At 42.1% G+C, this 144,179-nt stretch overlaps 2 protein-coding genes and 2 non-coding genes across 4 annotated transcripts in view; 1 reads left to right on the plus strand and 3 right to left on the minus strand.

Annotated features, from left to right (window-relative positions):
• Positions 1-3,609: 3,609 nt before the first annotated feature.
• LOC143296127 (regulator of G-protein signaling 7-like) lies at positions 3,610-110,149 on the plus strand. The gene is made up of 16 exons (XM_076607910.1): positions 3,610-3,714; positions 32,888-32,984; positions 34,800-34,850; positions 58,005-58,111; positions 75,004-75,055; positions 88,779-88,920; positions 89,604-89,685; positions 91,402-91,476; positions 93,224-93,310; positions 96,462-96,523; positions 97,072-97,185; positions 98,424-98,555; positions 99,595-99,669; positions 102,086-102,200; positions 104,264-104,356; positions 110,117-110,149. Exons 1-16 carry the CDS (start codon positions 3,610-3,612, stop codon positions 110,147-110,149), a joined length of 1,422 nt encoding a protein of 473 aa, XP_076464025.1.
• A 17,201-nt stretch (positions 110,150-127,350) lies between these two features.
• LOC143296718 (actin-related protein 2) overlaps positions 127,351-144,179 on the minus strand; it is an 18,277-nt gene continuing 1,448 nt past the window's right edge. Inside the window, exons 2-8 of the mRNA XM_076608774.1 lie at positions 143,948-144,058; positions 142,888-143,103; positions 141,496-141,568; positions 136,195-136,331; positions 134,309-134,458; positions 133,154-133,432; positions 127,351-131,185 (exon numbers count right to left, since the gene is read on the minus strand). Coding sequence (XP_076464889.1) covers positions 131,012-131,185; positions 133,154-133,432; positions 134,309-134,458; positions 136,195-136,331; positions 141,496-141,568; positions 142,888-143,103; positions 143,948-144,058 — 1,140 coding nt within the window. The 3' untranslated portion in view covers positions 127,351-131,011. The remainder of the gene's footprint in view (positions 131,186-133,153; positions 133,433-134,308; positions 134,459-136,194; positions 136,332-141,495; positions 141,569-142,887; positions 143,104-143,947; positions 144,059-144,179) is intronic.
• On the minus strand, positions 139,425-139,496 carry LOC143296787 (small nucleolar RNA SNORD61). Its single transcript, XR_013057200.1, has one exon. It is a non-coding gene; the product is annotated as a small nucleolar RNA SNORD61 (small nucleolar RNA).
• Positions 140,722-140,793, minus strand: LOC143296786 (small nucleolar RNA SNORD61). The gene has a single exon (XR_013057199.1). It is a non-coding gene; the product is annotated as a small nucleolar RNA SNORD61 (small nucleolar RNA).

The following is a 144,179-nucleotide window of genomic DNA, read 5'->3' on the forward strand; positions in this document are numbered from 1 at the left end:
GGTTCTTTTATGTACGCTTAGCGCATGCTGCACACGGGATTTTGGTTTATCGTCTCATCCGAATGAAAACCATTATTGATAGTAAATAGATATTGCACGAGGTTTCCAGATCTTGCTCGAAAAATAGTCTACCTTTGTCTCAGTCCAGGAACACTTGTCCCTCAACTCTGTTAAGTCTAAAATCTTCACTGTACAAAGCAAACATTTTCAAGAAACAGGCAAAGGCTGCTTACTGAGGCTTTTTATCTCTCCTGGAGTGTAAGCCGCCAACAACAGACCTCCACGATCCCCTATCCTAGCTATGTCCTTGCCTCTGTCTGGCTCCAGGTAAGGCCCGTCTTCTTGGCGTCTGCCTGGCGGTGTCTTCGTCAAGTGTTTCTCAGTCAGCCTATCCTTTTCTTCCTTTGGTGGTCCCATGTCAGAGCATGTCTGTTGTTGCTTGACGACTGATGATTTTCGTCGCGATTGCCTGATCCATTTTCAGATTCTCCTTCCAATTCCTTTCGACTGACAATTGTGTCTTCTTCTATAGGTCGACGTTGCTGATCCTCAAGGCCTGACTATGCGCGTTGGGTTACGCTGCTGGTCAGGCATCTGCTTGGCAGATGTGGTGTAGCGTATATGGTTTGTCCGAACGCAGTGACGCCTCCTTGAGCAACTGAAACTGAAACTGCTGATCTTGTGTGGCCATGCAGTAGATCTGGAGGATTCTTCTAAGTCAGCCGCGACACTCTGGAGCTCAAGATGTTCATGAGTTGGATTAGTAAGGCTGCTCTGGCCTAGACAATCCTTGCTTTGGCATATGCACCTGCGCCGCTCTGGTTTTCAATGGTGCTTCCAAGATACGTGAATGATCTGACTTTCTCCAGTACCTTACCTGCGAGTGTGACTGGCTCAGCACTGGTTGCATTTATTGTCATGATCTTCGTCTTGTCCCTGTGGGTGCTGAGGTGTCCCCTAGCACTGTGGTCTTTTCCTGCTGGTTGTGGGACAGCAGGGAAAGATCATCAGTCCGCAAAGTGCACTGAGGTTATCTATCTTCTTCCATTGTGTCCAGCTGGACTCGGATCGTTTCTTCTCTGTTTCTATAAGTATTTTCAGAATCCAGTCAGTGACAACAGTCAGTTTCACCTGACACCAGTCTTGACCTGAAACTGTCTGGTGAATTCTCCTCCGTGGATGACTCAGCGACTCATTCGGCAAAGAAGACTTCTTTCAGGAAAAAAAACTGAAATGTCACCAAAGCAACAGAGCAACACGGTTGAGACTTGGAAAAAATCTGGACTACTGAAGAACAGCCAAAAGAAAACTGGAAGAGGTGAATGACGAAGAAGAGGATTCATCCTGTTTAATATGTTGTCAGCCATACGTGAGGCACTCAGTGGTGCAGCACCTAATGTGCCTCTACTGGGCGTATGAAGAACGCTCCCCTGCCCCACCCCCACGATCCCCCGCCCCCTTCAAGGCCGGGCAAAACGCTCGAAATGTGGGGGCAACCCCCCACACTAGGTGCTTTGCCCCTCTTGTGGGGACATTTTGCCCCACGTATGGTGCATGATGGCGAAAAAAAACCTTTTTTTTGGTTTTTTTAGTTGAACACTTCTTACGTATAACTGCTTGTTTCAATCTTCGATTGGGGTATGCTGTAGCTTGGTTGTGCCTCTGTCGTTTACATTTAGTTACGAAGTGTTAATTGTGACTTCAACGAGAAGAGAAATCGGATTTCTTGCTTTTGGGGGGCTTCTTGCCCCAAATGACTAAACTCTTTCACCGACACATATATAAGCCTATGTATGTATTTTGCATACTAAAATTATTGTTGTAAAGATTTTCTACATATGCTCGATTATGAATTAATGGCTGACAATTAAGATGCTCAGTTATCAAATAACCTTTGCTGCGGATGTAGTACACTTAGTAGTAGTAGTAGTGGTAGTAGTAGTAGTAGTGCATGGGCAGTATAGTACGACTGAGTAGCAGAAGCAGCAGCAGCAGTAGTAACAATAGTTAATGTTGATGTTATTGTTGTTCTTCTTTTAGTAATAACAGAAGAAGCAGAAGTAGAAGTGGTACCGATATTTGTAATAGGATACATGAGTAGGAGAAGTTACAAACATTTGTTCTGCCCGGTGTTTTATCTTCGTTTGTGTGGGCTCCAACTCCCATCAAGTGTTCACTCGTATGTACCAGTGTGCTTTTATATGCATGGTCTTTTTACCCGCCTTCTGGGTTTTATAAAATGTTTGGTCGTAGTGTATCGTCGACTTCAGAAAAGGTAAAAAAAAAAGAAAAAAAAAAGATAACATGCTGTAATAACAGATCAGTTTGTCAACTTTCCCGCTCTGTGCAAAACCCGACCACAGAGATAATGGGTCACCACTCTGCACAACAAATTTGCGTTGAATGAAAGTTTGTTATTTCCCTTTTTATTTACCATTTTAGTTCTATGTGCTACGGCCAGATGCCGCTTCTCGAACATTGACCAATCAGCTGTTGTATTATCGATTTGGCGCTAATCGTATTCAACATGGAGGTCACTGCGAACGATTTGTCATATATGTCAAATTAGCATTACTAGTGTTTCTTGGACAACAATGCGTTCGTGTTCTTACTTCGATTTATTAGTTGGCACGATACACAACACGAATGCAACACAGAGGATATGAAAATGAGGCTGTAAATATATGCACCCAGAAAAAAAAATTTGGCTTTCACTTTGCTGACCCCATGTGGTCTGCTGCAGGCACCCAAGATGAGGAACGGTTGCACAGCTGAGAATTTTGCGGAAGCATCTTTCACAAATTATGGATTGGTTTAATTGTTTCGAATGGGGGTTTGCATTCTTGCTTGCATACTGTGGAAAGTAGTGAATCGGATGCATTGGTGGTTGGGTCTCGTCTTGATGGGCGATCGGCCCAGATTTCATGCCAATGGCCCCTAGGCGGCCTGGGAAAAGCAGACGGTTCCTCGCCGATCAGTCTGTGTAGGAAAGATAGTGCCGAAGTGTTTCCTCGACAGCATCATTTGGAAGCAGGGTGCTGCAGTGCGTATGCTTGAATGCTGGGCTCCAATATTTATCTCAGATTTCCCCCCTGCAACGCTTTGATGTTTTTGACTGTTTGCATATTGAGAAGTGTTATCATTGGAGACTTTGACTGATGCCGAAGGTGATTTTCAGCCAGTTGCGATTTCAACCGCGGCGAGTGTGGAAGGGACCAAAAATGAGACTTTGATTGACATACAAGGCAGCATCAGTTATTCACACTGGTGCTCATCGGGACATTATTTATGTGCATTGAGTTCCCGTTATCGAATTAGGTTGTAAATATTTAACTGACGCTGGTGCCAGGCCTGGCATCGTCTTCCGACATTTGCGTGCTGATTGGCAATGAATCCTCTCCAGGCGGCAGGCCGGACAGTCATGCCAGCCGGCCATCGGGGCTAGTTCGTAATCGATTGGAAAGGAGCAGTTTTCCGTCGCACATGTGCTGGCATCTAACAACGTGCGTTTTGGTGTTAGCTATTTATGGTGTAGGTGTCGGGGTGGCTGGAGCCGTGTTGTCTTCTTGATGTGAGTGCATCGGACCTGCTGCAGAAGAGGGGATGAGCATGGCTCACCGTCACAGCAAAAAGTCGGAGTCAATGCCATATTCGCTTCCAGCTAATGGCCAACACAGCAACGAAGACAATCCAAACTATACAGTTTACAAGAAGGTAAGTCAAGGCAGCCAGATGGCGGTTGATGCCACGCCCCCCTTAACATTCACGGTGTTGTACTTTCCTGAAGCTTTCGTTGTGGTTAATAGCTTTGCCACATGCATAACTGTTTGTCAACAGTATGTAGGTTTTGAATGCCATAAACCACTGTCATGATGTCTTAGTTCTGATGATTTCTTAGTTCTGATGGAGGCTCCAGGTTCAGATTGTAAAACTTTAGGTCTATGAAGAATCACAAAATGACAGGTTGACTGTGTTGAATGTTAAACAACAGGTTGATTTTTTTTTTTTTTTTTTTTTTTGCAACAAAAACTTTTGTTTATTAATCATTGTAATGTAAAGTAATCCACTGTAACCCTACAGAACTGTAAGATATTCTGAAAAATAATACAGGACATGCAGTACAGTGCATTCCACCAATCTATGGATCATAAAAATTAATATAGTGACATTGAAGACGAGTGAGCTTGCCTCTTTGTGTGTTAAAGAAAGATGTGTGATAATATTTTTTGGGTTGGTGTTGGATGCCAAATGTAATCAAAGTGGTGATTCCAGCAGTTCAGTTTTGTGACTGGGAAATGGAATCACAGACAGTGAATAGTGCTGTTCATGATAACAATATTTTATTACAGAATATCTTGCATGAAATTACATGTTCAAGTTAAAATCTCCACAAAATGAAGAATTTGATCAGTTTCATTTGACAACTCTAGTCAGTCCAGGTGTATGAATTTTTACAATCTTGATAATGCCTGTATCAGAGAAGACTGAATCGAGGATGCTTCAGAAACATGGCATTTTTCTTGTGATGCATTCTTTGTGCTAGGACTAGGAAAAATTTATCCGAAATGAAGTTTCCAGTTTCAAACTGAAACAGAAATCTGTTTATATCTGCTTTTCAATCCCTTTAAAATCAACTGTAGAAATAAATCCATATTATCACTGATACTGATGTCCACATTGATAGGACAGGGGACAGTAGAACTTTATTGTACTGATGGTTATGAAAGAAGAGTTCTGATAAGTGAAGCCAAATTATTAATAGGGTTGAGGCACATCTTTCATGTTTTGGTGAAGAATTCAGCCAGTCATTCTGAAAAGTCAGTCTAAAAGTAAAAAGCACTTCTTGACACAAGAAAGCATCACAGCGACTAAGGGGATGAAACCAGTCAAAACTTACCCACCTCCATTTATCGATGGCAGCGTTTCTATGGGAGAAAGTTGTGCACTACACAATGCCATGAATAAGTGTACCTTTTATTTCAGTCCAACTCCAAGGGGTTCATTTTCTCAGTTTTTGTCATCAGAAATTGTTCCCAAATTTGCAAAATTATACTATTTTTTATGACCTTGATACCTTTTTTGTACTTTGTGTGTGTGTGTGTGTGTGTGTGTGAGTGTGTTTGTGCCTGCATGTGTGCATTCACACACATTGTTTATGTGTGTGTATGTGTGTGTGTGTGGGTGGGTGGGTTGGTGTATTACTGTTAGGAGAGGTGGAGAAGGGATTAGGATGGCTGGTCTGACAGGCTTCTGATCTTAGTAAAAGTTAGCTGAAACCCTCCAATTCTTTACTGTGCAGAGGTCTCAGATGAAAACACTTGAGGCACATTGTTTAGATGCTTATGAAGTTGAGTGCTATCACTGCATCAGAAAATGCTTGGTTTAATTTACAAATTGCAGGAATGAATGGTAGATTAATGAGTTCTGAATCATCAGTCAATATAACCATAAATCCTCCATGAGTTCTGAATCATCAGTCAGTAAATCCTCCATGACATGAGCATGGTATTATAACATATATATATATAAGAACACAAACAATGGCAGTGTTTTACCTGCATTTAAGATTCCACCTGCTGAAGAGATCACAGGTCTAAGAGAGTCAATAAAAGCTGCATTGAAAGCTTGATTATAGAGTTGCATTATACAGCTTTGGCGTACAATTCAGTGGATTCAAAATTGGACAGTCGGCACTCACATTGACAGACCAAAACTTGCTTGGTGCTCAGTGTAAAAAGTTTGTTCAGTGTATAATTAGGCATTGTGAAATTTCAAGACAGGCATTGGAGCTAGCATTTTTATTTTGTTTTTAAAAAAGGGATTCCCATATATTATGTATCTGCTGTCTACAGCCATTAGAAGACAGCTCAATGAAACTGAAATCTAAAAAAAGAACCTTGTTAAACAGCTGTGTGGTGGAATGTCCTTTATATATTAGATATCCATGTACATATTTTTAATATACATGTATACAATGATCAATGTCATACATTTTATTTTGGACAAACTGTAGTAGAGAAATGAAGCATGATAAAGGAAACTAACAGGGTGGAAAGAAATTCAGTTAACAAGAACACCCACACAGTCTGGATACACACATACACGCACACTCTGAAGAGTTGTGCACAAGACAAAGGAAACCAAGGGAGACCAAAGAATAAAAGGCATTAGTGCACACACACACACACACACACACACACACACACACACACACACACACTAAAGAGGTTTGCACAAGACAAAATAAACAGAAGAAAAGTGTTCGATGGGCATTGGTGTGCCTGCGTGTGCGCACACACACACACACACACACACATTCCTTTTCTGGGAGTCTTTAGTTTTCGGTTCAGATAATCGCTGTTATTTCATTTTTGTTCAGTTCAGAGTCAGCTTGCATGAGAAGTGGATGGAAAGGTTTATTGTGGGTTCCTGTAGTGTGTGGGGGAGGAGGGAGAGTGTGTGTGTGGGTGGGTGGATGTGTGTGGGGGCTGGGAGGGGCGGGGGGGTGGGGGGGGGGCATGTGTGCAAATATTTGTCTGACCATGCATGGACAACAATTTCTCACACACTGCTGATTTCAGTGTGGCTTTCACGAAATCTCCTCATGTAATGTATAAATGTCTGTAAACAAATGAAAATGTGAAGTCATTTTGATCTTGACCTTGGTTCAAGGTCACAAAGTTTTAAAAGGAAATGCTTGTACCAGTAGCATAATTTGTGCTTATAATTTCTTATGAATGTAGCCTGTTTAACTGATTTTAAACAATGAAACTTGACAAAGAGATGCTGCAGTAGTTTAGTTTGCTTCCAAAAGCCAAACCTTTAGTTCTTCATTGATCATGACTCAATTATGCTGTTATGGCCTGGCAAACCACATACAGCTGATGGGTAAATTATTGTTTTGTGTGGATAGTTATTTCTGACTAATTTGGTCACAGCTTGCAGAGTTGCGTGCACTGATAATGATGTGTGAAAAATCTGAAGAATATCAGGCACATTTTAGTTAACGATGTGGACAGTGATTCGTGACTAATTTGGACTCAGTTTGCATCCATATGCTGATATCTAAAGAATCTCATTCTCAACAGCTTGTAAATGGATGGTTCAGAGAATTTCAAGGTTTCTGTGACAGAAGAGCTGCAAACTTTGAAGAGCTCACCGAGCTTTATTTTAACTTTAAGCGTCACAATGTGCTTTTCTGAACCCAGAGCATGGTTGGATCATGTCATAGACACATCAATCATGGAATCAGCCAATCCACAAATGACTTGGAAACAGGGGTGAAAAAGTGGATCAGCAGGTGGGCCAATCACCACCCATGTTGCAGACCTGGGTAGAAGCAGAAGCAGAACTTTATTATTATAATTTCGGAAGAAAGTTTTCTGCTGTTGTGTGTGAATGAAGTCAAAAGAAGAAAGAGTGATGAGGAATATGGTTGAATGAAGGAGCAGATTTTTGGGATGATGGTCTTCTGAGCAGTTAGCTGTGTGTTAGCAGACTAGTATGTTGGTGGGGATAGAGAAGCAAGGGTAAAAAGACGCATTACAGAGGAAGAGATGGGCAGGTGAGTTCCACCCAAAAGAAAAAGGAGCGTGCGTTTTCACAAGAGTAGTGGCAGAAGGGGGGGAGTTGGGGGCGTGGGGAGAAGGGGGAGAAGGAGGGTAGGGTGTGGAAGAGAAAACTGGGTGATGTTCATTGCCAAGTAGGTCTGACATCATGACCTAGTGACCCACCTCCATGCCCTCTGTACCCCCCCCCCCCACCCCCTCACACACACACACACCACACACACACACACAACACATGCACACACACACACACACACACACCAAACAACAAACAACAACAAAAACAAGGAGAGGTACACAAGCCAGACAAAATAAACCAGAGGAACTGGTGCAATGGTGTCCTGTGACTCAGATGCACAAAAACACACACACATACACCCATTTCATCTTGAAGCAGGGAAAAGCAAGCATGCACATGTATGCAGTCACACACATGCACATAAACACACACAAACACACACACACATGCACACATGTGCACGTACAGACATCACCGGGATAAAGCAGATAGATACTGAGAGAGAATAACATGAAGGTGGTATGGCAGATAAGTGTGGGATTGTACATTCACATGGACAACAGTGAGACAAATGTCCTGACTTGCCAAAACATAACGGGACATTTGGGTTCCCCACACTGAGATGAATGGGGCATTGAAACCAGTTGGTCGACAGATTTTTCCAGGTCAAGTCTTAAAGTTGTTAATCAGCAATGATAAAAAAAATGAACAGTTTTTTTTTCCGTATTATTGACTCACTTGTGTAAACAAAGTGAGTCTGTTTTAACCCGGTGTTCGGTTGTCTGTGTGTCTGTGTGTCCATGGTAAACTTTAACATTGACATTTTCTCTGCAAATACTTTGTCAGTTGACACCAAATTAGGCATAAAAATAGGAAAAATTCAGTTCTTTCCAGTCATCTTGTTTAAAACAATATTGCACCTCTGGGATGGGCACAAAAAAATAAAAAATGAACCTAATTATATGCAAACTGCACTTACTCTTATATTTATATTTTTTGTATTCTCTAAACTTGGCACTTTGATCTGATATTCTGACCCAACAACAAGAGCAGTCATTATTATCATTTTCTGTTCAAACAGGAACTTCTTTTGCTCAGCATGGAAGTTTTATTTATTTTGCAAACGTTTTTGGTGCAGATAGTAAAAAAGGGAAATTACTCTGTAATTAATGCTAGGGGAGTTAATTTGCTTTAAACTGATCTTTCTCATCTTAAACATTACATTTTTAAATTTTACTCAGTACATAAAAAGCTTGGATTTTTTTTTTTTTAAAGTGTATCACAAGTAAGTCTTGAAGGCCTTGCCTCTCTTGTTTCACTCCATATAAGTATCACATATGTGATAAAAAAAATTTTGAAACCTTCCTTTTATAGCCCTGTTCTGACAGAACTAGTAATTTTAGGAGGATCGACTGTCACCGGAGTTTGTCATGCATGGTGTCCAAGCTGACAAAGAAATGTATCAGACATTGACCCCACGAATAAAAAAAAAAAAAAAGAAAAAAAAAAAGTAATGGGACATATATTTTCTTCAGTAATGAAATGATTGGACATTCTCAACCCTTTATCAGTTTATGTGCAGTGCTAGTGTACACCCCCCTGAAAGAGACAGAGAGAATTCAGAAGATTTATATTTTGCCTCTTTGCTGAAAGGATTCTGGGAAAGACGTTCATTGATGTCTAGTAAGATCAGCAGCAGACTGCAAGAGATGATAACGCTTTTCCCCAAATTTTGCACTTTGCCAGTAATGTGCAGATTACTAGGATAAAAAAAACAAACCCAACAAAACAAACTTTATCAAAACTCTTCTCAGTCTCACTACCCAATCCTTTCATATTCGGTAATTCCTGTGATGGGGAAAAGTATAATTTCCTTGAACTGATCAATAGTACAGTCATATTTTTCATGTTTTTTTTTTTTTTTTTTTTTTTTTAACTGACAAAAGATCGAGTGTAAGCATAGTGAATCTGTATAATGTTCCTGTCGTAGGTGTGTGTATGTGTGCGTGTGCATGTGTGTGTATATGTGTTATTCATACTTTTATTGGAATTTTCTCAGTGAGCATGAGTGGAATACAACCAAACTTGGTCAAATGATTGTTGAATAATATCTTCTCAGTTGACTATACATTATGAAGTTTATGATAGTGTAGTAAGTACTTAAAGCAGTGTGAGATCAAAGGTCAAAATCATCACTCAACAGAATAGAACAAGACCGAAGGTACAGTGAAGTCCTCTTCTTACATCCAGTTCCCATTTAACTTTGTATATGAACTGGACATGTTGTGAGCATACATATTATTTCAATTGAATTTTGAGGTCAAAAGTGAAGGCCACAGTATGGCATGATGATTTGACTGGTTGACCAAAAGAGACAAGGTCTTGCAACTGATGAGCAGTTTATAAGGATGGAAAATGAATGACCTTGTGCCAGTGTGAGAGCAAAACCCCTATTCAGAGTCAAGATCATGGGTCAGAGTTCAAGGTGACATATTATGTCACAACATGACAGAACTGTTTCCAGTTCAATTTCACTCTTAATAAAAATTATGATGGAAAACAAACTGCAGATAATCTATAATGTTTGGAATTCACCAGCAAAAAAACACACACAAAAACAACAACAACAACAACAACAAAACACAAAAAACACACACAAAAAGAAGCAAGTGAATACACAAGCATTTGTTCATAGATCAGTATGATTAACATTTGTTGTCATCTTGCACAACAGTAAGGTTAAAAGCAGTATCAATCTGTTAGCTGAACAAGTTGAGTTTACCCCCTCCACGCTCCCCCCCCTGCGCCCCCCCCCCCCCCCACACACACACACCCTCACCCCCCACCCCTGTCCCTCTTCCTTTTGTCTCAATATTGCACAGAAATTTCAACTTGCATATCAAACCTTATTTATTTATTGCTCCAGTTCATGTATAAGTGACTTTTACTGAAAAAAAATCCTGTTTAATTGGATGAAATTCCTGAGAAAGTGTTTAAGTTTCAACAAGGTATCAAAGTGTTGGGACTGATCCATTTATAAGCTACACCACATGACATCATTGACATTGTTGATTTCAGAACTCTGTCCCTCTGTCTGTCTGTCTGTCTCATCCTTGTTTGATGTGTGTTCAGCACTGTCCATGTCTGTCTGTCTCTTTCTTGTTTGACATTCTCCATCTCTTTTGTGCAGATGTTGTGTCAGTTGAGTTGTTATTTGTCAATGTTTTTCCAAGTATTCTGCATGTGATTTATCAGTTCAACAACAGTGCATGTGATTTATCTGTTATGCAGTTTTAGCACACGCACATGCACACACACACTCACACATGCACACATACACAGATGATGATAATGATTAATATTATGATGATGGCGGTTGTGTCGGTGATGACGATGAACAGGTATTATTTGACCTGCACATCTGTGGACCACCAACATGGGATTAAAAACAAAACAGTCTCAAAACAAAACAATCTGGACCCCAAGAGAGACAGACCCTACGACCAGTAGTGCAGCCTGTGCACAGTGTTTACCAATTCTTTCCAGCTTTGGGGGGTTTGGCATGGCTGGCTCGGGCAGACGGAGGGCCGATAGCCAATCTCAGCACAGTATACGTGCACGCTCGCTTGCTGGCTCTACACTCCACCGACTCCCCACACGCGTTCCCGTTCCCACCTAACTAATCAAGGCTTCCAATTGCGCGCAAGTCGTTTTGGCCTGCAGCCAAGTGTTTCTTTCACCTGCCGTTCGCACACCACCACCACCACCACCAAAAAAAAGATGCAAAGTTTGGAGAGAATCAGCTGTGTTGCTGGCACTGAGGTCAGCAGAGGTCAGCAGCCCACGCATACATCGCGTTCAAGTCGTCTTGAAATTTATCGCTTTCGCCCTCACCTGTATTGTAGCAAATGTAGTGAAGAGCCTACACGTCGAGCAGATGTAAGGGGCGTTTGTGCTGTGGTTCGGTTCCAGCGTTAGATCATGACCGTTGCTATCACAGGACAAACCGTTGAAAGTTTCTCTCTCTCTCTCTCTCTCTCTCTCTATATATATATATATATCATCGTCTTTCATCATCTGTCTTATCTTTGTTTCTCATGTCCATTTCCCCCCCTCTCCTAACAGACCATCTCTGTCTCCTCTTCCAGGTGTTTCCGTTTTGTTTCATAATAAGATGCTTGCTTTTTTTTCTGCTTTGTGTCGCATTTTTCTGTAAATTCGATACAGTATATATCACTATACTGACGTGCACTCGTTTGGGGGCAGAGCCTTAGTAACAAACCGGCTTCAGTGAGAGCACACATATTGTATTCATGTATGTGGGTGGGAGAAAGATTAATGTGACTGATAATAGACCTATTGCGTGTTCTGTGAATTGACGTAATACGGTAATAATTATGTAGAGTAGCTTGGGGTGTTAAGGGGAGACCACGGCATATGGTCGTTTAATGCAATGGGTACGGATTGCACAGTGGGGGCAACCAGGATTATTCAGCTCCTGCTTGCAAGACTGAATTCCAACAACTCGTACACGTTTTAACCGCTGCTGTCTTCCCTATTTGGAAATGTGATTTTATTTCACACTTCTCCAGTCTCACCCCATGTGTTGAACTCGCCCACATGCCTCCCTACTCTCCTTCACCCCTACAGCCCTCATAAATACATTCCCAGCACACAACCACATCACAGTACATTACAACAATAAATACACTGGAATACAATGACGGTGCACAGGCTGATGGATTGATGGCTGTGTTAACTGCATGTGGCACATCTGAAAGTGATTGTTTTTCCCTGCATACTGTCACAGGTTTGTGTATATGGACGGTTCAGACACCCCGTCGGATGAAGAACCTTGATCCGTAACAAAAGCCGTCGTGGGTGGGAGATAGACGACTGAGAACAGACAGCGTTCTGCGGAGTGACGTGCGCGCGTGCACAGCCAGGGCAGATGACGATACGCGTAGCTTGATTTTTGTGTGTGTTTTTTTTGTGTTCAGGCTGCAACGATGAATTGCTTTATCTGCAAGCGTGTGTTGAACAAGGGAGTCTTGGCGGATTGTACAAGTCATTGTGATTTATATGCCACGGGGTTCCAGTCGCTCTCCACGCCCACAATACCTGGTTGATTTCCTGACGGGTGTTATTTTCAGTCTTGTCTCTTTCCAACGGAAAGGTCGAATGACTCGCTTTCAAGATTACCAGTGCTGCGTCTCGTTTTAGCAAACCTTCGTCGCCCTTCTTTGAAACTGTGCATCGCTTCCTCATTCCCACGACTCTCCCGCCCTCCCCCTCATGCAACATCCCCCCACACCCCCTCAGGCTTCCCCTCCCCCCCTCACCTCTCCTTGCTTTTATTTTATTCCACCTCCCACACACTCGAACCTACCCCTTCCCCCTTGAACAGCTTCCCAGGACATGGATGGGATCGGGAACTGGATCGAGTGCAGTCTGGAACTGGTTGAGCAGGGTTGCTGGTGTCCTGACGACGACAGACAGTGCCAGAAACCGGTTGTTTGCAGGCCGCATGATGCAGACACGGGCGTTCATCAAGCTGCCCATTGTTTCCCACAGACAACAAGCAACAGCCTGCCCCTCTCCCACAGTCAAAGAGGCAGCCTGTCTTTGTCTAGGACGGCACTTGTGCCGGGCTTGCTGGCAAAAAGAGTCTCCTCTCCTTGTTGGTATTGATGACAGAGTGGATCGAGCACCGCCACTGACTCCCCGTCTTTTCCAGCAACCTTTCCCCCTCCCCCTGCCTCCCCATTCCTCCTTTGTCGCCCACCTTGGCTCGCGTTGTTTATCTCTCAGCCCTCCTCCACCCACCACCATCTCTGTCTCACCCTCCAAAAATCCATCCCCGTTTTCTTGTCGACTCCGCGCCGTCGTGTCGTGTCGGGTTGCTTCGCTCTCTTCTGTTCCAAGACTGTATCTCGCGGCTGACGTCGTTCCTGATTGAAGCAAAATAAATCGATGAAGAGTTTTCTTTGCACATATCACAAGCTGGGGAGGCCCAAAATAAACTATGTAATGTGACTCCCGCAGTTGAGGGAGGTGAGAGTGAGGGTGGGGAAAAAAAAAACAGTCGGGGAAGATTTATGAGCTTGTAAACTCGGGTGAATGACTTGCATTTGTCTGGCAGTTTTGTACTGTGTACATTTATGCTTTCACAGTGATATATATATATATATATATATATATATATATATATATATATATATATATATATATGTCCATTATCAGTCGCTCAAAATGATTAGTCGTCTTAAGATAGGCATGTATCGCAGACAGTTCTGAAGTTAATGTTTTGAGGTAAAGAGTTGGAAGATGCTGGTAAGGCGCGGAACTAAAAGTGTACGTGCATGGCAGCATCCACTAAGCTAATGCTACAGAATTCTGTCATGTCATACATCATTGATACCTACTGAGTATTGTACTTCAGATGATCTCGGGGAGAAAGAAATCTATTTCGTTTTCCCTGTGTCAGACACTTTGAAACTGGGGGAATAATATCATAATCAGTTATATAATGAATGAGTTGTTGGAACACGCAGATGTTGAAAAGGGAAATTCTTTAAAACGATTTCGTTTCAGTTTCGATACTTTCGTTTTTTTTTATTGGTAGCATTATCGTGCACCAGAGATTTTTTTCCCTACTTCTGCTGTCCCATCATAAGCACCGTTTCAATGGCATTACTCCCACGTCGCTGATTCCGAGTTCTCGTTACATAACAAGACCCGGGCTCGTCTGTCGCAATCCGAGTGTCGGCAGTCCACAGGGAACCATTGATGTTAAGTCGCTAGGATGCCACACGCTAGAGGAGACCCTGCACTGTTGCTGAATCACTTCGGTTGTGTTCAGTAGTGCCTGTTTTTATTTCACGTACTTAGGTCACCACATACTAAGACCCCTACTGACGACAATAATAGCTTAATCGCGGAGCCAGACTGAGTGAGCGTCAGAGATTTGAGCAACCGTGAAGTGGATGATACTCGACTGTGTGGTCCCAGTCTTCCAATTTAAGCCCATTGCACTTTCAGTTTTGGGTAGGAGCCGGCCGCATGCGGAAAAAAACAAACAAAAACATTTACGCTAGGAATCGAACCCGCTTCTTCCTAGTCGTCACTCCGCGACGCTAACAACTTCGCCACAGCGGATGGCTACCTGAAATATTTTTTGGGGTAGTTTTATCTCTGTCTCTCTCTCTCCGTCGCTGTCTGTCTGTCTGTCTCTCCAAGTCTGTTTTGAGATTAGGAGTTTCATCATCTGAGATAAACATTTTCCCAGAATGTCGCAGAGGGCTTGTGCATTTTGTAGGGTAAGAAGTTATATTTTATGTTCTTGTCTGCGGCATTGTGAAATTCAAGACGAGTACTTTTAGGAATCAAACGTTTCTCAGCCGCTCATACATTTGAAAGGCTTTCGCGTCCACGATGCAAACGTACAGACGTTCCTCGCCTCGTGTAATGTACGCAGCAGCTCTTTCAGCATCGCAATAACATGTGAGAAAAGGGCTGTGCTGTCCTGTGTACTTCTCTTACTAAGGGTCTGCAGTCTAATCAATAACGTATCCTCTCTCTCTCTCTCTCTCTCTCTCTCTCTCTCTCTCTCTCTCTGTGATAAATATAACTGGTTATATATTCACACACCCCTTCAGGAGGGGTCATGGCTCTCTCTGTCTCCCTCTTTCTCTCTCTGTCTCTCGCCTGTGCGCGTTAATTTCTCATATCCACTCTGTCCACTCTATTGATGGTTAATGGAAATAGGGCGTCGATGAATCAGTATGTTTATTTATTTATTTATTTTTTTTATAAAGACCAACGTGGAATATGAAACTGGAATAGAATATGGAACGTTATTTTTGGAGAGACTGACGCATTAAAAAAAGTGTTGCTTCCATTTCTTGCTGTGCTCACCGACTTTGATGTGAATGATACAAGGCACCAAAAAAAAAAAAAAAAAAAAAAGAAAAAAAAGTTCATTATAGATTTCTAAAAGGAATTTCTAACAATTTTATAGATTGAAAAAAAATGTGACAAAAGGCACAGGCATTTCATCCACAGAACGACACAACGTTTTATCATGCGGCCAGATTGAAAAAAAAAAAAAAGAAAGAAAAGAAGTGGATGCAAATCAATAGAACTAAATCAGTAAATGGAAATAAATGCATAGTGACAGTATTAAATCACCGCATTGACGGATTTGTAGATCTTTTGTTTTGTTTTTGAATTATCGCAGTTAACTGGACCAGGAAGTCAAAAAAGGGACACGCGTAATAAAATGGTCTGGAAGTGAGGAACGGACAAAAACTGTACGTTTTGCGAAACAGAAATAAATAGGAAAAGGGCAACGAACTCTATGTTGACCATAAAAGTATTTCAATCACTCGGCAGAGGGAGAGAGAGAGAAAGTGAACATCGTTTGAGCACTCCGTCGACAAATCCCGTTGTTATAACTGTTAAAACTCTCATCTGCTGAAAAACTGATTGCCCCACCCTTTCGAATCGTTTCTTTGTCTGCCTCGTTTCTGTTGCTGTCTTTCCTGAACTTTCTTGGTCTGTAAAACGGGTTGATGCTTGTGTGTGTGTGTGTGTGTGTGTGGTTTTTGGCTTTATGATTCTCATGATATACGGCATTTACATCATGTTTGGTTTTGTCAGAGAAAGGTTGTAATGCTGATAGGCCCACCTTCCTCCCCGAACCCCCCCTTTTTTTTCTTTCCCTGTGTGTGTCAGTTTCAGACTGGTCTAAAAAAAAGTTGTCACCTAATTGGTTCGGCTTAACCCTTTCACCGCCAAGCTCGCATTTATGCACAGGCGTGGTACAGGACCCATGTCACTGAAAGGTGACTATTCATTGGCCTGTTATCCATGAACCTACTGCTCTTAATGTTTGGTGGTAGGATAGGCCATATTTTCTATACATCGCAGGGGGAATCCTCAGCTATTCTTAGCCACTGTCTTTTCTGTGTTTATACCACAAGGGAATTTTGTACTCTAAATTGACTGGCGGTGAAAGGGTTAATCTTCATCTTTGCTTCCTTTTTGCTTCCTTTTTAACTGGTGATAAGCAGGTTGAAACTGAGCACAAGAAGAAGCATCCATTGTTACTCGCGTGTATAATAATTTTATTTGTTCAGGGAGTGAACTGGAGAAAAAGGCCATCAGAGGAATGTATATTATATATGTAAGTCCTAGAACAATTGTAAGACGTGCAGTGGCGTCAAGCAGGGGAAATCGAACAACGAACTGTACAGCTCAGTTGCCATGTACTCCATCGACAAGAACCCATCACTGTGTATTAACTGCCCCTTCCCCCTCTCCATCACACACACACACACACACACACACACACACCGCCACGCACAACACTCACTTGCAGTTGGGGGTCAGGGTCGGTGACCCCCCTGCACGTGTTTGACCCGGCCCCGTCCCGGGCGATACGAGATACCCGTTTTGGGTGCACTGCTGACGTAATAACTGCCCGTGTCGAAAATAGCTCGTTGCCGGACGACAACATCTTGCTTTGTCAAATTAGTGAATGGACGCTTTTGCAGGTCTCGAGGGTGACAAACATTGACGTCAGCAGTAGCTTTGTTGTTCTTTTATTTGTTGATTTTGTTGTTGTCGTTGTTGTTGTCTTCTCTCCATCATGATGCTTGGTCATACCTTGCTTGCCCGTTTCAGTCAGAACAACAGAAAGTATAACTATTGGGGGTGGGAGGTGGTTGTCTCCGAGTCGTTATAACTGAAAAAACCCCACACCCTCTTTTTGTGAAATCGTCTTATTGATATTAGCATAAATACCCATTCTTCACTCCTACCGTGTTTACAGTTAACCGTACTAAATCCTTAGTACATTGCTTGAAAAGTACTCCCCCCCCTCCCCCCTCAAAATGTATATCCCAAACCGTACAGTTGGTTTGGCCTCTGTCAAAGATTGTCTGCACAATGCCAGATGTACATTTGTATTGTTACATGAAAATATTGAAATAAATTGCAACATTTTTGTGTACCCCCATGGGGTTTCCTGAAACGGAAACGTCTTGTCGTGGCAAGGCGGTGGTTGGAGGCTTTGGTGGTTTAGTGTGGTGGGTGGTGGGGTGGTAGAGGAAGGGGCTCTGGGAAGGGGATGCATGGGATGGGGGTGGGGGTGGGGGGTCCATCATAGTATGTTTTCAGACTATGGCGGCCTCGCTGATGACGGAGACAAGCAAGCCCACCCATGAGGGGAAAGACGATAAAAAGGTCGATGACGTCCGTCAAACTTTTGTGTTACACACACGCACACACACACACAAACACACACACACACACACACGAGCGCGTGCTCGCACGCACGTACACAGTGGAAGGAAAATCAAGAAGTAAAAATAACAGAAAATCTAAAAATCACCCTTAAATTCAAAACCAACAGCGGTAATCCAAAACGTGAATCTTTTCCCGTGGTCATCATTCCCAACATCGCCATATTCCACCATGTCCTGGCCGACGGTGTATTCGTCGCTTTTGTCTTGAGCCAAGACCATCGATTGTCACCGAGAGAGAGAAAGAGAGAGAGAGAGAGAGGTGGTATTGGGGAGACCCAGCGAACGTGCAGCTAAATAGCTTGCTGTAGAGCTCTGTCCAGAAGACGTGGCGCAGCGCGAAGTATGCTGGCCGACGGCAGCGAACGTGTGACGTGGTGGCGACGGGAGGTGGAGCTGGCCGTCTTGTTCCGGGTTCTCGGTGGTTGCGTAATATGGACGTACCCGTTTAAGAGGGGAAGGAGATGGGGGGACTGCATGGTGGGTGGTTGGTAGTGGTGGTGGGAGAGAGGAACGGGGATTTACTCTTGCGCCGATACAAAATTAGTCCAAATGCGTGCAACAAAACCATTCTTTTTATAACAAAATAGAATGAAATATACTGATCACATGATTTTTAAAAAAAATCAAAAAAAAAATCATCATTTACACTATTGGTCGTGAGCAAGCGCCTTAGAATGAGTGGCAAGGCGAGAACGTGTGAGGGAGGTTACGAAAGCCCGGAATGCAGCTCGTAAGAAAGCGTTTAGCGCGGTTCATTGCACAGAGTGGTTTGAATGAATATTGTCTCTGACGTGTAATTCCATTTTATCTATTTTGTCTATGACGTGAAATTTCCTTCTATCTATCTATCTATCTCTATCTGTCTTTCTGTCTGTCTGTCTGTCTGTCTATAGATCTATCCACACGCACACGCATACGCACTCACTCACTCACCCACGGACACGTAATTATTACATAGAGAGAGAGAGGGAGAGAGATTGTGGTCGAATACATCATGCATCGGTTTGACCTGTGTCGTCAGTCGGACGGGTCGATGGAAAGCGAGACGGGCAAAGAGTGCAGATGGCCTCAAGGCACACGCTGACGTCAGAACTTCCCATCCTCACCCCTAACCCCCCCTTATCCCCCCCCGCCCCCCTCAACCACCTCTCACTCTTAGTTCTACAACTCCGTAGCTCGGGCATCCGTATTCTTCGTGAATGACCAGTCTTGCTTTGTGGCATGCCCATTCATGCCGCCGATAGACCCTTCTGCTCCTCCTTTCTTCTTATGTTAATTTGATCCACGTGACGATCTCTCGCTTCCTGGAGTCGGCGGAAAAAAGCCGAGATCAGAGACTCGGCATGGGATCAGGGATTGAGGGCAGACGGTTTGCAAAGGCTGCTTCATTATTTCGACCGACTTGCGACAGGCTGCATGCTGTTAGTTGAGGCCATTAGAGATGTGCAATTTTATGAAGAATGGTCGTTATATATTATACTGCTGCCATTATCTTAGTCCTCTTCCTTCAGGAATCTTTCGTGTCTTTTTTCTTTTCTTTTCATTTCTTTTTTAAACATCTCGGGGCCAGCACAGTCGTCCTGCTGTGGTCTGTAATGGACTTCGCAGCCACCAAAGCGAGTCAGTTACATATTGGTTTTGGTTTCAAATCTCCCTGCAGAATGTGTTGATACGTCCACACAAATTTAGTTGAAATCTAACAGTAAACGGCTACTTCACTGGATAGTACACTACACAGTGCTGTACTGTATTGCACTGGACTTTAATGTAATGTACTGTACTGGCAGGGTTTCTGATGCAGAACGTGCCCAGCTCCTTGCAGTGTTCTCTCCATGAGCAAATCGAAACAATTTGTCTGGAGCCGAGTTCTAGAGTATACAACCAGGTTGGGGAATATTTTCAGTGATTCTCTTCATCATTAGGCTACCTAACTTTCGGTCTCCAGCAGTGACTTCTTAGTCTTATTCATTTACTGGTCTATCTGCGTCTGTCTGTTTGGGTGCCTTTCTTCATCTCAGCTTTATTGTTGTTAAATGTATATTCACACTCATATTTACCGGTCACACACCTGTGGCGCATACACCCCATATAAAGGGCTCTAAGCGTCACACATTAAACAGTATTTATGATTATATATACAAAAGTGCATGATAACATGGTACCACAGCACATGGAAAAACAAAAGTGTATTCACACACACACACACAATATATATATATATATATATAAATAACATGTCTGTGTCGATATGTGCGTGTGCGCAGGCGCGTGTGTGTATCCCCAATCTCTGTCATTCCTCTCAATCCAGACCTTCCATCATCCTCTCACTCACTCAGGAATACGCGTGAGCACACACACACACACACACATACACCCCCCCACACACACACAAACACACATCCATGCACGCACATGCATGCATGCAAAAACCCACGTATGACCGTATGTGTTGTTAATAAGCGTAGCTTGTAGGCGTGCTGTCCGAAGGCTTGGATTTCCGTTGTTGCTGACGTGAACAGGAAAGCAAGCAGTCTCACCACTTTAATTTGGTCTCTTTCACTCTTGTGTCCTGTTCTCCGAACCCCCATCAATGGGTTTGTTTCGATGGATACTAATAATCGAAATCTCATCAGCGGGACTCTTAAAGGTATCCATGTTGAGTCCCATGGGTTATGAAAACTCAGTCTGTACCGCCCACGGAAGGGGAATGTGGATGCCTGAACAGCAGTGTTGAAGCGTTCATTCGTGTTCGCAAGGAAGGCTAATTGGAATGGAAACGTGTGAACGCGCGAGTTGAACTTTAAGTCCACGAACGTGGACGTACTATGTCCCGCCCACTTTCTCCTTTCTTCACCACCCTTCATCGGAACAAGTGGTTTTCCACGCAGTCTCTATCTTTACGCGTGCGTGTTTGTGCGTGTGTGTGTGTGTGTGTGTGAACTATGCTGTACAATCGATAGATCGTGTCGGGTTTCTTAACCCCCTTGTCGTTGCTGCATGGGCTGGAGACCCACAATAACGCTGGCCTACTGTGTTGATTGGATTTTGTTACTCCCTCCCTCACACAATTATTAGAGACCGTTTAAAAGGAGCTCGAGGTGTTACGGTCCACGGAGGAGAATGCAGCGTTGGAGAAATGTTGCCAGTTCCGATCATGGACACAAAATGAACAAGGCATTTTCATTGCCAACACGCGTTATTCATTAAATTTCTGGTGATGTCACAAATTTACATAAACATACAACTAGTTGGGCCAAACGGCAAAGTGAGAGCTGTATGAATAGTGGTTTCTTCACTGGGTAGTCATTTACAGCTTAGTCTTTGTGAAGGACTATGACTCTCAAATTAGGAGACTGGCTCTGGTAGTGCTGCAGCCTTGGGGGGCTTATTTGGCCTTTGGGAACCATCCCATCGCCGACTGCCCTAACGCCCTCTTGGCTGAGAGTGGGGATGTAACCTGGGCAAGAAACTCAGATAGTTGGGACAGCAGTATGCTGTTCTGATGGTCATAGTCGGACACAACTGACTATCATACAGGGTAGTATCAGATCACCTCAACCCCCTTTCCAGGAATGGTTATGTCTGTTGGCCATAATTATGTCCAGAGGTGGGTGTCGAATGTAACTCAGAGGGTGGTGAAAATTTGAGAGGATTAAGGGGCTGGGGAAAACGTTGCAGGAGAGGGGGTAGAGTGAGTCTGAATGACTGAGATTTTGTGAATGAACGCATATGGAGAGGCAAAATTTCCCCGCTTCCTTTTTAAAATTTTATTTTCCACATACCACCACAGCCACCATCTCCACCACCTTACCATAACCTTTACTTTTCAATACCACCTTCACAGTTTCCTCATGTTTTTTCCCCCTCCTTTCTGTTCTTTCTTTTTTCCCCCCTCTTTATTATTATTATTTTATCTTCCTTGCCATACCACCCACCACATCTCGCTTTTGTGGTGCGTTTCCATGGCGAGGTGACTGGTGATTCCAGTTTTTCTTTTCTTTTTTTTTTCCTTTTTTTTCGTTACATATTTTTTTCATCCTGCCTCTTCTTTTTCCTCCTCCTCCGCGGTGTATCGATCGGGGTCGATGATGCCTTATCTGCAACGCCGCCGCTTTTGTAGAAGAGCCGAGTGGCTGCCTTGCCTCGCCTTGCCTTGCCTTGCCTTGTCTGTGCCTGCTCTGTTTTGTCTTGCCTTGCCTTGCTACTTCGTGGTGCCGTCCATGATGACCAGCTATAATAGACTGGGTGAAGCAGTGTGGTATGTATGGCACACCGTACCACAACGGTTTTGTCACTCAGTGCGCAGTTTGAAGACCGAAAACCTGTTTGGGGGGAAGAGGACTGACAGACAGCCGTCGTTTACCGCGACTGCTTCGCTTGTGCATCTCCTCTTCTCAACCTCTGTGTGTGTGTGATGGCTGTGCAAAAGTGAGAGCCGGCTGAAGGCTAACTTTTAGTTGGGAGTGCGGCCGCTCACCTCTGGTGTTTGTCTGTGGTGCTAGACTTGTGTGTGCCAGTTTCTGGTTTTGCGTTTGTTTGTGTGTCTGTGTGTTTCTTACAGTCTTTCTGTCGCCGAGTTTTGCATGTCAGGAAGATCAATAAACTTTCGAAAGATCACAAGACTTTCTGTGCATCAACTCAGATATTGTCGGGTGATAGATTTATCTTTCTCTGTCTCTCTCTCTATCTCTCTCCCTCTGTGCGCGCGGGCGCACGCCTCTCTCTCTCTCTCTCTCTCTCTCTCTCTCTCACACACACACACACACACACACACACACACACAGAGTCTTTAGCTTTTATCATGTCAAATCTGCACGCACCTCTCGATTCGTTCCAGAATTTCGCCGCCTGGGAAGCTTGTGTTTGCTGCCACCTCCTCTCTCTCTCTCTCTCTCCGTCTGCCTCTTTGTCCCCGTGATAACCTGTTACGTTGACGTTTTCTCGGTAAAGGCTCGTGGAATAAGAACCAAACTAGTTTGGAAGGTATGAATAAGACTAAAATCTTTCCAGCGATCCACTATATTATTATAATGATTAAGTCTTGTGTATTATCTTCATTAGGCTTGATACAGTGACAGTTATTGGTTGTGAGGAGAACAGCAAAAAAACATCAAACATCAACAACAACAAACGGTGTAAAACATGAATTATAATTAAAATAATTGCATTAAATTTTTCTCAGTGAGAGAAATGAAGTATAGTGAAGTCTGTGAAACCTACAGATAGTATAGACATTTTAAAAAAAAGTATCACAAAGCGTTCACTACAACAGCTGCCCATCGTGAAGCGCCATACAGTGTTACACATATTTCTATATAAATCACTCTCTCTCTCTCTCTCTTCGCCTCTGTCTGTTTCTGTTAAAAGAAAGGCAAGTGCAGCACTTTGAACAAAGAAAGACAAGAAAAAGACGAAAAATGTGTGCTCATGGACTTGTGTGCAATAAAGGACACACACACACACACACACACACACACACACACACACACACACACACACCAGCTCAAGGCCAGTGTCGGTTCAAGGTCACAACATGAAATAATGGATGAAAACAGTTGCGATTGAGCTGGGGATCTTCATCCAGTTCTTGTCACACTTAATTCAGTGATTGGTTATTTGGTTGCAGCTAATCATCAAGGTTAAGACTTCAAAGTACATGGCTTAGAAGTGAGTGATTGATCATGCCCTGTTTCAAGAAGATATGCTTTACTGTGTCCTTTTGTAGGAATCCATAATTCCTCTGCTCGACAAGTCGGCATCACGTGAGTCGGCCTTGCTTGTCTGTTTGTCAGCCTGTTCTTTTCCTAGATGATAATGCAGCACTTTGAGAAAAAGTTCGTGTCGTTCACAGATACATGTGCACGTACATGGACTTCCAAGTCGAGATGAAGTAATGAATTAGAATGTGAATCAAATAACACAGTTTCGACCTACGCGTTAAGGTAAGTGGCGCACATGGCTGACTCTACGGAAGAAGAACGTTGATTGCATGGGACCGGATCGCGCTTCTTTTCATCCCCATTCCCTGCGCTCCACACCTGCAGAGAAATACATGTAAGAATTGCTTTGAAGACCCGTCAGGGTCGGGTTATATGCCGTCGGTTTGGGAGATAAAGGAAGGAGGAGTGGTGCGAGGAAAACCTTCCATTGAAAAAAAAAAAAAGAAGAAAAAATAAAAAGGAAAAAAAAGAAAGAAAAAAGAAAAAGGGGGAAAAAAAGTAAGAAAAAAAAAAGCCACATCGACCACAACTGAGGTGTAGCGAACAAATTCTTCATCATCCGAATCGACGCCGAATGCACTTTCAAGAGCGAGTTGAGAGAGCGAGCTAGTGAGCGACTTAAAAGGTCAAGTGTGAAGTTGAGCTGAATGTCAGGGCGGTTGGCTATACATAGATGGAGGTTGTGGGCATATTTTTGTCTCATTGATCTTCAGGGCCGTAATTGGCTGTGTCTGACGTCACTGGTTGGAACTTGGGTCCCCATGCAGGGCACCGCTGTAACAGTGTGTGCGCGGACTACAGATGATTGTGTCAGAGGCAGAGAGGAGGAAGGTACGAGTGTAAGGGGAAAAAATACAAAAAAAAAAAAAAAAAAAAAAAAATAGGTGGGGGAGGCAGGTAGGGTCAGAAAGGTGTGTGTGTGTGCGGGGAGGTTGGGGGGGCGGTCCGATTAGTTGGACTCCGTGGCATTTGTTTGATTTACTTCTCAAGATGTCTTCTTTTTCTTCCCTTTCCTTCTTGTGGGCATTTTTGGGTTCTGAACGAGACAAATCGGTATTGCATTAAATAGCCGGAAAGAGGAAAGCCCCCGGCCTCGCCACCCTATTTTTTTTTTTTTTTTTTTTAAGAGGAAAAATGCATAGAATGCGCGCGCATTAAAAAGTACATGGAGATGGTGGTGTCCTGACCCAGTGCAAAGATTACAGGAAAAACCGACCACCCAGTCCACAAAGCTGGTGTACGCGCAGAGGACAGAAAAGATAAGCAACGAAAACACATACACACACAAAATGTGCTGTTGTGACACGTTAAACGGATTGAGCTGCTATATAGCGAAAAATGTGACAGGGAAATGTCACCGAGATAAAGCAGAGTGGAAGGAGATGGAGGGAAACAAACCACAATGTTTTACCAGTTGATCCAGGTAACACCTCCCCCTGTCTTTTCGCCATATTGAAAGATTTGTTTATAATACACACTGATACAGTGAGTGGGTAAGGGCGGCAGAGTGACGGTGTGTGTAGGGGGCTGGCAGAGAGATGGAAGAAAAAAGTTTATCTCTGTCACAACGATGACAAGTGGTCCATTTATTTATCTTTAAAATAAAAAGGAAAGAAAAGAAAGAAGAACAAACCGAAGAGGAAGAATTGGTGGTGTGGAGGGGGGTGAGGGTCCGGGAGGTGGGGGTTGTCGTACCAATATCTATCCGTATGTCTGTCTGTCCATACTGATCTTGGCGTAATACAGTATAATCACTCTGGACAAGTCCAGTTCTTTCTTCAAAATTATGATCTGCAGATCGCATGCGTTTTCCCACATATATTTGGGTAGGAAGGCCTAACTGCGTTGAAAAGGAGTGGACGAACTGTTTTTGGTGCAACCAATCGGAGAAATCCCTCAAAAACAAGAGCTCTATTTGACGATCCGTGCGACCTGTTATCTGTACAATACACACGTTGAGCTGGTCGCTTGGACTGGATGGTTCGCAGGGCTTGGAACAGGGTATGTACTTCACACTTTCATGAACATAAATGGTCGTATTTATTTTTCAGGTGGTATCTGCCTTTTGACGGATCGGGGGATGATAATAATTATCAATCTTAGGCAATTTTCCCCTTCTCACATTTAGTGACTGGAGGGTTAAAACTTGGTAGCTGTGTAGTGCCAGATGTTGAACTAGGTGGTCACAATTCGTCATAATGGAACGACAGTTCCTCTGATAAATTTTGAAATGATTTTCAGTCATTTTTGAAAAGGAGTAATCTGTTATGTACAAAAGATATCAGTATTACGTAAACGATCAACTCTATAACAGTTTAACAGATTAAATGATATATGTATATAAAGAAAGACTAGGAACTAAGAAACTAATAGATGAAATGTTTAATATAAAACTATATAAGGAAAAATGTTAATTATTGTAACGGCGAAGTGTAGAAAAAGTACTCCACACAGTTGTCTCTGTGGTGCTGGTGATTGAAACAGTCAGCTCTGGTTGTGACGATAACAGTTGACGCAAGTGTCCGAACACAGACCAGTCTGTTAGCATGTGGTATCTGTTGCACCACTCGTGGCGAGGATGGCCGGAGTAGTGCTGATGTGGATGAGATCTGTTGGGGCGTGCTGGACGTCTTGGTGCCTCCCATAGTAGATCTCGGACATGACGACCAACGTTGCCGGCTAGTATACTGGTCCCCCTCGTGTTCAGGTGCACATCGTCCCGGAGATAATAGGTTGTCGGGTTGTTGTTTTCCACGAAGGAAATGTTGGCTACATCATATAGTTCTGAAGTGCTGATGGCGTTAAAAAGTCTGCCTTCTAATTTCTATTCTTTTATATTTCACGGGGGTTATCTTGCTCAGGACCAACTTTGTGTGTGAATTTTTCTGCGCAGAATCTTTCACTAGGATACAAATGATTTGCACAAGTCCCCGGGTTCGCTTGATCTGAGGTCATTGATTCCACAGTTTTTTTTTTGTTTTGTTCTTTGACTGATGCTGTGTTGGGCCTGGGTTCCCCTGGCTGAACTAGGGGGGCTTAACGGTCGTACACAGACATCAGTCACCTAGAACGCACACCCCTATTGTGGATTGTTGCCCTGCATAGGGGTTATCACAGGATTATAGATAGACAAGATTGCTTGACATTGACGCCATTCTTGAATTTTTCGTCAGGGGCTGACTTGATGATACTGTTCTGCAGCTTTCGTTGTTTTGGTGTTTCCTTTTCTTCATCGGAGGTGGTGGTATTCCCTTTCGATGTTGTTTTCTCTGTTTTCTTTGCTTTTTGTTGGCTTGATGGATTATGTTTTCTTGCTTCAGTGTAGGTGAGTTTTGTTGTTGGGCTGGGATCAGTTTGAGTTTCTTTGGTTACCATAGAAACAGTTCTTTTTGTGATTTGTTGTAGCGTTTCATTTTGAGCCTCCACAATGTTTTCCAGTGACGAGATGCGGGTGCACAGGGTGGTTATAGTCTGCTTTAACTTTAATAAAGCATCAGTTGTATTTAGGCCTACCGCATTCGAAGAAATTGTCTGCCTTTTTTTGTCGTGGTTTGGAGTTCCGTTGTTGTTGTACTTGGCAACCTCGTTTCGGACAGCATAGATTTCGTTTCTCCGATTTTTGCAGCGCTGCCACCTGCTTTCATTTGTCGGCCGGTTGCATAGACTGTTGTTGAAGCCACACGAGCACTGCCGCTTCTTGATCTCATCTTTCCATGTAATTGCGTCAACTTTGCCACAGTAAGTTCAGCTGCTGGTAGTCTCCGCCATTTTGTCGTGTGTGTGTGTGTGTGTGTGAAGTTCCAAAAATGCGTCTACACGTATGCCACCGCTTCACTCTGGAGATGAGGTGTGTTGTGATTGCAGCTGCTTTGATGGCATGCAGTTGAGCCAAAATTCAGTTCAGAGCGAGCCGGATCCGACAGACTGGTGTCCCGCCACCCAGTCCTTACCGTGTCCATTACAGCTCAAGCCGGTGCTATTTATATATATATACATCAACATTTATGCCAGAGGTATGAGTTGCATTCCGATATTCAAAGGTCATAGCATGCTAGGCGTAATTCAATGATTCAGACTCCATTTATAGTGTGTCTGGCTTGGGCTGGTGTGAATAATTTTATCGAAGTGTCATAGTGTGCTGGATAAAGGTGGGGTCAACTCAGTGCACATGATATTGCAGGGGAGAAGGGTGGGGTGGGTGGGCGATGTGTGGTTTACTTCTCATTCTGTTCAGTATCTCACAGGCATGACACATTTCAGAAACCAGTCCACTCTCAGTTTGACCACAGTGAAAAAGACATCGGAGCTGGCAATTGTGGCAAATTTAGGTTCCATTGGTTAAATATTTGCAAATAACATAAGGCTTTCAGACAAACCGAGTTGTATTCCCGTCCCAATAATATTAGTTGGGGTATACATGTATGTCATGCATTCAAACAGGCTGGTAGAAGGCGGGGTAGGGTTGAGCGAGGGAGAATTAGTTGCAAAGCGAAGCAAGAGGATGATGATGACACGAGCCATCCCGAGAGAGAGAGAGTGGGGTGGGGGTCGTGGTGCGGGTGGTAAGATGCGGGTGGGGGACGCAAGACTTCTCTTGAACACAAGTGGGGCTGTGGTAGGTGGTCAGGAAGAGATGCTGTGGAGGGCTGTCCAGTTTTCCGGTCCTCATCACAGGGGTCCGCGTAAGCGAATTACCACAACAAGGGGATCGGTGAGGAGGTTGTCGCGGCGGACCTTGAGAGAGAGAGAGAGAGAGAGAATGGTGAGGAGGCGGGCGGGGAAGAGAGAGAGGGAGGTAGGGGGAGGGGAGAGAAAGAGTGAGGGAGCAGCTGTTAGCGGCTGGCACTGGTAGCAGCAAGTCGAGATGCTCTCCCTGGCAGCCGCGGACTGCCTGCCTGCCTGCCTTGCCTGTCGTCTTCTCGCACCAATCAATGCAATCAATGTCCACAACTGACTGACTTCGCTATAGCTGGCTGCTCCATCCCTCTCTCTCTCTCCCCCCCCCCCCCCCTCTCTCTCTCTCTCGCTCTGCGATCGCCCACACTACCAAACCAATCACTCCGTATAATACGCGTCTCCTTTTTTGTTTTGGTTTGTCTTTTTTTCAGTCAGACGACACTCGCTCGCTGAAAGGGGCCATACCATTTTCGCTTGCTTTTTGTGGCGGTTTTGGGGTGTGATAACGATGCTTGCTCATTGCTGCATTAGTTCTGAGCAAGTCATACCGTTGTCTGTAATTTTTTGTGTAAGTTCCTGAAGAGAGTGACAAAATTTCAGAGATGCTGAGAACAGAAAGGGAGAGGGAAATGGTCAACAGCCCCCTCACCCCCCAGCCACTCATGCTTATGAAATGTTTGGGATTGGTAGAAATATAAATCTGCGATGAATTGGATCACGAGAAAAAATGTTATTTATATGTTTATTATTTTATTATTTTAATGTTGCTGGGCTGGCCCTTGTGGAACAAATGACATGCAAATCAGCCATTGTGCTACGTACATTATACGCATGACCTCGAAAAGAGGGAAAATGCACCCAGTGGAAACCGTCCAAAAGTGCACACGTGTGGTGGCATGCGTTGGGTGTCCTTGAGGTCCCTGAGGTCTCCATGAAGAAACCGTGGCAGACGTGACATCAATTCTGGACGCTGCTCGTCCCGAGCCTACTAGTGCTACCCGCCCCACTGTCTTTGCCACCAGCTCCCAAGTTCGTTCTGTCGCTGCTCAGCAGGTACTGCTTCCACAGACGTACTCACGGGGAGGTTAGCTGGGGAAAGGGGGAAAAGAGAGCGAGAGAAGGATGAAGGCAACAGAATGGACGATTCTGTAGCAGAGGTGTAGTCCTGGAGACACCGAGAGGAGAAGAGACATTAGTGGTGAATGGGACTCCAGATTGCTTAAAAAAAAAAAAAAAAAAAAAAAAAATCTCCCCCCCCCCCCCATTCACCTTTTCCCTCAAATACCTCCACTCTCTCTCCCCCATATATATATATCCCATTTAGTTTCTGCCTTGGAGACAAATTACATACAACTGTATGACCTGCTCAGAGATACAGTAAAAAAAAAAAATCTTTCAGATAGTATGAACCCGTTCTCGCGCGTGTGTGTGTGTGTGTGTGTGGTGGTGGTGGTGGTGGTGGTGGTGGGGTGGGGGTTAGATGATATTTGACATCAAAACTGTGGTACGATGAACGGGTCATTGACAAAGATGCTGGGGAAAAGGGGAAAAACATACACAACAAAAGGTCGGAGCTTCTGCTGTTTGATGGGCACGGGCACATTCTGGCAGTAGAGTTAAATGTGGCTCGGAGAAGATGAGCCCAGTGGGCTTGCTTGCGGAAGTTAACGATCGGCCCGCTGGTGGAAGATGAAAGGAAGGGTTTCCGCGCAGACAAAACACTGCGGCCATTACACGGGCACTTGACGACCGGGGCCAGGGGTTCGCGGAGAGGGGGGGGATGTTGAGATAGGGGGTTGGATTTGTGTGCAGGTGGGGTGAGGAGAAGGGGATGAGCTGGATATCGGCTTGACTTGGCATCGACCGGATTTGGGGGAGAGGGGAGGAAGATTTCGCGCGCTTGTGTGTGTGTGTGTGTGTGTGTTGGTTCGCCCATAAGTTATTTCCACTGTGACAATGACAGACAGATCAGTGAGAGTCCAATCATGTCAAACAAACACCCCCTTTATTTAGGGCAGTGTGTGTCGGATGTGTCTGTTGGTCCACCCGTTTGTCTATATCATGGGCTATACGATGCATTTACGCCCACATACAGTTCGTAAACAAATTGACCAAGCTAAGATTTTGCGCGGCTGTATGCGACGCTTTCTGTGTAGGTTTTAGACAAGTGTAGGAAGTGACTCCCTTTCGAAGGAATTTCAATTTAGGGATTGCGTTGTTGCTGTTGCTCCTTCGTTTGTCTCTGTCTCAGTCTGTTTGTCTGTCTGTCTATCTGTCTGTCTGTCTCCCCCCCCCCCTCTCTCTCGTTTTGGTATGATGCGAGTCGATGTCACATGCTCAAATAATTAATATACGGATTATATGTACTTTGTTTCCTGTGTACTGTTCAAACCATGGAGATGAACGACTGGGGGGTAAAAAAGGCACAGTACCCGCCTGCCACATGGACTTTTTAAGCAAATGACAAAGTACCAAAGTGCCGCTGATCCCTTAGTAGTTTAGCTTACTTTGATTATGTTTTTCCTTTCTGCTCCATTTTATTTGTTTTGCACAATTTTTGTTCTGATTTGTACCTACTTTGTCACTAGAGCTTTACAGCCAGTGACACTAAACATTTCAGTGTTCAGTGTTCTTTCTCTCTCTCTTTTTCCAACCCTCCATTCCTTTCTGTCTTGGATAAATATTCCGAGCGAACATTGATGTTATCAAAACTGCCTTTTTTTTGCTTTGAAAACTGTTGTTATCAGCTTTGTAAATAGGCCTACTTTGTAATGAAGCCCATGCGTTTATGATTTTCCGACCGCACACACAATCCGAATGTCATTATGTGCAGTGTCTGCTCCATTTTTTTTAAAAGCGCCTCCTGTTTTGGATAATTTGTTGCCAACTACACCACATTGGTATCCACGTTGGAAGTAACTCTTTCATTAAGCTGTCAAATTCTCTCTCTCTCTGTCTGTCTGTCTGTCTCTCTTCTCTCTGTGTCTGTCTGTGAGGAGAAGGGAGAAAGGAGGCTGTCACAACTGTGACTTGACCAGGCGCTTACTGCTGTTGACTTTACAGCATCGGAAAGATTTGTTGTTGTTGCTTATATTGGGCCAGGAAATTGGTTGTCTGACCATAGCATGTCATAGATTTCCCCCTCCGGATGTTCATCTCTCTTATTGGCATTTAATGTCGAAATCTGACTTCGCCTGTGAACGGTCGAATTTCTACTTCCTGTTTTCTCGGTCCTGTGTTGTGTGTTGTAAATTAAGTAGGATATGGTTGGCAACGAGAGAAGTGTTCTTTCCTTGTTCTCTTAAACAGTGTGTTAATTTGTCTGTCCTGTCTCTGAACAATCTCTAGTATGTTTTGATAATAGCCATCACATGTGCAAGTGTGTGCGCGCAATGTCGAAACACACCAGCGCATATAGTCACTTCTATTATTCATTTTTTAGATGTGTTAAAAAAAAAAACAAGTTGTGCTTTAGTAAAGCTGACACTTTACAAAATTTGCTCCAGTCAAACTGTCACTTAACTCCTTGCATTGCATGCAGGACATTCCTGTTTAAAATAGTGCTCTGCGTAACAGGGAGGGATTCCCGACGGCTCTACGGCGACACAGTGGTGTATTTCGTCATGCGGAAAAATGGAGGTGTGGTGCACAAATAACTCGTGTCTGATTAATATCGACGACTCCAGTTTGAGTGTGACTGCATTGTTAAGTCTTTTGAAATGCGTTGGGCAGTGTCGGTACGTGCTCATGCCTGTGATCTCTCTCTCTCTCTCTCTCTCTCTCTGTTCTTTTTCTCTCCCCCCTTCTGTGAAAAAAGTATTCCTACCCCCTCTACTCATCTTCTCCTACTCATCTTCTCCCTCCTTTTCCAGTTCCTCCTCCTTCCCACGCACGAGCACCAGGTTGATTAAGATAAATATGCTGGTTGATTGGTTAAAGTTTTAACGTCATATTAATCTGTGAATGTTCCCCTCAACCCCCTCCTCCGCTTCCCTTCTACCATCTTCAGAAATGAATTTCATTCGAGAAGAACACGTCATCTGTGGCATGCCACAAAGCCATTGGAAATGAGTGGAGAGAGAGGAATTGGGGTGAAGGATATGGTTGAGGGAGTAAGCTATGTTAAAGTATGTGGTAGTATGCAGGTCTTCATGTTCGCCTTTTACTTCGTTGTGCTGGATCGAGAAATATACGAGTCAGGGTGTGAAAAATCGCACATGCCCGAATCATAAAAAAACAATATCGAATTTATTCATGATCGTTTCTCCTTTCTCTTTCTCACGTTTTCAAGGTAATTGAAACCTTGGCGAATTAAATAAACATTCAACTAACCTTTAAGCAGAATAACAGACATTATCAGTCCTTTTCAAACAAAAATTCCTATTTCTCATCTTCATTTGCGATTATTGCTTGTTTGGGGGTATTTTCTCCTAATGGGCACTCAATGAACTAAACCTTGAACCTTTAGAGAGAGAGAGAGAGAGAGAGAGATGGTTTGGTTTATTTTTGTATATTTGTTAGGCCTCCGGTCTATATCGAAGCAGAGAGAGAAGAGAGAGAGGGAGTCATTTTGTGGCTGGCTGTGTGTTGCAGATGGAAGGGATTATCGAGCGCATGCAGGACGAGTGCACGGGAGTACCGGTACGCACCGTCAAAAGCTTCATGTCCAAAGTACCCAGCGTGTTCACAGGTGAGGATATCACCTTCTCTTCCTCCTAATATTGTTTTCCGTTTTGTTTTATGAGTCATTGCATTCATGACCTCTTTCTTTGGAATATTTTTCAGAATTGTTGACCAACTTTATTCCACACTGTCGAGCATTTTCCGTTTCACGGATGCGTATATTGAGAGAGTTGCTCATATCTCCTGACTTGCATTGCACCTCCTCCTTCCAACCCATACCTGTTTCTTGCCCATCAATTATCTCCCTCTCCGCACCTACTTCTCCCCACCCTCGCTTTCCTCGAAAATTTTCCGCGTCTCTGAAGTGTTTTCATGGTGCTATGAAATAATGTGAATTTGCCGTTCTATTAATTACGAAGAGAACCTCTCTGTCTCTGTCTCTCTCTCAGAGTTTTTATCCTTGCTTGTCTGTCCATATCTAGAGGCACATACATACATACACAGACGTCACGTATTACTGTTTTGCCGGCAAGTTTCGGGAGACCGTGGATGCTTGCCCGTCACTGTATCAATCATAAAGCTGGAAACTTGATCTCTGTATGTTGCTTAGTGCTATTTTGGATCACTATTGATTGGATTTATTTTCTTTGGTTCCGCCTTTCTTTCTTGCATTCCTTTTTTTTCTTCCTTTCTGTCTGCACTGCGCTGTGCTATTTTTGATTTCCTTTGACTTCTTTTTCCTTTTTTCCCTTCTAAATACGTTATTGTTGTTTGTTTCTTTAGCTCTTTCTTTTTGCTTTTCTCTCCCATTTTTTTCCTGTAGAATAAAAGCCTGAAGTTCGGAAACGTGATCAGGATCTAGAAAAACAAACAATAACAACAACAGCAACAAGCAAACAAACAAAAAACATTCATCGGCCTGAACTTTTGTTCTTTATTCGGTCTTTGACAAACGCTTTGATGACAATTAACATGATTGCATCATGTTGTTATTGTTATGGATATTGTAACCTTTTCTCCCGAGTTAGTACAAGTATGTATGTTGTATCATCATTGAGCACCAGCCACCATGTGTGTGTATGTGTGCGCGCGCGCACGTGCACAGTATGCCAAACACTTTTTTTTTTTTTTTTTTTTGTAACTCACTTGTATAGACAGAATATGTGATAAACCTGTTTCGGTTCTCTGTGTTCAATTGCAGTTTGGATCAACTGACGGAGTTTACACATCCCCAGTTTGATTCAGTAATTGTTTTTCTCTGTGTGTGAGTGATTATTATTATTATTATTATTATTATTATTATTATTATTATTATGTTAATGAAAATAATCTCATAATATATTGGAGTTATTGTTAAAACTTGCCTGAGCCGAAAAATTGTGTTGAAGACAGGGAAGGTTTGGTCGTAAAACATTGAAATCCCGATCGATATGGGCTACTTAAAATATAATTGTTACGTTTCCAGCACACAACTTTGGTCGACAAACACTTTTTTGATGGTGAGCAATAATATCAGTTGGATCGTCATGCAAGCTCTGGTAACCCTTCTGTCCCCCGACATTCTCGGTTTTATTGTTGTTGTACAACAGGAAGCGTGCGTCATGAAGGCTTTGCTTCTTCTTTTTATTTCTGCCTACATATGCAAACATTGAGTGTGTATGTAAGAACCTTTCACGGTTGTTTATGTATAGATCTCTCTCTCTCTCTCTCTCTCTCTCTCTCTGTGAAGGGGTGGTGTCATAAATACTGTGGGGTCAGCGTTTGTTAATGCTGTTGTAATTAAATTTTCACTCACTTTTTTTGTTGTTGTTGGATGGTTGTATGGTTGTGTATTATTTTAATTTTACTTCAAAGAAATAAAACCATTGTCATTTTGTTCTAGGAGCTGATCTGATCAGTTGGATGATGCGCAATCTTGATGTGGAAGACCAAGGTGAGTGACATTTTCAGCTGGAAGTAACCATCAGTATGAAAATCTTTCTCCTTTATATTGACTCAACGTGGGTTAAATGTAGTGAAGCTGTGTATCCACCCTATCTCAGTTGTCTGTGTGTGTGTGGAGGTTTGAGGAGAGGGGGAGGAGGCGTGCGCCCGTGTGTGTGTGTGAGTGTGTGTGTGTGTGTGTGTGCGTGCGCGCGCGCGCGTGTTTTACCCATTAATGTTGGTATTTTCTCGGAAATTGCGAATGGTATAGAAACCTATGTCGCTACGATGGTATTATTGGGCCCTTTCCTCTCAACATTTTCATTATATAGTTTGATGAGGAACGTGAGAGGTAAAAGATCGAGGGGTTTATTTCGCAAGACAGAAAAGCTAGATATATCTCATGTATTGTTTTCAATAATTATTTAACTTGGTTTAATGTGGAGCCGTGGTAACGGCATGCATCTATTCTAAACCTTATTGACGTTCAATTACAAAAGATAAGTCACAGCAAAGGATATGGTTATAACAGGAAAGGTAGTTTGTAGGTTCCAAGGAAATAAGGCTTTGTACACAAACTTCATCGAGCTTGGTACCTCTAGTAACTGGCACGTTATCAGTAGTTTGCAATGCTTGAGAGAGAGAGAGAGAGAGAGAGAGAGGTGGGGAGGAGGGGAATCGACTGCGAGAAATGCTTTTTGGGACGGAAAGAAATTTCCCAGAGACAATTAACACAAACGTTCTAAAAAACAACAACAGAGGTCTTGCGTCCGAAACACCAAGCATCGACCCTCCTCCCCCGTCTTCTAGCTGCCAGCCCTGCGGGGGATGCTTGTCATTTGCTTTCACACTTTTGTTGTTTTAACCTCTCTTTGGCTGCAGCAAGGGTCAGCGCTATGTCACTTTCTTTCTTTCCCCTGCTTTTGCGCTGGATTTAGCTGTAAATGCTCGTTACAGGAAGGGGAGGGGAGACGAGAAGAATGTCAGATACTGTTTTTTAAAACATCTGCAACCATTTCCCTTCAGTTTGCAAAAGGGTATCTGGAGTATCCATTCAAGATTCAGAACTAACAATGTCACAATAAACCTTTAAGTATTTGTTGTGTTAGACAAATGTTTTCCTGTTGACGAAAAGTACGTTGCCTCTGAGATTTTGGTCTTGAAGTCTCGGGATAGTCATAAATGTGTCTACTTTTTTCTTCTTTAAAAACTATATATTTCTATTTGTCTCAATTGACCGAAACAGGAGGCAGTAGGACCCCTGTTAACTAAACTCACAGGGTACCACCTCAAGGCCAAACAACAGAAGGCGTGGATGCAAAAGCACCCACGTCACAAAAGGACAGACCCCTTTTACAGCCTGCTGACTAGGCGGGAACAGGTGTCAGTGTTCAGACTCAGAACAGGCCAGAACCGCCTGAACCATCACTTACTTACACATCAAATTCCGCATTGGTCACTCAGCATGGTGCCCATGTGGCACTGTCACTGACAGCCAGACAACAGATCACTTCCTGCAGTCCTGTCCCCTCCATGGGGCGCTCAGGAAGAGGTACCTCTCCGACCCAACTCCAGTAACCCGTAAGCTCAACGGCTGTGTGGAGGACCAGCAGCATGCAACTGCCTTCATTGCGGAGACTAGGGTGTCTATCTTACCAACAAGAGGAAGAAGAAGAAGAAGAGGGTACCACCGATACATCCATCTACCGTCCCCCTCACCACATCCCTTGTTTTTATCTCAAGCTCAGGGCCAGACGCTAGTGTTATCTTTCCAAGAGGGCAACGAGAAAGTTTGGCTTGTGCAAAAAAGGATGGGGTGGGGAGGTCAGGTCGATGCTCTCGATCCAGCCCAGCTTCTCTCCAAAGGAAGCTACAAACCCAAGACACCACCCCACGTTTTTTTGTTTTTTTTTTCTCCCCCCCCCCCCCCCCCTCCACTGTGTAAGTAACGGGACCCCATAATCTAAGGCTTGGCGGCCGACAAGGGGGTCGGCGTGAGCCTGGGGTTGGAAAGATGAAGATCCCATACCTGGGCCGAGAGCAGGAAGGTTATCGGACTCTCCCCCGTTTTCCCCCCCCACACGCAACCCGAACGTGATGCACGCGATATCTGCACAAATTTTCCCTTCTCCTTATCGCGGCTAAGGTATCCGCAGCCTGGCCTAATAAAGCCTGTCGGGATTAGGTCGATTAAAAAAAAAAAAAAAAAAAAAAAAATCTGAGCTGATCATAGGCTGCAGGGAGAATGGGGATTATCTTGACTTATTATCTCTATAATAACCTCTGTTATCTCTGATTATTTTAAAAAGCTAACAAAAAATGCTTTGATGCTTTACATGGCTGTACAAGTTTCGTTACAGGTCTTATTCTCAGTGCCTGACTTTTCCTTTCTCGGAATTCAGTATATTTGCACACTCTGTTTTAGCTTCTTTTTTTTTTTCTTTTTTTTTTTTGGTTCCTCTTCCTTGTTAAAAACATGTCGGCAATCTTCAGAGTATTGTAAGCCAGAGACCCCAAGAAATATAATTAGAAATCAAATGGGTATTGGTTTCTGTAACTGATGATAATGTTTACTATTATTCTTTCTTTTCAATCAGAAGAATCGCTCAGAATTGTGATCATTGGCTTGGCCAAAGTGGCTTTCCAATTTGCTATTAGGTTTCATGTGAACAAAATTAAAACAGGGCAGGTTGGGGTCCTGGGGACCGCAGCCCTTTTGAATTTCTTCACATGGCCTGTGAATATTTGCCCATCAAAGCACCGATTACAGCTCAGAATACTCGATCTCTCTCCGCGTCGAAGACCTGGTCTCGAATTGGCTGCTGTGACGGGATATGTTTGTACGCTTTCGATGGGCGTAAAATTGTAACAAAGTAAACTCTATTTAAAGAGCAACAACAAAACAGTATCAGCAGCAGAAACAACAGCAACAACAGCACACACACACACACACACACACACACACACACACACACACACACACAACGCACGCACGCACGCACGCGCACGCGCGCACAGACACACACATACACAAACACGCGCGCGCGCGCACAGACATACACACGCCAAAACAGCAACAGAAACAACAACAACAACAACAACACACACACACACACACACACACACACACACACACACACACACACACACAGCTGCGCCAACTTGTTTGTTCAAACAAGAGAGCTCCAGGCAAGTGAAAGTAAAGCGTTGCCACGGCTTTCAGTGGGGCCCCCATGCATTCCTCCTCAGCCTTGTAGCCCTGGTTGTAAATTTTCCTTACGTGATCTGGACACTTGAAAAGAGCAGGAGAGAATGGAGAAGAGATTGATTGTGTTTACCCGCTCTTTTTCCTGGAAATACCCCGTAAACGCAAAACAACTGTGGAGTCTTCTATGTCGGGGCTTCTGTTGGAGTTTGCGGTCCAGGATTTGTCAGATATACGAGGATTGTTCATTAAAGATTTCCCCTGACACACTCCACACGGACTGAGAGAAACGAAACTTGGCACAGTCGTTAGTCTTTCTCTGCATAGGTATCACTTTGGGTGACACATTTCTCCCATCGCTTTATGCAGCTGTGAAGACCTTGCCTGTAGAAGTCTCAGGTTGCGCCAGAAGCCACGATCATCGTCTGGGAAGTGCTTTCCCTTCATAAATTACTTCAAAGTTGGAAAGCGGTGGAAGTCAGATGGTGCGAGGTCGGGAGAGAAAGCGGGGCGAGGAAGGGTTTCTTAGCCGCAGGACCGTGCTTTCGTCTGAGCAACATGCTAGTTGTGGACCGGGGCGTTGTCTTGCAGGAGGCGGACAGCATGTCTCGCCTCTCGGTTTAGATGGCCTCCCGCAATTTCAGCAGCAATGAAGCGTAGTATGTCTCGGTAATTGTGGTACCCTTTGTCAGGAAATCCATACGCGTTGGTCCCAAAAGACCATGAGCATGATCTTGCCCGCTGAGGATTGGACACGTGCCTTTTTCGGAGGTGGTAAACTTGTCAAAAAGCTTCCATTGCTTTTACTGGGCTTTAGTCTCTGGATTATAGTGATCGACCCATGTTTCATCCTGCTTGATATGTGTGACGGAGAAGTCCTGGTTTTCTTGGCACATGGTCAAAAGAGCCTGGTAACAGTTGACTCGTTTCTACATCTTGAAAGATGTGAGCAACCGAAGAATCCGTCGTGCAGACAACTTCCGCATGTGGAGAAGGTCATGGATGAATTTTTTCACAGACCCCATACTGATCTTGACATCTTGGACTAGTTGGCGAAACTTTGATATATGTTCTGTGTGGCTTATTCAGGATTAAAGAGGCTATGCCAGTCTTGAATAAAAGCTAATTTGTTTTTGCACATTTCTTCTGTCTTTGCTGCTGTGTGCACATGTCAAATGATTGGTATAAGGACAGGCCCGACGCTTCCTTTTTTGAGGAAGTGTCTGGGTTTGTTCCAATGTACCTTTTATTTACCTGTGTGCTAGCTGAATCGGTAGCGTAAGCATCACTGACTTGAAGTTGTGTACCTTGTATAATGGAGAGAGTTACCACTCTTTACTATTTGTTAAATATATATATATATATATATATATATATATATATATATATATATATATATATATATATATATATATACATGTATAATGATTACAAAACAATGTACTACCAATCGATGTGGGCTACCTGTGATAGAATTGCTCAGTTTCCAGCACACAACTTTCGGTTTTATAAACTGTCGTTTCTGATGGTGAGCAAAACTTGTTTGCGATCATTATATTTATATACTGGTAACCCCCACCCACTCCACCGTATGTTTTTTGGTTTTGTTATTTAGCAGGAAGCACGCGTGAGCCATGAAGGCTTTACTTCTTGTTAAAAGCATGGACCAGTTTGGAATTAAACCACACTTCAAATTTGTCAAGGCGTCAGGTCAAATTTAGTATACGCTTGAAAATGGTAATAAGGTATACATTTTTTTCATTTTGTAGTTCAGATCCCGTATGATTGCTGAAACAAGAGAGCGAGAGAGAGAAGGGTGGGTGGCGGGTGGAGGGGTAGGGGCATGCATGCAAGTAAAACGTTGCCACTGCTGCCATTCCACTGTCTGCTTCTCGAGTCGCGCGGCTGTTAGTGTTTCTTCACGTGATCTTGACACCTGCAATAGCGGAAAGAGGGTAGGAGAAGAGGACAATATTTACTACTCTTTTTTTACCCCTGGAAATGGTTAACTTGAACTGCATGTCAAGTCTTCCACGGCCGTCAATGGGAGTACTTTACAATAATGTGCGTTCACTGTTTAAGTGTACACCTCAATGCCTCTGATCTCTCTCTCTCTCTCTCTCTGATGCAGACATATATATGATAACAGGTAAAATCCAAATTCATGCAAAGCCCCCCCCCCCTCCTCCCAATAGTTATGTGTCATGTTTGATTATCAAGACAGAAGACACTCCAGTAGTTTCATGTCGAGTAAGAACCGTATTCATTGTAAGATTTTGTGATAATAGCGTTACAATAAAACAGCGTTTATTCATGGTTAGGTTTCGTGTGGACAAACAAAAACAAGACTAGCTAGTGCGATGGAGGTGGGCGAGTATATCCAGAACGTTAGAAATGTGAATAAATGTGGCTACAGTAAGTGGCCTGTAAGCATCTATAAATCAAAGCACCGACCCGAAATAACCAGGTGGAAGACAACTTGTAGAGGTCTGGAATTTGCCGAGGCGTTGGTACAAGTTTTGTGCACGCATAAAGGTGGGTGTAAAATGGTAACAACGTAAACTGTTTTTCTATTATTTTTTTTTTAACTGGCAGCTGCATTAGCTCCTACTTGTTTGTTCAAACACGGGTGAGAGCCGCGGGCATGCGTTGCCACGCCACTGCTGCCAAGTACTGAAGTCTTATGACTGAATGGTTCCTCACGTGATCTTGACACCTGAAAAGAGCAGAGGGGTGGTGGGAAGGACCGAGGGGAGTTCAGGTGTTCACGTGAGCACGCTCTTCACCGGGAAACGCTCTGCATTCGTAAAAGCACCAGTCACTCTCTTCGCTTCCCTTCCCTTCCCTCCCTCCAGCCCGGCAGCTGTCAGAGGTGCTTGGCATTAAACAGTGCGCTTCAAATACATCGCCTTCGATCTTTTCTCCCATGTTGTCCACATTTGAGGACGCCATGCAATAAATTGTAAAGTCATAGTTGTTTCTTCGCGCATCTTTACAGCAAGTGGGATATATAACGCTGATGAAAACTGAGCTTACGCAGACAGGTGGTGATATTGGTCGACGAGATAGGGTGTGGGGGGTTAACGATCCTGGGAAGAGAGGAGTGTATGACTGACTTGACACTCCACTAACACTAGCACAACAACAGACGTCTGGTATCAAAAGTTTTACTTTTTTGTTGTTGCTTTTTCTCCCCACCAGTTATTTAGGAACCGGAAGAACACGTAAAGGAGAAGAGCGAGTTACACATACTGTGAGATTACCTTTGGGTGCGCGGTATCAAGATGTTGATGTCGAAGCTATTTTAATGTTGTTTGGTGGTTGACGTCATGCATTTTCAGCATGTGCGTGACTTCAGCCATGGCAATTTTTAAGCTGCTTTTAAGGTGTGTGTGTGAGTGATTTGCAATCAGTGCTTTCTGTCTCCAGAATTCTCCCTCGGGCCCCATCCTTTTCCCGATTGTGTGTGTGTGTGGTGTGTGTGTGTGTGTGAGTGTGTGGTGTGGTGTGGTGTGTGTGGTGTGGTGTGGCGTGTGTGTGTGCATGCACGTACGCGTGTGCACGCATATCCATCAATGTAATGGGAAGAATAGTAAGGTAAGAAGAATTCTTTAAGATGTATTAGGAATATTTTCATGGAAAGAAAACACTTACTATAATTAACCTGTTTGGGCAGTGACTCTGATTCACTGGAACATTTTTTTTTTTATTCCTGCATGATTAATTTGAAGAATAATGAACGGTCCTTGATGCGCGCAAACACTTCAGACAGGAATCTCTCTCTCTCTCTCTCTCTCTCTCTCTCTCTCCTCTCTCTCACTCTCTCACGCACTCCTGCCCGCTCGCGCGCACACACTAGTACAGACGCAGGCAATCAAACGCATGCACACACACACACACACACACACACACACACACACACACACACACACACACACACACACACACACACACACACACACGCACGCACGCACGCACGCACACGCACACACATTTACGCTCGCACGCGCGCCCACACATTTACTCTTGTTGCATGAGGAAAAAAACAAAAACAACACACACTCAGACACACACACACACACACACACACACACACACACACACACACACACGCACGCACGCACACACGCACGCACGCACGCACGCACGCACGTACACGCACACACATTTACGCTCGCACGCGCGCCCACACATATACTCTTGTTGCATGAGGAAAAAAACAAAGACAACACACACACACACACACACACACACACACACACACACAAGACCTCTCACATTTGCTTCAGTAAAGAAGCACACACACACACAGCACGAAAATCGCCAACGCTTGTCAAGAAACGTTTAGAAAAAGACAAAGTTCCCTTTTTTTGGTTCACGTGTGTAAACAGAGCGAGTCAGTGCCCTTCCCTGTTTGAGTTGTGTGTGTGTGTGTTTATGTCTGCGTGCGTGGTTAGCTTTAACATGTTCATTTTCTCTGTAAACATTTTGTCTGTCAATTCCCAATTTTGTTAAACAATTCTTATAGGGGTGTACGTCTTCTAGTTTAACAGGATTTCATGATTGTTTACTTTTTTTTTTATAGGTTTCTGTAAGATTTTCTATGGTCTGGTTCGTTACTGGATTACTGAAAATAGTACTGCAGTGTTGTGCAAAGGATTGGAGTTTGTGCGCATGTCAGGCATCTAGTCGCCCTTCCCCCCCCCCCCCCCCCCCCCCACGCCCACACTTCCCAACCTTTTTTTTTTTTCTCTCTCTCTCCAAGCGGGTGTGCTGTCGCGTATGGATCAGTCAGTCTGCATGGGTTTGACGCCTCTTTGAAACTGAAACAGAAACATGCCAAGTCTTACCTCGGCAGCAGCGCCAAAATGTGGTGCCAGAACTCTGAGAGACTCAGTGCCAGGCCTTTTCTATTGTTCCTTCAAGCAGCAGCCAATTAGGGCTGCCGTGCTGTCTGCCAAGTCATGCACTGTCTCAGCTCATGGCCGTCGTTTCGCGAAGGCCCTGCTCGGACGGCTTCCATGTTAAGTATGTGCTTCCCAGTTGTGTGACGTGTTCTGTAAAATTTTCAACTGGTCTCTGAAGGACTGCTCTGTCCCCAGCATCTGGAAAAAATCTACAATCTGTCCTATCCCCAAGAAAAAGAACCCAGCCGCACTAAATGATTACCGTCCTGTTGCCCTGACTTCAATAGTGATGAAATGCTTTGAAAAAAAATGTTCTCCGCCATCTTCTTTCTTTCACTGAACAGCATCTTGACTCTCTTCAGTTTACTTATAAAGCACACAGAAGTACTGACGATGCTATCCTAACTCTCCTTCATAATGCTTTCCTTCATTTGAATAACACGGGATCTTTTATTCGTATCCTTTTTGTTGACTTCTCTTCTGTTTTTAACACAATACAACCTCATCTCCTTGCCCTCAAACTGCTAGGCTTGGATTTTGATCCGAAGCTTACTCTTTGGATAGTAAGTTTTCTTCTCAATAGTACTCAGTCCATCCGCTTTCATTCTGCCCACTCTTCTCTGAACTCTACTTCTACTGGTGCATCCCAAGGTACAGTGCTGTCCCCTGTTCTATTTACACTGTACACAAATGACTGCAGAGGCACGGAGGAAACTCCTGTCATAAAATATTCTGATGATTCAGCTATTGAAGATCTGTCCAACTCTGATGCTATTTATTTCAGTGAAACTAAAAAGTTTTGTTCTTGGTGTGAGGAAAACTATCTGGATCTCAACGTATTGAAAACAAAAGAAATGTTAATAGATTTTCGGAAAGACCTCTTGCCTGTAGCTAACCTTGTTATTGATGGTCAAACAGTGGAGAGGGTCAATGAATACAGATATTTAGGGACCATCTTAGACAATAAGCTGACTTTTGACAGAAATGTTGATTCCATTCATAAGAAATGTTCAATCTAGAATTTTTTGTTTACAGAAGCTTAGAAATGTTGGTATAAATTCAACTATTCTTCAAAGTTATTATCGATGTTGTATCGAGTCCGTGCTCACAGTTTCATTTATGTGCTGGAATGGAAGTTTGGGAGTGAGGAGTAAGCGTGTTTTGAACGATGTCACGAGTGTATGCAGTAAAATTGTGGGAGTGAAACAAGCTAGAATGCAAGAGCTGTATGAAAGTCGAGTGGTTAAAAAAAGCAGGCAGATAGCAACTGACGACACCCATATTTTAGCAAAGTATTATGAGCTATTGCCATCAGGACGACGCTACAGAACTTTTACGTTGAAATCCAGAGCTCTGAAGACTTTTTATTCCACGTTCAACCCACCTTTTAAATTCTTGAGAACTGTGTGTGTGTGTGTGTGTGTGCGTGCGCGCGCGCGTGCGCGCACTCTCATGTGAGACGTGTGAAAGTCCGTGCATGATAGGTTGTACCTTGTTCTAGGTGTGTGTGTGTGTGTGTGTGTGTGTTTACTGAGCTTAAAAACGTGACAATTGGTTATTATGAATGTGCAGTATGTAGGATGAATAATGTGCAATATGCAGAATGAATGTACAATGGAATATGTCTAATGCTAACGTCCATATTCTAAATATATTTCTGTTAATAATTACGATGTAATAATTAATTGCAATGTTTTAAAAGCGAATATGTGAAATGCTTTTATTTGAGAACATATGTTTATTACTCTTGTTTAATCAAGTAAACCGTGTGTGGGGGGTGGGTGGGTGCGGGTGTGTGCTGATTATCTGGTTGTGGTTTTCCGCAATTTATCTTTATTCTTATCTTATCTGTCTATTATAATCAATGTGCAATATAGTAGGCTATGCTTATAATTATATTCAAAATAATGTTTCTTAATTCTTTCTGTTTTTACATTAAAAATACCAGTTATTACCTGCAGTGTGTGGATGTATGTATGAAACGGTGTATGTGATATTTTTTACATTTGTGTCTTCATAATATTCGTAAAAGCTGTTGTTGACTTTTACAGTTATGGTCCCCATGTTGTTTACTTGTCTATGTTGTGATAATGCACCTGACCAAATTTCTCCAGTTGGAGATAATAAAGTTATTCTTATTCTTATTCTTATTAAGTATGTGTATAAATTATCATGGTATTGTGGTGGGGTGATCGAGTCAGATGTGGGAGACTTATATGGGGGAGGAGAGGGAGCAGGGGCGGACTACGACAGGCGAGAGAAACTGTATACATACGCAAGAGAAACTGGTATACAGTTCCCGAGTCCATCTGTGGTTTAATGGTTTGTGTGTGTTGTTGTGTGTGTGATAGTGCGCCCACGCGAGCGAGCAAGCGTACATGCATACATGCGCTTCATACATACGCGCACGCGCGCGCGTGTGTCAGTATATATTTATATGTGTGTGTGTGTGTGAGAGAGAGAGAGAGAGAGAGAGAGAGAGAGTCTGTTGGATTCCAGCAAATTCACGGCACACGCGCCAGCCCATCCACCACTACCCCCATACTTACCCCAGGCCCCACCCTCACCCCGCACCTTCCCACCCCACGCACTTTGAGAAACACCAGCACCAGGAAGTTGGAAGAGGAAGAAGGTCATGGAAAAATCACACCACGCCCAACAACACGTGCGACCACACCTTTTTTATTTCGTTAAATCGCCAGGACACTTGTAGCTGAAACAGCGAGTAGCGATTAAAGATCACCCTTTTCCCCCCGTGCATGATTTCCCAGCCCTTCTCCCTCCTCTAAAAGAGAAATCAGTAGATACACTGTCGGGCATTAACGATACAATCCACATTAATTAGTGCTTGCATCCTCTCGCCAGTAGCTCAAACAGGTGTTGAGAAGTGCCAGAAGCAACAACCATCATCAACCGCAGTGGTTATTGTGCCTTCTCCCTCCATTCAGCAGGCCAACTGGGACTGCATGCCTCGCCATGTGCCAGTGCCAGACCCAGTTACGTGCCGTAGGGGGGTTGGCTAGTATGCTCTCAGCCTAGTTCGCATTTTTTGTATATGAATTTGGTTTCCGGGGCCGGAGTGAAGAGTGTGTGGCGAGGGAGGGAGGATGTGATTGGAGACTGAGGAAGGGTTCAGTGGAGGGGAAAGCAAATTATGCAGCGCTTTGAGAGATATAGAGGGAGGGTGGGTGGGGTAAATAGCGTTCAACAACAAGTAGATAAGGAAAGCTAAATCAGTGCTTTATTTTGTAATTATTGTTATTTATTTTATTCTGTGACTTGCAGAATTTCACACAGAGAAATGCGTTGTACAATACAATATAATATACGTTCATCAGCATTTGAGGAGAATTAAAAGGAAAAAAAAAAAAAAAAAAAAAGAGGAAAAAAGAAGAAGAAAAAGAAATTGGGGAGGTGGGGGATAGTGCTCATTTGTCAGCCAGTATCATTGCCATCCGGCAGAGGACAGCTTGAACATTTACACAGAGAACGGACAAATAGTCATTCCAGATAAAGGAATGTGGAGAGAGGGGAGTGGTGGGGCGGTAGTACGGGATATAGTGGTGGAGGAGGGGACGTTGAGGAGACAGGGAGAGAGATTTTTCGTATTGGGGGACCAACTCTCTCTCTCTCTCGTATTGGGGACCAACTCTCTCTCTCTCTCTCTCGTATTGGGGACCAACTCTCTCTCTCTCTCTCTCTCTCTCTCTCTCTCTCTCTCTCTCTCCCTCTCTCTAATAAAACAATAAACAGATTGATGTGACTATGACCGTGAAAGAGTGTTTCTTGTGCAGTCGTGAGTTCAGTAATGTATAAAATGCACTCACGACCCACATTTGATGACATTTGTGACATAGAACACTCTTTTTTTAAAATTTTTTATCCTTAATGTTTATTAGTTCCTTGGGATTCAGTGCGGTTGGGCACGTCATGAATAGGCATTATTTTCATAATTATTATTATTATTATTATCATCATCATTATTATCATTATTGTTAATATTAGTATTAGTAGCATTAGTATAAGTATTTTGAAAGTTATATCAAGATCCGGATGTCATTTTGAAAAGGACACTACTTTTTCTTAGAAGTGACAGTTTAAGTATAAGGCGAACATAAAAGAAAGGTATTCGTGTTGAATAGTGTGGGGTTTTCCCCTCCATCGAAGGCAAAGAAGAAAAGATGATGCCACGACAGGGCGATGGATCGAAGACCTCTCTTTCTTCTGGCGATGTGCACGGGCCTTGTTTTTATAATGATCACGCTATTTCTTTCGCGGCACTGGATCGATGGAGCTGATGCTCGCTCACCCAGCGTGGCCAATTTGAATATTATTGACGCTGAACTGGTCCTCAAGACCTTTATTATTAGCAGCTGGTTCTGCGTGCATGTTGTTGGTGATTGTTCCGTCCTTTATGCCCTCTTTGTTTCTGTCTCTGTCTGTCTGTCTGACCCTCCGTTTCTGCCAGTGAAAATACTGCAACAATATTGAAATTGTCGATATATATCTATAAAGTACTTAATTCGAGGAAAAAATACCTGAATGAAACGTAAATCAACACATGTTGCATGCTATATTTTGCTTTAAGTCCTGATATCATGGACCAGAGGCCTGACAATTAAAACATCTTTTGACTGACTGATCTTTGTCATATCCAAGGCATACTTTTTAAAATATTTTTTTCAACGGGTGTAAGGAGACAGGAAAAACCATTTGCAGACTAGCCGAGATCCAGGCTTTGACACACAACCGACATACCTGGTTGAATCTGGTGAACATTTTCTTCCTTGCGGCGTCCCAACGACTCTTCGGAGAGTTCAAGAAGAAGAGAGGTGACTCTAAAAGAAGCTGTTTTCTGTTGGTTCTCTTCTGGTTGACATGATTCATTCCTTGCAAGCTTAGATATTTCAGCAGCACACGTGTTGAATCACAACAGTATGTACCTGTACCTCACATTTTTCAGTAGGTTTGCAAATATGATCCATGATCATTCTTTCCAATACATACACACTAATCTGATTACAATTTTTGTTTTAGTGTGTGTGTGTGTGTGTGTATATATATATATATATATATATATATATATATATATAGGTAGAATTGGAGAAAAGAAGTCAACTAATGAAAATGTTGTTAGTGGTATACCACAAGGTAGCATACTTGGCCCGGTGCTTTTTACAAATATACATAAATGACCTCCCTGAAAGAATAGAAAGCACATGCAAAATATTTGCAGATGATACTAAACTCTACGGTAATACACAAAATACTACTACACTACAAAAAGACTTATATAAGTTACAGGTATAGTCTGATAGATGGAATCTATATTTGAAGTATCAAAGTGTAAAGTAATGCACATGGGGAAAAAAATCCAGAAAACGATACCATATGATAATAGAAGACACCACACAGGACATTGAAAAATGTCAAAGTGAGAAAGACCTTGACATAACCTTCGATAATAAATTATCATTGATTGGCTGAGAGCGGGTGGGCCCGTCTTTTCACTGTTAGCCGCGCGAAATTTGACCAAGCAGAGCAAACCAATAGGCCTAGTTTGCATCAGTTTGACATGGTAAGTATATTTAACACCAAACATGGAGAATAATACAAACTCCTCCTTTTGACACACATGTACAGAATATGATAAATAAAGCCAACCAGATGACAGGAGTAATTAAGAGAACATTTACCTATTTAGATAAAGATATATTTATTAAATTATATAAAGCATTGGTTAGATCACAAGTAGAATATTGTAATATTGTGTGGCACCCATACCTCAAGAGACAGTCTATAGCCATTGAGAGGGTACAAAGAAGAGCAACTAAATTATTAAAAGAATGCAAATATATGAGCTGTCAACAGACTTACATACTTAAATCTGCATTCATTAAAGGGTAGAAGGCTTGGAGGAGACTTAATAGAAACTTACAAAATGTTAAAATGTTAAATTGCTATAATGAAGTCAGTGTGAATAATATGAGAGGACAAGAAATTCAAAGATAAAAATTTGTAAGGAGCACTGTAATACTAACCCAAAGAAAAATTCTTTAGCTAATAGAATTGCACAAATATGGAATACACTACCAGTTGAAACTAAACTTGCACAAAATACTAACGTGTTATAAAATCTCCTTGACAAGAACATCAGTTTAAAAGAAAAACGTATAGACATTGACGAATGAATTACAGTAAATGAAAACGTATGTGTATCCCACAAATAAAAGGAGACAAATATTGAAGGGGACATAAAATCGAACTCGAAGGAGACATAAAAAGGCCGTAAGGCCTAGGCAGTCAAACTGCCAGTCCCTGCACTACTACTACTACTACTTTCCCTCTTTCGCACTCCATTTTTTCATCCCTTTTCATCTCTTTGACTTCGCCTGCTTGACCGAACAACTTGCACTTCATCCTGTCATCGTAAATGTCTCCAAAAGTGGTGCCATGTCGAGGAGGAAGTTGCCTTTTTTTTTTTTGTGCCCCAAGGTGACAGCGCTTCATTGTGTGTGCAGGGCGTTTACCGAAGAGGGTGATATAAAGCCGAAGGCTTGGAATTCCCAAGGCCTGGAATTCCCATGTCAGATATTCTTCTGATATATCCCACACAAGCGCGCGACCACACACACACACACACACATACAAACACACGCGCGCGCACGCACTCACACGCACACAGATGAAGGGAGAGATAAGGGGAGGGATGTCGGGGGTCAGAGAGGGAGGAAGGGGGGTGGAGACAGAAACACACAAAGAGAACGCTGGTGGGTATTCTTCGAAGGATGGGTAATGTTGGAGGGATGGGATGATGGTCCTAACATTTTTCAAAAATTTCGTTTTTGAGTCAGTGGGCACGAAGTTGGTGGTGACCGTTGGCTTATATCAAACATGTAGTCGTGGTGACTTTTTTTAAAATTTTTTTTTAAACATTGCACTGTTTGCGTGCACACAGCCCGCATGCGCCAGCTCACACACAAACGAAACTCGAATAATCAATGAATCCACACCAGAACGACAGGAGCTGCGCTGCTTTTGTTCCGGCGTCCATCATTGTTCCAGTAACAAGGGGAGACGTCGATCAAACATTGATCTGCACAGGAAAGTCCCGGCCGAACTACACAGCCCGGGTCAGGCGTTCCTCAGAAAGGCATGGACGATCATGGTGATAGATCTATCTCAAGATTACGGTCTTGCGCATGAGGAGTGGGTGTCAGCATGGGCTAGCAGGCAAGACTTTGCAGCTGAAGCACACCGTGGTGTGAGTGTGTGTGTATGTGTGACCGTACATTCATGTATGCGTGAATGTTTTTGTATGAGAGAGAGAGAGAGAGAGAGAGAGCGCATCCCGGGTGTGAGTGGAAGACGGATAACCACGTTGAACTTCTTGTTTATATTTACCCATATAAATTCTTTCGAAGCAGCAGATGACAGAGAGTGGGACGGGGCTGGGTGTGAGTGTGTATGTGGGGGGAGGGGGGATGGAGTGTTGCTCACTGGTCTATGGATTCACGTGTCGCGGAGAGGAGATGAAAGATGTGGAGGGGAAGGACTGTGGAAAAAAGTGTCGTTGGTGTGAAGGCGATTGATCAAAATACGTTTGAGGATGCACTCACGTGCTCATGCACTTTTAGACATGTTTCGTTTGTGAGCACACACACACACACAAACACACGCGCGCGCGCGCGTTATCTACATGTTTGCCTCATGCTTGTGTGTGCGTGTGCATGTGTGTTTGTGTGTGCTTGTGTTTGTAAGAAGATTGGGTGATTATCGTGATCATCGTAGGGTCAGTGCTTCTTTATTTTGATTATTTACTAAGAGGGGATGTTGGGAGAGGGGTACAATGTTATTGTTTGAAGGAAGATCTCCATATTTATGTCCTGTTTAGAAGAGATAAAATCCCATGACTGGAGTTTAGGAGGGCCAAGCATTTTGGGAAAAGGAAAGTGGTTGCACTCTGAATCAGAGATAATTTTGTGTGCGTGCGAATGACTGATGTAGAAACGCTTTGATTTGTTTCAGCACAAGATGAAGTGGTATACACATACAATGATAATGATGATGATAATGATTTCATATAATTATAATTATTAAAGAGCAATGGCAAGCTTCTGGTGAAGAACTTCACTCCTGCGGAAGCTTCAATTCGTGAGGAGCTGGAAGGGAAGCTGATTGATTTCGATCCTTATTCTCGACTTTTTCCGCTTGGCAGCTGCAGGCTTGGCTCCTTTTCACTTGGTGCTAAGCCTATACAGTGGTACCTTGACAGCGAAAGCACCCAAACCATGCGTTTCTTGGCTCACTCCACAGCAGCACACCTTTCACTCCCCATTTCCTGGCAGGTGGGCAGTGAACTGAGGAGAGGGACTGTATCCGAAGGGTGGGAAGGTGGGGGGTGAGGGCAGATCCTAGTGAAGGAGGAGAAGGGGGCTAAATAAGAGTGGGGGAAGGGAAATGGCAGCTGTCACTGATGTGATTGGGGCAATTAGGTTACGAAGGGCGATAAAGCTGTAGATCACAGGCGCTGCTGCCATCCGGTGCTACACTGCAGCACGTTGCCAAGCTGCCAGCTAGCTAGTTGTGTCTGCCGCCAAGTGCCAGTTACAAGACACGTCATACACCACTTACATCATCGTGCCACACAGGCAGACTGCCGCTGTGTCTAACAAGGCCGATAGGATAATTAGTTGTGGCTGGAAGGAGGTAGAAGGGGTGTGACATACGCTAAAGGTTGACCAATCCTTGCCGAGCAGGAGGAGTTGGTGTGAGGGAACCAACAACGCTTCAGCCCGTTTTGTATGGTGCAACGGCAGAGCTAACAAGGAATGGTTGTAGAAAACAAAGCAACAGAATTTCGTGGTATCCAGGAAACAACAGGGGTAACAGATGAAATCCAGTTACACGGGTAATATATTGTGATGTGTTTTGACAGTACCGTATCATACGACAGATGTCCCAAAAGGGATTTGGAACTGAAATCAGTCAATCGAAAATCACAAAAGATAAGTCGCATGAGCAGATCAATAAAATGACAAAGATGGACACGAACTGACGACCCAGCAGCTGGCTTGCACATTCAGTCTTAATTCTCAGGGAGCACCCTCTCGTTGGGTGGAATTAGCTTTGGCTGGATTCTGCCCTGCTTTTTTTTCCCAACACACATGTTACAGTTACAGCCAGGCAAAGGTTGACTTTAGAGACTTTACTCTCTTTCAGAAATGAACAGAAAGAAAGCTTCTCACCAAATACCCTTATGCCTTGACCATCGTCCCAAACAGGAATGTCGTGATTACTCCTGTTGACAAGAGTGACCATTTTTCAACTCTCAGGGATACTAACTACACAAGACAGGCAGTGACAGCTTGTACCTGTAGGGTGTTTTATTTGCATTGGACTGGTATGTGATGTATTCTTGAACATACTCCCCTCGCCCGTCCCCCCCCCCCCTCCCAACCATCCCTCGCCCGTCCCCCCCCCCACCCCCCAGCAAAAATAAAATAACAACAAACACCCCCCCCCCCCCCGCCTTACTTAGAAAAGAGAAAAAAAAGCAGGGAATTATATATTTTTCAAACAGCTTCAGGTCAAATGGTATTTATTTCGAAAATTTTATTGGTAAGCATGGAATGGGGGACATGGATAAAGCAGGGGATGGTGAGGGGAGGGGGGGGGGGGGCAGGGGGGGGGGGGAACCTTTGTCTCACGCCATAACAATGAGGACATGTTTTGTGCAAATTAGACTAGGGGTTTTTTCCGCTTAGAGGGTTACCTCTCAGATTACCTGGAAGATAGTGGGATCATACGGAAAACGGCTAACACCACATAACTGATCCTTCTCTGAACAAGATGAGATGGTAGCTGTCTATTTGGTGGCTTTCTTCAGTTTCACAAAGATTGATTTAACGATGAACGATCTGTCCATTGGGTCGTTAGGCCAAGTTGTCCATAAGTTTTTTTTCTTGCAATAAAAGGGGTAGAGAGGCCATTTGCACTGTGCATTGCATGCAGCCATGGAGTCGAATCAACAATGGAAAAGTCTGGTGCTCAACCAGTTGAGTTGTGCGGACCCGTTCTCATCCAGACGGCAGGCTTTAGACCATGAGGTGGTTAGCTGATTTGGAGGCGCGGAAGGAAGGGGAGATTTTATCCCTGGCGAGCCTTTTGCCAAGGGAGAGGAGAAAGAAACAAAACAATTTTCACGGATTCTGTTCAAGGTCACCACGATCACAGACAGCTGTCTCATTACGTCGTTTGATTAAGAAATTACTGTGAACTGCTTGCCCAGGTAAATCACGAATTACGTGTCTGTTCAGAGCAGCATTAGCACACGAACATTGGACGCACGCGCACACAACCGCACGCACATACATACACGTGAGAGTGTGTTTGGAAGATGCTGGGAAGGAAGCTGGCTGATATCGGACTCGTACCAGGCCGTGGCTTTTCTTGGCAAGCTAAATTGTTTAGTGATATGGCTTCGGCGTACTGTGGTAGCACAGCTTCCATTTGTAAGCTGCTACACAAGCATTTCTTGGCTCCTTATGCACAGCAGCGTGTCTTTTTCTCTCCCATCTTCTGACAGGTCAGGTGGGGGTTGAAGAGTAAGAGTGGAGCCGGGAGGGGAGGGGAACAGTGACAGAGCCTGGAGAGTGAGGGAAGAGAAGAGATGAATAGGGTGGGGCGAGGAGGAGTTGGCAGCTGTCAATAGCGTGATTGGGGCAATTAGGTTGTGCACGGGGGACAAAGCCGTAGATCACAGCCACTGCTGCCATCGGGTGCTTCACTACACATAGTTTAGCAAGCTGCCAGTTAGCTAGCTGTGCCTGCCGGCAGTGCCAGTTAGTGCTTCCTGCTAACTGGTCGAGGTCATGTCACACACACACACATGCCAAAAGGTAATTCCTTCCGTCTTCTCATTGATTTATCGTCTATTCACAACAAGGTGATTTAGACACACGTGTACATGTTCAATCATTTCAGCACACACATTTTAAAACTCATGTGATGGGTTTGGAGAGTGGGTGAGGGGTTGAACATGGAGATGGGGGTGTACAGACAAAAATAACAAGAAAATTCAGTTAACATGTGACTGGGTGAGTCATCAGTTATTCTGACAGTAAAAAGAAATTACAAGAAGGTATTCACCACCACTTCATATGGCCACAGCAATTGATGTTGCAAATTGTCGTGGATCATACACAAAACACCTTGAATTTGTGCTCTAATGTACCATTCTTACGCAAGGTATAACAAGTTGGTTAAGATGTAAAGTACTATAGGGATGGTTCCCAACTGGCTGTTTTCTATTGAGTCACATGGCATGCTATATTCTGCCAAAGAGGCTCCTTCTGTTCCAAAGAAAGCTTTCTTCTGTACAGTTTAATCTATACTACTGTCCCCTTTGATTACGTATTGACTACTGCCGCCTTCACCATTGACGATTCTGATCACACCTCCATTGATAAGAACGTTCACTTAAAGAGTGGCCTGGCCCTGGTAGGCATTTGTGGGATATTGTAACTTGACATGGGACTGGTGTTTTGGTCCAGCATATCTGGTTCGTTTTCAGATAAGGATAATTTTCCGGCCACTTCGCTGTGTTCACACTGACATATATGAATAGAGATGTCCCCAAGCATAACTCGAGAAATAGTGTGAAGGGTAAATCAGTGCTTCAAGTCAAACGGTATTTTGAAAATTCAAAAGGGGTCATGGATAAAATGGAGGGGGTTGCAGGAAACTTATGTCACACCACAAGAATGAGGACATGATAACAAGTTAGGCTAGTTCTTGCGTAGTTCCGTGCAGATCTCAGCACATGGCTTATGATTGCACGGAAGATGAACTGCATTGAGGACATCTCATCATGCGAACAACTGCACAACTGACCACCTCTTTAAACGGTTTGAGATGATGGTTGTAATTCTTGGGGAGTTGATATCCTGTACAACTAACATTAAATGGACGATGAACATCAGGCCATTAAGCCTTATGGTCAAGTACACAGGTTGGACTCTTTGAAGTGGGAGTGGCAGCAGAGAGAGAGAGAGAGGGGGGGGGGGGGGAGGACTCACACACACACACACACACACACACACACACACACACACACACTCCTGCATCTCATGTGTAAATATGCATGTATGCATTAATCCATTCATACATGCATTGTGTGTGTGTCTGTATCTGGATGGGGAACTTGTTATGACCACTGGGTTCAGCATTTGTTGGCTTTGTTCATTTAGAAAGAAAGAGGGTTTGCGGAGAGGTGATTGAGGGTGGCGGAGGCGAGGGGGGTGGGGATGTAGTACCGTTTGAAGAATGACAATGGTGGATGATGGAGGTAATCACAAATCTGTCCCGGTCATTTTCTGACTGCATTCCAGCCATTAAAAACCCCCAAAAAACACAAGGTCTAAATTAAATAGCACTGGTGAGCTGCTGCAGAGAACTTCCCATGTGTACCACCACGCATATCGCCGTTCATGCAATGATGAAACAGATGAGCCACGATAGAAACGGACTGGCATGTGAGGACGAAGGAAAGAGGTGTAAGGGTGGGGTGGCAGTTGCAGGACCTATGGAGAGGGAAGGAAAGGGGTGGCAGAGGGAGGGGATAAGGATGGAAGGGAAAAGAGAGGAGGTGGCAGCTATCACTGATGTGATTGGGCAATTAGGTTATGGAGGTGGATGAAGCTGTAGATCACTGCCGCCGTTGCCATCCGATGTTACACTACACAGCGCTTGCCCAAGCTGCCAGCGAGATGGCCGTGCCTGCCGCCAGTGCCAGTTAGTGCTTATTGAATGACGGAGATCACGTCACACACCACTTAAATCACACCACACAGGCAGACAGCCGCAATGTCTAACAAGGCGGATATCATTATTAATGTGGCCGTGACTTGATCACACCCCACTTTGTCATACGCATATTATAATCTGGCAGATGATGAATTGAGAGTGCCATCTTTATTCCAAAATAATGGAATGAAAGCTATTTACTCTGAAAAGTCTAAATTATGTTGACCACTGTTCTGAAGGGGTATGTGCGCCGACAACTTCCTTCAACCGTTAGTAAGTTTGATCAGTCATCTATAAACAAGGACACTTGCTCAGAATGGCAAGCAGTAACACCTTGTTGGTCGGTGTTTTTTGTTTGTTTTGTTTGTTTGTGCTGCAATGGGTTTGTTTTCGTCATACATATTGGGCTTTTTTTTCTTTTTCGTTTTTTTTTTTCAGATTAGGATCATTGTTCGCAGATGTCTTACTGTGTTGACACTGACTTGATAGATGCGTCCCTGAGCATAATTATATTAAATTGAGAGAAATTATGTAATGCTGTGTACTGAACAACTTCGACTAGGTTTTGTTTTTAAAATGCCAAGGCGTGCTCATGGTTTAAATCACTGCACCTGAAAAACGAGACGTGTTATGAGTCAGTTTGCACTGGGAAGGGTAGCTTGAAGATTAACTGGAAGATGAACTATGCTGATAATACTTAATAGCTTGTCGTGCAGACAAGTGGTCTCCTCTGTGAACAAGTTGAGACAGCAGCAGCAGCTGTTTGAGAGTCTGCATCAGCTGGGCGATGATCGACCTAAGGCCACTGCGCACTGAAGTCAAGTTGTCCATTGGTTGAATTTGAAATGAGAGGGTCAGTAGTTTTGAGCTCAACTGGCCATGCAGGATGGGCTGTCGAAACAACTTACCAAGAACATTCCAATCCCTATCTCAAGCATTTGGACTAAGCAACTACTGGTCTGGAGAGTTGAACCAAGAGTCAACAAAGTGCCTGTCTTGGCCATTTCAGCAGTGCAAGCTGCAGATTTGAACAGATTTACGATGTGTTCGACAGCTTCGAGTCGGGTGGTATGAATGTTTGGTTCAAAATTCGATAGATAAAAAGCACGAGCAGGTGTATCATGCTGTTTTAAAAGAAAGATGGCAAATGGTAAGACATAGCATATCAAAACTGAATATCATTTAAGGAGGCGAAAATCTTCTTCAAAAACACAGGCGCACACATGATCGCAGGCACATGTGCACACATGGGCAAATGCACAAACACATACACATGCACGCGCGCGTGCGTACACACGCACACACACATATATATGTGTATATGTATATACATACATACATACAATGGAGAGAGAGAGACAGAGGTATGTCAGTGCTTTATACAAGTTTGCATTTATCACTACGTTTTTGCGGATATAGCGTGTATGTGCGTGCGTGCGTACGCGCGCGCGCGCGCGCGCGTGTGTGTGTGTGTGTGTGTGTTGTGGTATGCTGTATTAAACTGTATGGTATGTAGTGAAAGTATGCATCAGTTTCAGTACTAAGAAAAAAAAACGTGTAGAACGCGTTCAGTGGTGTTTTATTGTTGCAGTGAAGGGGAAAATTATATATACTTATTCCTTATACTCCTGCTTACGAGTATAATAATAATAGATAATAATGTACATTTATATAGCGCGCTTTCTCTCTAAGAGCTCAGGGCGCTTTACATGAAAGAAAAATATTACAAGTTACATAAAACATTCATGACCACTCTTTCTCAAAAAAAACCCTCCCCCCTCCCCCCCCCCCACACACACACACTCACACTCTCCCTTTCTCATTCTACATAAATCCAAAGTGAGCTGACAAGGAAGCTGAGAGTACTTATGGATAGGTTTAAAAAAAAAAGATGAGTTTTAGTGATGAGCGAAAAGCAGAAGTATGCTTTGTAAGTGAGGAGTTGCTTCATTGAGAAAAATCTGAGCTTACAGGCCAGAATATCAGTCACCGTGCTTTATAAAGACTTCTTCCTCTTTGGGTAACACGTTTATATATATATATATATATATATATTTTTTTTTTTTTTTTTTTCTCCCCCCAGCAAAGTGAATAACACTGCATACAGATTCACACAAAAAAGAAGTAACGTTCATGCCACACTGATGTCATTTCACAGCTGTCAAGGGGTTTATCTGATCTTGTATGGTATGATTCGCTGTAAATATTATTAAACTTGTTTTGTTTTCCCTTGCTGTTGTTGCAGTGGAGGCGTTGCATCTGGCACATCTGATGGCTTCCCACGGTTACTTCTTTCCGATCGACGACCACATGCTCACTGTCAAGAATGACAACACTTACTACAGGTTCCAGGTAGACGTCAGTGTGTGTGTGTGTATGTGCGTGCGTGCGTGCGTGTTTGTTTGTTTGTGTTTTTGTTTGTGTGTGTGTGTGTGTGTGTGTGTGTGTGTGTGTGTGTTGTAAAGTTGACCCGTCTGTGGCTCTGTTGCACGCCTCCATTTTCTCTTGTTTTGCCCCCTTTCTTTTGATCTGAAAGTTAGAAGAAAGAAAGGCTTGTTATTCTGAAGTTAACAACAGTTTGTGTGTGTGTGTGTGTGTGTGTGTGTGAGGGAGAGAGAGAGAGACAGACAGACAGATAGACAAGCAGGCAGGTAGTCAGGCAGACAGAGACGGAGAGTACGTGCGTGGGAGTATTGACTTTTGATTAAATTTTAAAATGTCAGCGAGTTTTCCCGTGCATGTTGACTGATCTTTTTCCAATGTTGGGTCAAAGTCCAGAGAGATGTCGCCATTGCATGAGATACGAATAATGATACAGAAAATGTTGAAAGTCGTGTTGGTAAAAGTTAGTGTTCCAGTTTGTTTCTCGTCGATATTTCAAGTTGATTTATATACATGTATATTAGTGTTAGAATCGGAGTTAAAGAAGCAAAGTGTCGTGATGACGGGGGAAAGGGGAGAGAGAGAGAGAGACAGAGAGAGAGAGAGAGAGAGAAATAGGGGAAGGGGCAGGTGGTGCAGGAGGAATTTTTACGGATCTGCATGTTCGTTCGACGTGAGTTATTTCTTTTTTCTTTTTTTTTCCAATATTCATCATATGTGACCTACTCCGTTAGATGGAGTGTCATTTCCCAGTTTATTCTGTTCACTTGGTACCTAGCAAAAGAGAACAACTGGGAGGGAGGATGGGGTGTTGCTTGTATGGTTTGGACACCCCTTCTCCCCTGGTCTTTTTCATCTCACTCTGACTCTGGCCTCCCATCGCCCCCCCCCCTCTCTCTCTCTGCGTGCGTTCGCACACACACACTCGCACGCGTGTATGTGTGTGTGTGTGTGTGTGTGTGTGTGTGTGTACCTCTTCCCTCTCGCGTCATTGCGCCGTTTATCTTTATGTGATGCCGTGTACGAAACAGTGACAATTACCAATGATATTTATTTTGTGTCGGTTAGGGTACTTGCCTGTCGCTTTAACTGTGCATTAGTTAGCACCATATGGATGGAGATCAAGCAGAATAAATGATGTGCCGCCCAAGAGCGTTTGCTAATAATTATTACGAGATTTCAATATGAAGCTGCACACAGCTGGGCGTACCGTTGTTACACTGCACCGTGTATAGAAGAGGACCTTCGCACACAATGGCGCTAATACAACTCCAGATATTTTAAGGCATTTCACTAACGGAGAATGACATTTTGTTGAGAGGGAGAGAGAGACAGACAGACAGACAGACAGACAGAGGCAGTTCATTTGATATTAATAACTGCTAGGCTTCTTGAAGTATTATTGATGGAGAGCTGTCTGCGAGAAAGTGTGCCAGTTTCTACACGAGTTCTGTTGGAGAAGGTGCGGGGGATGGGAGGTATTGTTCATAATTATGGCTTGCACTCTCGCCCCACTGCCCTGTCCTCGGCTCCATCTCGCTCTCTCCTCCCCATCAGTGTGTGTGTGTGTGTGTGTGTGTGTGTGTCTATTTTGCTGGTTTCTGGCAAAAGCGAAAGACTAGGTAGGAGATGGCATTGTTCATTTGGCTTGAGCACCTCTCTCACCAGGCCCCCAGCAACCCCTCAACCCCCCCCCCCCCCCCATCCCCGCCCCCACCCCTCACTCTCTCTTCCCATTCTCTCTGCGTGGGTATGTGTTTACGCGTATGTGTTCTATGCGGTTGAAAAGTGGTGAACGTGTACGAATTGGTGACGCTTAAAGTATTTTTAGGTGCATGATTCACAGAGCATCAATTTTCTAGGGATGACGTTTTTTTCAATGGCAAAACACTCACAATTTTAGAATGCTGCCAGTTTATTGACTTCCACGTGAAGTAGGGGGACGGGGTGGAGGTGAGTGGGGGGCGGGGGGATGGGCGGAAGGGTTTTGGGGAGGGGGAGGTGGGCATAGAATCCGTAACTCTGATCTGCGCTGTGGCTGATGAGGGTGGAAGGACGGGGTGTGGTAGTTGGTTGGTGGCTGGAAGACGATTCAGAGGACGACTTGTGAAATCCTGCGTTAAGTTCCGACATCGACTTTGGTAGTCGCTGTGGCCTCTTTGGCGCGGAGAAACAATTTTCGAAGAGTTCCTGGTTCGCAGAAGTTTCTGTGCTTTGTTTCGATCATTTCCGCCCCGTAATCGTATTGTTATAATCGGAATATAGATAAATAGATAAATAAATAAATGTGTGTGCGTGTGTGATGGGAGAAAACCAATAAACGACGAATAAGCTTCTTCGTAGTGGAAAATCTGCGTGCATTAGAAATGCCAGTATATTATATAAATTTATGATATAAACAGCTTTTTATATTCCGCGCGAGCGCGTGTGCGTGTATGACCGCCAGATATTTTAACGTTCGTCTTTGTCCAGATTTCTTGTTTTTGTTTTAGTTTGTATTCTGTATATATTTTTTTAATCCGTGCTCTCTCTCTCTCTCTCTCTCTCTCATATAGATCTACACCTATGTCCATCACTCACTCCGTCCATCGTGAGCCAGTCCCTTCCCTCCAGCTGTGCTGCTGTTGTCTTTACACGATCAAACATCCCGTGCCTTTACACTGTCCAGCTCCAAGGCATTTTGTCTGTCTCTTTGTATTCGTCTGTTTGTTAATCTGTTTATTTGTCGGCCTCTCATTCATGACCTTGAATATGAAAGATGAGAGCAGCTGTTACTGTCTTTTTTGTGTTGTAGTTGTTGCAAAGATTAAATTGAAACTGAGACCCGCTCCTTTTTCATTTGCCCATAATATATGTATGTATAATTATATGTATGTATATATATGATAATATATATATATATATATGTGTGTGTGTGTGAAACCGTAAGAAATAAATCGTATCCAGAAGAAATTCTGTCAACCGTCCGTTTTAAGGATTTGTCTCTTTTACTGTCAAGATTTGGAAGAGTATTAAAACGAAATAAGCTAGCTGTATGCGGATACAAAACGCTAACCTTGGGGCAAAGCCACATTGACAGTATGAAGTGAAAATGATTGTATTTAGTTTAGGCTTGCTTTTTCACCCATAGTATAATGGCTTCTCTACAATCAGACCATTCAGGGCACGCCCCCCCCCCCCCCCCTTGCCCCCCATCTCTCCCCTTTCCTCTTCCCCTTACCCCATCCTCCTCTCGCTCTCTCTTGAGGCTGCGCAAGTGTGATAATCATCAATAACACTTGTTGCATTCAGGTATTAGATGAGATTAAATGCGACAACAACAGAAACTGTATTAATAATTATTGATTATGTTCACAACATAGTTGAAAGAAACGAATGCAGAAAAACACTTTTTTCTCGCCTTTATTACTTCAGTAATAATGACAGGAACAACATCAACAATAACAACTGCAACTGTATTTCTTTGTTACAAAATCAAAAACAAAAAAATCTTTGTAACAAAAAAGAAAAAAGACGAAGAAGAAAAAATCAACAAGAAGACATATTTATAAAAGGGCTATGCATGCCTGCCTCCCCCCCTCCCTCCACTACCCTCTTTTAATTTTTTTTCTAAGTACGTCATATTTGTTGTTGCTTTATTATTATTATTTTTTACTTTAATATTTATTTAACGATGGACTCTCGCTTCCGCTTATTTGTCTTGTTTATACGCTGAGGGCTTTGCGTCGACGCATGACACGTGGGAATGAATACATGCATGCGCGTTTAATAGGAAAGTAAAGGCCATTTCCCAAAGGGGTGAAGGGGCGGGGGGGGGGGGGGGGGGGGGACCCAACAACGACAGAAAAAAAAAGAGCAGTAAGGGGTAGTAAAGCAGCATGATAGATGAGGGAACGTATCGGAAAGGTTAGGGAGAGAGTTGCCGTAATGGGTGTGGGATGGGGCGGAAGAGGGGTATAGCTTAAACATTTGATGAATAATGTACGAAGACAATGCTTAATGCAGCAACTGCTTGTTGATTTGAATATTGATCGTCGTGGTTACGCACTCGCTGTACCGGGTTTTGGGAAGGGGGGGTGGGGTAATAGGGACAACAAAAAGTACTCTGAACGTATGATTCGTCACAGAGGGCACAAGCTTATGGAAGGAAAGTCATTTGGTTGGTTCCAAGACCCAAGCCCTGAACAACTTGACCTGAAGGGTATACAAAGACAGCATAAAGGCTGTGTCTTAGGATCGACCTGCCGTCTCTTCCACCCTACCCTTCATGCTTCCAGAATAAGGAGACCCGCCGAGCCAGCAAAACGAAAATCCAGATTTGATCCAAACATTTTCCCTCTTTAGACTCTTGTTCTTATTACTACATGACCCCGATTCTAGTGAAAGGCCAAATCCCAGAGAGAAAAAAAGTTACACTGTCTGCAAAGGTCTGATCATCGATCTCTGTCTTGAGAGCTTGAAAGGTAGAGAGGTTCTCTGACAAAAATTTGAAAGTGTAATATATGCGTATGGGTCTTACTGCATGCGTGTGTATCTGTCTGATTGCAAGAGTATGTGTGTGTGGATCACTGTGCATGCGTTTATCATATATATATATATATATATATATATATATATATATATGTGTGTGTGTGTGTGTGTGTGTGTGTGTGTGTGTGTGTGTGTGTGAAAGAGAGATTTACACACAAAGAAAGATACAGAGAGAAGACGAAAATCTTTATTGACTAGGGGTGAAAATAAACCTGTGCGTTTTTGTTTATATATGTAATTTTTTTTATTTTTTACATTCAGCCCTCGCCCACGAAGGGGCAAGGAAGAAAAGAGGGTGGGAAAGTCTAAATCTATCTATCTATCTATCTGTATATATATATTAATTATTATGAAACGAAGTTCAGAGTTCCTACAGAAAGTATGGAAGTAAATAAGAGAGAGAGAGAGAGAGAGAGAGAGAGAGAGTTTATATACTACCATGTGACTGGGATTGTGGGTTAGAAACGTGACGTGAAAATGGGAACAGGAGAGATGCTGAGAGAGATTGTGGGACAGGGGCCTGTGGATGTGAGTGACATTGACAATCAGTCAGGGGGTCGCCTTGACTGACACGTGTCCAATTTGATGAGAGCGCCTGCCACTGGAAACAGCTTGTCATATGTGCGTGTGTCTGTGTCTATGCGCGCGCATAAGTATGTGAATAGTACTATGTTGACAAATCGTCTAGCTGTGTCCCTGCTCCCAGCAGAGACATGTGTCACTCATACGCGCGCGCGTTAAAATTCGCAAACACGCACGCACGCACACACACACACACACGCGCGCGCGCGCGCACACACGCACGCACGCACGCACGCAGAGACAACTATCTACAGCAAACGTTACATGATTTGCTTTTTTCTTCATTCCACGAATGTAACTTGATTTTTTTTTTTTTTTTTTTTTTTTTTTTTCATGGATGGATGAATTACATCCAGTTATTTAAGTGAGGGTTAAAGAGAGACTGAGAGGGAGAGAGAGAATTTGAAAGGGTCATATACATCTCAATTTTGACTTTTTTCTTTACTTCATTTAATTCGGAAGTAAAGCCTGTCTATCTATCTATCTATCTATCTATCTATCTATCTATCTATCTATCTGTCTATCTATCTACAATACAACTTTACAGAAGTTGAGAAGGGAAATGTAAAGAAATGATTTTAAAAATCGTTCAAAGACTGCAATTGTGGGCCATTTGAATTCTCTGAGAGAGAGAGAGAGAGAGCGAGCTAGTTGTATACCTGATATGACTGCAGCTTCGTCCCCTGTGGACTCCTCGGATGTCCGGGCACTAGCAGTGATATGTCATCCCCTTATGGCAGATGACCAAGAGACACCAGTCGTAGTCTAATCGGTCATTGTGGGGAAAGTCTCAATCCAAGGACTTGCCAAAACAGCCCATGAAGGATGAAATAAAGCAAATGACAACAAGATATATATATATATATATATATGTGTGTGTGTGTGTGTGTGTGTGTGAAGAAATGATGGCATCTAACAGATTGCCTTGATATGATATTATGATAATAATAATGATAATAATAATATGTTTACATATAATGAAGAGATACAGGCGTCGTATGAAGAGATCTGGGGGAGGGGGGAGGGGGGGGGGGCGACAAAACAACAACAAAAACCGTATTACCTCAGTTATCATGCCGTTCATCAGCCCATCATCCTACTCCAGTTTCACTTTATATTTCCACACTTCCTTTCGCGGAGTGTAGTGTGTGTAAATATAGGTGTGACCAAAATGATACCACCACCACCACCACCTCCACCCACCAACCCAAACCCATATTTTCAGCGTGAAACTCTTAGTCTTTTGATAAGGTGACAATGTGGTAACAGACAAATTGAGGCAATTCCACTTTTGTCTGTCTGTCATCGACCAGAATGCGCTGTTTCAGAATTGAGCTGAAATCTGGCACGTAGACTGCTTTTCGACGTCAGCCGGGTTCGAGAAGGGGGACACTGATAACATAATTCATTTTTGCTTAATTGAGGATGACAGCTATACCATAAGGGGGTAGACTGCTGAAGAGTTTTGTGTTCGTAGAACTGTTTGTCACTCAGTTCAGTGTCTCCCCCCTCCGCTTCCAACCCCCCGATTTTAGTGTTCTAAAGTCAGGGACTCGTTTTAACAGCCAGTTTTGTGCAAGGTGAAACATTATTACTATCTATACATGTTGTGACCCATTTTACTGTTGTTATCGTCTCTATTATATTTGGGTGATTCTACGCTTATGTCCAGGCATCTTGCCAGATCCACAAATTCGTCAGCAGTTATGTACCCACCCACCCAGTCTTTCAATCAAAGATCTTGCTCTGTCGTTTTTTCTGGGTCCCACAGCGTGGCTTTGGTAAATGAGAAGCTTGGAGGGCAGTCGCCAAGTGTTCATGGGATGGGTTATTTGATACTTCGCGTCGTTTAGAAACCTAACCTTTGATTAAAGGGTGGATTGCACACTACATGTCATTTCTCACATGACTGCATTGCAAAACATGTGAAAATTATCGTTGAGACAGGCCCCAGACATTTGGATGCCAAGATACAAACAGTTGTTGGTGCGTCATACATTCTGAAATTCTTGATATGAACCACAGACGCTTTTTTTTTTCAGTAGGTCTCACTGCTTTTTGACTCACTCGTGTAAACAACGTGAGTCCATGTTTTAACCCAGTGTTCGGTTGTCTGTGTGTGTGTCTGTGGTAAACTTTAACATTGCCATTTTCTCTGGAAATACTTTGTCTGCCAATACCAAATTTGGCTTAAACATACTATGAAAAAAAATCTTCACAGTCATACCATCAACAGGTTGTAAGTCTCCCGAATTAACACGTATTTCCGATTCATTAACGGTTTATTTCGTTGAGATTCGTTCTGAAATCCGAAAATTCTAAAAACCACTTCCCACTGAGTTAGGCTTACTAGAAGGTAGGTTGTGTTCGAAGACGACATGACATCGTTTTTCTTGTTCACAATTAAAAGGAAAGAAATACAAATTCTGGACAGAACACATACAGTTATACTAACTGCATCATCGACGTGTTTACTGCATATATAAATATTCTAAAGTGGACACTGAATTAACTGGAATGAACATAAAAAAAAAAAAAAATTTGAATCGATCGTTTCTTTCAGCCCGATGCAGTGTAGACTGCTTCGTGCAGATCTAGAGATCTACCCTGTGTTGCAGTGTGCTCGAAGCGATGGCAACGTCTCCTTTACCGCCGTAATAAAAGAATTATCGATATCATTCGGCGCAATAGCCGAATGGTTAAAGCGTTGGACTTTCAATCTGAGGGTCCCGGGTTCGAATCTCAGTGGCGCCCGGTGGGTAAAGGGTGGAGATTTTTCCGACCTCCCAGGTAAACATATGTGCAGACCTGCCTGTGCCTGAACTCCCTTTATGTGTATATACATGCAGAAGATCAAATACGCACGTTAAAGATCCTGTAATCCATGTCAGCGTTCGATGGGTTATGGAAACAAGAACACACCCAGCATGCACACCCCCGAAAACGGAGTATGGCTGCCTACAAGGAGGGAGTAACCCCCTCCACCCCAGAAAATAACAAAAACAAAAACAAACAAACAAACAAACAAAACAAAACAACAACAACAACAAAAAGACGGTCATACACGTAAAATGTTTGATGTTACATTTTTACAAGTCTGAGTGTTTATGTGCGTGCCTGAAATCCGATTGAATGACACGGGGAAACGAATGATGAGCGCCCAATGGCAGTTTGTTGTGTAAATGACCCCGTGTTTATAAAGCGCTTAGAACTTGGTCTCCTACCGAGGATAGGCGCTATATAAGTATCCATATCTGTCTGTCAGTCAATAATAAAAGACAAAAAACATGATTTAACAGCATTATTACGTCCACTACAATCGCATCTATTTATCGCACGAAGAAGAAAACGTCAGCATTGCTTTTTGTATTAAATTTAGTCTAGTGACGTCAGATGCGCCGCAGCAGAGGGGATTAGTCTGCATGCTTCGGAACTGAATATACATGGTTCGATCCGGCTTGCGTGCCTTTTTTTTTCCCCTCTCCTAAGCTTATTCTATACATATTATATTTAATACAGTGCACTTTTCAACGATGTTTTTTTTTTCTCTCCCCATGATTCTTTTACTGGATAAAGCGCAAAGCACGAGTGAGTCTTGAAGGCTTTGCCTGTTGTTGTTGTAACATGATTCACAGCCCAAGACGGTCCAGCCTGGATTGAAATAAGTCCATATCTGTAAATAACCGATAATATGCTGGTCTTTTGTGGCCTATCTTTGTCTGCAAACCAGCTTTCTGTAATTGTGTAAATCCATGTTCCTCAACCGAACTTCATAAACAAGCTGACACACCCATTTGTTCCTCTGACAATATGCTGTTGCAACGAAGCGAAACTGCAGAACTCGTCACGGACTGAAGGTCGCACCACCACCATTGATTTCCCTTCTTATTCTTCTTCCTTCGTTGTTTTATTTCACGCCCGCCTGTTCAGGTATGGGTATTATGATGATATCATTTGTGATTTGTTTGGTATGGTTTGTCTGCATTGGTCTGCTCTGCCATTATTGAAGTACTTGACCTTATCTTTCAAATTGCTAAATGAAGTATCATCCCATATCGGAAACTTCCAACATGGTAACAACAAAAGTTCAACCAGAACAAGTACAAGCTTGGTCCATCAGTTGCCTATAGGCGAAAATGACAGATAAAGTTGTAAATGTCACTGATATCTAGAACATTCAGTTCATGTAGTATGTATTTCTTCTTTTTTATGCATACTTATTCAGTATGATAACTCTGATACAACACACAACCAACACTGACACAACAACACAATGCAAATAAGTGTACTTGCTCATCACTTTCAAGTTTCTTTTATCTGCGTAGGGAGAGAGAGGGGGGGGGGGGGGGGGGGGGGGGCAGACAGACAGAGCAAGGGAGCGAGCGAGAGAGAGAAAGGGATGGGGAACATACCCGAGTTCCTTCCGTTCCTCCCGTGGTATAGCTTGTTCTGTGCACGTGCACTGCGTTCCTTCATCCAAAACCACTTGCTTGCAGGTGCAGCTGGTATGCTTTTTTTTTTTTTTTTTTTTTTTTAATGCATAGATCAGATTGTGGTTTTTGTTCGCTGGCCACTCGCCCAGCTCTTGTTGGACTCTCCCCCCTCCCTCCCAACATCCTTTCCTCCTTTCTCTGTCTCTTTCTGTATCATCCCCCGCCCTCGCTTTTCACTTCCACATCCGCTTCTCTGCCCCCTACCCCCTCCTCTCTTCTCTCCATGGGCTGCTTTTGGCTCTCATGCAAACAGAATGGTCTTTGTTACAGAGCCTTGTTTTGTTCTTTCGTTTTTCTTTTTACGTCGGCAGGCTGCATGGCTGTGGGTGCACCGTTTGAGATAAACTCCATCGTTGGCTCTTTCTCTAGAAACGCAAACGCGCCGAAGAACGGAGACACCTGGCAAGATAGGGTAGTGATCGATTGCCGCTTGTCTTTTTTTCTTTTTTTTTCTCCGAGCGATCATGCCATTTGGGATTTGGCAGGCTTTTCTTGAGAATCATTGTGTCAAGAGACGGTTCTGGGGAAAGGGGGAGGGTGGCTAAGGTCACAGAATCAAACACACAAATGATTTTGTTGGTTTGTTTGCGGCGGGTGGGGGGGGGGGGGGGAGTTGGTGGTGGTCAGGAACAGTAACTTTTTTTTTCCTATGCCAATTTCCTGCAGCAGACTGTTGTTGTGGTTTTAAACAGAGGTTTTCTGGTTTTCGTAGCGTATCAAGTCTTGTACCAGAACTAGCACAGTATGGTCATGTTGACAGGCCTTTTCAAGGACGTTTGCCGTGTTGATATCCAGAGTTGATGGCCTGTACATCTTGTTGACAGACTGACTATAACTAGTAAGTACCAACATTGAGAAAGATAGACAGACAGACAGGCACAGGCGAAGAGAGGGAAGAAGAAGAAGAAGAAAATGGAGAGAGAGAGAGAGAGAGAGGGAGGGAGGGGAGAGAGGGAGAGAGAAGAATGTGAGAATGCTTCAAAGCCTCCAAGGTTCAAAAGTAATCTCGTCATGCCCAACATAGCGCGTCTTCCAGCCGACCATGAAGGCAGGCCACATCACAGAGAGCTCTGTCAACACCTTCAGTAGTGACAGCAGCACGGTCAGCCTCTTCTTGTAAAATAAGTGCCGTCCTCCTCTTTCCCCTATCATCCCCTCCCCCAACTGACATTGAGCCCCCCGACCCACCCCCACTCCCCCATCCCCTCAAACACAGAATTATTCATAAAAATCGATGTAACACAGCGAAAAGCCTGAAGCCATGAAATGCCCCTGGCGCTGTGCCATCCTGTGTCATATATCGGAGGGGAAAAAAGCGCAACACGTAACAACGACAGAAAGAACACGAATGCCATTACGCGTAAAAGCGTATCTACTTCAAATGTCACGGACTAAAGAGGCGCGTGCGTGCGTGCGTACACACACACACACACACACACACACACACACACACACAAAGTGTGTAAATGGTTAGACATGTGTCCTGCGCTGCAGGTACAGTGAAGCCTAAGCATGGTTAGGATCCGGATAAAAATGGATCAAGGAAATTGTTAATAGTTCTCCTGTCCGGTACACGTGTGTAGACCTTCGTTTGTTTATTATATGTGTACACAAGATCGAGCATGTACGCTAAAGATTCCCCGCGTAATCTGCATCAGCGTTCGGGCCAGTGGGTTATGGAAACATGAGCAACCCACTTCCAACACCCCCCCCCCCCCCTACCCCCACTTTGCATGCACCCACCACCCCAGAGAGGGGGTGATTAAACTGCAGGGGTCATCTGCAGCGCACAAAAGCAGACGGAATCCAAGGCTAACACAGGCCTTTTTTTTTCTTTTCTTTTTTCTTTTTTTTTTTCGGGGGAGGTCGTATGTTTGTTTGTTGTCTTTCTTTCTTGGTAATTCATTTATTTAGTCTTTGACATAGATACGTCATTCACTTGATTTTCTTTATATCAAAAAAGGATGGTGGGGTGGGGTGGCTCACTGACACTGACAAATCAACCCATATTCAAGTATTACATATTCACACACAAAAGATCATTCGTCAAAAGCAAGTAAACATACATAACGTCAAGCTGCAGTTTGTACGTGCACCACTGGGCTTTCACTTGTATTGTGTGGTTGTTGTTTTTTTAAGCTGTTGACGAGCAGCCCCACTCTGTTTTCAGGGGCATCGATGCTGCATGCACGGGTATGGAGTGTAAAGGTCCTGTATCAGGTCTGAACTTAATCATATCGGTCAAATCTGCACCCTAACTCAGGCCAGGCGCAGTCGCGGATTCGAACTTATGGACCTTTGTGTGGTGAAGTGCAAGACGGACGCACGCCACGACCTCTTTGCTAATGGCGCCATAGACGGAAGTGCGCGCCAAGCAGCAGAAACTTTCCGTCAGTGCCAGCTCCATTCCATTGCAGGCCATGACTCCGGTGTCCCTTTGATCATCCTGCAGACTTAATGCACGTTCAGTCCTTTGAGGGCCACCTACATGGCCGCATACATCGGACGCTTCAGGCATAGCCTTCTCTGTGCGGACACACATAGTGCGGTGTGTGACCAGTTCTTTGCCTTTAGTGTGAGTGGTCAGTCAGGTAGTGTTTTGGCGAGCATCCCGAGAGGAGCGTTTTAAGGGGCGGCTGAGATACTTACCTGGAGTCAGTGAAGATTGACGAGTTCCATTTTGACTGGTTTGTTCCGTGGAGTAAGCTTTTTGTCTGTCATTGAACTCTTTCTCTCTCTCTCTCTCTCTCTCTCTCTCTCAAACACACACACTTACACACGCGCGCGCGCACACACACACAGTTCATCTTCATTAAGGTCAAAGCCCCCCTCGCGCCCCACCCACCACCAAGATGAGTGGGGAGTCATGAAAACTCACTGTTCCACAGTTCACGAAAATCATAAACTCTGTGACGTAAAACCAAAACGAACCGTTCCTCTCAGTCCCATCATGAATGACAAAGAAAACGTTTTACAACCTCAAGATAGTGTTGTTTTGATAATTATATGATGAGAGCATGACTGTTCACATCGATGGAGACTATTCTTGTTTTATCAGTCTTGTCAACTGGAATAACTTGAAGTTCCAGGAGGAAACGATCTTGTCTGACACTGATGATGCGTTCAGGGAGATAATGAAAGAACATTCACGGTCTTCGCCATTTCCCGGTAGCTCATTTCTGAGATAGAATTTAAAGGAAGAAGAAGGGAAAGGATGGAGGACAGGGGGGGGCAGGATGGGGAAGAGACCTGTAGGATTCAGTGGGGGGGGGGGGGGGTGAACGGGGGTGGTAACAGACCTAAAAGGATTGACTGAGGAAAGTGGGGAAATGAACGAACTCTTCTTTTTGACCAGATGATGGTCTCTACCTTCACAGATGGATTTATAAGACGTTTTTATACTTGAAATCCCACCTGAAATGGATGACGGTGAAAGACATTCTGTCTATCTATCTCTCTTCAGTATCTGTTTATCAATCTGTCTGTCTGTCCGCTGTTGTTCATATTGATATTGGCAATGACTTCCAGATTGAACATATATGTGAAAGTCATGTCTGTTTTGTCCTCTTCGAGCAAAAGCACACAGGTGGCAGACGAGTCCGACTGGAGATCAGCAGCAGTTCTTACAGGGGGGAAAGTCTGGTCAGTGCCAGGCTCTGTTTAGGACCAAGTCAAAAAGACCGGAGACCCCTTTAGAAAGATTTAATATTTGATTTGTTTTGACGAGCTAATTCAGCATCGTTTCACGAGCACGTACGTGTACGCGCACGCACGCACACACACGCACACACACACACACACACACACACACACACACACACACACACACACACACACACACACACACAGAAACTCATGTGAATTATTCAAGAGTTGACCGACAGCGATCGAGCCGAAGAGAAAAATCATCACTCATTAACGAGTTATCGTTTCATTGTTGTTGTTGTTATCATTATTAGTATTATTAACGTTGTCGTTTAAACCGGCACGGCACGTCTGCCATTTCATCGCAACTCGTTTAGGGGGCGGAGGGGGAGGGTGGGTGCGTGTGTGTGGCGGATAAGGTGTCATCAATTTAATAAAGTTCACACCCGATCCCCCGTCAAATGGCACCGGAGCGTGAGCCAATCATGGTCAGTGATTGGAAAGATCACACCGTGTCCCGTGGGAGGGAGGGGTGGAAGGAAGGAATAGGATGGAATCTCGCTACTTTATTATATTTTTTCTCTCCCCCCGCCCGCCCCCCTTCACCTCCAACCCCCTCCTCTCCCATCGTCATCCAGCAACACCCTTCCCCAACCTCCAAAGACAGCCGGCCTGTTGCCGTTGCTGCTGTTGGCGACTGCTCCGAAGGTATCGTTTTTCAGCCAGTGCCCTTGACCCTTTTTGTTTATTTTATTATTTTTTTTTTTCTAATTAGAGCTATAGTCTTCAGCATAGCTCGATTCGCTGTTGTCCACAATTTATTCTCTCTCTCTCTCTCTCTCTCTCTCTCTATATATATATATATATATATATATATATATATATATATATATTTGTGTGTGTGTGTGTGTGTGTGTGTGTGTGTGTGCATATCAGTCCCTTGCACTTCCCATTCCGCTTTGAAGCCTTCTATGCATCCTTGTACAGGAGAGAGAGAGAGAGAGAGAGAGAGATGAGATGAGATGAGGAAAGTGAAGTTATCATGCTTCTTGACATCATTGAAAAAGAGGAAGGGTACACCCACAGACACATAATTTTGTGCATGTCCTCACATACTTTCATAGTTAACAATAACAGATTGAGAAGTGAAATCAAAATACATACATTCATTCGTACACACTTATACATACATACATAGCATGCATGTATATCATACAATCACGCGCGCGCCTGCACGTATGAACGCTTATATAGCATCAGTAAACCTGTATGCACACACGTATACAGTTGTATTATTTATGTATAAATTGGAAAGAAACACGGGGAAGGGGGGGGGGGGGGGGGGGTGCCTAGGGAGAGAAAGAGAAAGAGTTAGAGGCGAAGGAGAGGAAAATCCTTTGAACCTGTGACGTAAGTGCTGCTGACATGAAAATACGTGAGCATTGGCTCTGTATGCCAGTGTGTTTGCGCACGCGCGCGCTTGTGTGTGTGAGTGTGAGAGAGAGAGGGGGGGGGCGGAGTGGGGGGGGGGCGGGAGGCGTGGGGGGCAGAGGGTGGTGTGGGGGGAGGCTCAAGCGCCGTAACCGCAGCCCCAGGATTCGCTATACCCGCGCCGAGGGTTGTCAATTATGAATATTAGCTTGGACGTCAGGGAACCGAGAGACCTTTTCATCCTCTTGTCAAAACAACACATTGTGTGCGTGCGTGTGTTGTGTGTGCGTGTGTGTGAATCAGAGAGAGAGAGGCGAAAGTCATCGTAGTGGGTGCCTGAGAACTCACTACCCACGTTATCCTAATTGTAACTGTAGGTATCCAGGTAAAGCTATATCTAATAACTTTTTTTTTTTTTTTCTGCCCCATCATCTGCACCGTTTCAGTGGCATTACTCCCACGCCGCTCATTTAGATTCCCCCGTACACGGCCACACCCGGGTTCGTCCAGCGTCGGCAGTCCACAGGGAACCATCGATGTTAGGTCGCCTGGAGGCCACACACCAGAGGAGACCCTGCACTGCTGCTGAGTCACTTCGGTGGTGTTCAGTGGTGCCTGTTCTGTTTTAACGTACTTAGGACACCACCTACTAAGCCCCCTACTAACGACAAAAATGGCTTAGTCGCGGAGCCAGACTGAGTGAGCGTCTCTCCCAGAGTGGAGACCGCCACCACGTCCCTCAAACAACAGCCCCCCATGAATCTGCCGACACTGACGACATTGACAGGACTCACCCCAAGCACGGAAGTGGAGGGGCATCGAAACTGAGGTCACCATGAGAGCAGGGCATGAAAGGCCACAGACTTTGAGACTATTTTGTTTTTATATTGATGACGATGAAGGAGGAGGAGGATGACGATGATGATGACGATATTGCTATGGAGGTCCATTTTGGTTTGGGACTGCGTGACAAGGCTGTACTCTACGCTTCCTGTCATAATGATATCCCGTCGTTAACCAGGCCCGAGAGATACAGACACTTGCAGTGTTGGTCAGGTAATTAGAGCAACACACCCAAAGACGCATCCTTGAAGTGGATGACACTCGACTGTGTGGTCCCAGTCTCCCCATTTAAGCCCACAGCACACTCAACTCTGGGTAGGAGCCGGCCACGGGCTGAAAAACCCACCTCCGCTGGGATTCGAACCCGCGTCCTCCCAGTCGTCAGTCCGCGATGCTAACCACTTCGCCACGGTGGCTGGTAAAAAGCTAATAACTTTATCAACTATCAAACACGCGCGCGCGCACACACACACACACACACACACACAGAATGACCGTCATCAAAATACACTGTATGCTGGGGAGGCGAAGGCGTAATGGGTTTAGCAAGAGAGCGATTTGTGAGGGAGCTTATGCTTATGGCTTCATGTTTACCGATCAAGAGAAGTAGGATAAGTCGTGATTCCACACTTTTTATTTATTTATTTATTTTTTAACATATTGGGTGGGTGTGGTTATTTTGGGCTGTACAAAACCTTGAGTGGGAGGCTGCATTCCATGTTATGTATCAATCTTCATTTCCTCCTCCTTGCTTCCGCAATGAAAATTCTTAAAGATTTATCACAGTTTATTCTTTCCGCCCCTCATAGTTGATCCTTTCCTCCATATTACATCTGATCTGACTCGCAGCTCTATTTTGAGTATTGTGTTGCCATGCCCTGCTGAAGCCACATGTCCCTTTCCTGCATTGTAATGGGGTGATAATGATCAACAGGTTTTTATTGATTGCTGCGTGTACAAATGTTGAGCTATTGCTGGTTTGTATTATGGGTGCATGGTAATGACATACCCCCAGTTTGTTCGCTTGTTTGAAACTGCTTCCCCATGTTGCTGGTACAACAAAAGTATTTGCATTTGTGAATAATGTAGAAATTTCTCCAGTTTGCATTAGTTAGCAATGGGTTTTATTATTGAAACAAGAGAGGCAAGGTTTTCAAGACTTGCTTGTGACTTGCACTTTATCCAGCTAAGGAATCATGAGGGGGGGAGGGGGGGGGGGGAGCCCTTAGTACTTCAACCTTCACTTGCTCCAGATGAGTTTCTTCTGTGTTCTTTCAAGTCCAAATCTCGCTCACTTTGTGACCCAAACCTTACACATTCTTTCATTGTGTGTTTCAGACGCCTTGCTTTTGGCCGTCACGGTGTGGGGAGCCAGAGAACACAGACTATGGTAAGTCTCTCGGCTTCTTTTTCTGTTTCTTTTCTTTTGTGGTCTTTTTTAAGTGGGAAAATTGTGTGCATGGGATGATGCATCCTGCAGCATTATCATATAATTAATTATAGTGTAGAAATCTTTTTTGTGTAGTTGACTGGTTTTCGTCTGTGGTGTGTGTAGTTGGACCAGTGTGCCTTCTGTCTCTAATTTAACAAATTTGTGTTGCAGCCCGAAGATGACATGCAGCCGCTCTTGCAGATTGAGAATGGAGGTAGTACGATAATTGAAAGAAACAGCATCAGGGCTTCTTACTGGAATGGCTTTCAAAGAAGATACCTTCTCTGAGATTAAGAATGCCAAGGCTGCTGTCTCAAGTCATGTATGACACACATCTTACACATGTAGGCGTCTTTTGTTTCTCAGAGAGACTGCAGCTGTGCACTGTTTGTATGTCTGAACATTCACCAGAGTTGACAATGCTGTCTGTTGCCAGTGCATGAACAAAAGACTATTGTATTTGTATTTCTTTTTTTTTTTTTTATCACAACAGATTTCTCTGTGTGAAATTCAGGCTGCTCTCCCCAGCAGCGCCACCCATTTTAAAAAAAATTTTTTCCTGCGTGCAGTTTTATTTATTTTTCCTATCGAAGTGGTTTTTTCTACAGAATTTTGCCAGGAACAACCCTTTTGTTGCCGTTGATTCTTTTACGTGTGCTAAGTGCATGCTGGACACGGGACCTCGGTTTATTGTCTCATACGAATGACTAGTGTCCAGATCACCACTCAGGGTCTAGTGGACGGGGAGAAAATATCGGCGGCTGAGCCATGATTCGAACCAGCGCGCTCAGATTCTCTCGCTTCCTAGGCGGACGCGTTACTTCTAGGCCATCACTCCACATATTGGCTGTGGGAAAGGATTGGGAGAAGTGTAGGGTGGTTATTGGTTGTTGTATTTAGCATGTTGCCTTGTCTATGCTTCCCCTAAGTTCACCTTTCTTGCACTCAGCTTTTCTCTAACAAAAGGCATATATTGTATGTATGAATATGTTGCATCATCTCCCTGTTGTATTATGGTGATAGAGTATAGGGCTGTGAAAAGCTTCATGTGAATGCAAAGTGAACCACATGTATTTACTTGCCAACAGAATATTGTCATATTTACAGCATTCACGGTGCGGAAGACAGCTTGGTTACTGAAATTTCTGGTTTTTAAAAATGTGTGGGTTTTTTGGGGTTTTTTTTTTAATTCTTTTTTTTAGTATTATGATTTATTTATGATTTTGTTGTCAGATTTCATTTTTACTGACCACTTTAACCACACTAATGCCAATCACATTTTACTTCTATTGTCCCATTGATGCTGCCATCCTAGGTTTTTCTATGGTGGTGGGAGCTTTCAGTGCATGGTTGCCCTGATACCACTAATTAGAGATTTGCTGTGCTCTTGCTGTGCTTCAGGTTCTGAGTGAACATAAGACAACACTATCCTTCTGTGCCCTTGACTGGCCACAATCAGAGGATGCAAAATGCTGTGATGTTACATTTACATGACTTATTTTTTACCTGGTCTCCAAGTAAGATGAGTTCATGCAGTGATGGAAAGCCAGAGTGTTGGAAAAGGAATTTCTGACATCTGCTGCATACTGAATGCATGCCTTTTGTCAGAAAACATCAGGACAGGTTATTTCTTTCTTTCTTTCTTTTTTTTTTTTTTTTTTTAAATTAAATTCTTTATAAATATACCAAACCAGAGCTTTCTTTAAAATGTGATGTTGACCTTTGCACCCTTCCCACCCCTCAATAATCTGAATCCCCAGGGAGTTGCACAGCATTGTGGAGGTGAACAAAGAGAATGTGGTTGTTTTTTTTCTGAGGAATTGCGCTGCATATTTCCTCACCCCCCGACCCCCACCTTGCCACCCCAACAAGATTCTGAGATTTAAACAGATAGCCTTGAAAAATTCCTGATTGTTTCTGGGAGTATTCACTGGATAATCAAACTTCATGTGAATTAATCTTGATGAATATGATGACATTGCAAGATGTCTACATCTTTCTCTTTTTTTTCTTCTTTTTCTTTCATTCTAAGAAAATTGTCAATGTACTAAGTTCATCACTAAACGTATGGAAACAGATGAATAGGACGGGATCAGTTCAATAACTGAGCCCAAGGTAATTTTGGAGTCATGTATGTATTGATTGTATATACATTTCCCCAATACCCCCTCCCTCTCTCAAAATATATACGCAAGCTTTTGGGCAGCTATGCACGCATGGCTTGTTTGCAGTGCAAGCTGACTGTTTTTTGTTGTTGTTTTTCTGTCTGTGACAGTAGTGTAGGTAGAGAACTAGGTGCTAAGCATGGAATATGTGGATTCTGTCTTCCTGTTTGTCTGCCTCTGTCTCTCTTATGACATAAAAACACATGAAAAATGAGAAACCTTCGACTAACACTGGCCAAGGAGTAGCTGTGGCAGAATGATTTAGGCGGACTTGTAATTCAGTGTTCACCAGTGATCAGGGTTCAAGGCCCCGTTTCAGCATGGGGTTCTGTCCTTGGGGACGGCACTTTACTCTGATTCTCCTCGCTCTGCCCAGGTGTGGATGGGTACCTAACTGGTTGTGGAAGGTCAGAACTGGTGTAAGGGGAGTACTGGGCTCTGCCTTCGTTTGTTGAGCCCTAGACACAGTGCCTCTGATTGTTGTAAAAAAAAAAAACCCAACAAACTATGGGACCTCTAACCTTTACTTTTATAACACTAGCGAAGTGAACCATGTTGCAGACACAAACTGAAAATATTAAGAACATAGATTATTTTGACATAGCTAAAAATTGCAAAATCAGATATGTTTTATTTTTTGCTATTTTCAAGGTCCATTGTGAATGGCCACTGTAGAAGGGTCAGTGAGAGATATCCATTAACTCCCAGCTTTTCTGGACACATCTCATAATAACTTAAAAAAAACAAAAACTACTTGAACACCATTTGCTCACCATACATACCGTACTTGCAGCTCGAGTGACTTTTGTGATACTGACATGGCCACATCTTCAGATCAATGCTGATTTACTGGTCAGGTTTGCCACGTCCACCAAGGATATGTCATGCAGAAGAGGTGGAAGTCATGACTGTGATAAATGCTGATTTCCTGATGAAGTGCTAATAGAGGCATGCATGGTGCTTGTCACTAATGTCAGGTTCTGCCAGTATTATTGTGTGCTTTTGCATGCTGCTGCTTGTGCCTGTGCATGCTGACAAAGCATCAGGTGGCAGGAGGGTGTAAGAAGTGTGTGTGTGTGTGTGTGTGTGTGTAGGGAGGAGGGAAGGAAGAAGTGTATGAAAATACGCGTAACGATAAGACCTGGTGAGGTCAGGAGCAGGTGAAAGCAGTCGATTCTTTGCCCATCCTTGCCGTGCCTGTCTTGAGAGGATGTTGATCAGAGCATCAGGAGTGAAGATTATTGATATTCTTCTGTTGCTGTCTGTGACTCAGTGTCTGTTTTTGTCTGTTTCTCTTGTACTCCCCTTGTCACTATTCTAGGGCTGTGCAGTCAATGACAGTAAAACATGGAGAATGTTAAGTATCTCTCCCACTCCCTCATCTCCCTACTCCTTTCTCTTAATAGCTTCATTCTGATAAACAGGGCTGACCTGCGTGTTTTTAGAACCTGCAGTTTTTTTTTTATTGGATTTTTTTTTCATGTTAAAAAAAGCCTTCAAGATACCAGTCTCTCACAGTCTCACAGTCATTTTTCATTTTGTTGACTGTGTTTGTTCCTTCATTGCTCTGTTTTATTAGTGGAGACAGAGGGAGAGAGAACAAGAACAAAAACTTTAATCTCCAGGCCTCTGGCCCGTAGAAAGAGGTCAAAAATGAGTGAGAGAGAGAGAGAGAGAAAGAGAGAGAGAGAGAATAAAGCCTGTCACTCAGTGTCTGTATTGGCACTGGCACTTTCTTTCATAATGTGTGACAAATAAGCAAGCCATTGCACTTGTCCAACTCTTTTGACTCCCTCATCGGCTTTAGAATCTGTACTGTTGCAGGGTTGTGGTGTCAAAGAGTGTTGTAGGTTTCAGATACAGACCGACTCTTTCATGCAACTTATTGCTTCATCAGATATGACAAACTAATAGTCATCTGTTATCTTCATTGTATTAACCTGTCACTGAATGTCATTAATAAGCATTTAATCTGTATCAGTTGAAAAAGAAACAAACTTTTTTTTTGCCCTGATGTTGATGGTGAAATTTTTATGATTACAAGTCATTTTTTGATTCAGTATTTCACCTTTGTCCCAAACCCTTGCCAGTGTTGATGTTTTTTGATTGATTGATGATACTTATATAGCGCCTATCCTCGGTCAGAGACCAAGCTCTAAGCGCTTTACAAACACGGGGTCATTTCACAACACACTGCCTACTTGGATAGAGCCGACTGATGGCTTGCCACTGGGCACTCATCATTTGTTTCCCATGTTATTCAATCAGATTTCAGGCATGCATACATACCACACACTCAGACAGACATGTAACATTTTACATGTATGACCATTTTGTTTATTTACCCAGTCATGTAGGCAGCCATTTTTGGGGGTGTACGTGCTGGGTATGTCCTTGTTTCCATAACCCACCAAACGTTGACATGGATTACGGGATCTTTAACGTGCGTATTTGATCTTCGCTGGGTATGTCCTTGTTTCCATAACCCACCAAACGCTGACATGGATTACAGGATCTTTAATGTGCGTATTTGATCTTCTGCGTGTGTATACACACGAAGGGGGTTCAGGCACTAGCAGATGGTGAATTTTTATTAGTTAACAAGTCATTTTCTGATTCAGTATTCGACCTTTGTCCCAAATCCTTATGTTTATGGCCAAGGCTAAGTACGCAAACTCGATGTTGATCATCCTCGGACTGGCAGAGGAGATAAGTGTGATACAAGTCTCCTGCGCTTCGGATTCGAATGGCTGAAACTTCCGATGAAATCCCATGGAGAGAGAGGGTCAGCAAGAGGCTGCTATCATTATCATCATCATCATCATCATCATCAATGTAATGATTGTAATTGTAAATAGAATTAATTGGGTTTTTTTCATTTCCAGATAGGGTTTTATTATCATCATTATTTATATACATATTTGTTGTTGTTCCAGCAATTGAGGCTGTCAGCATCATCATCACTATAATTAATGATATTGTTATTATCATTATCCTCTCTATCATCATCAGTGTTATTCTTCTTCTTATTATTATCATCATCATCCTTTTTACCGGTGCATCAGAATGATGTTCACAGTTCTTACTGTGATAATGAGGATGATGGTGATAGTGATGATGATACCATAATCATCATCATCACCCTTCCCACCAGTACAGTCAGGTCAAAGCAGGGCCACACACCTGCGCAGCACCGGCACTTGTATTGGGCACAGCCAATCGCAGCCACCTTAATTAGCCAGGCTGAAGATGGATGGTCCTTGCCAGGTAGGAGGAGGCGGGCACCACGGGACCAGGCAGACAGGGGACGAGGTGATGGGGTGGGGGGGGGGGGTGGTAGGGACTGGGGGATACCTGTACTGCACACGCACACACACGTCTTGCACAGTTGCAAAGTCCGGTGTATTCAGGTGCTGCCGATGATTGGGAAGGGGGGGGGGGGGGGGGGGGGGGGGGGGGGGTAGGATGTGTGGATGCGGATGGGTTGGGGTGGAGGGGATGAGTGAAAGAGGGGAGGGGACTGTTATTGTGATGACATGCCAATTTGTTAGGGTTCCTAGGTGGTGGGTTGTAAAGAGAGGGAGGGGTGGGGAAGGGGCCTGGGGCTAGGAAGGGATTGTTTTAGGCAGGTGGGTGGTTTTTCTGTGTGTGATGGATTGGGGGTTGGGGGGGTGTTGTTCTTACACAGGCTCCACCCCACCTTCTCCCTTACCCCCCTCCACCCACTCTATGTACTGTCTTTCTCTCTTTCTCTGTCTGTCTGTCTGTCTCCCTGTTTTCCATGCATGCATTGGCAAACACACACGAATAGTGATATACACTCCTGCACACACACACACACACACACACACACACACACACACACACACACACTGTACTGATATGGTTCCGATGAAGGAAAGGCTGCCATGTAGATATTTGCACCAGACACATATGCCTGCACACATGTATGCACGCTCGTGCACCCCCCCCCCCCCCCCAACCCTCCTGCATATCCCCCTCCACCCACACACACACACAGATTATGCACATGTACAGATATGCATGAATGTGTGCACTTGTGTAAGCCCCCTTCTCAGTGTCACAGTGAATGAAATTCTCAACTGTTCATGGAAAGAATTTTAATCATTGAAGATGATGTGCTTCCGTTCTCTTCTTCTGGTGGGGGAAAGGGTGTGTGAGAGGAGCGGGGAAGCAACACTGAAAAAACAAAGATCGACTGATTTATTTCTGTGTGAAGTGACTTGTTAAAAAGTTTGAAAACATATCTAGAAATAAAGAAATGGATATTGAAACAAAGGAACAAAGGCAAAAAACATGCACATCCATACACACACATGCACACACGCACGCACACATACACACGCACACACACACACACACACACACAAACACACACATGCATGCGCGCACAAGAATATTCAATCCTTTGACCCATTTTAAGTATTAGAGAATAGTAAGTGACAAGTGACAACATTTAAATTTTACACACACATGCATGCACGCATGCAGGCACACACACTTACACGCACACACACACACACACGCTCTCTCTCTCTCTCTCTCTCTCTCTCTCTCTCACTCACTCAAATTCACACAGACACACACTCGCGCTCACACATACGCATTCACACACAGAAACACATGCAGACACACACACACAAGCACGCACTCACACATGCACACAAAAAACAACATACAAGCAAGCAAACAAAACAACAAGTGAAGTGTTTTCAGCTGAATAAGTTCACTGCTCTCAGTCAGTTCAATACATCATAATAAATACCACTTTATGCCAGAAATCTTCACCTGCTGGGACTGTTTTGAGAGTCTCTCTCAATCTCAGTGCTCCTTCCACACACCACACCCCCCCCCCCCCCCCCCTCCCCCCATCCCCTCTCACCTTTCTGCTGACTGCCAGTTCCCTCTGACCTCTAATCAGGTAATCGAATCCCCCCTGTCCTACCACTTTTTTTTTTTTTTTTTTTTTTAATCTCTTTTTTGTGTGCGTGTGGAGCTGGCTGGAAGAAAGTAAACACATTTTTTCTTTCTTTTTCTTTCTCTCTGCCTCTTCTTGCAGAACTACTGGCAAACAGGTCTTTTTGAAGGCCTGATCCAGCTGTTGTGTGTAGTAGAGATCTACCTTTAGGTTCTACCTCCTCTGGCCCTTACGTCCCAAACCCCCTCCCAGCCCCTCCCACCCCGCCACCCCCTGCCCCACTCCCGTCCTCCTGTTCCTTCCTCCTTCCTCACTCTTGCTGACTATACTATACTGACTTTTACCTTTTTGATGGAGTTGGCAAGCCATTCCAGGCATCCTGATAGGGACTGATAAGGTGGGTCTGGCTCCATCCAGCACACACACACACACACACACACACACACACACACTCACCACACACACACACACACACACACACTCACCACACACACACACACACACACACACACAGAGGCTCTTTTGGCATTTTGCAGACAACTGAGTGGGAACAAGAAAGAGAGTCATAAACAAAAGAGGGAGGCTTTTAGGTAGAGTAGGTGGGGGCTAGGTGGGTTTGTTTCAGGTTTAAAGGAAAAAAAAAGTGTGTGTGTGTGGTTGTTTTTTTGTGTTATGTTTTTGTGTGTGTGTGTGTGTGCGCGCGCACATGTATGGGTGCGTGCATGTGTGTGATTTGTATACATGTGTGTGCGTCTGTGTCTGTATGCTCTGTTTTGATGCAGATCAATAAGAGAGCAGAAGAAACAGGACTGGGAGTTGTGAGAGACAGCTGGGAAAGGGTGGGAAAGAGCTGTATGGGTTTAGGGTTGGGACAGGGTAGGTATTTTGCTTTGTTTTCATTACGTTTGCATTTGATCATGGTAATGATAAAGGGTTGTTTTGGTATTTGTGTTTGTATTTTGCTTTTTTTGTTTTTGTTTTTTTTTTGTTTTGTTAAAAAGAATATATTTAAGAAGGGAGAATGGTGTACAGAGGTTTGTTTCATTGTAATAATTATATTTAACAGGGTTTTTTTGTGGTTGTTTTTGTTGATGTTTTTTTATTCTTGTTTTTATTTAATTTTTTTTAAATTCTTTTTTTCTTTTTTTTTTCTTTTTTTGGTGGGAAGAAGATGCACAACAATTGTGATGTGATGTTGAAATTGTTAACGTCTTGTTGTTGTCTTTTTGATGGGAAGAGGGTGCCCATTCTTTGGTCCAAAATGTCCATAACCAGCTCTCTATCCATCTGTCAAAATTTTGTTAGTGTGCGTGACTGAAGCCTGATTGAACGACACAGGAAACAAATGATGAGCAAGGCAGATGTCAGTCAGCTCTACCCTGTTGTGAAAATGACTCCATGCTTGTGAAGCTCTTAGGGTTAGGTCTCTGACCAAAGATAGGTACAATATAAGAAAAAAATAGGTTTGAAAATAATATTGAATAATAATAATAATATCTAATTGTTCTGTGTTTGTATATTATATATATATGTGTGTGTGTGTGCATGAGCCACACCAGAGGTGGTATGTACGTACAGGCATAGGGAGTTACAGTCAGTGGCAGATGTCTCACTGTAGTGTGTGGAGAGCATGTCTGACCTTCCACTAGAGCTCACTCCCAATTACCTTTCAGTCACTCCGCAGGAAGTTTAGTGGCAAAAAAACATGATGAGCTGTCAACGTTTCATATTGCCAGATCCCACAAACACAGCCTCCTTCTCTGTGGAGTAATGTTTTTATACAGCACCCGTTGGTGTGCAGTGTTGTTATTCCCCTTGTCCTCTTGTCTGTCCACATTGGTTGGTCTGTTCTGGAGTGACAAAGTACCGCCAGCACTGCAGAGCAAAATATCAGTGTGTGTGTTCCCCTTTTCTGCCCCCTTAGTAAATGAGGAGACAGCAGTGCCTGATGGAATTGACTTACTGTTTTCCTGACATGTTCCCCAGTATCCAGTAGGCTCATTTGATATGGGCTTGTTGTGCCGGGGCTGTCTGTTAATGATTCTGCAGTTATAGGGGGTTGTGTGTCCATTCAGAAAGTAGAAAGTAATAATGTCACTTTTATTCTCCTACTGAAAACAACAACCAAAATAGGAATGCATGAGACGTTGGAAATGATGCAAAACTCATTTTCCCTGCTTCCTGTGCAAGGTTTTGGTTGGATTTTTGTATGTGAGTGATTGACACTGATTAACACACCATTTTCCCTGACGCTTGATTTAAAGAGCATTCACGCACAGACAGACAAAACACTTCACGCTGACGAAAGCCGATTTTGATGACAAAACCAGTTTCTGTGCATCCCAGGCAGTTCCTGCCAGAGAAAACAGCTGAGGATCCCAGAACCTCATTACCTCCCACAACCCTGATCCTTTCTGTGGCCCCAACACCCAGCCTGACTGTTATGTTTGTTATCATCAGTCACTTTGTTAAACAGACACCCCCTATCTCCCGCCGCCCCCCCCCCCTCGCCCCCCTCCCCTGTACCCCTTCCACCTCTCTTCATTCTTGTTCGACATCATCAGCTAGCAGTTGTGATATTCTGTGACAGGCAGTGAAGTCCTCTCTTTGCACAACCACTGTTTGCCACAGTGTTCAATTTCCTGTTGATTTTCTCTGCCCCGCCCCCCAGATCTATCTCTCTTTAACTCTGTCTTGTACTTATGATAGAAATGATGTAGTAGATAAAGGGACATGTCTACTGTCTTGTACTTATGATAGATTAATGATGTAGTACACACAGGGACATTTCCACTGTCTTGTACTTTGATTAATGATGTAGTAGATATAGGCATATTTCCTTGCAAAGGCTGTACACTTGAAGGGGAGAAAGCAGGGGGCAGTATACCAGACCACACAGTTTTGTGCAGAGTTTGTGTAGAGTCATGAAAAGTTTTTTGGGAAATGAAGAACCATTTCAAGAGCTGGAAGTCTTGGAATTTTAGTTAAAACTGGTGACAAGCACCATTCAACAAAGAATATAATGCATTCAAAAAGAGAGAGAGAGAGAGAGAGAGAGAACAGTCGAAAATAAAAGAAAAATAAACATCTTTACCAAGATATCAGCTAGTCTCTTTCATCAGGGGTGTAGCAGATACATTTTGGAAAAATCAGATTGGTTTTGTGCTTGGCATGAAAAATGTAAAATTCCTTTTGGGTCCGTAACAATCTGGGCAGGACTTTGCTTGAGCATCTGACATGCAAGACATATCATTGTGTCTCTGATTATCGTCTCAAAGACATCTACAGTCATTATACATTGTTTGGTTGACAAGTTGTGAAGATGCATCGCTGGTTGGTTGCACAGTTAACCAAAAAAATGATATGTCAACGGTTACTACAGATGTAACGTATGCCTGGATGGATCTGGTGAGGACTCTATGGTCAGTTTTAGTTTCATTTTCAAGGAGGCATCAAAGCGTGTGGACAGATCCATATATGCTGCACCACATCTGCTTGAAAAGAAAAGAAAAAGAAATGAGGAACAGATGGCAGACTGGCACAACTTCATTGTGAAAAGAACTTGACATTTTGAACTCTAACCTGCACAGGTGGAATGGGGGGGAGAGTGGGATTTGTTCCTGTTTTGGACAATGAACTGGTGCAGGCAGAAAAAAAAAAAAAAAAAAAAAAAAAAAAGCTGAAGAGTCCAGCAGATTTTTCAGCAATCACTCAAGACTCTTTTTTCCCCCCTCCTTGTTCATTTAAGGGACAGAAGAGATAAGATAGGGGTACTTGGGAAGGAAGAATGGCATGTTAGAGCAAGGGGAAGGATAGAGGACAGGGGGGTGGGTGGGTGGAGGGGAGCTGGGGGTGGGTGGGGGGAGGGGGGGGGGGGTGGCGAGGTTGAGACTGGCGGCATCTCACAGGGACTGTGGTACAGGACTGATTAGTTCCGCCTGCTGGAAGGAAGGATGGAAGTTGATGGGGCTTGCCATCTCCAGCAGCAAGGCAAGATAGGGGGGTTGGGGGATGGGGGTGGGGGTGTTATCACAGGGTTAAAAAAAAGAATGAAAAAGAAAAAAAGGGGGGGGGGGGGGGGGGGAAAGCAGGCACGCAGGCATGAGGAAGTAAAAAGAAGAAGAGCATCACCCCTTCCTTCCTCCTCAGCAGCCGGCTAGTTCCAGTGCACAGGGAAGTGCAGGCGGACTGGCTGGGGTTTGGTGTCTGTATAACTACCCTCCTCCCCCCCCTCCCCCCCTGCCCCTCCCCCCCCCCACACACACACTCACACCCCCACACACCCTTGGCTTGTATGCATTAACTGGTGTGGAGGCCATTTCCTCCTCCTCCTCCTTTTACTCCTCAGAGTTCTCCCAGCCCTCCCTGTGCATGCAAGTACATGTGTATTAGCTGTGTAGCTGAGAGTGAAGCGGCAGATCAGACAAAACAATGGATTGATCTCACATCTCCCCTGTCCCCTGCTCTCTCTCTCTCTCTCTCTCTTGCAGCTGCCTCCTGCTCTGCTCAGCTCTACCACTGCCAGATGCTGGCGATAGTGCCAGTCTGCCATTTAGCCCACAGTGGGGTGGTGGCCGTGTGAGGGATGAGGGGCGTGGAGAGGGAGCGTGGGTATCCTTCCTGGTGTGGTAGGGTGGGTGGGCACCTGTGGGCAGGAGCCAAGAACAGGATGGGGAAAGGAAGGAGGGGGGTGGGTTTGAAGGGCTGAGGGAGGAGAGAGGTAGGAGAAAGGTGTGTAAGGAACAAGGAATGGATGGGGAATTGGCTGACCTGTGTTTGCTGGTGTCCATACTCCATATTCCCCCTTCCCACTTTGTTTTTTCATTACATGCTATATTGCAGGTTCACATGATGAGGTGTACTCAACCAGAAGTATACAGACACCCTCACATTACACACATACAACATATTGTACACTCTAATGTAAACACATATCTCACACAAGTGTACACATCTCACACACGAACACAAATGCATGCACTCACACTTGCCTTATTATGCTAAAATGAATACATGTTTAGTGATGCGCTTGGTAGCATAGCAGCATGTACAACTGCAGTAAGCACACTCTGATGGATATGCGTGCACACGCGTACGTGCATGCACACACACACACGCCACACCACACCACACCACACACACACCACACCACACCACACACACACACACACACACACACACACACACACACCACACCACACCACACCACACACACACCACACACACACACACACACACACACACACACACACACACACTGGCTCAGACACTCCCACAGACATGCCCCTGCATGTGAACATGCAGTTGTCTGTACATGCATCCCACTCTGTCCACCCACCCACCCTGCCCCTGCCCCTTCTCAGCATCTGCCGCCACCTCCCTGGCAGAAACCCCATGCATTAGTGCCACTCGACAGAACAGAACACATTTGTTGAATGAAGCTCTAATGAATTTGGCAAAGCCGCAAAATGAACAACAACAACAATAACAAAATCCCGAATCAATGCTGGTGGTGTGCTCTGTTAACTACATGCGGCTGCATTTAATTGTTGAAAGGGCTTGTTGGGAATTGAGGAGGCAGAGTGAGTGCGTAGGCTGCCTGCTGTTTCTGTCTCGTTAACCACGGTTCGGCGAGAGAACAAATACATTCCAGTTTTAAGCCAAACTGCAAATTAAAGTGAGGATAGGCACAAATTGAGGGGGGAGGGGGGGGGGGGGGGGGGGGGATACATAACATTGATTTTGATGTTCTGGGTCTTTGTGGACATTGTTGAAGATGTGTGTGTGTTTGACGGGGTTCATACGATTATTAAAAGTTAAGAAGAGTCCAAAGAAAATGAAGTACCCCTTAAAAGTCTGTAAAAACTGACTTGGGTTTGTAAAATGTTTTGTAAATTTCATGTTGTCCTCTCCAAAAGGAAAAAAAAAAAGCATCAAAACTTCATTGAAGTGTTTTCTCTGGGGGAGGGGGGGGATATGAAAAGTTAAAACCTGAATTAGAAATCAATCAATTTTAGCCAATTCCCATGAATAATACTGACAACATGATGAGTGAATTCTTTTTTTGATCAAATCATATCGCTCTTGCTCAAAAATAAAGGTATGTTTAAACATGAGTGTTTGTTTTTGTGTGACTTATAAACAGTCTTTCGTAAGGTGTTAGGAAATAAGTACATCAGTCAGGAAAGCTTGTGAAGAGTTTGTAAATCTTGTGCCCTTTGTCCAGTATGAACCTTGTATGTGTGTGCATGCTGGCATATGGCATGTGCGTGTGTGTGTTGTAAACAGAATCATAAACATTGTCTCTCACACAGACGCACACACACACACACACACACACACACACACACACACACACACACACACACACACTTGCATGCATGAGAGGTACACAATGAGAACAGTGAAATGGTTGGGGCTGGGTTGCATTCAGAAATGGGATAATTAGTTAAACTAAGTCACATACATTGTAAGTATGGTCTGTTTACACTACATAAAAAAAAGAAAGAATTGCGCGTTTACTTCACATTGTCAGGTACTATAAGATACATTTGTGTGAAACTGTTTTATGTTACAGCGGTGTACTTATGCAAGCGGACCATGCAGAACAAACAGCGACTGGAACTGGCAGACTATGAAGCTGAGAACCTGGCTCGACTGCAGAAGATGTTCTCACGTAAATGGGAGTTCATTTTCATGCAGGCAGAGGCTCAAGCCAAGTGAGTTTCTTTCTGTTTTTTTCTTATTTTCTTTTTCTTTTCTTTTATAAATATATGTACGTATGCCCGTCAGGTTATGCTGTTGGTCAGGCATCTGCTGAGCAGATGTGCTGTAGCGTATATGGATTTGTCCAAACGCTGTGACGCCTCCTTAAGTAACTGAACTGAACTGAACTTTTATGTATATTTATTATTTATTTATTTATTTTTACTGTGATATTCAAAGCAGAGGATTTATATAAATTTGTGTGAATATGCAAGCAGAAGATCAAATACGCACGTTAAAGATCCTGTAATCCATGTCAGCGTTCGGTGGGTTATGGAAACAAGAACATACCCAGCATGCACACCCCCGAAAACGGAGTACGGCTGCCTACATGGCGGGGTAAAAACGGTCATACACGTAAAAGCCCACTCGCGTATATACGAGTGAACGTGGGAGTTGCAGCCCACGAACGAAGAAGAAGAAGAAGATATAAATTCAGCACAAGTAATATTTTACATTCACAATGAAAGCCCAACAGTATCTGGTTGATCTTGATGAAAACTGGATTTGAATCATTCTTGCATCATTTGTGTGTCATGTCACAAAGGACATTTTTCTGTTTCCAGCTTTCAGTTTCAGTTCACATTTCATCCATGTATTGCGAGCAGCAAAAAGTGTTTGTGGTGGTTTTTTACAGAGTGGATAAAAAGCGAGATAAATTGGAACGGAAAGTCTTGGACAGTCAGGAACGGGCATTCTGGGATGTGCATCGGCCAGTGGTAAGACTGAAACTGGATGAATATCAAGCATTAGATAATGTTTGGGCCAACTGGGTTTTTATTTAACCTATTTTTTCATTCTTTAAATTTTTTATTCATTTATACATTTAGACAAGACAGCTATCTTTTCAACTAGAGCTAAATATGGAACCTATTTTGCCATATTTTGCATATTCCACATTATCTTGACATTTTGTTTTTCATTTGTATAATTTGAGACTAAATACCTTTCAAAGGACTTAAATGTTAAGATACATTTGTCAAATTTGAATTTGTAGATATATATAATATATATATATATATATATATATATTTCCCAAAAAGAATGATTAGATCAATGATCAGATTTGTGTTTATGTTACAATAACAGCCAAGAAGTATCATATTTTCATTTGAGTTTGCACATGTGTTGCCCATGAATTTGAGCAAAGTTTCCAGATCATTCCAGAATTGTTTGGAGTGATCACTTCAGAAAATATTTTCAGTACTATCTCAGTTTTTATTCCTATTTGATTAAGAACAACATTTGTGCCGATGATGCTGTGGATTATGTGCAGTTGTAGCCAATTCAGTTTCATGTCTTCCACTTTGTTGAATACATTTTCCCAAGAAATATTCCTAGTTTCTCTGACCATTTTTGACCAGAACTGAGGAGTTTGTTGTCTGATGTTAGAGTGTCAATATATGTATGTGCTTCTTTAGAAACTGATTATAATTATTTCAAAGCTCCAGGTAAGTCTTGCGCGCAATGGTTTGGTGATGTTGTTAATTCTCTTTGGGGCATATATTTCTTAATAATGGATTGAATGCATCCATTGTAGGCTAAAAAAAAAAATTAAATTAAAAAAAAAAAAAAAAGAAAAAAAGAAAAGAAAGAAAGAAAAGAGCATTAATTCCGTACTTTCTGTTGAATTCAGTGTGTGGTAAGAAAATCCCATTGTTTTTCAAGAAATATAGACTCGCTGGTTGTCTAATTGTGAGGCTGATTTTGTCATCATGGAAATGAGAAGATATTGGGCATCGTCCGATTTTTTGTAGTGTCCTGCATCGATGTCACTCACGATCAAGAAATCCATCATAATTGTTTCACTTCTTGTGTTTGTGTTCATGTCTTCCAGTGGTCAGTTGTTACCACAGTTAAGCTATGTGAAACGGGGGAAAGCAGCTGTCCTGATCGAAGGATGGATTTCCTTTTTTTTTTCTTTTTCAACAAAACTTATGTAACATTAACAAACTGACGGTTGAACCATGACTATCAGAATGTCTTTGAAGAACATTAAGGGAAATGGAAATGTAGGAAACTGCATTGTTTGTCAGTAGTGCGAATAGTAATGACGTAGTACTGCATTATAAGAGATCAGAGCATTGTATACATCTAGCCATGAAACCAGACTGAGTGAGTGAGTGTTTCTACTGTGTTCAGTGTTTTCACACATTTGAAAATTAAGAGAAAAAGTTTCCTTGGCCCACATACTAGAGTGAAATTTTATCAGTATGATTCATTGACATAATACTATTTTTACGCTTTTTTGTTGGTTTGTTTGCTCTCTGTGTGGTGTGTGTGTGTGCATGCTTAGATGGGGATATGTGTGTGTGTGTTAAACAGTTAGGTTTCATGACAAATCATTATTTTCTTTTTTATTATTGGGATTATTTTTTCCATTTAGATTTAGTTTCATTTATTGTTTTTTTCAATGTTTGTTTTTGTGCTTGCAGCCTGGGTGTGTGAACACGACAGAGGTGGACATCAAGAAAGCCTGTCGCATGAACAGGCACTCAAAGATGAGCAGGGTGAGTGCAAACATGTCTCTTTTTATGTGCTGATTTTGTTTAGTAATCTGGGGATGATATCAAGCCGATGGGCTGACGTCCTCCGCACAGCCTTGTCTTATTCACCTTCAGGGGCTTGATAGTTGGTCCAGAATCTGATTTTGGTGTCCAGTTTTAGGGGACACGCCCTCTGAAAATTAAAACATGATTTTACCACAGATTAATTCACTCCACACAAGCTCCTCATCAAAAAATATTGTTTAACAAGATCTTGTTTTCTAAAAACACTTTTGTTTAGCAATGAAATTTCAGACGTTGTTCGTAGCTTTCACACCATCGCAAAATTTTGCATCCAGTCTCATGGACAAAAGCAAACAGCAAGTTACTGAAAGTGGTTCTGCAATGACAACCAATATAGACAGTTAAATGAAAAAGAAGAAGAAGAATGGATTTAAGGGAAAAAAACAAAAAAAACAGCACTTTTTTTTCAGATAAGATGTCATGAACTGTTTTGTTTTGTGAGTGTGTTTTCCCACCGCCCATTACCCCAGATGTGACTATTTTTTGTGTTTAAGGTGGCTGATGCTTTTTGTTTTTTGAAATTTTATTTTGATTGGCAGTCTTGAAGGGTGTGTGCAGTCCCAGGACCATAAGCAACCATGTCAAATGTCTGTACTCTGACAAACTGTCTGCACGGGGGTGGTGGGCAAAATGGCCTGAGAGCAGAGTCAGTGAAGTGCTGACAGAGCCCAGCTCCTGCCCCTTGGTGCTATAGAAAAAAACGCTGTGGAACAGACCACGGCTTGGCAGAGCTCTTGCCTTCCGTGCGTGATGCCACAGGACACAGAAAAACTCATCTTCAGTGGTTGATTTTCTTTTTTTTTTCTTCGGGGTTTTTTTTTTGTTTTTGTTTTTGTTTTTTCATTTTTGTCTGTCCTTGCCTCTTTTCTGTGTCCAATTTTGTTTCTGAGTTTCAGTCCATTTTATTTTTCTTTACATTCATTCTCCAGTGGTAGTGGCTTTACTACAAGTTGGTTGATGGTGTTGGTTGAGACCTTGTGTGTCATGTGCTCTCCTCTGTACCTTTTTTTTTTGGTCTGTTTGCTGACTGTCTGTCTTTTTGTCACTGTATTTCTTTTTTTTTTTAATCAGTGGTCGCTCAGTCCTGCATTGACAAACGTTTTAAACAGCCACGGCTTATTCTGGTTTCAATCAAACACTGTACCTACATGGGGGACTTAGAGAGAGAAGCTGAGCAGCTTTTGGAGTCGTTTGAATTTTGTTTTACACCCTCTTTATACTTCTTTGATTTTCACCCAGACCAGACTGTATCCCTTCACGTAGCCCTTCCATTTCCACCCCTTTGTTTGAGCTGTCTGAGACGGGGTTGATAGCTTGGGACAGTCTTTTCATGCATGCAGTTGGATATTGACATCCCTGTATGAGGAATTCAGGGAATCTGACTTGAACTTCCTGTAATATCAGTTGTCACCGGGCACTCACAGCTTCATAGAAAAAACAAAAACATGACGTGTGTGTGTGTCTGTGTGTACACTTCCATGCGTATACATGTATGTATGCATGTGCGTGGACACCCTATGTTTTCATCTGCATGCAGGGGAGTGCAAATGTTTTAGTTGTTAATCAATGGAAGCAAAATTACAGGTTCTTTTCACATGAGTGAATGAAGGTGACCCACAAAAAGACAAAACAGTGTTTTTTTCCACTTACAAAAAATGTTTGTGTGTGTGTGTCCATGTGTGTGCAGCCCAACTATGCAGTGCCAGGAGGGCGGATCAGTCCCAGCGTATCAGAGGCAGATCTGCACAATCCAACAGACTCTATAAAACATGATGTGAGTCAGCATTTTCTCCTTGAAGATATACAAAAAAAAAAAAAAGAAAAAGAAAAAGGTGACTTTCTGTGCTTTATGAGTTCAACTTTATGTCGAATCATTTTGATCCCATTTAAAATTAAAGGATTTGTGGAGCAACCCATCTTGTTCTAATATTGGTAGAAACTGAATTTGAAGAAAGGCTCTGTGTGGAAGTTGAGAGAATTTTCATATTCAGAATGCGTGTTTTAACTCAGGAATGATTTGTTTGTTTGGTTGTTTTGTTTTTTGTTGTTGTTTTTTTTGGGGGGGGGGGGGGGGGGTTCTATTTCGACTTGTAATTTTCAGACTAAAGTGATACTTGGTATGACGCAATGTTTATTCACTAAGGGTTTTGTTAGGTTTATTATTATTATTATTATTATTTTGGTTGTTGTTGTTGTTCATAATACATTTATTTGCAGTTACATGCTGTTGTTGGGTTTTCTTTCCACCTCATAAAATGATTCTTATGTTTAAACTGGCAAATATGAACATTCTTTTAAAATTGTAAAAATGCAAACATCAAGACAAACTCCCTCAGCTTCATACTATTTTGTTCAGCCTGTGGCATAGTCTCACAACTTTTTTTCTTTCACAGAATGGTCTCAGCTGTCTTCAATACATGGGCAGAAACATAACTTTAAAAGAAACTACAGAGGAAATGAGAATGTGTAATAAGGAAATAAGTACTAAAGTACTCACATGGAGTGATGGCCTAGAGGTAACGCGTCTGTCTAGGAAGCGAGAGAATCTGAGCGCGCTGGTTTGAATCACGGCTCAGCCGCCGATATTTTCTCCCCCTCCACTAGACCTTGAGTGGTGGTTTGGACGCTAGTCATTCGGATGAGACAATAAACTGAGATCCCGTATGCAGCATGCACTTAGCGCACGTAAAAGAACCCACGGCAACAAAAGGGTTGTTCCTGGCAAAATTCTGTAGAAAAATCCTCTGCGATAGGAAAAACAAATAAAACTGCACACAGGAAAAAAAAAAAAAAGGGTGGCGCTGTAGTGTAGCGACTCGCTCTCCCTGGGGAGAGCAGCCCGAATTTCACACAGAGAAATCTGTTGTGATAAAAAGAAATACAAATACAAATAGTTCAGCGAGTGTGATGTATTTTCAGCCTGGTTCTTCAACTAGTTCAAGCCTCAAAATGCTCGACTGGGGTGTTGTCTATACAGGATTCAGTTTCAAGAAGGTGTCAAAACATGCAGACTGATCCAACACCACTTACACAGATTCAGAATTTAATTGTTCAACATGTGCAAAAGTATGATACATGTACAAATAAATGAAGGCAGAGCAGGTAGGTTAAGAAAGTATGTCCAAAAAAAAAAAAAAAAAAAAAAAAAAAAAAAAAAAAAAAAAAAGATCAGAAACCCTGTTAGCCCACCCACGAAATTCCCACACATTCTTGCAATGAGTGTGAAAATGGGGGAATGGGGGAACACCCCCATGCTTTCTCATACTTTATTTGGAAGGGTAGGATTTCATTTGCAAGAACGTGGTCATTCCTTTGCCATGCAGTGTGTTAGCATGGGAAGTCCCTCTTACTTTCATTGAAAACACTTCCTTTGTCATCAGGGTTGGTTTCTTAATTTTTCATAAGACAGATCTTAGAGAAAAATTAAAGAGAAAAAGAAGAGAATTTTTCGTCAGTTGCTTTCCTGTGGAAACCATGTTTTCTGTCAACATTAAAGGGAAAAATAGTGCCCATTGACCTGTGTGCTGCTGAAGAGAAAAATCAACAAGTGAGAATGAAGAATTCTTCTGATTTTCAGCATCAGGCTTGAAATGAAATATTTGCTGGCTGTAGCACTTTAGAAGAAGTACTACAAGCACTTTTCAGTGCGCCACTGTATGTGAAGTATTTGAACGTGTGCCTTTTTTTATATTATTATTTTTTTTTTTTACAATGATTGATTTGATCACCACATTATTTATTTTTCATCACCATGATGTTATTTTCTCTGTCTAACAGAAGTGTCACAGTTATTTATTATTGTGTCAGAAATTAGATTTTGTCCGTGACACTGTCAGGCAATTTTACAATTTTTGAAAGAGAGGTATGTTATTGCACAGTGACCTGGTGACTAATATGTTCAGAAGCATCTGTTGCAGATTGAAGTTTATGTCAACAACAATAACCAAAACAAAACAAAAAAAAACAAAAAAAAATTGTTCACTCGAGGACCTAAATAATAGCCCTGGCTCTCTCCTCTGCTTCGCAGGTTGAAATAATATCGCGGCAGCTGTGACGGCTGTTGGTGTGGACACAAGCTGCTGTCCGTCACTTTTGTTGTAGCTATTGTTGAGTGCCTGTGTGTTTGTGGGGTTTTTTTTGTGTGTGTGTGTGTTTTCTTGTTGTTGTTTTGTTTTTTTGGTGGCATGTGTGATTGTAGAGATACGTTAGCTGACAAGAGCCTTGTCGCTAGGGTACATTTTGCTGATAACATCTCTCTCTTTATAATTCAGTTTTATTTATATATGAATTTTAAAATCGTTTTTTCACATTGATAGCAGATGCGAAGGCACTGTTGCAGAATGAGTTAGGCATTGAACTTCTGATCTAGTGTTCACCAGTGACCAGAGTTATAGGCCCCATTTCATTGTGGTGTTGTATCCTTGGATAAGGCACTTCACTCCCATGTTCCTCACTCCACCAAAGTGTGAATGGGTACCTCACTTCTGATGGGGTGGGGGGTTAAAAACCAGAGCCGGGTTGCATGAGGCGATCTTTGCAGCACTAAGTTTGCTTTGAGTTAAGAATGTTCCTAAGTGCATTGAGTTTACAGTGGAGTTGGGAAGATTCTCAATGATAAGCAAACTTACCGCTGTTAAGTTTGCTCATGCAACCCACTCCAAGAAAGGAAAGGACTGGGACCCACCTGCCTGTGCAGAGCCCAAGACACATTGGACATGGATTCACTACTTGTCATGTCCATAGCTGGATATTTTGGGGCCTATTACCATGCCCAACTCTCCTCCTTGGCTTTGGACAGGCAACACACCCTGAAGGACACTGCTGGCAGAGTTTGCAAAGATATAACCTCTGATCTGGTTGTTCACTTTTAAGAGGAATGTTGCTCATTCTGCCAGCATAAAACTTGTGTCTGTCTTTTGTTTCAGATTTCTGTATTACGGAAAAAGATTGAAAAGAGACGAGTCAAGATCTCCAAAGTCACAGAAAGGTATTATTCATTGGTTTTAAATCGGTTTCTTTGTTAAAATGAATTATACATTGTAAAGCATCTTCTTTTCAAGGTTTATTTAAGCACACATATGCATGCATGGACGTAGCAACTGTAGAGTGTGAAAGATGGTTGGGAAACTGCTTAATAGAATGTGGTTGCAGCACCAAGATAGTATTGATGCTTCTGTATGTCGCGGAACAGTCATTCATTTGTGTTCTTTTATGTTTCTTTCATTATTTCACATGACGTATATGATTTAATATCTTCAGTTAAAAGTGAACTGTGCATCCTTCTTTGTTCATGCTGATTACAGTAACATATTCTCCATTGAATGAGTTAAGATGGCTAAAAACAGGTCTGATGTGGATGAGAAAAGGTTAATCATGTGATTTCTTTTATTATGCTTTGTATTGACTGGGTTATCAAATCACAAAACTACATGTTTGCTTTACAGTTTCAGATCTTGTTTGCAACACTGTATTATTATTGTTGCTGTTGTGGTTGATATTGTTATTAACTCACACAGGGTGTTGTGTGTGTTGCAGTTTTATAGCCTACTTTCAGCAATATGCAGAATATGATGCCTTTATCACAAGTCCAGACCCTTCCAACCCTTGGATAGCTGACAGCACAGAGACCTGGGACCAAGAACGTACTCTGTAAGTACTGCAGTGGGTTGGGAGCTCTTTGTTCCTTCCACCAGGAAGCATTCAGGTGTTGTGTATACATTTGTATATTTTGAACAAAAGTGTGAATGCAAAACTAAAAGATTTACTGTTTCCTTCTGAATCTGATAACAGGTTGTTCTGATCTTATCTACGCTAGACAAAATATTGATTTCCATTTGTTTGTTGGATTGACTCAAAATATGACATGCTGAAAAACTTGTGTATTGTCACTTAATTGTTGTGTTACATGGACATATAATCACATTTACCTTGGCAGTAACACCATTCAGCTGTAGCAATTTTTGGTGGCATTCTTCAACTTGAAAACTTCTTGCCTAACAGGTCTTGACATTTGTAGCTGGCAGAACACAGGGTGGGGAGCAATGGCAAGATTCTTCTCCACATTTACAGAACATATAGGCTTCTGGTTGTGGTGTACATGGTTCTGCAAGATCTTCCTTTCTTAAAACCTGAGACCAATGAAGGACTGTTGACTCTCTCTTTCCGTGGTCATTCCACACCTTCCCTATGTACAGTGTACGCAGAGGCTGGTGAGCCCTTCCTGACCAACTGCAGACTGTATCTTATGTTTAACTACTGTCAAAAGTCATATCACTTTTATCTCTCTCAAAGTATCTTAATTTATATTGTGAGCCTGAAAAATCCTGCACACTATTGTGTTTTTTGTTGCCAGTTTCATTGCAGACTTGAAACAAACTCCAATCAGTACACCATTTTGGTGATCCCATTCTTCATCATCTTTACGATGAGGACTTCAGTGCTGGCATACTTTTCTTACGTACAAAAATGAGCCGTGAAGCCTGTTTAGACCTTTCAGACACCTGTTCTCGTTGACCTTGCTGCCCATGAAAAAGAAAACACCAGCTGTCTTTCTCTTGTCACTTTTCATGCTGTCCTCTGTCAGACCTTTCCTTCTGTCACCTAAATCTTTATGCAGGTTCCTGATCTGAGGATGGAGTTACTTGAGTTGTGTTCTGTCCATGTGTTCTGTCCATCTAGTGCAAGCTCTCCCATCCATCTTGCAGCATATTGTACTTCATGATATACGGTATATCATGGTATATGGCAGACCACATCAGTTTTAGCACCTCCATACCATTGTTTTTGGATGTTTTACACACATACAGATGACTTTCATTACTGTCAATGTGCTCTACAGTATGACAGAAATCAGTTAATAATTTAGAACCGTGTTGTTGTGGGAGCAGGAATGCCCGTGAGATCCCCCAGAGGCGAGTGAAGCGGTGGGCGTTCTCCATAGAGGAGCTGCTGGCGGATCCTGCAGGACGCGACCAGTTCACCAAGTTCCTGGACAAGGAGTTCAGCGGGGAGAACCTCAAGTCAGTCTATACACGCAGTCAGGATCAGGATCAGGATAACACTAAAAACCTTTATATGGCGCTGAATCTTGTGCAGAGACAAATGCAATAGTGATGAGTGAAAAGGAGTTCAGCAGGGAGAACCTCAAGTCAGTCTATACACGAAGTCAGGATCAGGATCAGGATACCACTAAAAGCCTTTATATGGCGCTCAATCTTGTGCAGAGAAAAATCAAAGCACTTACACACCAGTCATTCACACAGGTCTGATTCAGAGGGATCGGAGACATAACTTGAAAATACTTGGGAATGGAAAGCTGTAGAAACTGTAGACCTGGATCTTGTGCAGAAGCAAATCAAAGCGCTTCGCACCAGTCATTCACACACATGCACAGCTGTCATTCAGCGGGATGGAAGACAAAACTTGAAAATACATGTATATAGAGAGATGTGGAAACAGCAGACTGGGAAGAGGTAGGGAGAAGTGATGGTGTGATAGGGAGGCTAACAGTTGATAGTTCAGAGCTGATTTCTAACAGTGGTAGTTGTTTGTTTGTTTGTTTTTTTGTTTTGTTTAAATGATTGAAAATTGACCTCTGTCATATTTGAAAATTGACCTCTGTCATATTTGTTTATAATGACTTGAAATGATATATAAATGTATCTGAAAGAAAAGAAAATGTTTGTATGTTTAGGTACTCATTTTTTCTTCTTCATTAAATTGTGTAAGTTTATGGACTTTGGGATAAATCATTATATGTTTGTGGACTAACATAATTGTTTTTTTAAGGGAATGAATGAATTGAAATGAACCAGATTAGTTTTACCTTGCTAAGCAGACTTCTAATAGTTACAGAGGTTGATCACAATGACACGGTGACCTATCCATCCACTATTTTTTTTGAGGGGGGGAGAGGGTAGCAAAATGTCTTGTGAACATTAAACAATGGACACGGATGAAAAGAATGTATCTGATACATTATTACGCACATACATTACCTCTGATCATACCTTCGCTACCCTGTGATCATTGCTTGGTTTCATTGTTTGTGGACAACAGATTCTGGCTAGCCTGTCAAGAACTGAAGGGACTGCCAATGAGAGAGGTCAACAAGAAAGTGCATGAAATGTTCTCGTGAGTACACTTACACAGTGTCTTACTCAGTGGTTAACCCCTGATGAGTAAGCGTGTCAATGAAGGGCTGTCACCTCATTGAGAAGACAGAACTTTCGGTCAGGATGTCAGTCGCCATTCTGCAACTGGACTGCTTCCTTTTGGGAACCGCATTGCTTTTATTCAGCAAAATCAGTGACACCATTATTAATGTATATTAATATATATCACACCTAAAGATATGTTTTGTGATTTTGTTACAGTTTATTGAAGTGGCTACCATCCCTGGGGAAGTTGTGATGAAGACTGGGAAATTCTAAATTTCGGCTAATCTATATTATGATCTGAAATGCTGAACTATATGAGCTGCATAAGATAAAATTGCTTTGTTTCCAGCACACAACTTTCTTTAAGTTTGACAAATGTTTATTTCTAATGGTGAGCAAAAATATGAGTTGGATCAGTATAGACAATTGTAAGTACTAGTATGCCCCCTCCAGCTCCCCAACCCTCCCAGTCCCAGTAAATAAGCAAAACGCTCATGCATGTAAAATGTTACATGTTTGTCTGGGTGTGTATGTGTGCGTGCCTGAAATCTCATTGAATGACACAGGAAACAAATGATGAGCGCCTAGTGGCAGCTGTCAGTCGGCTCTACCCAGGTAGGCAGCCTGTTGTGCAAATGACCCCATGTTTGTAAAGTGTTTAGAGCTTAGTCTCCGACTGAGAATAAGGGCTAGAAAGGTATCCATATATCATCATCATCATCATCATCACATGTATTATAACAGTGTGACTTAAAAGTGACAGTGCACTGTTGGTGTGATGTTTTGGAGTACAGTGCACTGTTGGTGTGGTGTTTTGGAGTGGCAGTGCACTGTTGGTGTGATGGTTTGGAGTGACAGTGCACTGTTGGTGTGATGGTATGGAGTGACAGTGCACTGTTGGTGTGATGGTTTGGAGTGACAGTGCACTGTTGGTGTGATGTTATGGAGTGACAGTGCACTGTTGGTGTGATGGTTTGGAGTGACAGTGCACTGTTGGTGTGATGTTATGGAGTGACAGTGCACTGTTGGTGTGATGGTTTGGAGTGACAGTGCACTGTTGGTGTGATGGTTTGGAGTGGCAGTGCACTGTTGGTGTGATGTTATGGAGTGACAGTGCACTGTTGGTGTGATGGTTTGGAGTGACAGTGCACTGTTGGTGTGATGGTTTGGAGTGACAGTGCACTGTTGGTGTGATGGTTTGGAGTGACAGTGCACTGTTGGTGTGATGTTATGGAGTGGCAGTGCACTGTTGGTGTGATGTTATGGAGTGACAGTGCACTGTTGGTGTGATGGTTTGGAGTGACAGTGCACTGTTGGTGTGATGGTCTGGAGTGACAGTGCACTGTTGGTGTGATGGTTTGGAGTGACAGTGCACTGTTGGTGTGATGTTATGGAGTGACAGTGCACTGTTGGTGTGATGTTATGGAGTGACAGTGCACTGTTGGTGTGATGGTCTGGAGTGACAGTGCACTGTTGGTGTGATGCTATGGAGTGACAGTGCACTGTTGGTGTGATGTTATGGAGTGACAGTGCACTGTTGGTGTGATGCTATGGAGTGACAGTGCACTGTTGGTGTGATGTTATGGAGTGACAGTGCACTGTTGGTGTGATGGTCTGGAGTGACAGTGCACTGTTGGTGTGATGGTCTGGAGTGACAGTGCACTGTTGGTGTGATGGTTTGGAGTGACCGTGCACTGTTGGTGTGATGGTTTGGAGTGACCGTGCACTGTTGGTGTGATGCTATGGAGTGACAGTGCACTGTTGGTGTGATGTTATGGAGTGACAGTGCACTGTTGGTGTGATGTTATGGAGTGGCAGTGCACTGTTGGTGTGATGTTATGGAGTGACAGTGCACTGTTGGTGTGATGGTTTGGAGTGACAGTGCACTGTTGGTGTGATGGTTTGGAGTGACAGTGCACTGTTGGTGTGATGTTATGGAGTGACAGTGCACTGTTGGTGTGATGTTATGGAGTGACAGTGCACTGTTGGTGTGATGGTTTGGAGTGACAGTGCACTGTTGGTGTGATGGTCTGGAGTGACAGTGCACTGTTGGTGTGATGGTCTGGAGTGACAGTGCACTGTTGGTGTGATGGTTTGGAGTGACAGTGCACTGTTGGTGTGATGGTTTGGAGTGACAGTGCACTGTTGGTGTGATGGTCTGGAGTGACAGTGCACTGTTGGTGTGATGGTTTGGAAGGACAGTGCACTGTTGGTGTGATGGTTTGGAGTGGCAGTGCACTGTTGGTGTGATGGTCTGGAGTGACAGTGCACTGTTGGTGTGATGGTATGGAGTGACAGTGCACTGTTGGTGTGATGGTTTGGAGTGACAGTGCACTGTTGGTGTGATGGTTTGGAGTGACAGTGCACTGTTGGTGTGATGGTTTGGACAGGGAGTTCTTGGCTCCGGGGGCTCACAACCCTGTGAACGTGGACTGTCAAGTCATGGAGCTGGTGAGGAGGAGGATGGAGAACAACCCAACCCGCTTCTGCTTTGAGGAGGCACAGGTATTCCGTGTGCAGGGGGGGCGCCTGGAACTGTGTGGTGTGCTGCCATTCTCACACCTATTTTCACTTTTCAGTTTTCTTTCTTTCTTGTTTTTGTTTTGTTTGGGCTAAAACCAGAAAATTGGATTGCATAAAAACCTATTTGAAACGAAACAAAACAAATGTTTATTTCATGAGGGAAGTGGAGTAAGCACAGCTGCTTTTATACATCCAGCTCTCAACAATTCTATGGGGTTGGAGGAAGGAGAACATTAGGCCCACATGACTTGACTGACCTTCTTGCCAGAATTTCAGGAAACTTAAATGGCTTGAAGAGTCAGTTATCCAGCTGTGCACAGTCAGAGAGAGAGTGAGTGAATGGATGTAGTGTGAAACGTTTTGCATGGTTGGAAGAAGCTGTTGAAAACAACATCATAGATTTAGTTTAGGACAGTGTGAATCAAACAGAAGGCTGGTGGGTTGCAGCAAGGTTTTCCCAGAGACTTTTGGATAAAAATTCAGAGCTCCTGGGCTTTTTGAGATATCAGGTGATCTGGCTTCGGAGATCTTTGTTGTTGTTCTTGTCATTACTGATGGACTGACTTTATAGTCACACACGTAAGTTTTTAACTTACTCAGTGAGCACTGGAGAAATCTGTTGAGGGTATAACACAAAGTTTGACAGTAAAAGCAACAGTTCACTCCAGGCTTGTGCCTGTGTCTGATAGACGTGCCATGTTAACCCCCTGACTGCTGCTGGTGATGAGTAAGCTTGTCAGTGGAGGGCTTTCACCACACAGGTATAAGACAGAACTCATAAGTCAAGATGTCAGTCATCACTCTGCATGTGGACTTCTTCCTCTTCGGATTGCAGTACTTTTGATGAGCAAGATCAGTTGGTGGTGTGTCCATCGAGATCGATCATGACCATCGTTGTCATCCAGCAGGGGGATGGGGGGAGGGAGGTGGTGGGGTGGGGGGGGAGGATGCTCATGAGTCTATCTGTGAATGCGCAGATGGCTGAATAGTCCAATCTGCGCACGAAATGTTCGCTGACAGTTGGGGCAGACAAGATCAGTTACACCACTGATAACCACACGAGAAGAAGTAACTGCGCCTAGAACTCATGCAACACTTATCTCGTTTCACTATGGTTCAGTATTCAAGAGGTTAAGCTGGATGTGCCTCTGTTCCTGTAGGAAGAATGTTTCAGTGTTACCTGTTTAGTAGGTTTATGATATAACCAATTCTTGCCTGCTTGTGTTACCTGTTTCTCAGGTTTATGATATAACCAATTCTTGCCTACTAGTGTTACCTGTTTGTTAGGTTTATGATGTAACCAATTCTTGCCTACTTAAACTTTTAAATGCATTCATTGAACATGAATTGTGTTCTCATGTTTGTGCTTGCCAGGTCGGTTTTTCTGTTTGTGAGGCCAGTGCGGTTGGAATGTAGAATTATCATGGATTCAACATGGAAATGTAAAAGAGTGACTGCTAATTCAGGGTTAGCAGTTATAACCAAGAAAATATGGACACAAGTAAAAAAAACAACAACACATCAAAGTGCACAATCAGAATAAAAAAAAGAAATATCAGTTGATCACTTGGAGGGTCACACACACACATTCGCATATGTGCACACTCACACACACACACACACACATGCATGCATGCATCCACGCACACATTCACGCATGTGTGTGTGCGCGCGCGCACACACACACACACACACACCCAATTAACATGTTACAAAAATACATGGACATAGATATACATGATACACAACTCACTAATGAGAGACTAATATATCCATAGAAAAAGCACACACCATCCAAAGAAAATAACAAAAGACAGAACTACGTATACACACAGGCATGCACAAACAAAAGCACACATGCGCATACGCACACGCGCTCACACACACACACACACACACACACACACACACTCACTCACTCACACACTCACTCACTCACTTTATTGTAAAAACCAAGAGCTGGAAGGTGGGAGTGTCAATCCACATCATCATCATCATCATCATCATTGTTTTTTTTTTGCAAACCAATCCTCTTTGATCTCCAGGACCATATATTCAAGCTGATGAAGAGTGATAGCTACAGCCGATACCTGCGCTCAGACCAGTACAAGGATTATCTCAGTGGTACACGGAAGAAAGTAAGACCTCTTTATTTCTCTGGCTTTTTATCAAAACCATTCTTGGAACCATGTCTAACGTTTGTTGTTTACTGTAAACTTGTTTATTATTTTGTCAATAACTGCAAGGGTGGGAAGCAGAATTTCAGTCTAGTTCTGAATGTCTGAAAATAGTGTGTTCATGTCTGGTTGATTGAAGCTAATTCTTTGTGAGTGATTTCTCTACTTTGCAGTATTTATCTTACTATATGGCTACATTATCTGTTCTTGTTTGCTTTCATTAATATTTTTCATTATCTTGTACATGTTTGATGTGGTTGTTTTTTCCCTTTTTTTTCATGTATGTGCTTCTGTGTGTGTATGTGTGTGGCTTTTTGTTGTAGTTGTTGTCCAGTAACTTTATGTTTTGTGTGTAACCATTTTTTATTGAGGTAAGAAAATGTGGGTATCAGTTTTTATTTTTTGTAAAAGCAAAGAGATTCTGTAAGCTGGCTGAGTTAGGTATATAGCTTGTAATGCATTTCTTCAAACTATGACCCTACAGTACATATTAGCAGTTACTCCTCTGAGATGCAGAACCGACTGGAATAAAGTGGGTAAAAAAGAAGTTTGTATAAGAAAAAAAACAAAAACAAAAAAACAATAGATACTTCCACAAAAGAAAATAAATGTAGATGACAACAGACTGCCAGAAGTTTCATAAGAGAAACCGGGCATGCATAAAAGTTCTTGTCAATGCCAAAAGGAAATAGTTATGTACATAAAACAGCCAGCATAGAGATTATTGGGCATTATTCCAAAACAAATGATCAAAAGCTGAGCAAGCAAGTTTTAAAGACACTAAGGAAGCAGGTGGAGATGAGTGGAACAGGTCAAAAAAGAAATTACACGACTTTTTAAAGCCCATAAAAGTGTGTGAAAAATGGCCCAGGTTTGTAAAAGCTCATGATTTTGGCTATCTACATTGTTGAAACAAAACTGGTATGTGATAATGCACAGTAGCAAAATGTTCTACTTGAATTTGAATTTAAAAGTAAATCACCAATTTGAAAAGACTGATCCCAAATGGATTTTTCTTACTGAAATGACAGTTCTCATGACCCTTTCAGCCCTTAAGGTCTTCTGCCTGTGCAGCAGCCATCCCACTCCCAGCCTGGCATGTTTTTACCTGGCTGGAACAGCACGGAGGTGTGCTTCACTTCAGGCACAATTTTATAGCAACTACTCAACCAATAGCTACCAAACTTTACATTATGATTGGAATATAATTTTGACTCAAACTGATAAAGTTTCAAGACACAGGATTCATTATTTTATTTGTAACTTTGAATTAAAACACAAATGGTAAAAAATTTCTGCTCTTGTTTTACAAAGTTTTGATTTTAACACTCACTTACAGACCAGTTATTCATTTCAATTATTTGAAACTTTGCTGCCTAAAAGACCAAAATATGCCACTTGAAATACTGTGCCTTTTATCTGGGTTCCCAGTGCAATAATTACTTGTCAGATTTCTGGCCTTATGTGTTGTAAAGGTTTTTGTGTAAAAAAAAAAAATTTAGATTTTGTAATCAAAAAACCCAGCAGAGATTACTTACCATTGTTCTACCAAAGAGTTAAAAAAAAAAGAAAAGAAAAAAAAAGAAGAAAACATGATGTGGAGTTTTGTGTTGGTGTGTTTGATCATCTGCAACACAAACTGCATTTGTTACTGAGTCAGAAGTTTTCAACATTTTCCATGTTTTTTGCTTTTGTTTGATTTTTTTTTTTTTTTTGATTTTTTTTTTTTTAAGCGCTTCATCATGTAAGATAACAGGTATACTTTGATGATTGTGATATTTTCTTGTTGAATGGTTGTAAATGTTATGCAAGTGTTGAAACATTCATTTTTCATTGGGTCAGTTTCTGTTGGTACAACAGGAGTTCGAAAATTTTCTTAATTTGACTTTTCTTGTTTTTCAAGAGTTGACACTTGATTTTTTCTTACTTTTATTTTGGAATGATTGTTTGATTTATGCAAGAGTTCAGTTTTATTTTATCTCTTATATAATTTGGCTTGCTATATATATATATATATATATATATATATATATGTATGTATGTATGTTTGATACAAGAGTTATAAAAAGTTTTGCTTCATCAAAATGAGGCATGCATTGAAGCATATATTTTGATCTGTTCTGTGTGCATGTCAATGTTTGCATATGTATTGTTCCCACCTGTTGTGTTTTTGCTGTTCAGTGTTACAGGCAAAATGTCATTCAGGCTGTTGAGTTTATGGCTTCTCCATTTGGGCTGTTGCTGAAAACCATACCTCTTAATTTGTTTTATTTACTAGTTTAAAAAAAAATCTTAATGAAACATGTTCACATATACAGAGTCCATATTTCCCCCCTTGCAGTGAAGGTAATTTTCCTTGAAAGACATACAATCAAAACTGCACATGTTCATCAGTGCATATAAACAAGAAGTTAACATTCACAAAATTAATGTCACCAAAATTGACTGTTCAAACTGAGCTAAAGCTAAGTCGGCACAAGGGATTCATTTGCATAGCCTCCTCTCCCCCCCCCCCCCCCCCCTCCCCCTTCCTCCCCCCCATCCCTCGTCCATCTCCCCCTTCCACTTTCCCGAATCCTACTCTCACTTGCCAACATCCATCCACACGTGCATGCATGCAGTGATGACAGACTGAAAGCCCAGCTGGGATCACCACCCCTTCATCCCACTGTAACAAATATATATAGACCATACCTAGTTCACACACACACACACACACACACACACACACACACACGGTATACACACACACACACACACACACACACCCGGTATACACACACACACACACACACACATATCTGTATATCTATCTATATATATATATATATATATATAGATAGATAGATAGATATTGATAGATATAGATACATGAGATATGTATGTGTGTGTGTGTGTGTGTGGCAGAACCAATTAGGTGTGGGATTTCTGATGAGTATTCACCAGTTATCAGGGTTCAAGGCCACATTTCGGCATGATGTTGTGTTCCTTGGGAAAGGCACTTTACTTCGATTTTCCTCACTCCACCCTGGTATGAATGGGTACCTGACTTTGGTTTGGGAAGGTTATAACTTGGGGAAGATAAGGATAGGGCCCTGCCTTCCTTTGCTGAACCCTGGACACAGTGGATATGAATTCACTTCCATAATGGCCGTAAAAGGCTATGGGGACTTTTAACAGTTATATATTTGTATTTTCTTTATTTTCTTTGGTACACATTTTTGTTCTTGTCACAAATACTATATTTCTATAGCATTATTTAAATACAGTCAACATTTTTTGTAAAGCAAGGAAGTGTGTCTGCCAAGCATGCACACACACTGGTTCACGTATATCTGTGCATAAACATTCTTGACCTACTAAATTGCTTACTCACAAGCAGGTATTTGTTTATTTAGCACACAGATGCACACACACACACACACATGCACCCTTCCCCTGCACACACTCACACAATAACAAGTCATTAATCTCACAGCTAGTCCCTATGTCTGTGAATGACAATTTTCATGATTTGGCTTTGTGAAAAGTCTTTCTCAGCAAAACAGAAGATCCACTGGGGTAATTTAGAGTAAAATATTCTTGGTTAATTGAGAGGAAAATGTACCTCTGTCATGAGATTTCAGTGCTTGATTAAAGAATCCAGATTTTATTCTCTTAGCAACAACATTACAGGCATATCTGTAAGGGGTGGGGGATTACAAAAGCTGACACGATCGTGTATTTTTGAATAGGGGGAGAGAGAGAGAATGTGTATGTGTGCATTTGTTCAGTGGCTGATATCTGGGGGTATATTGTACAAGTGCCAGGATAGATTAACATGAGGTGCAAGGGAATGAACGAAAGAGCTTTTTGTGTGTGTTAGATTGAGTGGGGGAGACTGACGAGAAGAAAATAGAATTATGCAGTATTATTTTTAGATGTCTTGTTCAGATTGCCTTTCTGTTATTCCTTTCATTCTTTCTTCACTGTTTATTTATTTACCATGACAGCGAGCTGTTCTTTGCTGATTTTGTGTTTCTGGTGTTCTTGTTGATAATATGTTTGGAACTGGCATTGAATGACAGTGGTGTTTTTTTATGTTCTTTTTTTCCCCCCTCCTTCCTTGTTTTGGAAAAGAAAGGAATTGGTGGGAGAAGTGTGTGTGTGGATGTGTGTACGTATGTGTGTGTGTGTGTGTGCGCGAGTGCATGTGTGTGTGTGTGTGTGTGTGTGTGTGCCCCAGTTTGGGGTGTTCTTTTGGGGAGTTGTAGTGATGGTTTCCACTCCAGTCAAGAGAACAGGGTGGTGGTGTTGCTTGTTCAGTCCAGCTTCCTAACATTTTTGACAAAGAGGTTTACAGTTAGTTCTTCCTGTCTTTTTTTATTTTGTCAGCCACATCAGACTTCAGTCCCGCACCCCCCATTACATTGCCTATACTCCATACTTCACAAAGCTAAAATCACTTATTTTGTGTGGTTCATTGTGACACTTATTAACTCAGTTTGTGTCTTGATCAGTGTATTGTTTGTGTACATGTATATCCTTGTGTACTTTTACGTATATATATATATATATATATATATATATATATATATATATATATATATATATATATATATATATCTTTATTTTTAAAACATGAGTGTTGTGTTTTATGTGTGTTATTTCCATCGTCAACATGTACATGTTTGTTTCTTCGATAGCTGCATCAGGTGTGGTGTTGAGCATGTTGGGTTGGCTTGTGCTTTTGCTTGAGCATTACTGTTGCCTTTTGTTTGACAGCTGACCAGGTCGATAATCCCCAAGTTGCCGAGTCTAAATATGGGGGGCACCTGATGCCAGCCCCTCACAGTGCTAAACTGACTGGACAGGGGGGCACTGACCAACCCTCCTCCGCCATCCTCACACGGGACCGACAGCATGCTTTCCCCTCCTGAGTTTGTGGTGGGGGGTACGACCCAGTCTTGCCTTTCACCTTGACGCGTCGTCCCACCCTCACATTGCACCACACCTTTATTTTCACTCACTGCTTCTTACCGTGTGAAAGCACCTCTCTGCTCTGTGTGTGTATATATTTTTGTTGATACGACTGCACATGGTATTTGCGGAATGCCTTTGCTGCTTTTTTTTTTTTAGTTCTGTGTGTGGTGATCCTTCTGTGCCATGTGTATACTGTGTGATGGTGTGTGCACTGACAGTGGGAGGTGTACACACACCATGTTCTCTTGATAGCGCTTCCCCCCTGTGCTGGTGACTTATATTTTCATCCATGGTTCTAGTTTGCTCCTGCAGTGTGAAAATATGTGCTTCCGCAGGCCCCGGGTACTCTTCAAGTGCTTACACTTCACTCAGCTTGTGTTGGAGTCACACTTTGATTTACCTAGGCATCTGCATAATGACTCTTCACTTGATGTGCTTGGCATGAACAGTGTCACAGTCTGTTATTGGCAGTTATACTTTAAAAAAAAAAGTTTTTTTAATTGGTGTAGCCACTAAATCATTTTCATTTTGTCAGATACTGTGTGTATGTTTTTGCTGGGATATGTCAATGTTGTGGTGGTGAAGATATGTGATGGTATGGGGAGGATGACCTTGGTTTTGGTTCTTGTGCATGGTGTTGCCTCTGTTCCTGCCATGCCGTGATCTGAACAGTGGGGGGTAGGGAAAATGGCACCATGCTAGCACTTGACCCCTCATGCCCAGCACTAATCCTTGCCTTTTGCTTTTTACAACTTGCAGAGTCGCAAGAGGCTGGAGATTAGAAAGGTGTAGCGCGGACAAGTGGCTGAGTACAGGAGTTTTCAGTTGGTCATCACTGAGCCGTAGCAGCAGAGCCACACGCTCCACCCTATGTTTCACGGGGCTAAGTATCCTGACTTTGCCAGTGAGGGAGATATCTACCTGAACTTGTTCAATGCTCTTCAGAACATGGCCCACCAGGCATTGGGGGGCTGAGCGGGCATGAATCATGCCTGGAAGGAACAAATTGGATCAAAACTGAAGTGGAGCTTCAGTATGCAGAACAGACACATCCACATGGATACAGGTGGATCCATGGGCATCGGTGATGATAGGATGTGAACCAATGAAGAGGACAAGAGGGGGGGGGGGAGAGTGGTGGGAGGTCTGTGACAGTGAGGGAAGAAGTGTTGTCCCCCCAGGTTTTGACCCCCGTGTATTGATATTTAGCCTGGAGCACTGACTGACAGTGAACAGCTGACTGTCTGAAGTGGGAACATGCATTATGCAGTGAACTGAACTCGGGCTGGTTATGGTTTAAAGTGGTGCTCTTAAACTTTTTTTTTTTTTTGGATGGGTGGTGGGGGGAGAAGGGGGATAGAGGGGGAGAGGTCTTGTTGAGTGGTTTAAAATGTACATACACACCCGCTGAATCAACACAAATCATTGAAAGCAGTAAAAATATTTTCTCTGCCACTCTCACCTTTCTGTTGTGTGTGGTTAGTCTGTCTGATCCTAGATGATACCTGACTCCTCTTCTCTCCCTCCTCTCCAAGAGGGAGAACAAAACAAAACGATAAAAGAACCATTCAGTTTACATTGGCGTTCCTGTGCAGACGAAAGCTAGAGGATGTGTTGTGCTCCAGGAGGCAGTTAAAGCAGAGTATGTATGTCATCTTTCAGTAGTGTTCTCCATCGACCTCCAACCCTGCGTGCTGTGTCTCTGCTGGCCAGTCCTGTAATGCACAGTGCAGTCCTTGTTCAGGACCGTGGTGTGTGTGCCACAGGAACCCTGCATTCTCCTGAGACTTGTGGAGTGGTCACTGTCACTTGTCCTGACCAAGGATAGCTTCCTCCATGTGAGCAATGTGATTGTTTCTCCAGCTTCCTGGAATGAAGTAGCTCTCCTGCATTCACCTAGCCAGCCAGAGGACTAAGGTGATGATTTTTTTTTTTTCTCTCTCTCTCTTTTTCCATGCTGTTGATGGCACACGTGCTGTGCTTGGCTGTGAAATCAGTGACTGTGTACATCACACCTTGGAGTAGCTAGCTGAGTGTGAATTGGTGTGTCTTTCTCCAATGGAAGGAAGGGACAGCGTGTGAAGACAGCTGGCCGTGGTGCAACTCCAGTGGTGAAGCCAGCACGGATGCTGTTCAGTTTGGTGTGGTGTGGTGTGGTGTGGTGTGCCAGCCATCGTGTTCACTCTGCCCACAGGCACTTCATCTTTGTCTTGGATGACTTCTGTAGCAAAATGGCAGCATGATGATTTGATCTACCATGGATAACCAAGTGTTGTACTTGATTTTCTTCCCGCATCAACATGTCTCAAGATGAAAAAACAAACAAACAAAAAACAAAAACAGCATCCAAATGTGCATCCCATTTTGCTGCAGATGACCACAAACCGGTTCAGAGTTTGCGTAAGTCATCAGATTCAGTCCTGGGTATGACTTAACTGCCCTTTTTCTGCCTCCAGTTTGGATTTGCAATCAAACGGGATTTGAATGTGTCCCGGATCCTTTTCCCCCTCCCCAATGAAAACGAATCCCTCAGTCTTATATTCACACGGGTCATGTATGTTTTTTTGTCTTGTTAATTATGTCAGTTTACTTTTGTGCAATGCTTTTTGATTTTTGCAAGAAATGTGTGAAATTGTTTTTCTTCTCTTTCTCTCACATTTATTTCTTTCTCTTTTTTTTTTTTTTTGGTCTGTCTAGTATGATGTGCATGACTTTCCCAAAGATTAACTTATTTGACTTGTATGGGATGTTTGTTTCTTTTCTTTTCCTTTTTCCTGAACTCAGAAGACTGCTGAGCTAGAAGTACAGAGAACGTCTTTGATGTGGGCCCCGGCTGAATGCTCCCTGTGAGATGGAGTCCCTGTTGACAGTGGACTGTATGCATCCGTGTTGTTGTTGAACGTTGCATTCACTCCGCCGTTTGTTGTCCAAGGACTTGTGAGTGGGAAGTTGGTCTTTCATTACTGGTTCCGATCGACTGTGTACAGACTTTGCTGTGAGCAACATGCCTCACCGTCACTTTTTTTTTTTTTTTTTTTTTTTTTGTGATTGAGAATTTGTGCGTCTGCGTGAACATTAATGAGTAGATTAGCTGCCAACATTGATCAAGGCATATACAAACAGAGGAAGGTCTTAAAAGGCATGTTTATAGTAGTGTCCTGGCTGATGTGTGTGTGTGTGTGTGTATCCCACTAACAAAGGAATGTGCAGTGGAATTCTCTCTCTCTCTCTCTCTCTACACACACACACACACACACACACACACAAACAAACACACACACACACACACATACACATCTGTGCATATTATTTTTATTTTTTAATTTTTTTTGCTGTCAGTTAGCTGATCATTTCTAAGGAGTATGTTTATTAAAATCTGTAATTCGTACATGACAAAGAGACAGGATGACAATAAAAATGTTTTGTAACTGTTCAGTGCAGCATGTAGAAATGTTATTCTTGATATAGTGGATGGCTGGACAATCAGAGACTGCATGCTCCTTAAGTCAAGCGGAGTGGCTCGCTCCTTCCGTGACATGTCCGCCACTTGAGAGGATGAGTGAGACCTGTCTTTTCTTTGACATGTTTGCTCTGTGTACGTTTGCTGTGTGTCAGGTTGAAATCATTACTTTTACTACAAGCTGAAACTTATTAAAAAAAAAAAAATTTTTTTAAAAGAAGAAGAAAAAGAAAAGAAGTATTATGTGGAATTGAAAAATACTGCTTGAATTGCATATTGGCAGAGAATTTTGCAGAAGGTGCAATATTAACTTATGTTGTTAACATGATCTTCATGCTCATGTTTGTGAGTGGGATTTTGAAGTCTTCAGAAGGTGCAATATTAACTTATGAAATTAACATGATCTTCATGCTCATGTTTGTGAGTGGGATTTTGAATTCTGATGATGATGGAGTCTCCCGTCGGTCCGATGGATGAGTAGGCAGGCAGGCTTATCTGTCGGTGTGTGTCCTCATGTGGGAGAAAAGGCCGATTCTGGATGTGCAGCACTTCCCACAGGTGTTGCAATGGAAAACGTCTCCAGAAGTTGAGCCCTGCTTCCTTCTCTCACGCTTCTCCTTAATAGCCAGCGTTCTCTTGTTTTCAAACGTCTTTATGCCACTAGAGCACAGCATCCTCCAGCGACAGCGGTCAAGGGCATCAGTTTCCCAGGAAGCGATGTCTATGTCACAGGCTTTGAGGTTTGTCTTCAAGGTGTCCTTGAAACGCTTGTAGGGTCTTCCAAGTTCACGGTGGCCTTCCTTCAGCTGGCCATACAAAAGCATCTTCGGGATCCTGCTGTCTGTCATGCGGACAGTGTGTCCTGTCCAGCGTAGCTGGCACTGGATCAGAAAGGAAAGTCATAGACAACAGGTGAAAAGAAAGTTTGTTTTGAATTCTACAGAAGGCGCAATATTAACTTATGTAATTAACATGATCTTCATGCTCAAGTTTGTGAGTGGGACTTTGCTTCTCTTTTTTTAAGAATTAAAAGTAAGCAGGTACATATATAGTAGTGATCAGTGACTCATTGACTTTGTATTAACATTATCTTTGCATTACTTATTCTGGTTCATAAAATTAAAGTCACGAATTTCTGCCACTTATGCCGTGCCAAAAAAAACCCCAAAACAAACAAACAACAACAACAACAAAAAAAAAAAACGAAAAAAAAACCAACTGTCAGTTATGGGGCACAACAGCATAGAACTGACAGCAGAGATATATGCTTTTTCACAGGGAGAGAAAGGGGGGGGAAAAGAATGGTGCTATCGAAAGATGCCATCTGTGCTAATTTATGATGATTGAACACTTGATTAGATAGATTGAATGCCTTCTGCCATGTTCACAGAAAGGAAAGTCACAGACAACAGGTGAAAAGAAAGTTTGTTTTGATTTTTCCTTCACACTACACTTTAAAAGGTACTGCAAAGGTAAACTTGAGACCTTGGTGGAAGAAGACAGTGAATTTGTTGTTGAATTTCAGTTTGAGGGGTTGTTTTGGTGCTGCGCGTTTAGGCCACATTACAACATGCAGTCAGCAGACAATAGTGACTCCAGACCTTGATATATTCAACATGCAAAAGAATGTGTGGAGTTCTGTGAGTGTGACTGCATTCGGCTACAACATAATCTCGTGTAACTAGTGTAAGGAAGAGCAGCCCTAGTTTCACAAGGAAAAAAACATGTCTGGGAAAAAACGAAAGGTCACTATGAAAGATGAGGAAGATTTTTCAATGTATTGGGTGTAGAAGTAAATAAAAACCTTTCAGAACAAATTCTAATCAGTCACCCCAAGAACATAGCTCAAAATAAGAATGTATGCTCATCAGCTGCATTCACTGTGACAGTGATGACATTGTTGAAATGAAACAGCAACAGGCATCATGAATCGATGAACGGTCAAACGCTGGAAGATCTTGACAGAAGTGGAGGTACAGTCACATTAGGCTCCAAGTATCACCAAAGAAAGATTTTTGTGTGTGTTTTTTCAAACCATGTTGAGGTCCTTTCCAAAGAATCATTTCCAGAATAACAATACAAGCTTAGGGATCAAGCAGTGATGTGGAGATACACTTTTGTTCTCCTGCAACAAGTTGCATCATTTGACGGAAAGGTTGGAGATACACTTTTCTTCTCGTGCAACAAGTTGCATCATTTGACAGAAAGGCAAGCCTTTGATCTGTGTAGGACTGATCAGCTTATGTTCATCAGTTGTGGTAAGGTCTGTGAAAGACCTTGAGCAGAAAGCTTCTGACGTCCAAGTCTACAGGCTCTTCAGTGTGTCCTGTTCTCTTATCCCGGATGAAGTTTCAGCAGCAATGGATGATGCAGCTTTTGACGATAATTATGCCTAGTGTTAATTACAAAACTGATGCTGTCCGGTTTGTTCTTTTGTGTGTGTGTGTATGTGTGTGTGTTTTTGTTGTTGTTTTTTTTTGTTTTGTTTTTTTCATAAACTAGTGACAATGTAAGATAACAGTGTTGATACAAAACAAATACTCTTTGTGTGTGGACTATTTATATTCATTATTATACTAAACCTGTTTCTTGGGCAATGAATGTGATTTCTTTGATGCTGGATATATTTTTTCAGTTGAGTAGTTGGTGTAGATATGTTTACAAGGTTGAAGAAGCATGTGCGATGTGTGTATGCGTCTGTTCACATGTAAACTGTATGGTAAGGTAGTGTTTTCGTATGCACAAGTATTCATGTGTGATCTTTGCCTGTGGATATATTTTGCTAGGAAGAATACATTTGTAATTAAGTTAATGTAGAGTAAGTTGCAAGGTGTACAAGAGAAGTGTATGAGAGTGTGTTGTACACAGAAAGAAATGAGAGCGTGATGTTTTTGTTTTGTTTTTGTTTATTCAAATGAACATTTATTTATTCACCTATTTATTCTGCGTGGAGTGTACATCCTGCATTGTCATTGTATTTTGTCAACATTTTGCATTTTGTGATGGACAGCTGGACAGCTTTTTTCAACATTGTACAACAGAGAGGAGGAACTGATGGAAAAAAGACTTTTGGTGTCATATGCACATGTACGTAGTTGACGTCAGATGGGTGTACTTTCGAGAAGCAAGAACAACACCTGTAACACTTTGTGATTTGTTGCTTGACATCATATGTCTCACTTTTTTTTTTTTTTTGGTCACCCTTTGCTTTGTGCATCATTTGATCAGTTCCCACTGCTCTCCCCCTCCCGCACACCAGTGGGCATCTTTTTTGAGATTAACGAAGAAAACATGGATTTGTTGATCTCAGCTCGTTCATCACTCTATATATTATATTCACACACGTGGCATAATATGAAAAGGGACTTGTGTTTCTGCTGGTTCTGAACTGCAATCTCTTGAGAAATGACATGGCTGACAAGGAAAGTGTTTCTTCTCTTTTCCCCCCTACCCCTCCCCACTTTTTCTTTTCTTTCCTTCAAAAAACAAAAGAAAAAAAAAGGGAAGGGGGAACTGGCATTTCACCAGGGGCAGGCCACTGTGGTGTTGTGTCTCCTTGGTTTTTTTCCCCTCCTGTTGTATTCTGTGTGTTTCCTTATATCTGCAGGCGTTGTCAGCTTGTAGGAGTATCGTTTTTCAGTTTGTTGCTATTCTACTCTTACGGTGGATCTGGTTCACTTGAGAGAATCCGGTCTCATGATTTCCACCAAAGCAAGACATATGTTAGTTAGCCAGGTTGCTTTTTTTTTCCCCTTTTTTCCTTTCTTTCTCTCTCTCTCTCTCTCTTTTATTTTTTTATTTTTTTAACATCCTGGTGAATTTTTCTCAGTGTGACAGCCAACACGCTCATCATGACTTCAAGTTTTCTTCTTCTTTTTTTTTTTTCCATTCAGCGATCAGTCTTTGTGATTGTTTCATGGATGAATGCATTCAAATTCGTTTTACATGTACATGCCTAGTGCACAAGAACACAAATGGTTACCAGTCAGATTAATTCCCTGGCCTTTTTCTCCTCTGTTTAGAGGAGAAATAAGTGACACAACAAAAGCATTTTGTTGTTGTTGTTCTCAGTGTTATTGAAGATGGCTTTTATGTCTTTGATCTTTGTGGAAGGTGTACCCCTGAAGTACAGCCAAGGTGGTGTGGGAAAGGGAGAGTGGGGTCGTTAAGTGCAGACCACCCAACATTTTGGGCCTGATTTACACCAGAAAATATATATTGTATATATATTATACCGATACATGATAATGCACATAGATGAATGCACATCCACTTACACACAAAAGCCTAATATGTTCCGTTCACCTCTCTCCGGATGGAAAAAGGTAGAAATTCAACCCCCTGTTTAGAAAATGTTCTCTGGGTGATAGATAGAGAAAGATTTCTCAATTGGAAAGTTGAAAGAAGAAGAAGAAGAAAACCAAAAGACAGCCCCTACTCTTAACTCTTCCCAAGGAAGAAAAAAGCAGCAGCCGTCTGCCAAGGGTGTGTACAATGACCTGAAAAACAAAAACCACATTTATGGGTAACACAAGTGGAATTAATTCAACTGGAAAGGGCTAGAACAGGAAACAAACAAACAAAAAAACCACAACAAAAAAAACAAAACAAACAATAACAATACTTTCAAGCATGACAAAACCCCTTGACCTTTTTGATACAAGACATGTTAAAAACAACTGTTCCATACAAATATCCACTCTCACTGTTACACACACACACACACATATATATATATATATATATATATATATATATATATGCGCTTAGTGCGCAACACTCTGATAATAAAGAATTGGGTTTCAAACTTTCGGGGGATTTTTTGTTGTCATTTTTCTGGGGTTTGTTGTTGTTGTTTTCTGAATCGCCAATTTACTAGAATGCAAGTGGTTGCTTAAATCCTGAACGCTGTCCTCGATAAGTGATTATTTGTTAACTTGTTTGGCTTTAAATCATGGTGCACTTTCCTTCTCTCTGTTTATTGGTGGTTGTCTAATTTTTTTTATATTCAATTTTTTTTCCCCACAAAAAGTGCCCCACAATTTTCAGTCACAATGCATGTGGCTGCAAAAATTGTTCAAGGGAAGCAACTCTTTAAAATGTGGTGTGGCGGGGGTGGGGCTGGGGGCAGCTCCTCATAATATTTGGAAAGAACTGTGCAAGAAAATTGATTTGTCATTGTCGGTTTTACTTCAAGTCATAGGTCAGAGTTGAAGACAATTCTGTGATTACAACTGTACTCAGAACCTGTCAAAAGAGACGGGATCCACTGCCCCCGCCCCCGCCCGCTCTTCACCGAGACAAGACCCGAGCCCTGAACAACCTCAAGGGCTTTTTTTTTGCTGATAGGCGATTAAACTCAATTCTGCAGCCTCAAAAATTGAGGCTGAATTTGCCATCGGCCAAAGCACAGACAGTTTGAACTGATAAAAACCACTGCTACTTTTCAGTGTTAATTTTCCCCTCCACTAATGCCAAAAAAAAAAAAAAAAGAAGAAGAAGAAAAAAAAAGAAAAACAAAAACAAAATCTGATGATCACAAGTCAACTTGATTTTGTTTTTCAGCTTTATTTATTCATTCGTCTTTATGGTTAAACATTGCTAATGTTATTGTGTTTTTGAACTTGTGAACTTGTATCTGGGGTGCCATATTGATCAGTGTCTGTTTTTTGCAAACTTAGTCAGTTGTTTTGCTCTGAGAGGGGGGAGACTTTGTCCACCTTTGTCTTTCTTTTTTTTCTCTCTCTCTCTCTCTCTTTTTTTTTTTTTTTGTTGATAGATTTTTTACTGTCGTGTTTGTAAGCCAGGGTGTCATGAGCATGCATGCTTACATGCACACACAGACACACATACACACACATGCACACACACACATTACACACACACACACACACACTCATTTATGCATGTGTGTGACGGTTATGTGAATACCCATTATATTCATTTTGAAAAGGAAGCTAATTTGAAGCTTCCAAGTGCTTAGAAAATATTCAGCAGAAATTTGTAGTCACATTTTTTTCTGACTAAATGTTCTTGCTCTACCTCCTTTACTTGTTCTTTAAAATCACTGATGCACTGCTTTACTTCCTTTTTTGTTTTTTGTGTTGTTTTGCCACACACAAAATAAATCAGTAGTTAAAAATGAATAGCATTTGCAGCAGTACATCGTGCCGGAGAGCAGAGGCATGTGAGATATATCTAATTAAGATCTGCAACTCATTGTCTATAAACTGTCTATAAACTCTCAAAGATAACAGAATGCTCAAGGTTTGTTTTAGAGGACAAAATGCTCATAGAATGTCGTGAGACTTAGACCACCGTTTAGACAACATGGCAGCTGAAGTTTTATTCTTTTTAACACTGATCATTTACCACTTACATATATAGATATATAGATAATTTTTTTTAAATCTCATCTTCTTGAATGAGAGTTGGTGAGTTCTCATGATAATCTGGTTACAACCTTATTTCCCTCCTTTCTCTCTTCTTGTCTGTTTCTCTATGTTGCTGTGCCAGTTGTCGGAGTGCAGTGAAAGGAATGGCAGAAGACTGTTGATTTCATGTGGTTATGGCCACATACACAGCCGTTTACTGGCCATTTAATGCTCATAGGAAATGGTGTCATTGGGTTCAAAACAGCACCCTTACAATTGTTTAAGAAAAAGATAATTAGAAAAATAATTGCAGATTTTGTGTTTAATCATTACTTCCAGGTGCTCTGAAGACGAGGGAGTTGTATTCCTGGCGAATATCACCCATCAAATCCAGCTTGTGAATCAATACGCGTGTCTCTGTTGATTCTCCTGTACAAAATGTTTCATCCCCTGGGAAAGGGGCACATTCTCTTTTTTTTCTTTTTTTCTTTTCACTTTTTTTTATTTTTAATCTCTGTGAGTTTTAGAGGTGCTGTTGTTCATGGCAAAGATCTGTGTGTGTGAATGTTGTGAAAGGTGATGCAAATGTGTTCATGCATAAAGTATAGAACAAACTTTTCTGGTGGTCCTTTTTTTTTCTTTTCTTTTCAATTGACAGCCTTTAGAATCCATCATCTTTTTTCTTTCTTTTTTGGAACCCCCTGGGAAATGTTAAATGTCAGTCAATGTAATGATGCGTAAGCCTCCATTCAGTCAAACTGTGCCATTTTGCCTTAAGATTGAGGCAAGGCTTCTGAAAATGTTCCCCCTCCCCTTCACATGCATTGTTGTTTTTTTAATCATTTCCACACACATGATTATTGTAAAAGTGGGTGAACTTTTTTGCCTGATCTGACCTGACCTGCCTCAGTTTTTGCACACTGCTGGTTGAAGTGTACTATGTCTTCAACTCTTGATAATGCGGGTAATCAAAAATGTTCCACGACCAAAGCCGTAGGCTGATTCTAGGACTTGGCATGGTGATACGCAGTATCAACTGATACTTTGCTTGAAAATAAGCAGCTTGTAATCGGCTTAAAGAGTACAGTTTCACCTTTTAATCATACTTCATTCCAACTTTTTTTTGACCAACAGTATACAGTTTATCAAACTTTTTAAAGGATGATTTTAGTTTTTGTGTTTAAAGCAGTTGAATTTTTTTAAAATGTGTTGGGCAGTCCTGACATAGCCCTGTGTGGTCAGCTGGACTTTAAGCAACACTGTCAAAATTTCTTGGCAATAAAGTAATGAAATGTGTAGATTGCAGACGTTAATTGAAAGAAAAACAGGCCGATGATAGAATAGTTGTACACAAACATAAAAGAATTTCTTAGCTCCCAGCTGTTGTAAAGATTTTGGTGCAGGTCCAGAATAAGTCCAGTTTTGTTTTTTCTTGTTGTTCATACTGATTTTTTTTTTTTTTTTTTTTCCAAATGCCAAGAGTAAATATTTGATTGCATGGAATGCAGTAGAAGAGTAGTTTAAATTGTAGTACAGGTTCATTTGTGAGCTGGGTTCAAGTACCTCAAATAGTGAAACATGCCCTTTTTACTCAGACAAAAATCGCCCAAAGAAAAAAGTGATTCAGCTGACAACAGTTCTACTCTGTTCAACAGTTCTGTTCATAATCACCACAGGCTGTACGCACATTTCTGTCTGATGACGAAGGTTGTTATTTTGTGAATCGTTTTTATTGTAACCTAAAATATTCCCTTGTCAAAAAGATTTGTGTGTGTGTGCTAGTGATTAACATCTCCCATCCCATCACTACTCCCTCCTCAGTCTGTTCATCACTGGTGTATGGTTGATAAGTTCCTGAGCATCATACCATCCTGCCCCACTTTTGTGATATCGTTTGACACTCTGCATTTCATGGCCATTATTTACACCCCTATAGTGTTGTCCTTTTCCCAACGTTAGTTGAAGTCCTCTTAACACAATAATTTTTCACCATAGTTGACTTCTCTTTGACTGTTATTTTCCCCATCAGCAGCAGCTGCTGTGTTCTCAAGTACTCTGCTGAATTGTTTTTCCCCAGGTGTTGGTAGTGGATAATGCTTGGGTAACCTGGTCATTTATTTACAAGGCTCTGTGAGGTGATTGGACTAAGGATTGTAGGACCAGAGTATGAATATACCTGATCAACTAAGTTTAACTCTCTCCATACGAACGGCGAAAGAGACGACGTTAACAGCGTTTCACCCCAATTACCATCATCAAAATATTGCAAGGGGAAGGCTCTTATACTGAAGAGGTGAATGTTGACAAAGAATACCACAGTTCTGACGACAGAAGCTAAAAGTTGGGTCATTCAGACACCCACTGGACATCCGATGGGTCTGTGTAGAGGAGAAGAGAGGACTGGCCGTACTGAGTGAGTTAAGATGATGTGTAGTTCAAAGGGAAAGGCAGGGATAGATGGATGTGTGTCAAAAAGTTCCACAAAAAAGAAAAAAAAAAAAGTTTAAAAAAAAATGTCAATCTAAATACAAAAAACTTTTTCATAACTGAGGAGTCATTTTGTCAAATTTTCTGAACAGGCTAAAGGTTGCAGATCTCTAGTTTTCCTGTCAGCATTGCAATTTAGGATTAGAGACATCTGCGCTTGCATCTGTCAGACCACTGAAACTATGGTCTTACTTTTTTTTAGTGTCATTCAGATATAGAGACCACCCCAAGTCTTTTTCTATGTTGGTATGTGGCTCATGGTTGTAAATGCTCCCAGTGAGAAATATTTCACTTGTTCCTTCTTATTCAACCCAGAAAATGATTCCTGTCCTCCAGTGAGCAAAGGTATTTATGAAAGTGAAGTTGTTTTGTTCTAACTTATGGCGAATCAACAGCACTGGTATGATTGTAAAAATGAATAAGACTCTATGACATTACTTTGTTCATTGACATTTTGCTCTGACGATTTTGACTTTGTGTGTGGTAAGACTTGCATCCCAGATATTGTTGCTCGTTAATTTTGTATTTATTTTGAATGTGTGTGTCGATGGAGCAAGGGTGGGTAGGGGGATAAGGAAGGGGGTTGGTTTTGTTGACCGATAGCAGAATGCAACAACAATATAAACAACAAAAAGAAAAAAAAAAAGGTTCACCCCACTGCTATAATGTTCCAGTTGGAACAGATTTGCACTGCTGTGGAGTTCCTGTCTTGCATGTCCTGAACACAGATTGTTCACTGATAACCCACTCGCTTCACATTATACTTCATGGCTGTTGCTGTATTACATCACCAGTGGAAATTGTTTCATGAATAGAAGACTTTTTGTTTTGTTACAGCTGATGTGATAACTCCAGTATTTCTGTCTAAATAAGTTTTAGTTGGGGTTTGTTTCCTTGCTTGTATGTTTGTTTTGCATGGCATTGTTCTCAACATCATATCTTTAGTAGTAGTAGTATTTTTTTAAAATTATGTTTTATTTCAAATGTCTTCCATGTTAACAATGGTCTCAGACAGATTGCAACATTGGAAGAGTTACTCTCCATCACATGGGAAAGCAAACAGGAAGCAAAGCAATATGATTTGGAGACGCAAAACTTGCTTTGATAAACAAAGTATTGCTGACATAATGACATGATTAGGAGTTAACATATTTCAGTGAGTGACAGCGACTCCGAAGAAATTCTAAAACATCATTTTCATTTTCGAGCCTGTATGAGGGTCACTTACAAAGTTAAACTTAGTTTTTCAACAACACTTACAACCAGTCAGTCTGCTCCAGTTTTTTGAAGAACCCTCCATCAGCCTGAGCTCATTTTGCCATCCTCTCAAACATGCTGTCCATGACACCCGACCTTGTTGACTGGGGTAGATCCAAAATGACACCCTTGAAGAAAGCTTGGGCATCTTTGGCACCCTGAAACTGATTTTCCTTTAACAGCCTCTTGACAGAAGGGAACAAAAAGCAGTCACAGGGGCTAAGTCAGGGGAACATGGTGGGTGAGTGACCATCTGAACATTATTGACAGTGAGAAAATCTAGAGTTGCAGCTGCTGTGTGCACGCTGGTATTGTCATGATGGAGCAGTTGACCTTGGACACCCATTTGGGGTCGCCATTTGCACCATGCCTGGAAGACTTGAGGCAAACACAGTGGTCAACATGCCAGTCAGCTGTTACCGTCTTTCTGTCCTCAAGTGGTATGGTGGCAATGATGCCAGATTTTGCAAAGAAACATATCATTTGGAAGCACTTCTGTTTCTTTTGAATTTCGCAGGTGGGTTATCATCTGGGAAGACCCAAATCCCTGACTATTGCTTCGTCTTGGGGTCGTATTGGTATACCCAGGTTTCGTCTCCTGTTACAATGTCCCAGACGTGAGGAGACCTTCCACTGCCAAATTTTCTTAGCATATGGGTGCATCATTCAATCCACCCTACCCCACTTTTGCTCTTCACTCAGGTTATAGGGCACCCAACAGACACAACGTTTCCTTACGCTATGGCAGTTATGAAGTCAGAAGAATGTGAGTGAAACTTCGTGATGAAATCTTCATGATCTCCTGTAAATGAGCGTATATCATTTTGGGGTCTTTCTTAATCAGGAAATCTTAACCTAAGAGACATTTTCTAGGGAAAACAGTCGTTGCCATTCAACCACAACGGTTATCGTCTTCTAATGTTGCTTGGCCAAACATGAACTGTCATAACCACCTCAAAAGTGGCTTTGAACAGAGAATGATTTCCAAAACAGTGTTTTAAAACTTTGTAAGCACTCTTGAAAAGATTTTCCTTGGCAAAAGTCATGATCCCTGGCAGAAGATCCGTCACCATTACTGGACATTTTGTCGCATGGATTGAAAATGGTCATATGGAATCCAGTAGAATTTTTTTAATTAAAATTGTGATGTAAACAGCAAAGTATTAACATCACTAGATCGTTCAGGTTGTTAAACATAATGAGTGCCCTTCCTGTCAACAATGTCCTGATCAGTTTAGCTTTTGAAAGTTGGGACTCGTACACAAATGATTTCAAGTTCTCGCTCATCTGTGTTTGTCACTGGTTAATTTATAGATTTTTTTAAGTGCATCAATCAGCTTATTGAAATATGCTCCAAGGTATGAAATTTGTCAGAGTATAATGTCTGATAGCACTTGTGGAATGTTCTCTCTGAACAGTGTCTTGTGTACACTTTTGTGCTGATTTGACTTTAAGACCTATAGAGTGTGACAGTGAAACATCCTAACTTGACCTAAGTATCAGTTGGAACCATTATACTTGCTCTCTCTGTCTCTGTCTCACACAAACATTTTTTGTGATGTGAAACTGAAACTTTGTGAAGTGTATGATTCTCTGAAACCTTTTAACAGCCAAAGGTATTAATAAATTGCTCAAGTTTGATGATATATAATATTAGCACATATACAAACACTTGCATCTGTTGTACCTCCTTCACTCAAGCATACATGATAACTCCCTCACGACCACACGCATTCATCATCTAATCTCAATTCGTCTGAGTCACACATGCATACTTTTGGTGTCATACTCTTTTTACAAAGTGAGCTGGTAATGTATTAATAAATTAATACATTATGTGATGATATCTTCCAGGGAAACAACAAAGTAGACTTTTTGCTAAATCGACTTTTGCTAAACTCGCTCATTTGCATATTTTGAAATAACTGAGCTGAAGCAAACTGAAAAAAATTGCTTTTTAACAAGTTAGAAATAAGAGTTTCTATTGTATTTGTAATGGGAGGGAGGGGTTTAGACCACAGGGACAGTTTACTGTAGACTTGGTTTACGTTTATCATTTGTAATGTTCTGATTGAATAACTTAAGAAACAGCTGTATGGAGAAAGATAGAAACCTAAAGAATGTAGATTTCTAAATGTATGTATATGTGCACATGCAAGCAGTAAGGTAAGCTGTACATGAAAAACAGTTGATTTGCACTGCTGTAGGGTTCCTGTCTTGCATGTCCTGGCTTGTACATGAATATCAGTTGATTTTTCATTTTTGCACATGCAGGCACTTACCTGTACATGAATAACTGTTAATTATTCATTTGTGCACATGCAAGCAGTTAGCTGTACATGAACAATTGATTTGTTTTTTTGTCAAGTGGGAGGGAGAAAGAATTCTGTACAAATATATACATCTCTTCAGTCTTGAAAATGCCCATGCCATATCTCATCATCATCTGTTAAAGATCGGTTCACCTTCATCATTCTCATATCTGGTTGAAAAGAAACTGGAATTTCCATGTGGAAAGGAGAAAAAGGACACATGGAAGTTAAGCCCATGAACATAACAGTTTGAAACTTTTTTCTTTAAAAAAAAACAACAAAACCCTCACTGGCCACAATGAACAAAGACATTCTTAAAGGGAAGGTGGGTTGGGGTAAAAGTATTATATTACCACCCTCATTCCACTTGGCCCAAAAAAAAAAAAAAAAAAGCACCAGCTTTACAGTTTCGTAAACTTAATTCTTAGCTGGTGCTGTTTGTTTAAAGTGTTGCACATAGGAGTTAAGACATTAGAATAATGATGGTATTGTTACAGATCGGTATTGTATGAACACCATACGTTGTACACATGACACCTCCCAATGAAAAGACACTTGCCCTTCACGTTAACTCACTCTCTTCCCTGTCATACAGGCCATGTATATAATGCAAGCAACTGATCACTTTGTGCTGCAAGGGGAGGAATTAAATGCACATCATCCACACAATTTATCAAGGGTTATAGCAATGTAGGTTGTTTCTCAAACGTGAAATGGCCCGAATGTCTTGGATAAACATACTGGTGTCAAATGAACTGAATTTCTTTAATTAATCCAACTTGCAGTGCAAAGCTTGAATCTGATAGTGATACGTGCAATCATAAACAGATCTTCAAACACAGTAGCACCACTCGTACTATTTGTTGGTTGTGTTTTTTTAAGTGTTGTGCATTTGTAGACGAGTCCCAGAAACGTTGGTGCCCAACCTGGGAATGTGGTGTCAGCTCCCCAAAGACTTTTTGTGTGTAGACTACTAGACTGGTGCGAAACCATGTCCATCGCTTCACCCATTGTTCTCACCTCACCATGTTTGTCTGAGTGGTACTACACACATGTGGCTGTTTCTGATGAATAGTCCAAGCTGAGCAGGTTTTAGTTGTTGCACTGACTGCTATGCCTAGTTATTGAGCACTGCTGTATTTTTTTTTTTTTCTTATTGACAATAATTGACATGCTGAAAATGGAGAACATTTTCCAATGATAGTATTGGGTGTGTTTTTTTCCAGGTTTATTTGGGGTTGTTTTTTTTTGCCCAGGTTCTGGTAATAATATACTGGAGAACACGAGAAACAAGCCCAGTCGTTTGGTTTTCTGTCCCCACTATTCCTATCCTGCTACTTGTTTGTCCCTTTCACTCTCCAGCTGTACCACTCCAAGCCACCAGGCAAAGGTTAGGTCTGATGAAGTATACGGTTCCAGTATTGCAGATACTTAGGTTTGTAATCAAATGTGGATTGTAAATGATGCTCACTGGCGGTGATAATGATGTTCAGTCTTTTTCCATTGCGCGCATGCTGTGCGTGCGTGTGCGTGTGCGAGGTTGTCATTCTGACTGAGTAATGCAAGAGTTCACTTTTTTTCTTTGTACAGTCACAAACTAGCTGTACTTGTTCTCCAAGATGTACAAGTCGAGTGTCTACTTTGTACTGGAAAAGGTATACATGTGTGAATTTGGTGTCCTTTTCATCACAGCAGGCATGCTCCTGTGACACTTCATGCATGGGGATTGGAGACGATGGGGGAATAAATGCAGTTCTAGCTGATGGTGGAGGCGTGTGTGGTTTGTGTGTGCATGAATCTGACCGCCACTCACGTGAAGCCAAGCACATGACTTCGAATTCCTTCGATCTATGAAAAGCATGTATGTATTTGATGCACAGACTTACACAACTCTTACTGTCAAATCTGCAACCTTGTCAAAATTCATTGGTTCATGAAAACCTGGGGCTCTACTAGACAAGTGTATGCTCAAAACTTCAAGTCAATTATCCATCACCTGTTGCCCAAAGTATTGTAGAATTACGAACTCTGGTCTGCTGCAGAACAAAACACTTGTTATTCTCTCCCAATCCACAAGAACAACATAAACAAAAACATTGCAGGTCATGGTTAACTCTCATGAGTTGTCTTTATTCTCTCCTGTACAGTCTTATACAAAGCAGGTGTTCATTTTCAAGCATACACTCTTACAATTCAGTTACCACATTTACACAAGAAACTCAATATTAAGCATAACAAGCAAATCAGACCATCATCACAGAGATTTTTAAAGTACAAAGCAACAGAGTGCCAAGCCATAAGAACATTCTCTTTAGCAAATGACAGTGGGATCTCTCCCAACTCATGGTGACATAATAAACTTTACAAACTTGCTGAATCTTTTTTTTTCACTTTTCAGTCAAATCAAGCCAGGAGTGTCCGACTGGTCTTTGTTTCAGCAACTGGATAGGTGCTAGAGTCAAAAGATCGTACTGTTTAACATTTTGTCAAAAGGACCCTGACAACTAAGGCTGTGGGGTGTCGCATGTATCCGTTTTTTTTTGGTTTTTTTTAATTTCTTTTTTTTTAAAATGTACATCAAATGACCAAGTAGTGCTTCTGAGTGCATCAGTCTGATACAGGAGGAGTTTGTATTATACTCCATGTTTGGTGTTAAATATACTTACCATGTCAAACTGATGCAAACTAGGCCTATTGGTTTGCTCTGCTTGGCCAAATTTCGCGCGGCTAACAGTGAAAAGACGGGCCCAGCGCTCTCAGCCAATCAAACGCCTCTAAAAACTATAAGCGCTTAATCATTCCGTGGGCCAAGGCTCTCCACGCCATCTTGTCAGGTTTACGCTCTGTCTCGTCTTACGCTTTTTTCGGCTGTTCAGCGTATCCTTTTGGCCTTATTTTGTTGCATGCGGCTCTGATACTATGGTCTTTTTGTGGGACAAACTGGCTTCTGTTTCTCCAGCATATGATGGCAATCATGGACATTACAATCGTTTTCTCATAATATCTCACAGTATGAGGAGATCTAAAGGTGGTCTTTCTTTCACACCATTTATATATCTGAACACTCAAAACATTAATTTTGATAGCCTGCTTTGATTCAGGCTGATAACCAGAAAACATCAATGAACAATGTGCATTGTTCTGCCAACTGTACACACACATAAAAAGCATTATCTGTTATTCAGCTGTGGATAAGCATGAAACTAGTATGGCTCCTAGTTCACTATGTAAATTATAATTTCATAATGCATACACATCTGTCTAAAAAATATATATAAATCGCATGATACAAAACAATTTAAAGAAGTAAGAACCCCCCAAAATATGATGCACTTAAACCAACATGAATAAATATTTAAACATTCTTTCACAATCACACTCCTGACACTAACTTACTTCCATCCAAGTTTGTGTCACATTAAAAATTGTTTATAAACAAAACATTTTCTCCCCTTTTTCTCAACCACTTCATCAAATCACCCAATTGACAAAAAGAACCAAAAGGCTTCCCATGGTATGGTATGTCCAAAGTGTTCTGCACGAAAAGAAGTATTTAGAGCAAGAACCAACATCAATGTAACTCCATATGCTGCTCTCTAAGTGTGTCTGCATGTCACATTTCATCAGAATGCATGCCTGTGTGCAGGACATCTGTTGAATTAATGTAAAACACCTGACTTAGTTCCTCTGGTTTAAAGCTTGTTTCATGACCTACAACTACCGTCAAGGCTCCACAAAAAAAAAAAAAAAAAAAAAAATCATGTTGACTTGGTTATTAGTACACATGTAGTATTTCTTTATCAGAAAAAAAAAAACAAAAGGGAGGATTTGATGTGAGCGATTCTCCTCTCCACTCAACTCTGCGACACTCGAGGAGGACTTGCATTCCCACAACTTAGGAGATGACAACATAAGGCACATGATGATGGGGCATCTCCATACAGCTGGTGTACTACTGCTGTGTCCACAATAAATATATGCACAACACAGGATTTTAACAAAGAAAAAAAGGAAGAATACCTCCAAATAACAAACAACAGTATAAGCCCCTAACCCCCCTCAAGTATGCAAAAAATAGAAGAGCGTAGCAAAGCAAAAGTAAAAAAACAACAACAAACAAACAAAACAACCACAAACCAACCCAGTTCCAACTGCAGAGCACACAGGTTTATTAGGCCCTCATTCATCTCCAGCTGGGTATTTAAAGCTTGGTCATCTGTCCATTCACACAAAGATCCACTCCTTCAGAGATCAGCTACACAACAAAAGGTTTCATATATGCTCATCTATCCAATGCCAAGTCTCATGCACGTGGTAAAGAAACAAAAAGGGGGAACAGAAAACATGAACAAATACACTCATTTGTTCAGATACTTATTTCCACAACATTCTGACACCATTTCCCTCCCCCAACAGTGTTCTCATCAACAGCAAACATTACAGATATAAGGATTTCCTGAGCGCCACAGCTGATCAAGAAGAGAGAGAAACAGGTTGAGGGAGATTCAGTACAATGCTCTGGAAATACAGTAATTACATCTCACAAACTGCAGTCATATTTCCAAAATTCTGTTTCCAACGCACTTAGCATTGTGCAAAACAGGAATCTGACTCCCTGCCGGAGTCTGCACTAGTGGGTCACGGTAAAGTATGTGTAGTGAAACTCAAAATTCAACTGCCTGATTTCACTAGGGGCCAAAACATCATCAGTGACAGACTGGATTTCAGGGGGAATGGGTGTGGGAGGGTCATGTACAATCCCTGCAAAACATTATCTGAAACTAACTCAATTCTAATTCCCATGTCTAAACAGTTTCAGTTTCAAGCTGGTGTCAAAAGTGTGTGGACTGGTCCTGTATCTGCTGAAATAAATAAGAGCAGATATGGAAGATCTTCACATAACCCAACATGCTGATCATGCCTTGATACTCTACAGCCAATAACAGGCAATTATCAACAGTTATATTTAAAAGAAAATAGTTACCCAGATCCTTTTTTTCCTCTTTCTTTCATTTTATCATTTCCTTGTTAGCACAGATGTTTGGCATACAGGCATTAAGTAGAGGGCAGGCTGGTATCCGGTATCCACGCACTGGTTAAACACCATACTTAATAATCATGGAATGAGCCTGCACGTCTTATACCTTACATGCATTAGGAATTCTTCTTTTGAACAGCTCCTCACAGTCTCAATAAAGAATACATGCATGCTTTAAAAGAAAAAAGACATTTGCTGGCACAAAAAATTGCCACCAATCCATTCATCATACACTGAATAATGATACAGTCACTACTGTCTTATAGAAGTACACAGTATCAATCTGTACCTTGCAGTCGTTTCATTGTGGCTTCTAAACATTGCCTTCAAAGGGTCCAGAAAGACAAGGAAAAACACCCTTTCATTTTCATGCATGTTAACATATTGCTTCACACAACCACTGCATTTCAACCTCCTTTTCATCATTGCTTTCAGACCTCATTCAAAACACACACTCACCTTTCACATCAAGAACAGGACTCAAACCTTTTCAGACCCTGACAGCTCTCAGAAAGTTCAAAGCAACAATTCTTTCAGAATCACAGGCATCCCCAAACCAGGTCAGTCCCTCATGGAAGAAAATGCTACTGTTGGTTCTGAAAATAGGAGGGTTCTTTTTTTGTTTTTGTTTCGATTTGTGGTGTACATGTGTTTTCTCACTCCATCGAGCACTCTGCTGCATGTTCTGATGGTGCCAGTCTCGCTGCGTGTGCCTATGGTTCCAGTCTATCCCTTGGTGGGTTTCATCAGTTTGTCTAGCACCCGCATCCCCTTCTCCTGGTACTCGCTGCGCATCATCCAGAAGTCGTCCTTGTCCTTCATGATGTCGGCCAGAACCGACCCACCCAGGAACACCATGTGTTTGCGGCGCGGAGGGTCCTCTATACGGATCTTGAATTTCTGCACGCAACAGATACCAATCATTATAATAAAAGTAATTAAGTTTTTTGTTTCACTGGTATTACATTTAATGTAACATGCTTACCATGACCAATTAGTGCAGACTTCTGTTACATTCAGTCATGCTGATCAGTGTGTTGGGTTCATAAAAATGTCAGGCATCTGCTTCTTTTTCTTTTCTCTTTCAACAGCAGATGTGGTGCATCATATATGGATCAGTCCACACACTCTGACACTTCCTTTAAACTGAAACTGAAGTCAGGCTTCAGAAACTTGCATGCACACTCATGTATATCAGAGTGGATTTTTTTCTACAAGTTTCGCCAGGTACAACTAATTCTCTTCTTGCCTTGTGTTCTTTTATGTGCGCTTAATGCATGCTGCACACTGGGATCTAGGTTCATCTTCTCATCCAAATAACTAGCATCAAGACCACTCCATGTCTAGAGGAGGAGAGGAAAATTCTGTTAAGTGTTGGATTCAACCCTGTGCCTTCAGATTCTCTCACTTTCTAGGCGGACACGTTACCAGTAGGCCACTGCACTACATTTATACAGTTCCTCTTGCGTGCATCCTACTGTGTCATTTCTGTGCTTGTTGGTGGTCCGAGAATGTGGATGCATCATCTGTAGTTGTAAGAGTTGTTGGTTTTTGGAGGGTTCCCCCCCCCCCCCCCCTCCAACACACTGTATGGTAGCAACCACCCTGTGTACCTGCCAACTTACTTTGCATGTATAAGGTGTGACAAAGGGAAGAAGGGGGAGTGAGAGAAAGTGGTCTTGAGTGGTTCATTTTATACGTTGGGTTACGCTGCTGGTCAGGCATCTGCTTAGCAGATGTGGTGTAGCGTATATGGATTTGTCCAAACGCAGTGACGCCTCTTTGAGTTACTGAACTGAACTGAATATGTTATAATTTATGTCAACTGCCTTTAGCTGTCAAAGAGAAAGAGTGCTCTACAGATTTTTTTTTTTTTTTCTTGCTTTGCTGCTTGGATGCACAGCTTGCTGGAATGGAAGAGGGCATTGCATGTGTAAAGAGAAGGGAGGTAATATACTAAGGGTGGTTGCTAGCCACAGATGCTTTTGATTTCTCCTTTTGGGCACAAGCATTTTGCACAGGACAGGAACAACAACAACAACAACAAAAACCAGAGCAAAAACATCTCAAAATTAGCCACAGAAAATGCGAAACTGGATTGCCTTCAGTTTGAAAAGCACTGCATCATGTTTTCGGCATCATGGAAATTGTCTGAGCAAGGATGATAACTAAATATTTAGTGTGCATAAAGGCCATGTGTAATTTAGTGAGAAAAAACATGAAGTTATCTGTGAGATTTGAATTCAGGAAGAGACAAAACCAGTTTTGAAACCTAATGTGAATTTTAAAATAGACTGGAGACTGACAGCAACACTTAATTCGACCTGAACGTGATCAGGAGAACCCGCAACATCAAAAAAATCCATGAGCAAGCCACATCCTTATTTTAGCCACAGGGGTCATAGTTGGGGGAAAAAATTACGGCTAGTAGTCAGAAATGTTACCGTACTAATAATAACAACACGACGAATAGTGACAGTGCTATCACTACTGCTACTAACAACACCTACGCTATCATTGGAAAAATCCACAAAAAAGCCGCTGTATCCTTATTTTAGTTGAGGGAAAAAGTTGCAGCTGGTAGTAAGGAATAAATTTTAAGGTACTTATAATAACAACACAACAAATAATGACAATATAATAACAACACAACAAATAATGACAATACTATTACTTCACCTAATAACAACAATACCAATGCTTACATTGGAAAAATCCATAAGCAATTTTAGTTGAGGGAAAAAGTTGCAGCTGCCTGTCCAAATTTTACATGAGCCAAAAACAACACTACAAATAACTATAAATACTATTACCACCGCTACTAACAACAACGCCAACAAAAAAAACAACCACCCAACACTAACATACCGACAGCCGCGTGGTGTCCCCCTTGAGCACCCGCTCCAGGTAGAGCTGTTTGATCTCGCGCTCCAGGCGGGAGGGCAGGCCTGGGTACATGGTGGAGCCCCCGGACAGCACGATGTGCTTGTAGAAGTCTGGCCGGATGTCCAGGTCGGCGGCCTGGATGGTGTTGAAGAGCAGCTCGGCCACCCCCACCCCATCCACATTGATCAGGTGGGGCTGGAACAGGGCCTCCGGGGCCTCGAACCGCTCGCCCCCTACCTTGATCACCCGCCCGTCGGGTAGCTGTCGTATCACCACACAGAACAACACACTATCATCACATACTTCATATAAGGTTTTGTTTTAAGCATCAACCTTTAAAAAACCTCACCAAAAGCCAACATTTTTACACTAAAGTCACATGCCACTTTTTTTTCTCCGGATTAAGATTTTTTGGGGGTTTTTTATATAAAAATATCTATATTGTAATTCATGATCTTACTATAAATTCAGACCAGGATTTGTACGCCCAACTGCACAAGTTTCAATCAGTAGTAGTCTGGGTGCTAGTCTTTCAGATGAGAAATTAAATTGACGTCCAGTGTAAAGCATGCACTTACCACACATAAAAGAATTCAAAGCAACAAAAGAGTTGACCCAGGCAAAATTCTGCAGAAAAAACTCCAATCTGATTGTACAAAACATACCCTTGCACACAGAAAAAAAAAAAAACACACGAAAAATACATGCATATGAGTGGTGCTGTACTGCAGCCACATGCTCTCCCCAGGGAGACACAGAGAAATCTGTTGTGATAAAAAGTAATACAACCTAAGCCAGCTCAACGCTCCACTTGCGTCATAGATATATGCTTACACTTGGGCCAACAGCTGTAATATCAATGATTTCTCAATTGCCATGGGAAATCATTTACAGCTTATATCTTTTGTGAAGGACTTATTCTCAAACTAGGAGGTAAGATTACACTGGTTCTTAGTGCTGCAGCCTTGTGGGCTGGTTGGCCTTTGGGGACCATCCCAACATCAACTGTCCTAAGAGAGTGGGGATGTAACTTGGGCAACAAACTCTCCACTATAATCAAATCCTAGCCCAGATAGTCTGGACAACAGCTGCCTCCCCTACAGTTCTGATGGTCACAGCTGGACATGACTATCATACCGTGTAGGGCTCCACCAACACCGTAGTCTCCAGGGCAAGCTTCTGCTCCTGCTCCACATCGTAGGCCGTGTAGCACAGCTTCTCCTTCAACATGCGTACCGTCTCAAAGTCCGCTGAGTGGTTGAAGGCATAGCCTCTCAGCAACAGAAGCTGTGGACACAGACAACAATGATGATGACAACAATACCACCAGTACATTGCTATAGTCTCTCAGCAACAGCAGCTGTGGATACAGACAACAATAATGATGACAATACCAGTACATTGTTACAACAATACCAGTACATTGTTATAGTCTCTCAGCAACAGCAGCTGTGGACACTGACAACAATGACGGTAACAACAGTACCAGTACATTGTTATAGTCTCTCAGCAACATCAGCTGTGGACACAGATAACAATGACAATAACAATTACAGTATACTGATATAGCCTCTCACTAGTCTCAGTAACAGCAGCTGTCGGTACAGACAAAAATGATGATAATAACAATAACAGTACATCGATATGGTCTCTCAGAAACAGCAGCTGTGGACACAAACAATAAGGATGATAAACAATAACAGAACACTGATATAGCCTCAAATCAACAGCAGCTGTGGGCAGACAACAATGAAAATTAGTATTATATAACAGTACACTGAAATAATGGTTTCTCTTCTGCAATGGGAATTCATTTACAGCTTAGTCTATTTATGAAGGACTATGACTCTCAAACCAGTAGGCGAGATTACACTGGCTCTTGGTGCTGCAGCCTTGGGGGCTAGTTGGCCTTTGGGGACCATCCCAACTCAGACTGTCCTAAAGCCCTCTTGACCAGCCTGTAACTTAGGCAAGACACTCTCCAATATGTTGTGTAATAATCTAATTCTAGTCCAGATAGTTGGCACAGCAGCTGCCTGCTCTCTGTTCTAATGGTTATATCAGACACAATTGAATATTATACTATACTACACTGATATAGCACTTTCAAACCCTCAAAGCCCTTAACAACCCATGTCAGGCTGCAAAGCACACAACACAGAAGCATGGAAGAAATTCATATGGATTTATATAGAATATAGATATTGAATGGAGTGTCCTAATTATGTAGAGACATCTTGAAAACATATGTTTTTAAATTTGTTATAAAGGATATGAACAAGGGAATGTGAAGGAGAGAATTCCAGGTTTGTGCAGCTCAAGAACTAAAAACTTTTCCACACAACTTTCTGCCATTAAGCTCAAGGCAGTTTCTGAAGTTGATCAAATATGAGCATGTAGTAAACCAACAATCTATTAATAGAAACTCAAACAGTCAAAAACCCATTTTGGAAGGAGCTGGACAAAGAAAAAAGAAAAGTGATTCCTCGGGCAGGAATTCACAAACAGGACAAAACGGTTTTGTTTTTTCACATCTGTTTTGGAATAGCTCTTTATCAGAGTGATCAGCAACTTAACACTTCATCATTCCAGTCAGTTACACTTGTGGGTTGCATAATCAGTCTTGGCAGCACTAAGTTTATGTAGATTTAACCTCTTCACTGCTGCCCTGCTGATGAATATGACCATCAGTGAAGGGCTGCAGCCTCACTGAGACAAGACAGAGCTTGTATGTCAGGATGTCAGTCACAATTCTTTATTTCGACTTCTTCCCCTGGGGATTGCATTACTTTTGTTCTGCAAAATCAACTGCATTATGTACACGTAACGTAGCAACTGTACTTCAAATACATGCCACACTGATATCATTTCAGCAAGGTTCAGAGGTTAAGAAATTTCCTACATTCATGCTAACTCCATTGACTGAGGAAACCTCTCAATGCGAAGCAAACAGAACTGTGCCAGCATGGCTTGTACAACCAGGCTCTGGCATGTGCTGGAGTTGAGCCAACACAGTTACTTACCTTGATGAGGTACCTGGTAATGTCACGACCAGCAATGTCCAGACGCCGGGTCAAGTGAGGTAAGGAGAAACCGTCGTACACTGGACAGATGTGGGTCACTCCATCCCCGGAATCCACCACCACCCCTGTCAGCAGACCTGCACACACACACACACACACACACCAAACATGTAATTATGTCAGTAAATCTGTTATTTTCCATTTCAGAGTAAAAGTCTAAGTCATAAAACCCCATGGTCATTAATGTCCATATTATTTATATAAATATATTTTTTCACAAATTTCTTATATATATATATATATGAGATTATAGATTATGTGAAATTTTTTAATCATTCCTCCTCTGCAGTGGGAAACCAGGAAAGCAACCTTCCCAGGACAAACATAAAGTGTCACCATTTTCTTTGGTTGCGTCCCAGTACCAACTGCTCAGAGAGAACTGATAATGTGTGTGCATGTCACACTGGCTGCATGCCACACTCATGATGATACATGGACTCTGAATCTTCACTATCAATCCAGTTGAGGTGAAAACAGCCTGTTCAGTACTTCTTAGAGGAATGTCAATCATTCATCACGACACAGCAGACATCACGTCAATCATCATCACAGGTTCTCAACTGAAACACTCTTACTGTCTTAAGATTCTGGAAACAAATAAAAAAAAAAAAAGAAAAAAAAAAAAAGGAAAGTCTAATGGAAGACAAAACAAAACCACCAAAGATGCCTATCAAAGTTGTTCTTTATGGCTTATATTTCACCTTTCTGTATGGAATGGATTTAATAAAGTACTGTCTGTTCTCATGCATGCATCACTGATCATGCATGCATGGTGTGAAGTATACAAGGTCACAGATTCAGTATTCTGTCTTCAGTTTCGTTCCTGCATCAGTGTGTGCAGACTGCTGAATATCTTGAATATCAACAGTTTCTGTGCTGGGCATGGGACAGACAAAACAAAAAGTTGTAATAAAATGTATCATGTTGTTCTTGGTCTTTTAAACTGATTTAACTACTTAACTGAATATTTGGGAAAACTACATCTGACCAAGAAAATATCTCCAAAAACACACACAGATATGGCACACACTCAACCTAAAACTAGTAAAAGTCAGTAAAATCCATCACCACAGCGTTATGTCCTTTAGCTGCAAACTGTTTCCAGATAAAGTTTTAAAAAAAAAATCAAAAGAAATCAGCCTGTTCAGTACTTCTTAGAGGAATAAAAATCATTCATCATGACACAGCAGACATCACGTCGATCATCATTACAGGCTCTGGTCTAAAATTTGTTTATCTTTTGGAATTTTTGGAACAGACCAAAAAGAAAATTTTCAAAAAAGCAATGGGGACATTTTATCACTCTTTAGACTTCAGAATACAACACGTCTTTCATAAACACAATTTTGCTCAGTCACAATATCTTTGGTGCAATGTATCGTTTATTCCCTTGTGCTACACACTTACAGCATCATACAGTGTGTGCCCATGTTCAATGTTTCTCAGTACAGTAATGCAGTGCTCACAGATGATCTATCCCCGTTCCAATCTTTTAGCTTTCTTGCTATATCAGGGTGTACTATACAGGGCAACTCAATAATTCAAAACAAGGACAAACACTGCACGATGCATGAGACAGACACATATGGCATAATCAACACATTAGTGTGCTAAACTGTCAGGAAGTCAATAAAAACGTGATTCAATTTTTATAGCATCAGGAAACACCTTTTTTTTACCCATGGAAAAATCATGACAATACATGTACAGATTTTGTCTCCAGCCCATTATAGCATAAGAATATGAGAATAATGACACAACAGAATAAAAACATGACTCACAGTCACACTGCAAAAAAAAAAAAAGAAAAAAAAAAGAAAACAATAAACACACACATACCCCCCCCCCCAAAAAAAAAACAAAAAAAAAAAACAAAAAAAAACAACAAATCCTCATTAACTAACTATATGGTAAACAAACAAAGGCAGAAAAGCCATTTCAATGAAATCCTGTAACAGGAATGGCAGTGATCAGCAGATCAGTGTCAAACCAGATCACATTATCAAGTGGGAATGGACTGAATTATTCATTGCTGTCAATTTGAGTACTGTTCTTTTCTTTTAACCTTAAATTTGTAAACAGTCTCTGAACAGACGGATGTGCTGTGGCAGAGCCAGTGATCAGTTTAGGGCCCCATTTGACATGGCCTTATGTCTTTGTGAAAGGCGCGTTTCTCTGTTTTCATCACTCCACCCAAGTGTCAATGGGCAAATGACTAGTCTGGGAAGATTAAAATCAGCGGAAGGAGAGGATTGGCAGAAGGATAAGAAAATTATATAAAGAATGTTCTCAGGCTTCCTTTTCGGTGTATACCAAGTCCTAGACACAGTGAATATGAAATCACTGCCTCATGGCCGTAAAAGGCTATTGGTAACCGGCCTTCAACTTTTTAATCTTTCTAGACTGTAACACAGAGGTAGAATTTATCAGCCCATTCAGTACTTCTTAGAGGAATGTAAATCATTCATCATGATGCAGCAGACATCATGTCAGTCATCATCACAGGCTCTCATCTGAACAATTTTATCATATTCTTGGAGTTGGAAAAAATTTAAAAGGGCACTTTTCTTTATAAAACAACAACAAACAAAAGCATAAATAAAAAATAAGATACAATAAAAAAGAAAAACACCAAATTTCACCCCCACCCCCACAACAGTTGAGCCCTATATTGTTATATCATCTTTGGTGTGCTGGATCCTTCAGTTATGGACATTATTAGGGCAACACCCTGTTCATGAAGTTAGTAAACTTTAAGACCATGAAGGTGCATAAAACAACATGTTGTGCACAATTCAAAACAGCCCATTCTGTTACAGATAACACACACTCAGCCCACAAGGCAATGACACCTATACAAAGGTAACTATTGTACCTTGGAAGTAAGTTTTGAATATATAAAAAAATAATAGATCTATATGCCGACAACAGTTTATCACTCTGACATAAAGAATAAACTTCAGAAAGTGGCGAGCTCTGTTAAAAGCAGAATGGCAGGGCCCAGGTGTGCCAAGCCAAACAATAATGTTTTAGATGTATGGGCCAAACTATAAAAGGTTATTATACCAACATGTCTACTGACATACAATCTATATATATTTATAGCATTAATATATATACATATATTTAAATATGGACTATGATTATCCCTATGAGGTGAATGGATCAGCCTGTTCAGTACTTCTTAGAGGAATATAAAACATTCATCATGATAAAGCAGACATCACGTCAATCATCATCACAGGCTCCACAGACTTAATATTTTACTACAAGCATATTGAAAACTTGCAGTTTTTTGTGCGTGTGTGTGTGCGTGTGCGTTCATATACAGATTAAATGAAATGCTCAAATCAACACACTGCAAACTAATGATTTTGAAATGACACAACATAAAAGACAAGTACACACTCAAAAAAGAGCTATATTAAGACAAACCCTTTAAAACAGCACAATATTCATGAGGGAACCAAGCATCAAAGACAAACAGCAGGCGCTGCACAGCTTTAGTGCAGTACAAAAACTATTGGCGCTACACAGCTTTAGTGCAGTACAAAAACTATAGTCAAAATGACTATCCACAGACCAAGTGGCTACACTGATCTCTGTTCTCTGCCAGCTCTTTATGAATGGATCAGCCCCTTCAGTACTTCTTAGAGGAATGTACATTGTTCATCAAGGTACAGCAGACATCATGTCAATCATCATCACGGGCTCTCATGAAGCAAGGACACAACCTTTATTCAATAAGGGGTATGAGCTCATGAAATCCAAACTAACTTTACAATGGGGATCACTTTAACTGTACAGCCTTCAGATTATTACAACAGGATATCAGACTCAAAATACTGCCACTGCAGTGACATTTGTAAGATGAAAGATACGACATAGACCTGAACAGGAAAAAGCTATTTACCTTACCTGAAACAAATTTAGTTTTTTTAATTTGATGGTATACTGATCTGATGCCCACAAGTAAGTCACAGTGCTGAATGTCATGAATGATACTGACTCAACAGACTGGCTAACTTATCATACTATTTTTTTTTCTCCTTCTCACAATCATGACAATGGATGAGTGGCAAAATTCGCATCTGGCAATTCATGAAAAGAGGAAACACATAAAAACAGGAAAAAAATCATAGACTGACTGCACACACACACACACACAAAAGAGTGTGTTGAAACAGAAGAAAGATATGACAAGGAAAGTGCAGACAAGGTACAGACAGACAGAGCCACAATGACGACTCTAGACCCAACTTTTAGTTCAATCCATCAGCCTACATATTTTTTTTAATATAAATCTCTCCCTCCTGCTTCTGGTATTCAAGTATATAAATAACTGATACATGAAGGTGAATTTTATGTCTTAGTGTATTTGATGTTACCATGTGATGTCTTTGAAATAAGAAAAAAAGAAAAAAAATCAGAAAAAAAATAGCCTCTCAACCTCCAGACTAAATGAGCCAGTTCAGTACTTCTTAGAGGAATACAAATCATTCATCATGACATAGCAGACATCATGTCGATCATCATCACAGGCTCAAAGTCAATCAATACAACAATAAAAAGATCATACACACTAACACACAGCAATATCTTATTCATGCTGGATAGCAGTAATTAAGGAGGGAAGGGACAATAAAAAGAAAAGAGAAAAAAATGTCAGCTAGCAAAGTGTTGCAGTTCTACATTTTACAGCATTGATCAGTTTATGCCATGCAGCACATGATTAAAGCTTGTGTTGATGAAAATATTATGCTGGTTATTATTCTAGTTTTGAGGTAAACCTTGTTTTAATTTTTTTTTCTTGAACATGTACAAAAGCTATTTTCTTTAAATAAATGATCAAAAGGTTAAATTCATCAGAATCTAAAAATGCAAAGAGTGTAAGCACAATGATATGAACAAAGACATTAAGAAATCAGTCCAAGCCATAGGTCACTTGTAAATGCAAAATGAATATCCTGTCCTTTTCTGTAAATCATTCAAAAAAAAAAAAAAAAAAAAAAAAAAAAAAAAATGCTGGTAAAGCTGAACATACAAATTATCTGTGCTTCATGCAAAGAGTAAATTGCAACAATTAAAATGGAGTGTGGTAAGTTAAAAACGCATTTCTAAAGTAAGCAGAAAACTGATCATGGCCATTAAATTTGAAAGCTTCCTTTCCTTTTTTTTCTTTGCAACCAACCAAATACAAAATTCCCCCTTTTACTTTGCCCAGTTTTAATATAACCTTACCTTGTGCATACAGTGTGAGAACAGCCTGGATGGCTACATGCACACTGTCAAACTGGTACTTCTCAAACATCACCTGCACACAACAAACCACGTTACCTGTTAGTGGAATAGCCGTATCTTCCCAATCCCACAACAGGAAAAAAAAAAAAAGAAAAAAAAAAAAAAGAAAAAAAAAAGGGGGGGTCCACAAACATGTGACCAAACAAAAATCAATACTTTTCCAGATCATACTGAGTGAATATTTTCCATACCATACATAAAGCCAAACTGAGACATAAAAAAAAGTCTGCTATACAGTAGTATACTGCTGACAAAAGAGACAGCGGATATCCAGATATCAATGCTCAAATTTTGCCATCTTTTTTCCTTTCCTTTGTTTTTTTTATGTGTGTGTTTCTATTTTGACTGAACAGAATGTCACCAGTAATAAGAAAATAAAGCAAAATAATTACAAGTGATTTAAAAAAAAAAAAAAAAAAAAAGACAACCCATTACCAAAAACAAACAAAAAACCAAATAAACACCCAAAAGCCTCCAGTGTCCTTAAAAGTATCTGTAATTTAGCTCTTGTATCATGCATCAATGTTTTCTATCTGGTCCATACAAAAGCAGAACAAAAACTAAAGTGTTATATTTAACACTTTTGAGTTTTCTATTCACAAAGCTGCCTGAAATTTGAAATACTGAAAATTAAAAATATGAACGTAAACGGAGTTCAGCTCTGTTGAGCACAACTGTTCTCAGGGCTCTCATCTAATGTAACATCATAACCGTAGCAGAGACACACGCACACCCACATAATTTCTCCTGCATTACAATTACATCCTTTCCAATCTGGGGACTTAGCCATATGAAGAGCACAGGAACAGGAGTCAAGATGGCTGCTGTAAAAAGAGGGCGCTAGTCAGGGATACACAGGGGGGGTAACCTATTTCGGGAGGTTATCGGCCATAGCTACTTTCATTTTCTCCACACAGGCGGGCAGTAGTTTGCACAGGACAGGAATCAGACCCCTGCCGGAGTCTGCACTAGTGGGTCATGGTTAAGTATGTGTAATTAAATAAGACATATTCCCTTCTGAGAGAGTCAGACATGTGCCCTAAAAGGTTAACTTCTTAAAGGCCCCATAATCTTTTCAGCCACAGGGCTATGCATAAGAAGGGGGGCCCTGATCCTCTCTTTACACCATTAATCATCGTCAAAACAAGTCTGGTTCCCATTCACACCTCTGGGCGGAAAAAGGAAAATCAAAGTAAAATGCCTTTCCCAAGAACAAAACACCAGGCTGAAACTGGGCCTCAAACCCTGATCACTCATAACCACAGGCTCCAAAGTCTCTGCCACAGCGCCACCCCTCCCCCCACCCCCTCCCTCCGCCCCTTTTGTCCTCACCTCCACCATCTTCTCCCTGTTCTTCATGGGGTTCATGGGGGGCTCAGTCAGCAGGATGCGGGAGTTGGAGGTGTCAATGTTGAGACGCTCCTTGCCGAAAGTGTGATCGTAGATGTGGATCATGTCATCCCAGTTGCGAACAATCCCATTGTCCATGGGGTAGTTCACCTCCAGCATGGAGCGTAGCTGGCTGGCCTCGTCACCCACCATCAGATCCTGTAGAAAATCATGATTCATAATAATAGTAGTAATATCATTATTGGTAGTCAGTATTCATACACCGATACAGTGCTGATTTTTGTACAGACAAATACGCTGAATCTTGTGCAAGCTAATGAAAGCCACATGATAAGATCCAACTCCAAGGGCACTGACTCTATCCCGTGACCACTAGAAATGGAGAATGTTGGTGATGTGTTCAGCAGTGCAGCAGCCCCACAATCAAACCAGGTTTCGAGACCAGTGAAACCAAAACACTTTCACATCAGTCATATCCATGCCTGCTTACCTCTAATTGTTGGTGGGGCCAAAGACTATCAATTATCATGATAATGCTCATTCATAAAATAAAACATGATCAGTTATATTTCATAAAACACAAGCATGTAACCGTATACACAAGTCCTTTGTAGGCTGCTTTTCATTATATTCAAATTTAAGGCTTTTGAGAAAGAAACGTGTGTCCCTCTCACAGTTTTAAAACACATCATTTATGAAAAAACATTTTCTCTTCATACATCTATTTTTTTGTTCTGAATTCCACTGCCCAACTCCCTCCCAACATTTGATAATCATAATAAGGGATTCTTGTCATACAAAAATAAACAATAAATATAGTCAGTGTCAATCCTTTTTTTATCAGTTATAATGTTTACTTTTTAGTTTATTTCTGATATTTAAAAACAACATTTACACTGAGACAAATACATAACTAAACTGCATATTCAAGCGAATCACCCTCTTCACCCAGCATTCTGAAACTAACTTTTTTTTTCTTCCTTCTAATAACTAATGATATTGTGCAATGCTGCATTATTACTACTGCACACAGCTGGTTCACCTTGACTTCTATATCTCCAATCCTGGCTGTGGATCGGATGATAGGCCTCCCCACCAGGGAAGGAAAGATGTGTGCTGGGAAGTTGGAGCCGGCATAACCACACTTGACGAACTGAAAGTCAAAACTCATAATCAATGCCAGTGATCACACTTCACCATTCACAGAGGAAAAACACTCAAGTGTAAATGTATTAAACTTAAAATCTAATACAAAACTTGCAAAAGTATAAACT

This window comes from Babylonia areolata, chromosome 21 (genome assembly GCF_041734735.1).
Source record: "Babylonia areolata isolate BAREFJ2019XMU chromosome 21, ASM4173473v1, whole genome shotgun sequence".
In the NCBI taxonomy this organism is placed as follows: Eukaryota; Metazoa; Mollusca; class Gastropoda; order Neogastropoda; family Buccinidae; genus Babylonia; species Babylonia areolata.

Excerpts from the sequence above, each read along its gene's own strand:
- LOC143296127 (XM_076607910.1), top strand. The coding sequence starts at position 3,610 with ATGGCTCACCGTCACAGCAAAAAGTCGGAGTCAATGCCATATTCGCTT. Across the intron at positions 34,851-58,004 it reads TCTTGATGTGGAAGACCAAG|TGGAGGCGTTGCATCTGGCA; the intron begins GTGAGTGACATT and ends CTGTTGTTGCAG. Across the intron at positions 93,311-96,461 it reads CAGACTCTATAAAACATGAT|ATTTCTGTATTACGGAAAAA; the intron begins GTGAGTCAGCAT and ends CTTTTGTTTCAG.